At 40.0% G+C, this 138,919-nt stretch overlaps 2 protein-coding genes across 6 annotated transcripts; both read left to right on the forward strand.

Moving 5' to 3' along the window:
• The first annotated feature begins 54,359 nt into the window (after positions 1 to 54,359).
• Positions 54,360 to 87,974, forward strand: APELA (apelin receptor early endogenous ligand). Its single transcript, XM_047799513.1, has 3 exons — positions 54,360 to 54,598; positions 55,796 to 55,885; positions 87,499 to 87,974. Exons 1-2 carry the CDS (start codon positions 54,523 to 54,525, stop codon positions 55,882 to 55,884), a joined length of 165 nt encoding a protein of 54 aa, XP_047655469.1. The 5' UTR covers positions 54,360 to 54,522; the 3' UTR covers position 55,885; positions 87,499 to 87,974.
• A 1,514-nt stretch (positions 87,975 to 89,488) lies between these two features.
• LOC125137946 (zinc finger protein ZFP2-like) lies at positions 89,489 to 111,844 on the forward strand. Of its 5 annotated transcripts, XM_047799129.1 has the most exons (5): positions 89,860 to 89,965; positions 94,012 to 94,071; positions 95,512 to 95,638; positions 108,626 to 108,757; positions 111,292 to 111,844. In XM_047799129.1, the coding sequence occupies exons 2-5, from the start codon at positions 94,057 to 94,059 to the stop codon at positions 111,300 to 111,302; spliced, it is 285 nt and encodes a 94-aa protein (XP_047655085.1). In that variant the 5' UTR covers positions 89,860 to 89,965; positions 94,012 to 94,056; the 3' UTR covers positions 111,303 to 111,844. The 5 variants fall into 5 exon arrangements, with proteins under 5 accessions (XP_047655084.1, XP_047655085.1, XP_047655081.1 ...); XM_047799125.1 differs by having other exon boundaries at positions 108,626 to 111,844; XM_047799126.1 differs by having other exon boundaries at positions 89,866 to 89,965; positions 93,987 to 94,071; positions 108,626 to 111,844.
• The last annotated feature ends 27,075 nt before the right edge of the window (positions 111,845 to 138,919 follow it).

A 138,919-nucleotide genomic window follows, 5' to 3' on the forward strand; every position in this document is an offset into this window, starting at 1 on the left:
AGCCCCACTGACTATAATGGCACTTTCACACAGTTGGTATAAAACATGACTGTCCCTGCTGTACAGCACAGGGAACTATATATAACCACTTGTGATGGAACGTGATGGAGGATAATGTGAGGAAAAGAATGTATATACATATGTATAACTTGGTCACTTTACTGTACAGCAATAGTTGACAGAACACTGCAAATCGGCTATAGTAAAAAAAAAAATTGTTATATGTGGCAACACCCCCAAAAAAAGACTGTGTTCAAAATGCTTTTTTTTTTTTTTGGTCTCTGTTTATATTTTTTTGATTTTTTTATTTTTAGGGCCACAGCCACGGCATATGAAAGTTCCCAGACAACCTCCCCATCCTTTGCATAGAAGTAAATCTAATGTTCACACAGGGTAGGTATTTAATTTGAGATACACCTGCCTCTCTATCCTGTGAAGGAGCAGTAGCATGATGGCCAACCCCTGCTAGATTCATGTGTGGGACCAGGGGACTGGACCTCCAGGCTGCGTGCCAAGGCCAAGCAGGGCCAATTGTGAAATCTGCCCGTCATCACACTGCACCACAGTGAGGAGACAGCCCTCTTGTCGTTTTATCACCTGAATTGGAAGTGCACCTAAAGAAACCATGCCCCCATCCCCCTGAAAAACAGGTGTCCTCATGGATATCAAGGAGGAGATGAGGTGGGGTTGGAGGTTGAGAGGAAAAGTTTTCTTTCTCATCTGCTGAAGCTTTTCCAAGAACTAAAAGCCCTCTGATGTCTTATCAATGTTTACTTATCTTTCTTAGTTAATGATGGTGGCAGGGCACAGTAGTTAAATAAACCTCATATCATTGTTTCAGTGTCTCTTAAATGAGTGGCAAAAGGTCTGGGAATTTGGTCAACAGACCCTACGTTTTCCTCAGTAATTTAATGAACACTGTTTAAAGCAGCTATAGGGACTGGCAGTAAATTGACCTGTAAATTTATTGAGAGCTTCTGAGTATTGCTGTGGAGTCCTGTCTTAAAGAAATACCTCAAATAATGAGCTTGGTGGTGAAATAATCGTTTTTTGATTTTTACGAAAGAACTGTGATCATTTACTTCTTTGAAAGTATAAACTGAGTAAAACATCATTGAAAACTGGGTTTATCTGAACCTAGAAACACATTCTGTTTTATCTTTAGTATAAAATGTGGAGAGAGTTCCCGTTATGGCGCGGCAGAAGCCAATCTGACTAGGAACCATGAGGCTGGGGGTTCAATCCCTGGCCTCACTCAGGGGGTTAACGATCCAGCATTGCCGTGAGCTGTGGTGTATATCGCAGAAGCGGCTCAGATCTGGCATTGCTGTGGCTCTGGAGCAGGCCGGCAGCAACAGCTCCGATTAGACCCCTAGCCTGGGAACCTCCCTGTGCCGCAGATGTGGCCCTAAAAAGTAAAATAAATAAGTAAATAAATAAAATATGTGCAGTTCTTCTGAGGCTCAGTGGGTTACAGATCCAGCATTGCCACTACTGTGTCTCGGGTTTGATCCCTGGCCCAGGAAATTCCACATACCAAAAAGACAAAAAAAAAAATTTAAATATCTTTAATTTCTTTTTAATTCTTGGCTTTGATAATTTATCAAATAAACTGTCATGCCCTTTTTCTTTTTTTTTTTTTTTTGTCTTTCTGTCTTTCCTAGGGCCGCACCCACGGCATGTGGAGGTTCCCAGGGGTCTAATCGGAACTGTAGCCACTGGCTGCAGCCACAGCAACGCCAGATCCGAGCTGTGTCTGCAACCTACACCACAACTCACGGCAACACCAGATCCTTAACCCACTGAGCGAGGTCAAGGATTGAACCTGCAAACTCATGGTTCCTAGTCGGATTCGTTAAGCTCTGAGCCATTACAGGAACTCCCGTGCTCTTTTTCAATTGGCAAAATGATTGTTTTAAAATGAGATTTGTGCAGGTTTCTGATTTTAAAAAAAGGATACGAAGTCAAATCTGATAACTGATAAGCTGATAACTAAAAAAAAAAAAAAAAAAATCAACAACTCCTGGGAGTTCCCTGGTGCTCCAGTGGTTAGGACTTGACATTTTCACTGCCTGGGTTTGTTCCCTGGCCTGCAAAATAAGATCCCACGTCAAGTCACTGCATGCTACAGCTGAAAATAAAAATCAAATCAAATCAAATCAACAACTCCTGGAATAAAAATGTCAAATAGCTAATGATAATAAGAGCACTGAATTGTAACAAAAGAAACCACATCAACACTGAGGTATTTAACCTCAGCTGCAGCTCACCTTGCAAAAAACTTGTCATTTTTAAAATCATACATGGGAGTTCCCGTTGTGGCTCAGCGGAAAGTAATCCAACTAGGAACCATGAGGTTGTGGGTTCGATCCCTGGCCTTGCTCAGTGGGTTAAGGATCCATCGTTGCCATGAGCTGTGGTGTAGGTCACAGACAGGTTCCAATCCCACACTGCTGTGACTGTGGTGTAGGCCAGCAGCTATAGCTCCAATTCAACCCCTAGTCTGGGAAAGTCCATATGCCGAGGGTGCAGCCATGAAACAAAATGAAATGAAATGAAATGAAATAAAATCATCCACGAAGCTGAAAAATTAATTTTAAAAATATAAAGAGCCACTAAAATGTGGTTATTATCATCAGGTATGGTAATGACAGAATCCTTCTAAAGACATTTCTCTTAACAGCATTTGCAGCAACATGGATGTACCTAGAAATTGTCATGCTAAGTGAAGTTAGTCAGACAATGAGACACCAATGTCATATTATATGTGGAATTACATGTGGAATCTAAAACAGGACACAATGAATTTCTTTGCAGAACACATACTGACTCACAGATTTTGAAAAACATGGTTTCCAAAAGAGACAGGTCGGGGGGTGGGGGGATGGGCTGGGAATTTGGGATGGAAATGCTGTAAAACTGAGTTGTGATGATGGCTGTACAACTATAGATGTAATAAAATTAATCAAGTAATTAAAAAATAAAACATGGAAGAAAATTTGGGGTGGGAATAAAAAAGACATTTCTCTGATGACTTTGAGGGATAAAGCAGTTTAAAATTTTTCAAATAATAACAAATTAATCATTTTTAATCACACCAAGATTAGCTATTTTACCAACCATTTCAGGCTACTGTCCCTAACCCTAACCACACTCTCACTTTGCTATTCAATCTTGCAAGGCCTTAATGTGAGGGACAAGAAATCCCATGTATGATGTGGAATTGTATTATGGCTCAGCAAAGGGGGAAACTTCAGATTACTTATATAAAATGCATTTGGAAAGAATACAAAATTAAAACATTATGTTATACCTTGTATTTGGCTGTTTAGTAGACTATTAAAAAATAAAAATCTATAGGAGTTCCCATCGTGGCGCAGCGGAAATGAATCCAACTAGGAACCATGAGGTTGCTGGTTCAATCCCTGGCCTTGCTCGGTGGGTTAAGATTCTAGCATTGCCGTGAGCTGTGGTCTAGGTTGACAATGTGGCTCGGATCTGGCATTGCTGTGGCTGTGGCTGTGGCCAGTAGCTGTAGCTCCTATTAGAGCCCTAGCCTGGTAACCTCTGTATGCCGCAGGTGTGGCCCTAAAAAGCAAAAAAATAAATAAAAAATAAAATAAAAATTGATATTAATAATAAAGTAATGGTGGAGTTCTTGCTGCGGTTCAGCCTGTTAAGGACCCCATGTTATCTCCATGAGGACGCAGGTTTGATCCCTGGCCTTGCTCAGTAGGTTAAAAATCCAACATTGCCACAAGTTGCAGCGTAGGCTGCAGATGTGGTTCAGATCTAGTGTTGCTGTGGCTGTGGCCTAGGCTGGCAGCTGCAGCTCCAATTCTAACTTCCATATGCTGCAGGTACTGCCATAAAAAGAAAATAATAATAACAAAGTAATGGCAATATGTACACACATATAACTTAATCAGGAAATCTGTTGTCAAAGTGTTTCCTGGTTTGTTACATGAAAAAAACTTTTACTTTCATGTATTCAGTTACAAAGAGAACAAGCACATATTCACATCAGCCAGGAAGTGTTGTGTATTCAGGGAATATAGAAACAAATAACTGTAATTCCTGAATTCCAGGATGTTCTAGTCACTTTATTTCTCCTTATAGTAGATGCTTTAATACCATGTAACCACTGCACATACAGGGGCTGCTTTAAGCTCCTCAATAACACAACTCATACTACAAACATTCCCACAAAAATTCAAAGCACGCTCAGAAAAACAAGTAGTCCTCTAGTTTAAAACTATGCTCAGTATGTGTGGAGGCCAGAAAAGCCCCATAAAATATGGATGAAAGGATCTCTCATTTTCCCAAAGGTGAGCCTCAGGTGGGGAGCGTCTGCTGAGCTTCAATAGGTGAGTCAACCTCTCAGGGTTTTGTGGGGAGGGAGGAGGAGATACATTAAAGTTACTAAATGGTAAAATTTCCCAATCTAGATTTAAATTAGGTTTAATATTTTAAAAAGAGGAAATGCTGCTTTTCAGGGGAACTGGCTTTAGAGGTAAGGCAGATTCTAGAAGAGTTCAGAAGAGTCTAGAAGATTGGTCAGTAATTAATGCGACACCCCAAACATCCCTTCAAAATCAGAGAAAACAGGAAAAATTGTGGTGCATTTAAGGGCCTAATTTTTTACCAAAGAGAAACATTACATGGATCATGAACTAAAGTTGCAAAACACTTATTTTTTTTATAAAAACATCTATTTCTCCAAATGTGAAGGACCAGCGAGGCCTGAGACTGACTGCTGTGCCCTTCTGGGAAACACATTCCTTTCCAGAATACTTCACACTCTAAAAACCATCTTTTTCTTCTTCTTTTTCTTTTTCTTTTTTTTTTTTTTCTTGCTTTTTAGGGCTGCACCTGCAGCATATGGACATTCCCAGGCCAGGGGTCAAATCAGAGCTATAGTTTCGGGACTACACCACAGCCAAAGCAATGCCAGATCTGCAACCTACACCACAGCTCAGGGTAACACCAGATCCTTAACCCACTGAGCAAGGACAGGGATGGAACCTACATCCTCATGGATACTAGTCAGGTTCATAACCCACTGAGCCACAACAGGAACTCCCCAAGCCATCTTTTTAAGAGTATTTTATTATTTAAAATAATTTTTATTATTTTATATATAAGAAAATTATGAAGTGCCTGCTGTTTTTAAAGCCATGGACAAGTTACTGCTTCTCTCCCAGTCTTTTTTTTTCCTGTAGGGAAGATGAAGGCTATAACTCATAGCCAGATCCTAACACTGTTGGGAAGTTCACAAGCTGCCAGTCTCAGTGACTGGCCCCCAGGAGAAGGTCAGAGGATGGTGTCCATTATCAGTATCCATCCTGTGAAATATCTTGATAGTTTTTCTACACCCATGGTTTGAATTCAGATTCCAGGGCATTTTTGGTTTGTGCTATGTAAATTCTTTATTACTTCTTTACATCAAAAAATGGGAAAACAGAATTCTTCTTTAGAACTGTTTCTTGAGAATTCCCATCGTGGACTCAGTAGGTTAACAAACCCGACTATTATCCATGAGGATCCCAGTTCAATACCTGGCCTTGGTCAGCGGGTTAAGGACCCAGCGTTACTATGAGCTGTGGTGTAGGTCACAGATGCAACTCAGATCCCACATGGTTGTGGCTGTGGTATAGGCTGGCAGCTAAAGCTCTGATTCGACCCCTACCTTGGGAACTTCCATGTGCTATGGGTGTGGCCCTAAAAAGAAAAAAGACCAAAAAAAAAAAAAAAGAGAGAGAGAGAGAGAGAGAAAGAACTATTTCTTCATTGTCTCTATGAAATGCCCTTACCCATTTTTACACAATGGCATGTCAAAGTACCCCTGAATCACTCAAATGCCAGAGAATTTAAACACCTTTCTCCATCCCCATACATCCTAAGCAGTGCAGAAAGATTTGATTTTTTGGTTAAGTGATATAACTTCTTCTATTTTTTTTTAGGGCTGCAGATAACAGCATATGGCAGTTCCTAGGCTAGTGGTTGAATTGGAGCTGCAGCTGCCAGCCTACACCACAGCCACAGCAATGCCAGATCTGGGCCCACGTCTCAGACCTGCACCAAAGCTTACAGCAATACTGGATCCTTAACCTACTGAGCAAAGCCAGGGATCAAACCCTCATCCTCATGGATACTAGTCAAATTTGTTACTGCTGAGCCACAATGGGAACTCCTTAATGGTATTACTTGTAAGACCTGGAAGTATGAGAGCAGCCGGAAAACACAAAGGAAAGAAACCATGCAGGTGACAGGCTTGACCAGCAATGTTAACGCCAACCTTATTCAACCCTGTTCCATCAGCAGAGCAGCTATGGGAAATACATTATATAGGTGTATGTACGGATCAGGTCAGCAAAGTCATGGATTATGGGATAGGAAGAACTAGGAGCAATGTGCCTTTTTAACTAAGTTGACCACTTCCCAAGCTAAACTACAAGACTGGTTCTATTAGAGATGTAGTTATTCCACTGGATGTGGCCAAGACTTTGTTTACCTTGACTGTTTCGTGTCTTCCCAGCAGTGTTTTCATCATTAGAGATGCTCAGATTATTCAGATTAAAACTAGGCCCTGCTCTGAGTCCAAGAAAAACAATGTCAAGGGATGTAGAAGAAAACCAAAACCAAGTACCTACAAACCTACAAAACACCTGAGCCAGGAAACAGACGAAGCAGTCTCTTCTTCTTCATTTTTTTTTTTTTTTTGTCTTTTTAGGGCCGCACCCATGGCATATGGACGTTCCCAGCTGCCGGCCTACACCACAGCCACGCAACTCTGGATCCGAGCCGCATCTGCGACCTACACCACAGCTCATGGCAACACTGGATCCTTAACCCACTGAGCAAGGCCAGGGATTGAACCTGCGTCCTCATAGATACTAGTTGGATTCATTACCTCTGAGCCACAATAGGAAGTCTTCATCCTCTTCTTGAAATAATGGTCCTAGTAACACAGTGGAAACATTCTGATGCTATAACCACACAGGATTGGTGTTCCCTCCTGGTAAACAGGAGAACTATGAAGGAACTGGCATTGCCTCGAAGTGATGCATAAAACTTGTAGTAACTTCATACAAATATTTTCGGCACCGTTCTTGTACAGGCTTTGATGAGGTAAGAATTGAGCTCAGCATCCGCCTGGGATGCATTAGCAAGCCTCACCCATGCAAGCCACGGCCAAAGCACATTTTATACTTATTTACAGGAGAAAGAACTGCTGATAATAGATAATTTCAGCCAGAAAACTACAGCCCTACAAAAGGTCCTCTGCTTATTATTTTTTTTTTGTCTTTTGTCTTTTTTGTTGTTGTTGTTGTTGCTATTTCTTGGGCCGCTCCCGCAGCATATGGAGGTTCCCAGACTAGGGGTTGAATCGGAGCTGTAACCACCGGCCTACACCAGAGCCACAGCAACTCGGGATCCGAGCCGCGTCTGCAACCTACACCACAGCTCACGGCAACGCCGGATCGTTAACCCACTGAGCAAGGGCAGGGACCGAACCCGCAACCTCATGGTTCCTAGTCGGATTCGTTAACCACTGCGCCACGACGGGAAATCCCAGTCCCCTGCTTATTTAAGCATCACACATGGCTGAGTTTTGTTGGCAGTCACTGAGCTTGCTGAAAGGTCCTGGGGATGGGACTTTATGGGCTGGAACCAAAAGGAAAGTCTGAAAAGTTACAAGTGCAAACAAAAAATGCTTTGGTTCTTTCCATGTTGTGACTAGCATTTCAGTTCCACATTTGTTCCCTCAAAATCTACATAAAGCCAAGTCCTAATGAGCACTGCCTAGAAAGAAATACAATTTTAGAGTTTACTGATCTTCTAATTTCTTCAACTTGTTAGAAATTCTACTCACCTGAGCCTAGAGTAAACACACTCTGGCTTCGACTTTTTTGTTCTCCAGGCAATTAGAAATGGAGAGCAAAGTTTTAGCAAAATCTGTTTTTGCTTTATGAGAACAAAAATCACATTAACTTTGACATAAATATAGGAGGAAAATAGGGAGAGCTTAACCTCTTATGTAAAAGTCTGGGATGATCTTGTGGAAACATTCCATGGTGTTAAGAAATATTCAGTGAAATTACTTTTTCTTCTTTCTCCATCCCCTCCCCAGCTGTTCTTCTATGCGCTTAAAATAAGACTGGATACTCAAGGTCACATTCATATTTTTGTTCTCTAAAATTTGAGGATCTTATTTGGAAGTTTGCTCTAAACTAACTATACAACTGTGTTCTTATTGAAATTGCACCGTGTGCCTTAGGCTGTAACTAAATCCATGTTCAGTGCCGCCCTGATATGCAAATAAGGTTTCTATTTATTCTATTTGGTCCTGGTCCCTTCTTTTCAGACTCCTCAGCCAGGCTTACTCCAGACCCAAGATTCCAGCTTTTGTTTTTTTTTTTTTTTTCTTTTTGCTTTCTTCCTCTTACCCCTAAGTAACAATCCCATCTAAAACAGTCAAGTAAATTAAATTATCTGAGTTTTTCAAAATAAGTAGGGGTAAGTATGAATAGCGCAAATCCATTCAGCCCAAACTAGCCCCTTCGTTCCATCTTACACAGTTTTCACAAAACCTTCTGGCTGGGTGGGGGTCGGGTAGTGGGGGATGGGAGGTGGTGACAGCAGGGACCTCAAGGGATTAGCTTACTTTCTTCTCTGTTCATCTTTGATTAGCCCTCCTGAAGATTCCTTGACAGAGCTTCTCCATTGTAGATCTTTTGGTACCTGTAGGAACTAATCTGTGTTTTACAAGCCTACTTGGGTTTCAGAGACTAAAGCTAAAGAAGTTTGTTCTGCGCTGTGATTAGCAACTTTCTCAATGTAATAAGAATAGAGATGGCATTCAGTAAGGGTGCAAATTTACATCTTCTTTCACCTTTCCCCTGGGACCCAGCCACTTAAAGAGGGAAAGAACTGAAGGAAGACATGTCTGGAAAACCATTTTTTCTCCCAGTGAACATCTAATAGTTACTCCTAAAGCCAAAAGATTTCAGTCAAGCCTTTCTGTGTATATATGCCCCTACCTTAATTGAAATTGATATTAATGCCGTGTTACTGTAATTCCTTGAAATGAGGACTAACATCAATGGGTTCAGCAGGGGAAAGGAAATCTGCCCTAGAAAGAGAGCAAGCCATTTTCCCGAAGTTTCTGATTCATTACCTGGTTGGAGGAAGGAAGGAATTACTGGCAGGAATAATATAATCATCTGTTGTTTTATTTTGGAGTGGAGATTTTTTTTTTCTTTTAAGGATATTTCTTTGCAAATACCCTTATCAGTGTGCAAATGTGTTATATGTTTTTATATATTATAACAAAAGATAGGAGTTCCCGTTGTGGCACAGTGGTTAACAAATCCTACTAGGAACCATGAGGTTGCAGGTTCGATCCCTGGCCTTGCTCAGTGGTTAAGGATCCATCATTGCCGTGAGCTGCAGTGTAGGTTGCATATGCGGCTTGGACCCAGAGTTGCTGTGGTTGTGGCGTAGGATGGTGTCCATAGCTCTGATTAGACCCATAGCCTGGGAACTTCCATATGCCATGGGAAGCACCCTAGAAAAGGCAAAAAGACAAAAGAAAAAAAAAAGATTGAAAGCAGCACAGTGGTGTCCTGCAAAAAGGTGGGGAGAGGGTGGAGTGGGCAAGGAGGAGGGTATTTGCCAATTTTCAGGTTATAAATACTCCTACCCTGGCTGGTTTCAAGCTACCAACATGATGTGAGCTAGACACAGAGTTAGGAAGCCATGTGACAGTGAGCTCCAGAGAGCTGCTACAAACAACCTTCAACACACCACCAAAACTGTAATAATGTGCATAAGACAAGCCTTGTTTCAATAAAAGGAGCTACATTTGTACAACATTGTAATGCTACAGGCAACATTGTGCAACCATCAGAAGGATGGGATGGAAATTGCTAACTATAATAGTTGAGGACAAAGAAAACTACTCTTCCAGGTCCTTCTGGCTGGTCCAAGAATTAGAATGACAAGAGACAGATTAGCAAATTAATTTCATTCTTATGGGAGCCCCCACACACATAAGAGGTTTAGGGACAGAAACGTGACATGAGGTATATACACCCTCCAGAGCTAAGGAATAGAATGGGAAGGCGGGGACGCTTCCAAGGACAGGTGGGTCATTCACAGGACAGTAAGAAGAGCAGATGTTGGGTTATTTGATGTTTTCCCCGCCATATAGATGGGGCCTCTAAGAGAAAATGTTATCTCCAACAATAGCTTTCTTCTAGGAAAAAGCCCCAATTTAAATTCTTCTAGGTAGCTGGAGGGAGGGGCAATAATTTCCCTTGAACCCACAGGGTTCCAGTTGCCTTTAGCTCAAAATAATCCTCATGCAAAAATGGCCCAGTTGGGGAAGTGTCTTCTGAACTCTTCCTCTATTAATATACGTATAGTGCATTATATGGATAGATAATACTGTTTCCTCTTCATCAAAATGTGGAATGTTCCTAGAAAGCCTTTTGTAAGCCAGTGTGGAATGAAGTGAAGAAGTATTAACTTAGGGGACATCTTCCTTCTTTTTTTTTTTTTGTCTTTCTAGGGCCACACACGTAGCATATGGAGGTTCCCAAGCTAGGGGTCTAATCGGAGTTGTGGCCACTGGCTTGTGCCAGATCCACAGCAACGTCAGATCCGAGATGCATCTTTGACCTACACCACAGCTCATGGCAGTGCCAGATCCTTAACCCACTGAGCAAGGCCAGGGATTAAACCTGCAACTTCATGGTTCCTGGTCAGATTCGTTTCCACTGCACCACAAGGGGTACTCCAAGGAGACATCTTTCTAAGAGATGCACAAAATAACTCAAGTTAAAGCGCAGACGCTTAGAGAGGCTGTTCACAGCCATGGCGGCTGAATGCTGAGAAGCCCAGACTCTGAGCGCATTTCCGCCAAGGAGCTTGGCGTGTCACTCCTGCTGTCCTTGGTGTCGCTGCCTCTGTAAAGTCTCCTGCAGAACAAACGCTGAACACTATTTTCCCTTTTCTCCTTTTTTCATAAAAGCAATCACCCTCTTCAGATGTCTTTTGCTTAGCCAAACAGGTAGGTCTTTCATAAAATCTAAGTGGCATAAAGCAAATTTTCGAAAGGTGGAAGAGGAGTTCCCATCGTGGTACAGCAAAAGGAATCCCACTACTATCCTTGAGGATGCAGATTCTATCCCTAGCCTTCCTCAGTGGGTTAGGATCTGGCATTGCCATGAGCTGTGGTGTAGGTTGCGGACAGGGCTCTGATCCAGAGTTGCTGTGGCTGTGATGTAGGCAGCAGGTGGAGCTCTCATTAGACCACTAGCCTGGGAACTTCCATATACCATGGGTGTGGCCCTAAAAAGGCAACAAAAAGAAAAAATAAAGCCAAAAAAGGGGTAAGGGAGCTATACCATGAACAGAAGTTCAGGGTAGATTTTATTAAGTAAGAAAAAATAAAATTCTTTGTAATTGTCATATCTATAACACTGATACTGATGAGGAAAAATCGTACATTTCTTTATGGCAGGACAATTAAACTAAGGATGGAAATACATATAACATGCCTCTTCTCTGCGCTGGGGCGGGGTGGGGGAGGTGCTTCCCCTGTGTGCAGGTGCACTTATGTTACATAGTAACCAGGCCTCCTCAGGGCAGGAGGGTGTAATCAACCTTTGGAAAGAATGGTCCCTGTCTTCTGATCAGCATCTTAATGTTAAGATTATTTTTTCTTTTCCGGTACAAGTGGTCACATTGACCTAAAGTCTCACTGTATAAAGCTTACTTGAACAAAACATCTCTGATGAATTTTATGTATAATGTTAACCTGTCTATATGATACATAATTCTTTGCCTCAAAAATGCATAAAACTGCATCCATTTTTAACTCCTGACCAGTGAGACCTTCAGAGCTTCTGAGTGTCTGTCTCCCAGGTTATAATCCTCAGTTTGGCTCAAACATTTTTCTCTTTTTTTTCTTCTTAGCTTGCTTGTTAATTGGATTCTCACTGACAATACAAAATATGTATTATATAAACATTAAAAGTGGCTAACTTTAAAAAAAATTTTTATGGCCACCTATGGAAGTTGCCAGGCTAGGGGTCAAATCTGAGCTACAGCTGCAGGCCTACAACACAGCCATGGCAACATCAGATCCAAGCCACACCCACAAACTTGTCACAGATTGTGACAACACCAGATGCTTTACCCACTGAGTGAGGCCAGGGATCAAACCTGCATCCTCACAAGCATATGTTGGGTTCTTAAACTGCTGAGCCACAGCAAGAACTCTATAAGTGGCTATGCCACAGCTGTGGCAATGCTGGGTCCTTAACCCCCTGTGCCACAGTGGGAGCTCAAGTTCTAACAAGTTTTTGTTATATCTTCAAGGGCTGTGCCATCCTTTTAAAAGTTGTCCCCTGCCCCCTCCCCTCCTGTCTCAATATTGTGTTTACCAGTTGTTTAGATTATTATGAGGAGGGAGATTACAGACAGCTTCCTGTTCTTTTTATTTTTTTTTTAGTGATTTTTTTTTTTTTCCATTATAGCTGGTTTACAGTGTTCTGTCAATCTTCTACTGTACGGCAAGGTGACCCAGTCACACATACATATATACATTCTTTTTTTCACATAAACTTCCTGTTCTAAATCAACATTTCTGTAATGTATGAACATTTACCACATGTGTTATTTATTCATAAAAGGTGAAATTATAAAAACCAACTACAGGCATTTGTAGCAACATGGATGGACCTAGAAATTATCATGCTAAGTGAAGTCAGTCAGACAATGAGACACCAACACCAAATGCTATCACTTACCTGTGGCATCTAAAAAAAGGACACAATGAACTTCTTTGCAGAACAGATACTGACTCACAGACTTTGCAAAACTTATGGTTTTCAAATGAGACAGGGTGGGGTGTGGGGGGGGATGCACTGAGGGTTTGGGATGGACATGCTATAAAATTTGGCTGTGATGATTGTTGTACACCTATAAATGTAATAAAATTCATTAAGTAGTCAAAAAATTGAAAAATAAAAATTACTTACTAAAAATAAATACATAAAGAGTTTGAAAAGTAAAAAAAAATTTTTAAATAAAAAAAAATAAAAAAACAACTACATCTTGGAGTTCCCTGGTGGGTCAGCATGTTAAGGATCCAGCACTGTCACTGTTGTGGCCCAGGTTCCATGCCTGGCCCCAGAATTTCCACATTCCACAGGGACAGCCACTAAAATGAAATAAAATAACTGCTTCTTTGCCTCTTGCCAAAAAGGAAAATAAAGGGCAAGGAGGAGGAAATTCAACCCTCTACCCTTTTGGGTTCTTTTAGCTGGTCTCAGAATTAAACTGATATGAGACAGATTTAACAGGGGAAAATCAAACAAAAGTTTAATAACTGTACACATGGGGGAGACCCAGTAGAACAGAGTAACTCACCAAAATGGTCAAAGCCTTCACCTTCAATACCATCTTCAGCTAAAGACAAAGGAGGATATTGGGGATGGAGAAAACCACGTATGGGAGGGTAACCAGGAAAGCACAGGAAACAAGGGTGATTTTGATGCAGATTTAAGTCCTGTCCTGTCTCCACTGATAAGAGTTTCTAGAGATGTGATCCTTTTTTCTGGTATAAAGGAGGAGACACCTTACAAATGGAGATTTCCTTTACAAACGTAAATATTTCTCCCCAAAGGGCAACTCCTGCTTGGTCCATCCCAAGTCTGCTGTCCCTCAGAAAATAACCACCTTAAAATAATGAATATGCCAAAGAGACACATTGCAGGGCGGTGAATTCTGCTCCCCTACAACTTGTTAGTGAAATTAGCTGGCATCAGTTCTTGGCTCTATTAGATCAACTACTAATGAATGTATTTGTAGGCTACACAGACACACATATATGATGGCCACAGATACTTAACATTATTAAAGACTGTGCATCAGGCCCAACATGGAGTCACTTAGGCTAAGTCCCACATCATCAAACTGCAACTTAATTTTCATGTCAGCTCCCAGAAATGGCATCTTAAACCAGTTAATCAAGAATCCCATGATCTGGAATTCCCATTGTGGCTCAGTGGTTAATGAATCCGACTAGGAACCATGAGGTTTCGAGTTCGATCCCTGGCCTTGCTCAGTGGATTAAAGATCCGGTGTTGCCTTGAGCTATGGTGTAGGTCACAGACATGGCTGGGATCTGGCCTTGCTATGGCTCTGGGATAGGCTGGCGGCTATAGCTCCGATTAGACCCCTAGCCTGGGAACCTCCATGTGCTGTGGGAGTGGCCCTAGAAAAGGCAAAAAGACCAAAAAAAAAAAGAAAAAAAAAAGAATCCCATGATAAGCATTTGTAGGTAAACTGCCTTTCAGACCCCTGCCATACCACTTAAGGAAAGTAACTTGGCAATATCCAGTCTATTTCTTTGCCTCATATAATAGCCAGGTTCCTGCTCCCTTCTGCCTATAAATTCTTTTACCTCGATCAGCTCTTTGATGCACCTTTCAATCTGCAAGATTGAAAGCAACCCAATTTACAGTTGCTGAATAAAGCCAATACAATCTTGCATTAACTCAGTTGAATTTTGTTTTTTAACAATATGATCTTGAGTTCCTGTTGTGGCTCAGCGAAACAAATCCGACTAGGATCCATGAGGACAAGGGTTCAATCCCTGGTCTCACTCAGTGGGCTAAGGATCCAGTGTTGTTGTGAGCTGTGGTATAGATTATAGAGGAGGCTCGGATCCTGAGTTGCTGTAGCTGTGGTGTAGGGTGGCAGTTACAGCTCCGATTCAACCCCCAGCTCAGGAACTTCCATTTGCTTCAAGTTCAGCCCTTAAAAGCAAAAAAAAAAAAAAGCAATGTGGTCTTGAATGAGTTCATAGCCCTCATAAAAGCCTTGTTCTTTTCTGGTTTTGATTTTACATGTGAAAAGGCACAGGAATAAATTATAGCCCCTCAGAATGGCAAAAGACAAGATAAACAGATGACGTAATAGAAAAAATTTTTGAGGACACTGGAGATGCCTGTATTGCAGAAAAGAAGCCTCAGGGAGAGGCAGGGCTTTTCTCCAAATACCTTCTTAATAAAAATATTTTAGGGAGTTCCCTTGTGGCTCAGTGGGCTAAGGATCTACTGTTGTCACTGCAGCAGCTTGGGTCACTAGTGTGGTGAAGGTTTATCTCTGGCCTGGGAACTTCCACACATCACAGGTGCAGCCAAAAAGGAAAAAAAAAAATTTAAAGGAACTAAAATGTATTCTAAAATGCCACAAAATCCAAAACTAGAAGAAAAAAAAGCTGGATATATCAGAAAGATATAACCCATTATCCTCTTAGAAAATTACTTTATTAGAAAATGTTTATCTTTGTAATTAGAATACATTTTATAAAGGTGGAGTTCCCGTTGTGGCTCAGCGGCTAACGAATCCGACTGGGAACCATGAGGTTGCAGGTTCGATCCCTGGCCTTGCTTAGTGGGTTAAGGATCCAGCGTTGCCGTGAGCTGTGGTGTAGGTCACAGACACAGCTCAGATCCCACGTTGCTGTGGCTGTGGCTGTGGCAAAGGCCAGTAGCTACAGTTCCAATTAGACCTCTAACCTGGGAACCTCCATGTGCCATGGGTACGGCCCTAGAAAAGGCAAAAAGACAAAAAAAAATACACTTAAAAAATATAAATCTGGGAATTCCTGTCATAGCTCAGTGGTAACAAACCTGATGAGTATCCATGAGGACCTGATTTCAATCCCTGGCCTTGCTCAGTGGGTTAAGGATCCCGCCACACATTGCCATGAGCTATGGCGTAGGTGGTTAATCTATGTGCCACATTCCAGGAAAGTGTGTATGTACCCATGTCTGCAGCAGGTCTCCAAGGTGAATAGCCATGTTCGGGGGTGGGGGTCTGTCTCCATCCTCCTGGGAACCTATCATGTTTGTTTTCCATCAGCAAGTGGCCAAACCTGAGTTCAATAGCAATCTCTCTAGGACACTGCAAAAAGAAAAAGAAAAAAAATTCTTTCATTGGGCGAAAAGACTACTAAATCTAAAGTATCTACCAGCCCTGTAATTCTATGAAAAGCTATGGATTGGTTCTCATTAGACCCATCAGAAAGTTTCAGTAAGAGAACAGGTCCACTACCACAGCCATTCTTTTTCCCATCCAAGCATGAAGTCAGTATATTGACCAGGAGGATGCTAAGGCTGGATGGGTCCTGATAGTATCTAATCTAGGAAACTACTCCCCCCCAAAAAGCACTTTTTTAGTATCAGGCCAATTCCTCAGCTCCTATAAACTGAACTATCAAAACTCATTGAGCATCTAATCTATAGCCCAGACTGAACCCGGAACCCATCCATCCCAAGGAATTGAAACTCACATGATGTCCTGAGTTAAAGGAATTGTTTCAAGGGAGTTCCCATCATGGTGCAGTGGAAAAGAATCCCACTGGGAACCATGAGGTTGTGGGTTTGACCCCTGGTCTCGCTCAGTGGGTTAAGGATCTGGTGTTGCCCTGACCTGTGGTACAGTTAGCAGATGTGGCTCGGATCTGATGTTGCTGTAGCTGTGGCATAGGCCAGTACCTGTAGCTCTGACTGAACCACTAGCCTGGGAACCTCCATATGCCTCGGATGCGACCCTAAAAAGCAAAAAGAAAAAAAAAGAAAGGAATTACCTCAAAATCAAAGCCATCAGGGGACAGAGAATCTAGCCCTACTACGTCTCACCTCCCTTATACTAACATGTTTTAGCGAACATGTAGACTGCCCCATTTTAAAAATGTTACTTAGGTATTGCAGTTACAGTGATGAAAGTGAAACAGCCATTTATTGTGGACCTTTTTTATTTTTATTTTTTTTGAAGTCACTATTATCATTCAAACTATGCTAATCAATCCCCAGAGCTGGTTTGACATTCCGCATTTCAAGAGGTTTCTCTGGAAGCAGATGGAAATGACCATCTGTGTAAACCTTGAGCAAACTTTCATTTCCTAGGTTCTTCTCTACTTTTCAGAGGGTCAGACATATAGGCAGTGTTAAGGTACTTTCCCACAATTTCAGAATTGAAGGTCATTTGAGAATTTACAATAGAGAAAGGAATAGACTCTGTATGACTGTTTATTTCTTCACAAACACAAGTGCTTATCTTTCTTTTAGTATTTTTCTAATGTAACACACACTCATCTTAGATCATTTTACTAAGATCCATTTTCCTCTTCCTGAGTAAAATTAGTTTGTCCTTCCTAAGTGAAAGTTCCTCCGAGGTTTCAGTAGGTAACTGGTTACATTTCAAAGGCTCTTTGGAGGGTGTCTTTTGGTGAAAAGTTGCTTTGGTCTTTGTTTCTGTTTTCTTTTTGCCACATTAAAGTCTAGAGGCTTTCTTTGAAGGTACTTTTGATATTTTCTCAAGTCTTCTTTAGCCATTTTTTTGAACTAGATGGTATTTTTAAGACCCCACAAATAAAACAAATTATGACTAATGAGATCAACTTGAAAATGGAATATGGAACTGAAAATCTGTCTCCTAAACTAGCTCATTCTCAGTTTTGTTTCTGGTGAACCCTTCTCCTCACTCAGATTCACAACAGCAAAGGGCCAGGCAGGTGCCATGACCTGAAAAGTTATCAGATGAAAAATTTAGGCTACTTATAGATGAAGTTTATTCTACGCTCTTAGAATTGTATGAGTTTGGGGGAAACTTTTAACTCAGGCCCATCATCCATTTACCACAGGGTCTTCCTGGCAGATCTGAAGAAGCATTGTGCTTTCACATTCTTTTTTGTATGCCCCCATGACCTCCTCTAATATCAGTAAGAACACTTCTTTTGCCACCTAGCTAGTACCCTATAGATTAAATGCTTATACTTTTGAAAAAAACATTGCTTCGTAGCTTTAAAAACATGCAATACTTAAAATTCCACTGCTAGGAATTTATCCTGAAGAAATACAACACATGTGCACAAAGCTGCTTTATAAGAATGGTTATTATAACAATGTATGTAAGAGTTAAAATTGGAAATGTAAAATACACTTACATTACAATATAGAAAATTATTTGCATAAATAAGACAAATGACAGACTGCTACAGAGCTTAAAAATTATCTAACCTTTAATTTATTGAACATAAAAAGTACATTCATAATTCATTAAAAATAAATGATTTTAGAATAATATAAGCTTATTTTTAAAAACACAAGTTAATTTGCATGACTTAAAATCTGGGATAAAATTCACTAGAATGTCAATAGTGGTTACCTTTAAGTGATAGAATTTCTGTTAATTTTTTCCCTGTGTCTTCCATTTTTAGTAAATATGTATATTTCTCAATCCAGGCTCTTGCTTTGCAGAACAATATATATGTGTATATTTTACTTAATGGCTCAAAGTAATAGAGGTGAAGGTCATTGTTGACTTTAAAAAGCACAGTTGGTGGGAGATGAATATGAAAGGCTGACTTTCATATATCTGCTATTGGCTTTGAAATAATCTGCTGGAAGCTGGAGGATCAGTATACAGGTGTTCACAATTTTCTGTTTATGTTTAAATTTTTCCATGATAAAGAGTGAAAGTTTTTTTAAGAAAAGGAGAAAAGAGTGGATTCATGAGAAAATGAGAAGAGAGAAATTGGAGAAAAATCACCAATAAAATTTGTGATTTAAAGAAAAGGAGAGGGAGTTCCTGTCACTTCGCAGTGGAAACTAATCCGACTGGAACCATGAGGTTGAGGGTTCAATCCCTGGCCTCACTCAGTGTGTTAAGGATCCAGTGTTGCCGTGAGCTGTGGTGTAGGTTGCAGACATGGCTTGGATCCCACTTTGCTGTGGCTGTGGTGTAGACTGGCAGCTACAGCTCTGATTTGACCCCTAGCCTGGGCACCTCCATATGCCATGTGCGTGGCCCTAAAAAGCAAAAGAAAAGAAGGAAGGAAGGAAGGAAGGAAGGAAGGAAGGAAGGAAGGAAGGAAGGAAGGAAGGAAGGAAGGAAGGAAAGAAAGAAGAGAGAAATAGGATGGTAGCTGGAGGGTATCTAAGATCCACAGAGAGTTTTTGAGATAGGAGAAAGTAGAGCATTTGCAAGTGATCCAGGAAAGAGGGGAAAAAAATGATGCAGAAGAGATGGGGCCAATTTGCAGAGGGATGAGTTTCAGGGGCTGAGGGTGGAAGAGAAAAGGCAGGAAATCAGGCAGGAAAGTCCAGGCTGAGGTGACAGAGACTCACGCCTCTAGACAGAGGCTGGATGTTACTCAGCAAAGTGTGGGACATCTTCAAAGATGTTTCAAGCAGAGGCATGGCATGTTGAAGTCACACTTTATATGACAGCCATGTACCCACGATGGGATTTGGTTGAGAATGTGAACTGATGCCTTGTTGCTAAACATTTCGTATCTTTATAGCACACCCAACCTGCAATGTTCAAGTGAATCCTTTTGGAAGTAACTTCTTTTTGAAAGCATTTGAGTGTCAGAAAGTAATGTTCATCTCACAAAAGAGTATCTCTATTCATTATGTCACTACATAATGGTCAATATTAGAAAGTGTCATCTTTTTCTCTTTGTAATTTGATGTAGGAAAAATGATACTTCATCGCTGTTTTAAGTTGCATTTATTTAACTTCTAATGAAGGTAAACATTTTCACATAAGTCTTCATTTTGAGTATTTCCTTTTCACTGAATTGTTAGTAAACTTTTTCGGAGTTGAAGGTGAATTACACATTACACAATGCGTTTTAATTCTTCAAGAAATTTCCTTAAGTAAAACAAGAAACTTTTCCCTGACTATTTCTATTATCAATCCAGAAGTTTCTTCTCAAAGAACATTTAGCTTTCAAATCCATGTAAAACCTGCAGGTTGAACCATCTAAACATAGAGCAAAAGCAGCTTGAAACACAGTGACCATAAAAAACACATTCTGCCTTGCAGGCCTGTAGTCGGTTTCTGGAGATTGATCCTGCCAGTGGTAAGTTATCTCAGCGCATATGGTATGCTGTGGGTGTAGAAAATTTTAACTTCTGCCAAAAGTAAACACCACAGACAAGCTTTAATTTTTTGAGGAGAGGACTATACAGATATTAACAAGGTGGGCTTTTTTTCCCCTCTTTTAAAGAAATTTATCTTTTTAAAAAAATGTAGTTAATTTACAATGTATGTTAGTTTCAAGTTATAGCAAAGTGATTCAGTTATACACACATATATATTAAATACATAAATATATACATCATTTTCAGATTATTTTCCATTATAGGAATATATAGATGTTAAGTATATATCTATAGTTTAAATATAAGTTATAGTTTAAGTGCAAGTATAGTATATGTAGTTTATTATGTATTTATATATTAATATATATAAATATATATTATAAAATATATAGATATATCTATATAAGTAAATATAGATATATGTTTATGGTAAAGTATCTATATAAGTATGTATCTATATCTTAATAATAAATACTTAATATATAGAATATATAGATATATCTACATAAGTATATATCTATACATTAATGTGTATGAATATACCTATATAGGTATGTATATTAATATATATTATAGAATATATAGGTATGATATATAAGGATATATACATATATAACTATATATTTATATCTATTATATATAATAGATAAAATATATATTATGTAGATATTACATCTACATAATAATATCTACATCTATAATATATAGATATTATGTATAATTCCCTGTGTTACAGAGTAAGCCCTTGTTGTTTATCTATTTTACATATAGTAGTATGTGTAAGGTAATCCCCATTAATACAGTATTAATCAAGAAGAGAAAGTAAGGAAAAGGCTGACCTATCTGAGGTTATTTTCAATTTGGGGATAAAGCCTTGGTGTAGTCCCCAGAGATACTGAATTCATTGGTTTCTATTAAATAGCCATCTAAACATCCCACAAGTGGTGTGAGCAGGAGGAAAGTATAATAGGGTATTTGTTGCTGTAATGCAAGGGTGAGTAAATTTTACCGTAAATGGCCAGAGTAAATACTTTAAGCTTTGTAGGCCACATGGTCTCTGCTACAGCCACTCTGCTTTGAGGTGTTGCCGTGAGCTGTGGTGTAGGTTGCAGACATGGCTTGGATCCCACTTTGCTGTGGCTGTGGTGTAGACTGGCAGCTACAGCTCTGATTTGACCCCTAGCCTGGGCACCTCCATATGCCATGTGCGTGGCCCTAAAAAGCAAAAGAAAAGAAGGAAGGAAGGAAGGAAGGAAGGAAGGAAGGAAGGAAGGAAGGAAGGAAGGAAGGAAGGAAGGAAAGAAAGAAGAGAGAAATAGGATGGTAGCTGGAGGGTATCTAAGATCCACAGAGAAAGCAGCCACAGACATGACTAGAATTAGGGTTGCTATGTTCAGATAGAACTCTATTAGCAGACACTAAAATTTGGATTTCATATTATTTTCACGTGTTATGAAATACTATTCTTCTAATTTATTTTATTTATTTAAAATCATGAAAATTATTCTTTGCTCATGGATTGTTCAAAAACAGGAATCAAGACAGCTTTGTCCCACTGGCTGCAGTTTGCCTAACTTTGCTGGAACAAAGTACTCCTTTCTTTTTTAAATGAATCAGTGTTTCTAAAGGACACTAAAGATAAACAGTCTTCTAATCCCCCAATGAAGATATTATCATAAATACTCTATCAATGACAAACTGCAAAGGGCAGATGGCCACATATACCTGAAAGCTGAAGGCAGTATTAAACACAGCCATGCAAACAATAAATAATTCATGAGGATCCATTTATTAAAAAACAATAACACAATAACAGCAAAACTTGTCTACACAGCCAAATGCTTGTCTCTAATTATACTGATATAGTATCTACTTGACAGCAAGATTGATGTAAGGGATGAAGTTCTAGGAATGGAGTTCACGGCTATGGTGGTATGTGCTTACTGTGTGATTTGAGGAAAATCCTTTAAACTTTTGTTTTTGACTTTTTAGGTTCACACCCACAGCATATGGAAGTTCCCAGACTAGAGATAGAATCAGAGCTGTAGCTGCCAGGTTATACCACAGCTACTGCAACACCAGATCCAAGCCGAGTCTGCAACCTACACCATAGCTCATGGCAACTCTGGATCCTTAACCCACTGAGCGAGGCCAGAGATGGAACCTGCATCCTCATGGATACTAGTTGGATTCGTTACCGCTGCACCACCATGGGAACTCCCCTTTAAATATTCTCAACTTTAGTTACTTCATCTGCAAGGCCATTAAATTAGATTATACTTAAAATTCTTTCCAGCTCTGAGTTTTTGTTAAGTCTATTGAGTCAAAGCATAAAATATTTAACCTAGCTTATATTCTTGGAATTTATAAACCCTGAATAGATAGACCATTTCTAAACTATGTTTGTTTTTTTTCAGCATTTACTAACCCAGGGATCTAGACAAATACCTAAAGCATAGTAGGGAGTTAATAAATGCTTTGAATAAAATTGAAAAATATAAATTATCTCTTTATAAAATAATGTATAAAATATAATTAAAATAAGTTAATTTATTCATTTAGCACATATTTTTTGAACAGCAACTATATGTCAGGCACTGAGACCAGATAGGCAGCAAGAGCAATAAGAAAACGTAACTGCCGGAGTTTCTGTTGTGGCTCAGTGGTAATGAACCCGACTAGTATTCATGAAGACACGGGTTCCATCCCTGGCCTCGCTCAGTGAGTTAAGGATCTGAATATGCCATGAGCTGTGGTGTAGGCCAGCAGCCGCAGCTCCTATTAGACCCCTAGCCTGGGAACTTCCATATGTCACAGGTGTGGCCCTAAAATCAAAAGAACAACAACAACAAAAACCCAAAACATACCTGTCCAGGAAATTTCACAGCCTAGTGGACTTTAGGGTAGGAGCGGGTTGGTAGTAAATCAGGAAAACTTATTTACTGATGCCTATTTTGCCTCCCATTTCCTTCTTTATCCCTAATATAAACACTTGGTATAAAAAGTGAAATCAGAAATAAAGGACAAGTACTGCCTCTGATAGCTGTCTTTATTTATTTATTTATTTTTATGGCTGTAGTTTCGACAACTCTGGTTCCTTTAACCCACTGTGCAGGGCCAGGGATCGAACCCATGCCTCTGCAGTGACCTGAGTTGCTGTAGTCGGATTCTTAACGCACTGTGCCATGGCGGGAACTCCTCTAATCTCTGTCTTTAGAAATGAATCAATATAATTTGCTATCTTCTGCTCGCTCCCTGGCACAGTCTCTTTTTTCACACAGACACAAACACACACATTCATGGTTTTTCCAATTGGTGACCTTTTTCATTTGTCACCTCTGAAAAAAGTTAATATGCTTAACAAAAGGTGAAGAGTGTTACATCAATGAAGATGCCAGGTTTTATAAAAAAGTATAATAGACAAACACAGAAGGGGTTTTCTCTAGATTATGAAGACTACCATTACTATATAAACATAATCATACACATCAACAGACCAAGCTAGCCAGAGGGTAGTAACAGTGCTGGGAGTCAGAAACTCGGAATTCAAGGTCAGCCAGGGTTGGGTGGATGGAGAGTATAAATCCTTTTCTCATGGGATCAAAACTGAGAGTGATTAAGAGATGGGGAAAAGGTGTTGAATGTTTGAGGGGAAAGAAGTAATGAAATATTTACCTCTAAGATAATTCTTTTAAACTATGTTCTCACACTTTTTTTTTTTTCTTTTTCATTTTGAGGCCATATCTGCGGCATATGGAAGTTCCCAGGCTAGGGACTGAATCAGAGTTGCAGCTGCTAGCTTACACCACAGCCACAGCCACACTATATCCAAGCCATGTTAGTGACCAACACCATAGCTCACAGCAATGCTGGATCCTGAACCCACTGTACAAAGCCAGGGATGGAGCCCACATCCTCATGGATACTAGTCGGGTTTGTTACCACTGAGCACAATGAAAAATCCCTGTCCTCATACAATTTATTGTGAGCATTTATAGTTCTTCATTGTGACTTTAAAAAGTTGCTAAGGATGTAATGTCTGGTACATCATAAGTACAGGTATTTTAAATAAAATTTTATATTACTTTTTGAAGGGTAGACATTAAAACCTCTCAAGTATAATTTATAACAGTTTATACCATGACTCATACAAATGTAAAGTGAGCACGTGTCAAAGATTTATGTAACTCATTAATGAGGAAGCCAGCAGGGTGAGTAGTCAAGCAGCTTCAAAAGATAATAGGAGAAAAAGAGTGTTCACTGTCTCTGAAAGAAAGTATGATGAATGGAGTTCCCGTCATGGCTCAGTGTTTAATGAATCCGACTAGGAACCATGAGGTTGTGGGTTCAATCCCTGGCCTTGCTCAGTGGGTTAAGGATCTGGCGTTGCTATGAGCTATGGTGTAGGCTGGAGGCTACAGCTCCGATTCAGCCCCTAGCCTGGGAACCTCCATATGCCATGGCTGCGGCCCTAGAAAAGACAAAAAAAAAATAGTATGATGAAATAAGATTGCTACATTAATTATAAAACTGGCTAACATCCTACAGGGCAAAAAAGATGTAACTTTGACCTACCTCTTCAATAGAAATCATTCAGTACTCTGTTAGGCAACATTCACCTGTAACACTATTGGACAAGAATCTTTGCATTCCTATAAGTTTTGTACACAGTAGCATCAATTCTTAAAGAATTATGGTATATTTTGATCAAGAGTAAACAGTAAATGAAAAGAAGTACATAGCCTTAGAAAATTCAGTGATTCATATGTAAACCTATTAGATAATGCTCCAGTACAATGTTGAAAAGCCCTGTGGTTATACTTTTGCCTGCATATTTCAGGTATTTATTTCTTAAATCAAAATAGGATCTGATATCCAGAATCATTCATTTAAAAAATATATTAAGACTCTCCTTGAACAGAATGTTCGTCATTATTCTTTTTTCTCCTTAAAATAATATTTCTACTCATTTCCCCCAGAGAATTTATTCTAATATAATATATTTTTGTTTGACTGTCTTATTAATCACTCTGTCATTCTCTGCATATGGCTCATAAAGTTAAAAATATATTATTTTCAATGGGAGAAAAAGAATGTTTATATATATAATTATATATATATATATATATATATATATATATATATATATATGATTGGGTCACTTTGCTATGCAGTGGAAAATGACAGAACATTTTAAGTCAACTATGATTTTTATGATTTTTCCTGGAATTAAAATTTTTTTTTTTAATTCCAGGAAAAAAATTATTTTGTATTGAGTTTGCTAATCACTATTACCAACACGCAATTATAAAACCAACAAAGGATTCTTATCATCAGATGCAACACATGATGCAGATTTTCCCCCACATCCTCGATTTTTGGATGCCCTCTGCCTGGGGACAGCATCTGATCCCATGGGCTAGGGTTCAGCCCTGAAGCCTAGTACCTCCCCACTTCCCACTCAGATCCCCGTCAGATTCAGCACAGGTCCAGGTTGTCACCTATGCTCCTGACTGACAGGCTCTAAGTTGGGGTTTCCAGTGCCTGATGCCCTCAACCATTTTGTGAGTTGTTTCTGTTGTTGAGCAAAATCTTTTAAGTTTAATTAGGTCTCAATTGTTTATTTTTGCTTTTATTTCCTTTGCTTTAGGAGAGAGATTAAAAAATATTGCCATGATTTATTTCAAAGAGTGTTCTGCCTATGTTTTCTTATTTATTTATTCATCTATTATAGTTGATCTACTGTATTGTACCAATTTCTGCTGTACAACAAAGTGATTCGGTAATATATATATATACATATATATATATATGTGTGCGTATATATATGTACACACAGACTTCTTTTTTATATTATTTTCCATCATGGAAAGAGACTGGACACAGTTCCCTGTGCTGTATGGTAGAAGTTCATTGTCCGTCCATTCTAAATGCAATAGTTTCCATCTACTAACCCAAACTCCCCTTCCATCCCACTCCCTCCCTCCTCCGCCTTGGCAACCGCAAGTTTCTTTTCTATAATTGCGTATCTATTTCTGTTTTGCAGATAGGATCATTTGTGCCATATTTTAGATTCTAGATATAAGTGATATCATATGGTATTTGTCTTTCTCTTTCTGACTTATTTCACTTAGTATGAGAATCTCTAGTTGCATCCATGTTTCTGCAAATGAATAATTTCATTATTTTTTATACCTGAGTAGTATTCCATTGTGTATATGTACCACATCCTTTTTTTTTTTGTCTTTTGAGGTCCGCATCCACAGCATATGGAGATGCCAAGGCGAGGGGTCTAATTGGAGCTGTAGCCACCTACCTACACCACAGCCACAGCATAACCAGATCCAAGCCATGTCTGTGACCTACACTACAGCTCATGGCAACACCAAATCTTTAACCCACTGAGCAGGGCCAGGGATCAAACCTGCAACCTCATGGTTCCTAGTTGGATTCATTTATGCTGAGTCACAATAGGAACTCGTGTACCACATCTTCTTAATCCATTCATCTGTAGATGGACATTTAGGTTATTTCCCTGTCTTGGCTATTGTGAATTGTGCTGCTATGCACATAAGGATGATATATCTTTTTAACTAAAGTTTTGTCCAGATATATAACCAGGAATGGGATTGCTGGGTCATATGGTAGTTCTATTTTTAGTTTTATGAGGAAACTCCGTACTGTTTTCATAGTGGTTGTAACAAATTACATTCCCAACAAAAGCACAGGAAGTTCCCTTTTCTCCACACCCTCTCCAGCATTTGTTATTTGTAGACTTATTAATGATGGCCACTCTGACTGGTGTGATGTGGTACTCATTGCTGTTTTGATTTGCATTTCTCTAATAAGTAGTGATATTGAACACTTTTTCATGTGCCTGCTGGCCATCTGTGTCTTCTTTGGAGAAATGTCTATTTAGGTCTTCTGTCCATTTTTCAATTTGGTTTTTTTTTGTTGTTGTTGTTGTTGTTCAGTTCTATGTGTTGACTGAATATTTTGGAAGTTAAGCCTTTGTCGGTTGTATCATTTGTAACTGTTTTCTCCCATTTCCTTTCTTTCTTTTCTTTCTTCTTTTTCTTTCTTTTCTTTCTTCTTTTTCTTTCTTTTCTTTCTCTTTCTTTCTTTCTTTCTTTCTTTCTTTCTTTCTTTCTTTCTTTCTTTCTTTCTTTCTTTCTTTCTTTCTTTCTTTCTTTCTTTCCCTTGTTAAGGTTTCCTTTGCTGTACAAAAGCTTGTAAGTTTGATTAGGTCCCATTTGTTTATTTTTTGTTTTTATTTCTATTTCCTTGGGAGACTGACCTAAAAAGTTGAAAGCCTTTCTGCTAAAATCTGGAACAAGACAAAGATGTTCACTTTCACCACCTTCAGTCAACATAGCTTGGAAGTTTTAGTCACCACAATCATACAAGAAAAAGAAATAAAATTATCTAAATTGGAAGGGAAGAGGTACAACTGTCACTAAATGCAGATGACTAGATACTATATATAGAAAATGCTAAGGATGCCACACAAAAACTGCTAGTTCTGTTAAACTAATTCAGCAAAGTAGCAGGGTACAAAATTAACATTCAGAATTTGATCACATTTCTGTACACTAACAATGAACTATCAGAAAGGGAACGTAAAAATAAAAAATACCGTTTAAAAATTACACCAAAACAAAAAAAAAAACCTAGGAATAAACCTGACCAAAGAGGTAAAAGACATATGACATACACTGAGAATTATGAAACATTAATAAAAGAAATTAAAGAGGATTCAAAGAAATAGATATCCCATGCTCTTGGAGTGGAAAAATTAATTAATTAATTTGATCCCTATCAAATTACCCAGGACATTTTTCACAGAACTAGAACAAATAAATCCAAAATTTATATGGAACCATAAAAGACCCAGAATTACCAAAACAATCCTGAGAGGAAAAAAAAAAAAAAGCAGGAGGCATAACTCTCCCAGACATCAGAAAATAGTACAGATCTATAGTAATCAAACAACATGGTACTGGCACAAAAGCAGACATCTGGATCAATGGAACAGAACAGAGAGCCCAGAAATAAATCCATACACCTATGGTCAATTAATCTTCAACAAAGGAGGCAAGAATATAAAGTGGGGGGGAAAAACAGTCTCTTTAGCAAGTGATGTTGGGAAAACTGGACAGCTGCATATAAATCAATGAAATTAGAACAAACTTTCACATGATGCACAAAAGTAAACTCAAAATGGCTTAATGGAAAAAATGCTCAACTTCACTGATTATTAGAGAAATGCAAATCAAAACTACCACGAGATACCACTTCACAGCAGGCAGAATGGCCATGATTAATAAGTCCACAAATAACAAATGCTTGAGGGGGTGTGGAGAAAGGGGAACCCTCCTGTACTGTTGGTAGGAATGTAAACTGGTACAAACACTATGGAGAACAGTATGGAGATACCTTAGAAATCTATACATAGAATGGCCATATGACCCAGCAATCCCACTTTTGGGCATATATCCAGAGAAAACTTTCCTTAGAAAAGACACATGCACCCACATGTTCATTGCAGCACTATTCACAATAGCCAAGACATGGAAACAACCCAAATGTCCGTTGACAGATGATTGGATTAGGAAGGTGTAGTATGTATACATAGCAGAATACTACTCAGCCATAAAAAAGAATGAAATAATGCCATTTGCAGCAACATGAGACTCTCATACTGAGTTAAGTAAGTCAGAAAGAGAAAGAAATACCATATGATATCACTTATATCTGGAATCTTATATATGGCACAAATGAAACTTTCCACAGAAAAGAAAATCATGGACTTGTAGAACAGACTTGTGGTTGCCGGTGGGTGTGGGGTGGGGTGGGAGGGTGGATTGGGAGCTTGGGGTTAATAGATGCAAACTATTGCCTTTGGAATGGATTAGCAATGAGATCCTGCTATGTAGCTCTGGGAACTATGTCTAGTCACTTATGATGGAGCATGATAATGTGAGAAAATAGAATGTATACATGCATGTGTAACTGGGTAACCATGCTGTACAGTAGAAAAAAAATTGTATTAGGGAAATAACAATTTTAAAAAAGACTAAACAACTCAACCAAAATAAAATTAAATTAAAATTTAAAAAATGGCTTAATGACATAAATGTAAGACAAGACAACATAAAACTCCTAGAAGAGAAAATAGACAAAACATTTTCTGACTGCCTATATTTTCTTCTAGGAATTTTATGGTTTCTGGTGTTAGATTTAAGTTTTTAACCCACTTTGAGTTGTTTTTTTAAAAAATATGGTATGAGGAAATGTTCTAATTTCACTCTTTTACATGTAGCTGTTCAGTTTTCAAGAACCATTTATTCAAGAGACTTGTCATTTTTCTCCATTGTATATTCTTGCTTCCTTTGTCATAGATTAGTTGGCCATAGGTGCTTGGGTTTATTTCTGGGCTTTCTATCCTGTTCCATTTAGCTATATTTCTGTTTTTGTGCCAGTTCCATACTGTTTTGGTAACTGTAGCTTTGTAGTATACTCTGAAACCAGGGAGCCTGATTCCTCCAGCTCTGTTCTTCTTTCTCAAGATTGTTCTGGTTATTCAGGGTCTTTTGTGTTTCCAACCATGACCTTCCAAGTTCTAATGGTCTTCAGTTGAAACCACTGGTTTTGCAGAGTGAGTAGACTGCTGACCTGGGCAGTAGGCCTCAATGTGTGATCCCTGGACCAACGGTGGCAGCAGCACCTGGAAACTTGCTAAAAATACAAATTATTAGACCCCACCTTAGACTACTGTGGTAACCAGCCCTTAAGATGGTCCTAACCATTCTTGTATCTTGGTATCAATACCCTTGTTTAGTCTCATGCTATCCCAGGGTACAATTCCACCATTGGTCTGTGTGACCTATAGAATAAGACAGGCTAAAATAGGCAGCCTCTCTCTTTCCCTCATTGTCTAATTACTTGCTCTGTAAAAAACCAACAAATCTCCCAGATTATAATTTTAGATGCTTTCCTTAAAAAAATTAATTATAAGGAGTCCCCATTGTGGCTCAGTGGAAACAATTCTGACTAGTATCCATGAGGACGCAGGTTCAATCCCTGGCCTTGCTTAGTGGGTTAAGGATACGGCATTGCTGTGAGCTGTGGTGTAGGTTGCAGACACAGCTCAGATCTGGCATTGCTGTGGCTGTGGCATAGTCCAGTGGCTACAGCTCCAATTTGACCCCTAGCCTGGGAACCTCCATATGCCATGGGTGCGGAACCAAAAATCCCCCCCCCCAAAAAAAAAGATCAAGTATTGTTAAATTTTGGTATATATTCTTTCAAATATATATAAATGTCATATGCCTTATAACTCCTTTTTTTTTCAACAACATGGAATTATGCTCTACAGTAACCTGCTTGTTTCACTGATTTGCAATGTTTTATGAACATTTTTTAAAATAGATACATGTTAATAGCTGCCTAATATACTATTGTATTGCTTATTTAACCAATCTTTGACTTATTTGTCATTTAGTTTTGTTTTGTCTTGTTATGTATTTTGGCCATACCTGGGGCACATGGAAGTTTCCAGGCCAGGGATCAAAACAGCGCCACAGTTTGGACCAGAGTTCTGCAGTGACAAAGCCGGGTCCTTAACCCATAGCACCACAAGGGAACTGCTAGTTGTGATTTTTTGTTTAATACATACCCAGATCTGGATTAATATCTTTGTGTAAACATCATTTCACACATGTCCTGTTCCCTTAGAAGAATTCCTAGAATAAAAATCACTAAGTTAAGGAGTTCCCGTCGTTGTTCAGTGGTTAACGAATCCAACTAGGAACCATGAGGTTGCAAGTTCAATCCCTGGCCTTGCTCAGTGGATTAAGGATCCAGCGTTGCCGTGAGCTGTGGTGTAGGTCACAGACTTGCCTCGGATCCCACATTGCTGTGGCTCTGGCGTAGGCTGGTGGCTACAGCTCTGATTAGAACCCTAGTCTGGGAACCTCCACATGCTGAGGGTGCGGCCCTAAAAAGACAAAAAAGACAAAAAAAAAAGAATCACTAAGTCAAATGCATGCATTTTTTTTTCTATTTTTAGTTTTTTTTTTTTTTCCCCACTGTACAGCAAGGGCATGCATTTTTTAAAGCATTTGATACACATGTATTGTCAGATCACCCCCGGAAAGGGGGGCTATTGTGTTTTCTGCTAACGCAACAGCTGTGAACGTTCACCCTGGCTGGCTCTGGTCAGGATGGTCTTAGTGAAAGTCCTGCTCCAAACTAACTAAGGTTTCCTTGAAGTAGATTTGGGCAAGGCATTTAACTGCCATGGGCTCAATTTCCTCTTCTGTAAAATAGAAATAATAGTTTCCACATCATAGGCTTTTGCCAGAGGTATATGCGAAAAGAGAGGGAAAATGCTTGAATAATGCCTGACTCAGAGTAACTGCCTGAGACTTATTATAACATTTTTATCTGCTTTAAAATATACTTTTTTTGATAATGAGATAGACATGCAATTATATAAAGACGCATTTGTTCATTTATTGTCTATTTTTGTTTTTCCTTTCATGACTTGACTTCATTTCTTTTGCCTATTTTTTTATTGGACTGTTCAGGATTCTCATTGATTTATTAGGATAATAATCTTATACACAACATATATTTAGCAAAAATTTCCCAACTTTATCAGTTGAGTCTTAACATAGCATTTTGTGATTATCGATAGAAGGGTTTCTTTTTCAACTTTTTGTTATGAAAATTTACACACAGAAACATTGGAAGAACAATATATGAGACATTTGTTAAACAGGTTCAATAATAGCTTAACAATTTGCCACATTTCCTTAATCTTTCGCTATATATTCTTGCTAAAACAGTTCAAAATGTGTTGCAGGAGTCATACTTCTCCACATCTACATGCCTTAGTATGTGTCTCCTAAGAACTAAGACTTTCTCCTGTATCTCCCCCAACATCACTGTCACCTCAAATGTCCTGTACACATAGTTTAAAGAAGTTTTTAGCTTTCTCATTAAAATTCTAAATCTAAGTAAATAAATAAGCCTGTTAGTCTCCAAAATCAAAGAAGCTGTTTCAGTGACTAACTCCTATAAAATTTCTAGAGTTTCTTCAGTAAGAAACTCTAGAAATCACAGGTAAAAATCAGGACTTTGCTTTTCTGCACATGGGCTGTGGGGAAGAACAGAACACAGAATTCTCTCCAGGTGTTGAGAAGCCCAGGTCACCCTTAATCATCCTATTCTCTCTTTTCTAAATATTCCTCATAAAGTCATTCAAATGGGCCCAGCAGTTCAACAAAGACACCTGGAAACCAGGACTTAAAAGGCGGCCCTGGGAGTTGTTAGCCTCATATAAACATGAGTAAACAGACCTAACAATAGCTTGGAATATCAGGTTTAACCCTCTGTGAATCAGCCATGAATCAAATGCAAGTCACATGTCTTCCCATTACCTGCCATCTCCAGGCGCAAAGGCATTTGTTCCAAATAGTCCCCGGGAGAGGAGCCCTCCTTTCAACACATTTTGGTGCAGGAAAAAAAGAAGGCTGGCATTCCCAGAGGGGTGGTTGTTGTTGTTGTTGTTGTTTTGGGTTTTTTTTTTTTTTTGCAATTACGTATGTAATAAAGACAAATTTATGTATTTTCCAACCATTATGTCATTCCACCAGAAAAGGAAAATTCTGTCATTGAAATCTAAACCAAATGATGCAAAATAGAGGTTATAAAACATGCGCTCATTTGAACTCTCTAACTAGTGTGAAGTTTGGGAGGAATTCAAGTATTTTCTTTTAAAATAGGACTTAGCAGAGGCTGGGCGTCATTAAAGACTGCGGAACTCAGCACCTGCTCAGTGACATTTAATGAAAAGCAGAAGTATCTCCCTTTTGCCATGAATTCAGACCATTTTAAATTGTACCAGTAATGAATCTGGAACCCATTATAAAAGTGTGGGTTTTTTTTGTGCCCTGGAGTTTAAATCATCAGCAACTCCTTGGAACCAGGAACATAGGCTGTATCAGCAGAGATGGAAGCAGGTGTTGACAATTAACTTTGTATCAACAAGGCACCCACGGGGTGGATCCAGCCAACCTGGCGCACACACTGCAAACAGGCGGATGGGGTGGGTTTCCTCCTACACCCAGACTGGTTCCTTCCTGGCATTTGAAATTCAAAACCTGTTCCAACATACAGATGCTACTATTCCCCACCTCTTACTGACCCATTATGAAAAAAAAAGGTAAAATTACTAGCTAATGCTTACTGTTAATTTTCGGTTTATGGGCTCCCTTTGGGTAAACTGTCTTCCTGCATGACTTGTAATAGACACACAGATGAGCTCTGTTTATCTTGTCAATTTTCATCTATATGAAAAGATGTTCAACATCACTCATTATTAGGCAAATGCAAATCAAAACCACTAGGAGGTACCACCTTACACCAGCCAGAATGGCCATCATCAAAAAGTCTACAAACAATAAGTGCTAGAGAGGGTATGGAAAAAAGGAACCCTAGTACACTGTTAGTGGGATTGTAAATTGGTGCAATCACTGTGGAAAGCAGTATGGAGATTCCTCAGAAAACTAAAAATAGACTACCATTCGATCCAGCAATCCCACTCTTGGGCATCTATCCAGAGAAAACCATGACTCACAAAGACACATGTACTCCGATGTTCATTGCAGCACTATTTACAATAGCCAAGACATGGAAACAACCTAAATGTCCATCAACAGAGGAGTGGATCAAGAAGATGTGGTACATATACACAATGGAATATTACTCAGCCATTAAAAGGAACGAAATACCGGCATTCGTAGCAACATGGGTGGACCTAGAAACTATCATGCTAAGTGAGGTCAGCCATTCAATGAGACACCAACATCAAATGCTTTCACTGACATGTGGAATCTGAAAAAAGGACAGACTGAACTTCTTTGCAGAATAGATGCTGACTCAAAGACATTGAAAAACTTATAGTCTCAGGAGGAGACAGTTTGGGGGGTGGGGGGATGTGCTTGGGCTGTGGAATGGAAATCCTGTGAAATCAGATTGTTATGGTCAATATACAACTACAGATGTGATAAATTCATTTGAGTAATTAAAAAAAGTTAAAAAAAGGTGCTTAAATAAACTGCTACTGATAGATAAAAAGAAAAATTTTTCATCTATAGTCTCATTTTTCAGTATTTTGCAGCTATCCTCCAAGAGAATATGGATAAGTGATACACCCATTTAACAGGTAATTAAATTTCCTGGCTTTTCCAGCTATTTCCTGGCTTTCTCAAGGTCATGCAGGAAAATGACACAAAGTCTCAGCAGCTAGGTGACAGAACTGAGACTATTACCAAGAGTCTATCAATCTGGGGCAGTGGCGCAGAGCTCTTCATTCAGGTTTGGTCCACTTTCCTTCTTATTCTGCACAGGTGGCAAGGCCCTGGGTGCTTCTGCCCCGGGCGTCGCTCCCCCCCCCCCCCCCCCGCCCCCGCCCACCCCCCGCCACCTCAGGAGAGGGTAAGCTGAAAGGGGAGGGCGGGGGGGAGGGATGCTGAAGGAAATGCAGGAACTGAGATGCTGTTTGCTGAGCTGACAGAGAAGGCAGGCGGTAACCTCCACTCCTGTGGGAAGCTGTGGAAGAAGCAGTGTTCCTGAGCAGAAGACGAAGGAGGGAAATGTACCCTTCCCTTAGGGTGTGGGACTGAGGCGGGGCGCTAAGAAGATAATCCTTAGATATTCACAGTCAAAGCAGTAAGATCGTAAAGGACCCTGGAATCATACAAAACTCAATGTCACCCAATTCAGTGTGTGAGGCCAGGGCCCCAAGATTCTGCCAGCAGAGAAAACTGCCTTTGTTCTGTACCTGCCTCTTAACTGACAACTCTTCTGTTGCTCCCACATCGCAGCCCACAGCAAGAGAGGCAGAGGCTTGGGGCAATGGATCATGGCAGGAACAAAGTGATGTCCCTCCCACAGGCTTCAACCTTACAGACTGAGCCAGTCGCCAGCCCCGGGGTTCTCAACTTGAGTGTAACTTAAAATGCACTTTTTGTTGTTGTTGTTGTCTTTTTAGGCCCTCACCTGCTGCATATGGAGGTTCCTAGGCTACAGGTGGAATTGGAGCCACAGCCTCTGGCCTACACCACAGGCACAGCAACTCCAGATCCGAGCCGTGTCTGGGAACTACACCACAGCTCATGGCAATGCTGGATCCTTAAACCACCGAGTGAGGCCAGGGATCGAACCTGCGTCCTCATGGATGCTAGTCAGATTCATTTCCGCTGAGCCATGATGGGAACTCCTTAAAATGTAATTAATACTAAAAGCTAGCATTTCACTCACAGGCCTGTACTGCATGATGGCCCTGTACCATCATTTATGCCTCACTCTTTTCCTATTAGACCCGATCTCTTCTTACCAAGAAGAAACTTAGGCAGACACAGTTAGCATGTAGCAGAGCTAAGATTTATCCCGTCTTGCTGATGTCAGATTCTAGAGGTGTGAACTACTATATTATAGTCTTTTTATTGAAATAATTGGTATAAGTAAAAATTGCAATCAATGGAAAGAGGGGAGATAGAGAAGAAAGAAATGCATAAAGAGGAGTTCCCATCATGGCGCAGTGGTTAATGAATCCGACTAGGAACCATGAGGTTGTGGGTTCGATCCCTGCCCTTGCTCAGTGGGTTAAGGATCCAGCATTGCCGTGAGCTGTGGTGTAGGTCGCAGATGCAGCTCGGATTCTGAGTTGCTTTGGCTCTGACGTAGGCCGGCAGCTGCAGCTCCGATTAGACCCCTAGCCTGGGAACCTCCATATGCTGTGGGAGCAGCCCAAGAAATGGTAAAAAGACAAAAAAAAAAATGCATAAAGGCATGAGGAGACATCAACTACATTCCTTTGTAAAGGCAAATTCCATTCCCATGTGAAATATGCAGATGATGTTTCCTGACAGACACACAAAATATCACTGTAAATGTCATCAATAAAACATTTCCTACACGACATGCATGTGCGCAGCTGGCAGTTGTGGGAGTGTGATACCCAGCTGGGGCCGCTGCACCAGAAGATCTGGAGGATGTGAAGGCTCTTTAGTGCTCTCCCCTGACTTGATTTCCATGGGAAAAATAACCATCTACCATCTACCTTCCTACTGTAAGTTATGATGTTCTAATGCTTCCCTATTTAGTAGCAAGAACAAAATCAGTGTCACACAAAGAAGGAATGAAAGGTAAAGGCACTGGCCTCTTGGGGGAAATCGTAATGTATACTACTATCCACATGCCAGAGCTGAGAAGTGCTGCTTTGGGAAGAGTATTTATGGGCAAGTCTTCCTTGACAAGGATGAGTTGAAGTCAAAGAGCGTGAGAAGAACTTTATTGCCTGCAAAAGCAAAGGCAATTTCGTTCTATTCTCTAATTTAACCACTGCCACTGGGTAACTAGGTACTTCTAGATTGGTGACTATAGCCCATTTGATCAATCGGAAATGTCTGCAAATAAAACCGTAGACAGATGGCTAATTTGTTTGGATTACACTAAATCATGAAATGTTAATGTCTTTAAGCCTTGACCTTCTTCAAAGCACCTGATGCCAGGATTCTGCAAGCAGCCTCACTAAGAGAGCCAGCAAGTTATTGGATGTGTTGTTTTTTAAAGCTAATGTTTGTTGAAATTTTTTGACCATAGCCAAGACTACTTCAAAATGCTTTACTCAATACACTTTTTGGAAGAGCGTTTCGAAAAAGAAATTATAGATCTATACGTTTAAGTACAACCCATGAAAACAATGAAAAAGTAATAATGACATCAATATGCTTCAATATTCCAAAATTAAAAAGAGGATACTCAGACGTTATTGGCTGAGATCATAAGGTAAGTTGCTGTTGTGCATCCTGTATCTGACTTTTCTGTTGATGTAGGCAGCTTCAATGGAGAATAAGACAGGCAGTTTTACCAACAGGATAAAATAATAATTGAGTTAAAAATATGTGCTTGTGTTTACACTGTAAGATTTCAGAGGAAATAAAAATAAAAAGTAAGGAGATCTTCAATATCCTTTCTGCAGTTTGTTATCTGAAAACCTGGACAGAGTTTTTAAACCAAAATAATTAATTCCTTCAGACCAAAGTGTTCTGGTTTTGGGGGGCTTACAAAAACCCCTAAAGTGGATACTATTAATCTGATTTGTAGAGCACAGAGAGGAGATTGATGCTTTAGTTTGCATAAATTAAAACTGCCCGTTGTTAATCCAGAGATGACCTTTGTTGGTTGGTTTTTTTCTGACCGATTCTCTGGATACAAGGGGAGGAGAAGGTGGGCTTTTTGTTTTCTTTTGTTTTGTTTGTTTGTTTTGCTTTTTAGGGCTGCACGCTCCGCATATGGAAGTTTCCAGGCTATGGGTTGGATCAGAGCTGTAGCTGGCGGCCTGTGCCACAGTAATGCCAGATCCGAGCCTTATCTGTGACCTACACCACAGCTCATGGCAATGTAGGATCATTAACCCATTAAGCAGTCCAGGGATTGAACCTGCAACCTCATGGATGCTAGTCGGCTTGGTAACCCCCTGAGCCGCAACGGGAACTCCTAAGAAGGCGGGTTTGAATGGCTCCTTGTGTCTGGATTTTGTGATCCACCAGGCAGGTCTAGGCACACAGTGAGCCAGCCCAGGTCTGCACTCTCCACTCTGTGAGGACAGTGACAGGGTGCCCTTGTGGATCTCCCCCTTACCTCTTGTCAGCAGGCCCCCTGCAAATTAGATGCTTTCACGAAGTAAGAAAAGTAATCTCCCAGCTACATGACAATAGAAAAAATTTCCCCTGAACTTACTGAGTCACAAAAAATGCAGCCTGGGTGGTCAGAATATAGAAGTATAAGTAAGGAGGATAGAATTTACCCTGGAAATTATCATTTTCCAGTCTGATAAAAGCCCTCCAAAATGTTAAATTCTTATTAAATGTGGCAGAAATGTTAAATTATATTCTCCTTGTTCTTTGTCCTTTAACCTTTTTTTTTGCCTTATGATCACTAAAAATAAATTAGTTCCCTCTTGTGCATATATAACTGTAATTTTTTTAAATATATTTTGTGGAGTTCCCGTCATGGCTCAGTGTTTAACAAACCCAACTAGGACCCATGAGGAGTGGGTTCAAACCCTGGCCTAGCTCAGTGGGTTAAAGATCCTACATTGCCTTGAGCTGTGGTGTAAGTCGTAGACATGGCTTGGATCTGGAGTTGCTGTGACTGTGGTGTAGCTAGCAGCTGCAGCTCTGATTCTACCCCTAGCCTGGGAACTTCCACATGCTGCAGCCCTAAAAAAAAAACACTAAACAAATAAAAAATAAAATATATTTTATTACTTAGGCTTTGGGGGCTTATAAATGTTAGTAATTATGAACACAGGTTAAGGTATTAACATGCAATATTATTGCAAAAGTTGAGGCATTCTGGGTTGTGAAAACAAAGGCTTTAAATCCCCCACTCTGCACCTGAGCATGGTTGGCATTTCTGTGGGGAAGCTCAGTGTTCACTTCTGAGTGAATTGTGACCACAGAACAGCAGAGCTCAGGCAGAGCCTCTTTTCATTTGGTTACTTTTCTACTATTTATTGCGTTGACTGCTATGTCCCACATACTGTTCCAGGGTCTGTGAGTAGAAAGAAACAAGATCCCATTTTCATAGAGTCTGTATTCTCTTGGGGAGAGATCCACTGAACAAATGAATTTTAAAACAATTAAGAGCTCATTGAATGTTCCAAAGGACAGGACAGTATGAGAGTGTAACTAGTAGAGTAGCCATGTCCAGAAAGAAAAGCTATTGTGGAAGGAAACCTCCACCCTCTTAGGTTTCCTGACTGGGTATGCAAATTAAGCTGACAGAGTCACAAGAGAAAAGCATACACATTTATCTCACATAAATTGTTGTGACATAGGACCCTTCTGGAGTAAACAGAGACCAGAAGAAACATACCTGATATTTTATGCTGTTTGATGAGGAGCAGGCATGGGAGGAGCAAAACAGGTAAGAGAATATGGGCTCAGTGTAGTAACCTGAGAAGCAACAGATCTGTCTCATAGGATTCTTCTTCATGCCCCTTTGTCTTAGAAGCTAAGGATGCTCCTTTCTTGCAGATGTAGGGAGGGCACAGCTCAGATGAGGGTTTTATAACCGGCTTTGTGGGAGATGAGAAGAGGGAAAGTTACAGTGACTTTCCATTTTGTGTTGTTTTTCAAATCCTTCAGCTTAGAATACTCAACATACTAGGTGCCATATTTTGGGGAACTCTGTTCTGCACCCCATCACTATCTGTGTGAAGATCTGAGCAAGATGGAGTTCCCGTTGTGGCGCAATGGAAAGGAATCTGACCAGGAACCATGAGGTTGCAGCTTTGATCCCTAGCCTCACTCAGTGGGTTAAGGATCAGACGTTGCCGTGAGCTGTGGTGTAAGTCGCAGACACGGCTCAGATCCCAAGTTACTGTGGCTCTGACCTAGGCCGGCAGCTACGTCTCCGATTCAACCCCCTAGCCTGGGAACCTCCACATGCTACAGGTGTGGCCCAAAACAACAACAACAAAAAGATCTGAGCAAGAGTTCCAAGGAGGGGGAACAGATGCAAAGACCCTGTAGCAGGAGAATGTGTGGGTTTTATATGCCATGGAACACAGCAAGGGGAGGAAGGTGGGGAGGGTGGGCAGGGGTTTGGGGGGGAGAGGGTTAGGATAGATGGGCCCCAGGAACAGGATATGGAAGGAGCTGCTTCCACACCAGATCTTCTTCTGAGGGAAATCTACCAAATACCTCTCACCTCTTATGACTTTGCTTCTGAAACTCAATGTGGCCTTTGTTCAAGGGAGCCTCTTATGCAGAATCATATTCCAGGAGGTACTTTTGGCCACTGATAAAGGAAATTATCCCATATAGAGGTGTGGAGACGTCATTCTGGCTTATGCATGAGTTAACTTGAATTTCCACTGACTAGAACAGCCTGTTTGTAACCTATCACACATACATTGCACCTCTGCTTTAATGATTTTTTTAAGATTTTTATTTCTTTAATTATAGTTGATTTACAATGTTCTGTCAATTCCTGCTGTATAGCAAAGTGACCCAGCCATATGTAAAATATATATAATACACACACACACACACTTTTTTTTTTTTTTTGCAAGCAAGCAAAGTCTTTATTACAGGAAAGAAAATAGCTCCCAAAACAGCTGGGAGGAGGGAAAAGAGCCCCCTTCTTTATTGTCTTATAGGGGTTTTTATCCCTTAGAGATGGGGGTACCAACGTGGGGTCCAGAAAGATATGGTTTTCTCCCATTGGCCTTGCCCAAATACTTAAAAGGGGTCCCTGTCCAAAAGGGGTCTCAGGGACAGAAATGTCCCATAAGTCTCATGGTTTCTTTGTCCTTTTCTTCTCATAAACTGAATCACAGGGAGATAGGGATTAATGTCCATCTGGGCATAGGTGCACTCCCTGTAGTAAACAAGGCCTGTGGGGATGTTACTCCCTGGAGCCCTTAAACCACAAATGTTTATCAATAGCCATATCGAATGCATCAAAGCCCATGCTCCTACACTAACTACCTGAGTTATTATTCTGCCTCAATCCCCTCTTCTAGAGTTGGAGACTCTAACTTCAGGGGGAAAGGGAGCTACCACCACTCTGACTGCTTCCTGCTGTACAGGGACATTGTTAGGGGAAAGAAGTTAGGTCTCCACTCATGGGATGGTCAAGTGGGCTTTGATACATTACATTGGGTACCGCTTCTATCACCATTTGAATGTTGATAGTTGCTAATCAGGATGCAATGAAGCAAGAAATACAATTAATTATACAGGGTCCAAATAAAAAGATCAAGATCACAATGATGACTAAGGTGAAGGAGGAGGTCAACCAGTTCCAGAGGGCAGCTGCAAAAGCTGGAGCTGGATCAGACATCTTATGAATCTGCTGTCAGAGATTTCACAGGGAATCAGACACATTCTGTGAATAATCAGGAATATAGACACAACATTCAGATTTTATAATAGCACATGTACCTCCTTTAGCTGCAGTGAATATATCTAAGGCCATTCAGTTTTGTAGCAGTATTTTTCTTATTTGTTGTTCTTTCATATATACATAACATTCTTTTTCTCACATTATCCTCCATCATGTTCCATCACGAGTGATTAGATATACAGCAGGATCTCATTACCTATGCACTCCGAGTGCAATAGTTTGCATCTACCAACCCCCAAATTCCCAGACCATCCCACTCCCTCCCCCTTTGCCAAGGTCCAGCCCCAGCAGCCAGGGAGTGCCGAAGGAGAGGATGGGCTACAAAAGGCGCAGAAAGAATTGGAGCCAACTCCTCAGCTGCATGCTGCAGATGACCCAATTTATTAAATGAAAAGCATCAGTTTTTATACCCTATCACAATCAGGTTTCGTGTAAGATTTGACATTAACATTTGATTTAAAGCCCTTTTTGTTCCCTCCACCTGAGATACAAAAAAAAAAGTTAGTTAAAACATGTTCCTTTCAACTTTAGATTTTCCTTCAAAATTACAAACTTAAAGTTTCACACTGTATTTTTCTTAAAAGGTCAACAACAGTAGCTATTCTATTCTATATTAAGAACAAAGCTTTAATAAGTAATAAACTATGATACCTAACATTCTTTAACTAAAGGTGTATGAAAGCCTTGGGCTCATGACATTCTTAAAACTACGATTTATTTGGTGCCAGCAAGCTAAGCATTTAACCTATTGTGCTGATTTACATAAGTTCCAAACCACCAATTTCAATAGAAAGGAGTAATATACCCAAAATTATCAAATGCCCCCACAAAGGATGAAAGTTACAGGTGACACTGTTATTTGATAAAAAATATATCTATTATAGAAAATAGCAATTTATAGGCCAAACAACATTTTTTCCAGCCCCAAACTTCTTTATAAGTAAAGGGACTGAAATCACAAGTTTCCCCTGTATACTCTTACAAAATAGGTGCCATAAATTTTTACTCCAAAACAAAGGCTTTTTCCATTACATTGTTTAAATAACTTCACTCTGTTTTGGCTCAAGTGTTTTACGTACCCAGGGCAAATCTTTAGCAGTAAGAAAGCTGTGAATAGGAGATAGAAAAAGAAGGATAAACACAGAAAAATAGATTAACATATTTTTTAGGGGATATCATTTTTATTTTCCTGGAGCCGATGTCTTTCAAGGGATTGCTCTGCAATCCTTCTTTCTTCAGCTTGTCTGTAGCTCTGCTAACCAGACAAGCCTCATGCAGGTGCCAACTGTGGCTTTGCTTTCTTTACTGGAGCAGCCTTATGGCTCCCGACACCCCTTGGCAACCACAAGTCTGTTCTCCATGCTTTAATTAGTAAAGAAAAGGGTGCACTGACCAGAAGCAAAGAATGTCCATGTTAAAAAAAAATAAAAAAAAAAGATTAAGTATCTCTCTTCCTGGGCCGGCTCTGGTACACTATGGATGATAAGACTCCCCTTCCAGGTGCAGGGGTGATGCTGACTTGCCATGCAGGTGCTGGTCTGTTTCTTTGAAACCTTGGAAGAATGTATCCCTGACTTGCTTGATGTTCTTTGTTCTGACCACACATAAAATTGTGCTGAAAACCCTGCTTCTCCAGAGAAGATTCTCAGAGTAATCCGAGAAGCTGTCTTCTGGGCTATAGCCCTTAGTTTGGCTCAAATAAAATCCTCTTCTATTCCTATTACAGACTGTTACTTTTTTAAAAATTCTTTGTCTTTTTAGCACCATAGCCATGGCTTACGGAAGTTCCCAGGTTAGAGGTCCAGTTGGAGCTGTAGCTGCTGGCCTACACCACAGCCACAGCAATAAGGGATCCGAGCTGTATCTGTGACCTACACTAGAGCGCACAACAATGCCAGATCCTTAACCCACAGAGCAGGGCCAAGGATTGTACCCATGTCATCCTGGATAGCTAATAGTTGGTTTTATCGCCACTGAGCCAAGAAGGGAACTCCTATTATAGATTGTTTATTGATGATTTTCATTGGCATCCACATTTATTCCCAATAAGCTGCAGCAGCCATTTTTAGGATTAGTCTGTGTTTCAAGCTGTTTTTATTTTCTCAAAGTATCTCCAAACTCTTGAGAGTGAAAATTTTAAACATGAACAAGAAAAAAGAGGAATAGCATAGAAAACCTCAAGTTTCAACAATGACCAGTAAGTTTTAATTGCAGAAGAAATGCATGTTCTCTGTAGATATACACCCAAACCAAACCAAAACAAAACACCCACAAAGAAGAGAAGGCATTTACCACTCCCCTTCACAGAGAGAACCACTGATGACTCAGTATGATGTTGCATTTCCTTTTTGTCACTTACATACACAGGGTGGGGGGTTTGGTTGGTTTTAGTTTCTTGTTTTTGTTGTCAAGATGATACAACACCATACATGCTACTTTGGAAACAATATACTTTAAGCCATTCCTGCTGCTCTCTAGCCTTTTCCAAGGAGTTCTCCATTTTAGCTGAGCTCATGACACATTTGACATTCCTCCTGTTTATTTCCCTCTGTACATGGCCAGCACACCAGAACTGTGTTATGTTGGTAATAAGCTCCATGTTGGTCAACCATCTACACAGATGGAAACTCCAGGTTAGCACAGCAGATAGAAGTCTGAGCTTGAATTTGAATCCTGACTCTGCTCTCTGAAGACAAGCACAATATTCAGCTCTCTGGGGCTCAGTTTCACTGTCCTAAAGTGGAGAAACAATAGTTTCTATCTCCCAGTGTTGTTATGGACTATGTAGAATAATGTTTGTACTCACAGCACTTACATATCATGAGCTCCGAAAATGGCTGCTATATTTATCATTAAAATATTTCTCATTAGTGAACTGGACTTTTATGCCAACCGATCAAAGATCAAGGATATTGGGAGTTCCTGCCGTGGTACGGCGGAAACGAATCTGACTAGGAACCATGAGGTTGTGGGTTCAATCCCTGGCCTTTTTTAGTGGCTTAAGGATCCTGTGTTGCTGTGAGCTGTGGTGTAGGCCAGTGGCAACAGCTCTGATTACTCCAATTAGACCCTAGCCTGGGAACCATATGATGAGGGCGCAGCCCTAAAAAGACAAAATACAAAAAAAAAAAAAAAAAATCAAGGATATTGATTTAACTTCCCAAAAAGCTATATGCAGTGTTATAATGATATAACAGAAAGTACACTTGCTTGTTAAGTCCTTAGTAGAAGATTGGCTAGATATAACCAAGCAAAGGGTCATGTGTCTGCAGCTCAGGAAGCCAAACTCTGGAAGCAGGAGTTTGCAGCAAAGTAAGGGTTTATTGCAAGACACCGAGCAAGCCTCAGATGCACTCCAGCCTGATCTTTGCATTGATGCACTCCAGCTTGATCTTTAGAACAAAGAGGCTGGATTCATCAACTTGTGACATTTCTTAATCTAGTTTTGGGAATCAGGATGTCTCTGGTTTATGATTCTCTGGCCAAGTGGTCTACAGCTCAAGGGTCTGTGAGCTCATCCTGCCCTGGAGAAACAACTTGCGTTTGTAAGTTAATGATGATATCCCGAGTAGCAATTTTAGTGCATCAATGATGTTTGAGCACCGCAACTGTAGTCACCTGCCTCTGGTTGATCAGTGTTCAGTGAGCATAGGACTGAGGCCAGAGGGGACAAGAAAGGGAAGGAAGTTTTTAGAGACATTAATCATTAACTCAGTAAGAGAAATGAGACAGTTTGGGGGGTGGGGGGGAGGCACTGAGGATTTGGGATGGAAATGCTGTAAAATTTGGTTGTAATGATTGTTGTACACCTATAAATGTAATAAAACCTATAAGTAATAAAAAAAAAAACTCAGTAAGGAAACTCGATTTTAGGGAAACTCAGCTTCAATGATGGCATCTTATTTATCAATCAATGTAGCCTATGTAAAATGCTACTTAGTATATAGAAGGGCACCACTTAGTAGTGCTATATTCATGCCCTGTGTTCAAAAGGAGCTGGCCAGTATTTGAGCAACCCTCACCCCTCAGGTGAGGGAAAGAAAAGCCATTAAAGAACAGTAGTGAACCTATAAGTGCAGGGAATCTTGACTGTTTGAGGGGTCGTTTATGTGGGCTCCACCAAGCAATCACCTGTGCTTCATTCTTCACCTGTAGGCAGCACTGACAAATCATCAAAAGTAAAGGAATGTGGTCTCCAAACTGTGGAGGAGAAAGCCTTAGTAATTTTGCCTTGAGATTTTCCTTCCACCCTGTTTTGCTGACATCAATCTCCCTGCAATAGGTTTTGAAAAAGAATGAGATAAAAGGAATCAGAGAAACCGAGCAGAGAATCAGCAGAAAACAGAGTGAAGAGGTTGATCACCTCTGCCATTTTTATTTTTAAGGTGAGCTTTAATGGAAAGTGACACTGCCTTGTCCTCTGCTCTAATCTGGAGGGAACATTAGTATGCTAACTAGCCTCCTTACCTCATGCTGAGGTGTGATTAGATGCCTAGCAAAGTCCTTTCAAAATTTAAAGTCCTTTCCATGAGATTGTAATTCCAGCTCTACAACTTCCTTAACTTCACTTAATTTGGCATGGTGGTAGTATTGCTTTTTGCCAGAAGCCATCGTGTTATGTGGTAATTAAATATGTAAGACAGATTTTCCCAAAAATAGACAAATAAAGACTACTGAAATTCCCCAACATGTGAGCTCCTCTCTTTTCGGCTTTCCCTTTGTCTTGCTTCCTCCTATTTTCTTTCTTCCCATTTTTCCCTTTTACTAGGCATTTTATTCTTTTTATTTTCAAATAACTGGATTAACACACACATTTTTCCTTCACGTGCACGTATGCGCATGCCACACACACACACACACACACACACACACACACGCACGCACACACACGCACACGCGCACACACACACCTGGCAGCACTCACCCAACAGCGTCTGCTACTGATTTGTTCCTCCAGAAAGGACAAAGGGTCAGTGAGAGGAGCAGCAAGATCTGACAGAAAGGCCCACATTGGTATAAGGAACTGCCCTTACGACTCTGCAGACAATTAAGTAATTGGATCCATATGGGCTGGCTTACAGACTTTTTGAGCTCACAGACTTTTTGAAAGAAATGAAGTTCGGTGTGGAGTTCTGACTTCGATAAGGGCCAGAAGTAGAAAGACACTCCTGCGATTATCTGTCCAGATTATTTTTGGCAAATTAGTATGACATATACAGAGACCTGTGTTTGCATTACAGAGGAAGGGGATGTCTTAAAGCTGCTCACTGGAAAAGAAAGCAGTAGCCTAACCTAACTTATCACCCATCTCTAAGACTTACAAATACGCATACAGTCTATAATTACAACCATTATATTTCTGAAAAATAGCATTTGATTGGAAGTTCATCAGTCAGACAGAAAACTTACATGATTTGTTCATTTGAAGAGCACAGATACAACTTAATATTCAAATAGAGATTGATTAAAAATACAAAACCATTTTCATTTCAAATATTAAAGATGGCTCCATGAAGCTCAACATATGAAAAGGATGGTTTTATTTCTGCAGCTATGGAAAGGTCATAGCTGCTCAGAAGAGGAACTCTGGGGTCTCACTATCTGGGTCCAGACCCTAGCTAGGTCTGTTGTTTGCACTACACAACCTTAGGAAATTACCTCATTTCTCTACTCCACAGTTGCCTAATTTGTAAAACAGACAAAAGAGGGCTGTTGTGAGGATTAAACTAGTTTTTAAGTAAAGTTCCTACAGTAACGCTTGGCACACAGTGAGTGATAGAAAATCTTTCATGTTAAACTTGCTTCTAACAAGAATCTTCATGGTGCAGATTTGTGGGTATTTTGTTTTGGTTTTGTTTTTTTTTTGTTTTTGTTTTTGTTTTTTAGGGCTGCGCTTGTGGCATATGGAGGTTCGCAGGCTAAGGGTCAAATCAGAGCTCTAGCTGCCAGCCTATGCCACAACCACAGCAACACAGGATCTGAGCCATGTCTGTGACCTACACCACAGCTCATGGCTATGCTAGATCCTTAATCCACTGAGAAAGGCCAGGGATGGAACCTGCAACCTCATGGTTCCTAGTTGGATTCATTTCTGCTGCTCCACAACAGGAACTCCAAGATTTGTTCTATTACTAAATTGTGTTGGCCTTTGGGAAGTTATTTAATGACAGTTTTTTAATTTGTATAAAGGAATGGATTGGACTTCAATTCCAAAACACAAACACACACACATATATACGTGTGTGTGTGTGTGTGTGTATGTGGGAATCTCATGTATGTATATATATGTATAATGTTAGAATTGGAATATATACATGGAATATTTATATATACATAATATACACATAATATTTATATTTCTCGGGCCTTTCCTAGACTTCGATAGCACATAAACTAGTTTAAATATTGTGTGTGATAAGGGCTCAATAGATGTAAAACAGTCACAGTAGCTGATTAACTGATCACAAATGTTTCTAGCTCAGGTGCCAAGTTTAGGGAACGCAGAAGTAGCATGGAAATAATAAGTAATAATACAATACTCCCCCCAGCCGGGTCAAAAGGCATGACAGAGAACTGTATCCTATATTGTTTTCAAATAGCTCACATGGGCACTCATAGAAAAGAGAGCTGAAAACTCTTCTTGACTAATGATCAGGAAGAAAGTCAGGCCCAGGTAGCAACACTGGCCAGCTTCTGGGTGGGGGGAGAGCCCCCGGTGGGGGGAACATGGATGGGACTGGATTCTCCAGGAAAGAGAAATGATGTTCTGCAGGATGTTACTAGGGAGTGAAGTAAAGTTCAGGACTGAAAGGATGAAATGCTTGGAAATTGATCAACGATTGCTGTACTTTGTCAACCATCCCCTAGTTAGCACACTACCACCTGAGGGGTCAATATGAGACATGCATGCTCTGGGCTTATGCTTTTCTTCCTCATAAAATGGAACAAAATCCCCACATATGTTCACTTCATATTTATTAAATGGATTAATGAAGCCTCTTACATTTTCAGTCAAAGGAAATTGAAGTAGAGCCAAAAGTTAGGGTTTCAGAGGACTTAAGGATCTGTAAATGTAAAGACTAAATAACTCACATTTTAAGTGAAGGATCTGATAAAATGACTTGACCAAAGCTATGTGACTTAGTGACAGGAGCCAGGACTAAAAATGCAAGTTGCCTGACTCCTATGGTCATGCTGTTTCCATCACAACAAATTACCTTCGGATTTTGGTGATGAACCAAATCATCACAAGCCAAGAGTCAAACATTCAGTTTCTGTTTCACCAGTTTAAACTCTAGACCATTCAAGTCCTGTGGTTCAAAAGACACTCAAGATTCCATGACTATCTCAGTCTTAAATATGGCCTTAAAGAATTCCAATGCAAGATTTACTAGCAGCTTTATATCATATACAATTCACCCAATAAACAATAATCATAGTCTAGGAATCACTGGATTTATTATGAAAATTCTGGAGACAGTTTTTGATAAAAATAAGCATAAAACGAGGTTATAATTTGGGGTAAAGAAGATAAATCCAAGATATCTCATTGATTTTTTTTTTGTCTTTCTTTTTGTCTTTTTAGGGACACACCTGCGACATTATGGAGGTTCCCAGGCTAGGGGTCTAATTGGAGCTGTTGCTGCTGGCTTGCACCAGACCACAGCAACGCCAGATCCAAGCCGCTTCTGTAACCTACACCACAGCTCATGGCAACACCAGATCCTTAACCTACTGAGTAAGGCCAGGGATTGAACCTGCAAGCTCATGGTTCTGAGTTGGATTTGTTTACTATGCGCCACAATGGGAACTCTATCACTGATTTTTTAAAAGAGAGAAATATTACAAAGTATTGAATGATTTTTACCTGATTCATTCATTAGAAAAATATGTAAAGGTCACCAATATTCCTATTTAATGTACCTCCATGACAAGTTTTCTTAATGCCATTTGGCCAATCACTTTAACCCAGTAGCCTGGGTAAGAAAGAGTCACCACAAGGGAGGGGTCTGGACATCTCACATATGTTGCTACCTTGATTATTTCTGTACTTGTTATCATTGAGAGTCTACTGTAACCCTGACCACGCTATTTTTTTTTTTCTAATTTGCCAGGGGTATGAGGGCTAAAAAGATATCCATACTCTCAAAAGTGTGTGCCTTTTTTGGAATTTTGGTTTCTTGTGAAAATATGTGTTTTGGCTCAGATATTAGCTTGATGCAGCATTTATGATCAGTAATGTTTTTTCAACTAGTGCATATGCCCAAGAAGATCCTGGGAAAATTTCTGAGTGAGCATTTTACCGAGTAAATGTTTTAGCACAGTCAATATTCTAATTTTATCCATTTGTAATCTCTAACATGTCTAATTCACTATGGCCTCAAAGCAGGGAGAATGCCAATTTTGCTCTCATATTTTTGCAAAGCCAATACCTTTTTATTGATAATGATTCTGTTGTCTATAACTCCGGTTGTCAGTTTCTTCTTCATTGTTAATTTGGGACCCAAGAATGATTGTAGAGAATGAAAAGCAGCCTCAGAGAACTAATGAAGTGAATGGAAACTAAACACATGGGATCGGGTCTAGACCCCAAAGTGGTCAAAATGGGACCAAGGAGCAACAGAAAAATGTATAATGAAACCAGAAGTCAGTCAATGTGTTCATGTGAAGTCCAGAGGGTCAGAAAGCTTAGAGATTGAGGACGTGGAAAGCCAGGGGAAACCCAAGGGAAGCCAGGCCTTGGGCAGATAACCGAAGTCAGAGCAAGGTTAGGAAGGGGCAGTCAACACCATCCAGGCAACCAGGAGGCAAAGAGGAAATCAGGCCATAGTCTGTCTCTGCCAGGCTTGGTTATTAATGAGCCCACCTCTGGGCAGGAGCTAAACCCACCACAAACAGAGACAGGTATTAAACCAGAAACCAAGAGCAGAACCTAAGAGTACTAGGGTGTGCTTTACTAAGAAACTGAGTGGAATTTTATGCAACAATATTTCAGATAAGGAAGCTATGACAATGAAGCAAACATAAAATGTCCAACCCTCATGGAGTTTACATTTTATAGAGGTAGATAAGTCACAGGCTATGGACCATAGTTACAGAACACAAATTTTCAGGCTTGAAAGGTAACCTAGTCTTTGTTCTTGTCTAGGTCAAGTTCCATAAACAGCTATCCTAATGAATAAATAGCCATGGTTCTAATTAATTCCTGAACTGGACTTTTTTCCCCCTTTTTCACCTTTTCTAGGTAAATTTTTTTACATATTCCTTTTCTTTATTCCTATATTCACTTCCAGAGTCATACTAGTTTTAAGTTCTCACTCACTCATTTTTGTTTGTTTTTGTTTTTTTGGCCATGCCCATGGTATGTGGAAGTGCCCTCTGGCCAGAGATCAAACCTGGGACATAGTAGTGACAACACCAGACTTTTAACCAGCTAAGCCACTGGGAAACTCCCAGCACCCATTCATTTTTTTTTTTCCCTAGGGCCGCACCCGCGGCACATGGAGGTTCCCAGGCTAGGGGTCGAATTGGAGCTATAGCCTCCAGCCTACACCACAGCTCACAGCAACGCCGGATCCTTAACCCACTGAGCAAGGCCAGGGGTCGAACCCACAACCTCATGGTTCTTAGTCGGATTCGTTAACCACTGAGCCACGACAGGAACTCCCATTCATTTTTTAATATCTCATGATTTTCATACTCAATTCAAATTGATATGAATTCAATATTTCTAGGCTCCACAGAAGACATCAAAAGGAGAAAGGGCAAGTGTCAAGGAGTTTTTATTTCTGCAGGAGTCCATACACCCTCAAGAAACTGTCAGGATGAATGTGTAATGGTCCACAAGAGAGGCATACAGCCTTGGTGGTGAAAAGGCCATGATAACAAGACATTTTCCAGATTCCCAGAACAGAACTGAAATCACTTTCAGTTGGCAAGAGTTAGGAAATGCTTGTAGAGGAAATCTAATGAATTTATACGAAAATTATATTAAATTTGATAAAATTTAATGAGTAAACATTAAATACAAGAGTAGAATCTTTGATTCTTCATTTTATCCCTAGTACCTGGAACCAGAGCTTGGAACATGGTAGCCAATTTAAGTCCTCAGCAAATACCTGTTGAACTGATTTGGAATGATTGGGTTAAATCCTGAACATCTAGTAGGATCTCAGTTAAGTAAAGTTTGGACTAACAGAGCAGGTCTTTTCAAAGAAAAGAAACACAGAACATGAGCATAAATAAGAGATGTGAGAAGAGCAAGCCTAATTTGGATGTTTTGAAGTATTCACAGAAAAGTGACTTATTGATGCTGTGGACTCACGATCCACAGAAATGCCAGGTCAATTGTCACTGTCCTTTAGTGTCTAGCATTTCAGTTTTCTCATCAACTTTATATACTATTTCACTGTACTACAGAAACCAACTTCTTTTTTTGTTCTTTTTTGTCCACACCTGTACCACGCAGAAGTTCTCACAGGCCAGGGATCGAAACCACATCACAGCAGCAGCCTGGGCTGTTGCAGTAAAAATGCTGGATCCTTACCCTGCTGTGCCACAAGGGAACTCCCAGAAAACATCTTCTTAATCATCATCATCAACTTCTTCCTTGTTTTTAGAAAGAATAAAGAATAATTTTTTTTTTTCCTTTTCTAGGGCCGCACCCGCGGCATATGGAGGTTCCCAGGCTAGGGATCTAATCAGAGCTGTAGCTGCCAGCCTACGCCAGAGCCACAGCAATGAGGGATCCAAGCCATGTCTGTGACTTACACCACAGCTCAGGGCAACACTGGATCCTTAACCCACTGAGCAAGGCCGGGGATTGAACCCGAAACCTCATGGTTCCTACTTGGATTTGTTTCGGCTACACCACGATGGGAACTCCTATTTATATATTTTAAAATTATTCTTTATTGGGAGTTCCTGTAATGGCTTAGTGGTTAACGAATCCAACTAGAAACCATAAGGTTTCGGGTTCGATCCCTGGCCTCATTCAGTGGGTTAAGGATCCAGTGTTGCTGTGAGCTGTGGTGTAGGTCGCAGATGTGACTCGGATCCTGTCCTGCGTTGCTGTGGCTGTGGTGCAGGCTGGCAGCTGTAGCTCAAATTCAACCCTGAGCCTGGGAACCTCCATATGCCACAGATATGACTCTAAAAAGCAAAAATTAATGGAATAGAATAGAATAGAATAGAATAGAATAGAATAGAATAGATAATGTCAACTTTCATAAATGCAATATGTTATCTCACTAAACCCTTGTAACTATTTCAGGTGGAATACAGGGTATTTTATCTCATTTTTTTTCTCTTTTTATGGCTGCATCTGTGGCATATGGAAGTTCCCGGGCTAAGGGCTGAATCAGAGCTGCAGCTCCCGGCCTACGCAATAGCCAAGGCAACACTGGATCTGGGCTCTATCTGTAACCTACACCAAAGCTTGTGGCAACACTAGATCCTTAACCAACTGAGCGAGGCCAGGGAATAAACTCGCATCCTCATGAATCTAGTCGAGTTCTTAACCTGCTGAACCACAGTAAGAACTTCCATTTTATCTCACTTTTTTAAATGACAAAATTATGTTTAAACTGGTTACATAACTTAAATATAGCACTTCTCTGTATGCTGACTGAGGAGATAATCTTCCCAGTACTTTCTTGTATTAGCCATTTTCTAGGAGTTCATTGTTGATCGGCTGGAAATGAAATATGGAAATTTTAATCGGTATATGCAGTTTGTAGTAGCCACTATCTCACCCCAGAGAAAGCTCACGAATACTCTGAATGGACTTAAGATTTGGCCTGGAGTTGTACTGTAAACTATCAGTCTCCAGGTGGTTTGCTGGACTAAATGCTCACCTCTGTCAGCTTGCAGATCCCAGTGTGCTGTACTGGAAGCTTTCAGGCAGATGTGTCAACTCCAACAGTCCCTCCCTTTGCTGTTCTTAAGCACTTTTAAACCACAAGTCCACACTCTTGTTTTCAGTTGATGTCATGGAGTGGTGCCCAAATATAGCACGGCAACATAGTGCCCCTTAACCCCAAGCTTCCAGTCAGATGGGCAAATATTCTCAGGATTTTAAGAAAGTGATTTTAAGAATTTCTGTATGTTCTGGCCTGTTATAAAGTGCATGCATATGCTTCTTACAGACTGATATCTAAGATCAAGCAAATTAGACTTTCCTTTGTGGCTCAGCGGTGACGAACCCGACTGGTACCCATGAGGATATGTGTTCATTCCCTGCCCTTGCTCAGTGGGTTAAGGATCCGACATTGCTGTAAGCTGTGGTGTAGATTGCAGACGTGGCTCAGATCTGGCGTTGCTGTGGCTATGGCCTAGGCCAGAAGCTACAGCTTTGACTCAACCCCTAGCCTGGGAATTTGCATATGCTACAGGTGTGACCTTAAACACACACACACACACACACACACACACACACACACGCAAGCAAATTATGCATTAATTTCAAACCTCAATGTCCTGTACCAACTGCCTGAATCTAGAGAAACATAATGCAATACAATTCCTGGCAACTCACAATTTGCCTACTCTTTAGATTTGGTATTTTGTCTCTACATATATTTGAGTGTATCTATACTACTGTTTCAGTTGACTTTATAGTAGGTACTGGCTTCTTCATTTGTAACAGCTACCTATGACAGGCAAGGAAGCACTTAACAAGATGTCTTGGAGCGTGTGTGAAGATAACACATGATTGCCTTTGTCTTCTGGGCTCATCCCAAGAGGAGCTGGGAGGTCCTTTCTTCACCCCTCATTTCTGCATGGGAGATGTACCAGCCACCCTATATAAATTTTTTAACAGAACACAGATTCTAGGAATCTGTGGCTTACCCCAACTTCCTTTTTTTAAAACCCTGGATATACTGCAGATGAAAATTATCTCCATTATCTTAGAGGCTGCACTTTACAAAATATAAATATATACAGTTTGGAGATTTATTTCAGAACATTCTAAATGCCAGGAATGTTTAATGAGTAAACCCACGTAACAAGCAGTTTAGAGATTTGGGGAAAAAAGTCACCACTTTGCAGTAGGTTTGGAAAGGAGGAAGACTTGGCCACATGTTCAGGCCACAAAGCATTTGGCAGTCTGAGTTAGCGCTCCAGAATTCCTTCTGAAAAGGACAAGGGACTTCCTGTCATTCCGCTGGGTTTCTGCATGTGGGACCAGCGTGGACGATGTAAATTGTAAACAGATGTAAATGGAGAGGAAGGAGGCAGCTCCACTCGGGGCTGATCAGCCTCCCCCATGGGAGCTGGGGGCCGAACTCCCACCCGGTCTGTTCCGAGATGGCTCAGCTCATTGCACGTATTTACTTATGGAAATCAAGGGGCGGGACGGGCGGGAGCGGGTGGAGGAGGGGTCTGAGACTGGCCCGAGGCCACAGTCACTCGTGCGCGGTGACCATCAACCTCCTGAGCGCAGCAGCTGCCGGCCGAGGTCTATCCTTAGCATGAGAGGAGGGTCCCGGGGCACCGCGGACCATTCAGACTGCGACCTCGTGGGCTGTCTCACCTACTGCAGTGTGGCAGAAAGATGAGGTTTCGACAGTTCTTTTTAGTATTTTTTATTTTTATGATGAATCTTCTACTTATCTGCGGACAGAGACCAGGTAGGACTTATGACCATTTGTAATGAGTAACTTGTTTTTATGTCTGTTTGTGCCTGGGCCTCACACCATGACTGTTTCTGTTGAAAATCTCCTAGGTTTGCTTTGGGGTGTTGGGGTAGACGTGTAGGATTTCACAAGTATGCTCTTTATTTTGTGAGGTATGTTATTCGGCTATTTTAAAATAATAGCTGGATTTTCAAATGATGATAAATATTTTACCACTATGTTTCTAAATTCAAAGAAAATTGATCCCAAGGCTATTACAGATATGTTGTCCTTATAAGTAAAAGGATAGCTGTTATTTCTAGATATATAGTTAGATGTGTCACTTTAAAAAGTGCGATTTTTAATGTTGTGTTTATAGAGCCAAAAGAAGTCAAAGTACGTATAGTCGAGATAAATATTTATCTACTTGACATATTTTTCAAAGAATGTATTAGCTGTGTTGTTCTTAACAGGAATCTAGTAAAGTTATCCTAAAGTACTTTTACTTCAAAACCAAATATGTAAGATTTCAAAGCACTGGCAAGTGAAAAAAAAAAAATTTGGAAGTTTTCTCACTAAGGGAAAAAGCCAGCCCAAATTTAAATAGAAAGGTGACAACATTTATATACAAATATGTTAGATAATTCCCTTGATAATATAGTTCTCCATTTAGAACAGAAAATGGTGCATAACTTGTTAAATATTCAGTCTCTACCTTTAAATTAATCAGACGTTTGATCATTGAGATTATTTCAAATGAAGGCTCCTGGTCTGCCTTTTTTTTTACATAAATAAGAAAAGTTTCAAATTAGCAACTCTTTAAGCAGCTGATGCCTTCTAACTGTTTATAGCAATGGCTATTCAAACTGTTTCCCCTCTCAAAACACGGAACAACTTGGAAAATATTCTTGTAAAATACTTGTGATTAATTCAGTGCATAAAATGAAAACTCCAAGAGCATTTAGGAAGTAGTCATGTAGGAGAAAAATTTTACCAGTAGATCCTGCCATCCATGTGAACTGTTAGGGCTATAGATCCCACCACACATGTGAACTGTTAAGAATACCTGGCACACATTTGCATCTTGTGGGTTTTTAATATCATAATCACATCTGAACAAATAGCAAATAATCACAGTATAATTTGGGTCCCATTCTCCAGGTTAAACAACTCATTTATGTAATGCTCCTAATATTTCCTTTTTCCCCTCAGCTAATTTGGCAGTAAGAAGAAAGTTGCACAGACACAACTGTCTTCAGAGGAGGTGCATGCCTCTCCATTCACGGGTGCCTTTCCCCTGAGGTATTTCTTTTTTATACTTTGCTTTTTAGGGCTACACCCAAGACACATGGAAGTTCCCAGCCAGGGGTTGAACTGGAGCTGCAGCTGCCAGCCTATACCGCAGCCACAGCAACACGAGATGTGAACCATGTCTGTGACCTACACCACAGTTTACCCAGATCCTTAACCCACTGAGCAAGGCCAGGAATCTAACACTAATCCTCATGGATACTAGTTAGGTTCTTAACCTGCTGAGCCACAATGGGGAACTCCCCCCTGAGGTACTTCTGATAGAAAATAGTTTTACTCTGTGTAGGGAGTGTTTTAGATTAGATATACTTGAGAATGTTTATTTACATTTTGAGTATGTGATAATGACATTGCAGTGATGTCAGTTTAAGGAATGCATACTAACAGTCTGCATACTAACGGTGAAATGAAATGATGTTTGGGAATTGTTTTATTTTACTTTATTTTATTTTAGTCTTTTTAGGACCGCACCCACGGCATATGGAGGTTCCCAGGCTAGGGGTCTAATCAAAGATGTAGCCACCGGCCTATGCCAGAGCCACACGAGATCCGAGCCAGGTCTTTGACCTACCCCACAGCTCATGGCAACACCGGATCCTTAACCCACTGAGCCAGGCCAGGGATTGAACCCACAACCTCATGATTCCTAGTCAGATTCGTTAACCACTGAGCCACAAGGGGAATTCCAGGAAATTGTTTTAATCATCTAATAGGATATATGAAGAACATGTACAAAAATCTTGATTGTTGAATCTGAGTGATAGTTATAAGGAAATTAATACTGCTGTGTGTGTTTAAGAATTTTCATAATGAAAAAAATCGGGTACCAGGGGAATTTAATTATAAAGGTATCTTTAAACATGTGTTTTGAAAAACTCCGTATGTTATCCAGAAAAAGCACATTTCCCTTTAAGGCCACTGTGTGCTTGAAAGCATCTGGACACATTTGCCCAACAAGGCCAAATCGTTGATGTATTAGCCTTAGTACTTAGCAGTTTATTATTCCTGAGGATGTTTCTTTCAATATACAAAATCACTGTAAAATTAATGACATGACAGTTTTCCAGCTTCACTAATAGTCTTGATGGTTGCGTCTTTAAGCATAAATTTGGGGAAAAATATTGTCCTCCCTCCTTTTTTTTGCATTCATGGAAAAAGCCATGACTGTACACCACCACCAGCATCAGTAAAACTGCTTGAATCAATTAACTGCCCGAGTTTAAGTTACTTCATACTAAAAAATAAGGAACTTGACATTCCATTGTAATTATTTTAAGCTCTTTAATTCATATGAAATGTATCTTTTTTTAAAAATGTCATAGAAATATTCCTCAGCTGGTTAACATAACACAGGCAATTGCTGAATTAGCCTATTCAGTTGGCCTGTGGACTGGAGTAATAGTGGCACTATACATTCAAAGGAAAGAATGGTGGCTGTGCCTGGCGTTTAATATGTGCTTTTCAAAGCAATGAGTACCCTATAGTAGGATGTTAAATAAAGGAAGAGTCTTTCAGTAATAAGCGTTTATCAGGAAGACTGAGACAAAAAGCCATGTTCTCTATGCCTGTGTCTGTAACAAATTACTCTCTGCTATCAAAGTATGAAAAATAAATTTGGTGGAGGGTTCCAGAGAGTTGCAATAGGAAGGAAGTTCCTGAGAAGCCAATTAATAGGGACTAAACCATGCCTTAAAAGGATTTGCTATATTATTAGAAAAATCCTTTGGTGTGTGTTGATAATGCATTTCAGTTCCTCATGTAAACAGTGGTCAAGTCTGTGCCTAGGAGGAGTGAGAAGTTCAAGATTTTTCCAGCACTCCTCCACAGATAACAAAGAGGCACCATTCGCAGTAGGAAGGGAATTCCTGCATATGCCGGAACAAAGCCCTTAGTCAGCCACAGATTATATTGGTTTTCTCCACAAACCACCTGCCATAAATACTAGGGCTGCAAGTAAACAAGATAGAGAGGTGAAATTTGAATTATCAAAGTTAAGGAAAAATTTGACCTATAAACCAAATTTGTAAACCAAAGCGTAACTTCAGTCAAAGCCATATAAACCATTTAATAATAGCAGTCCTTTACAAAAGTTGGGTAAGCCTTTTAAAGAACTGCTCAGGTTACAGCATCCATTTTCTCAGTGTTTAGACTAGCCCTGCATTCCAGCTCCAGTACTTTGAAGAATGTGTAAAAGTCACATTTTGGAATCCAGCAGGAGTGTAACAGCCAGTGCCAGATACACATCAAGATCACTTTCCTAGGAGGCAGCCCCAAACTGCAGCTATTTAGGTCCTTTGTATTTCCTTTTGAATTTTAGAATTAGTTGTTATTTATAGAGCTGTTGCTTTAAATGAGTTTGTAATACAAAATGTAAAGAGGAAATAAACATTTAAATTAATACTTAAGAAAAAAAAAAAAAAGATAACTTCCCAAGCTTTTGTTCAACCAGTGCTTTAATCAGTGTTCTCTGCGAGTCTGAGAGCATGATTGGCACTGTCCTAGATACTTGCACACTTGTTTTGTGTCTTGCAACCAAAGCACCTTGATGCCTGGATAAATGCGCTGTAGACGCAGGTGGTGGCCCTCGGAAGAGGCTGAACCTCCGGTTTGGTTCGTATATCCCCCTGGGTTTTCCACATGTTTTATGTAAAATCACATGTCCTGACCTGATCCAGTTAGGAGGGCTGTAAAAGGATGGGTCAGGTAACGTGACATGGAGGGGTGTGGACTCGTAGCTCACTTGATACCAAAGCCTATAACCTTTCCTCTGTCATTTTCCCCCTCCCTCCCACCCCATACCCCACACCCAGGAGTCTGCCTCAAATATACCCAGTGAGATTTCCCAACAGTCCAGGTGGTGCAGTAGAACATCCATGCTGTATAAAATTTATTTCCTGGATACTTATTTTTCCCCCCTTAGAAACATTTTGACACCACCTTCAGCCCTAAGTCAGTGAGAGTGAAGGAAACTAAAGGCGTGCCAGAAAGTCCAAGCCTACAGGTGGATGTGAGAGCTAAGGAGTGGAGACCAGGTGTCCTCTTCACACAGCACAGTTTGACTGCAGACCTGCTTTTATTGATACATATGTGACCTGGGTTAACTACGCACTGTCAACACATGCTCTTTTCAGCTTTTTATTTTTATTTTTTAATTTTTTTTTCTGTTGTTTGTCTTTTTAGGGCTGTACCCATGGCCTATGGAGGTTCCCAGGCTAGGGGTCTAATCAGAGTCGTAGCTGCTGGCTTATGCCACAGCCACAGCCACAGCCACGCCCGGTCTGAGCTGTCTGTGACCTACACCACCGCTCCTGGCAATGCCAATTCCTTAACCCACTGATGGAGGCCAGAGATGGAACCTGAAACCTCATCATTCCTAGTTGGATTCGTTTCCGCTGTGCCAAGTTGGGAACTCCTCTTTCCAGCTTTTTAATAGTCATTATAGTACATGTTCATGGCATGACATCTTCCCTGACAGTCTGGAAGAATGTGAAGTCTGAAGTGTCCCTCCACCCCCCTCCCTCGCCCCTTTGCCCACTTTCCTTTCCCAAAAGTAATGGCAATGGAAATGTTTTTGCTGAAGGTACTTTTTTTTTTTTTGCTTTTTAAGGCCAAACCCTCGGTATATGGAAGTTCCCAAGCTAGGGGGCAAATTGGAGCTCCAGCTGCCAGCCTACACCACAGCCACAGCAACGTGGGATCCAAGCCACGTGTGCGTCTGCGATGTACAGGCAATGCTGAATCCCCTAACCCACTGAATGAGGCCAGGGATCAAACACGCATCCTCATGAGCCACAGCGGACACTCCGGACACTCCGGTAAAGGTACCTTTTAATACAGTAATTTAAGTTGAGTCCAGCTAATACCCTCATCATTCTTGATTCTCATTCAAATGAGCTTCTACTTCTCTATTTTCTGCCTTATTCTTACTCCCTTAAAGTCAGGGGCTTCTGAGCCCTCTGATCAAAACCTCCACCCTCCTGCCTGCACACTGTTTCTGCTCTGTCCTAGTGCCCTGGATTCTGTCCTAGCACCGTGTCCTCCGCACTTCATCTGCCCCCTTCGCTTAAGGGAAAGCTACGTCCGCCTTCAGCACAGCATCTCCACTAGAGGAGAGCCTTTCCTCTCAGTGACAGCAGGGCTGTCTGCGAAAGATTCTTCTTACTTTGAGGCAACTCTGATTCCCAGGCAGCTAGACTTCAAACCTTTAATGACTTCCAGTTTCCTTAAACTTTTAAACCTCATTATCCAAACTCATAGCAAGAGAGAAATTCCTCTTCCCAGAGAAAATGGAGATGATCAAGCTTCAAAATCAGACCCTGCCCTTCAATTGCAGACATCCATGTCAGCAGCACTTCTATTTTCCCTCCCTAGTCTTTCATTAAGAGAGTCCTCCCGTGGGTATTGCTAACGTCTCCACGCCTCTGGAACCTTGATCCAATTACTACTCCCTTTCTTCCTCACAATATTCTGTATATCAAAACAGATGTAGTTCACATTTTAAAAAAGAAAAGAGTTAGACCCTTGACCCCATAGTGCTCTCTGGTGACCAGCCATGTCCTTCCCCGCACAGCCACATTTCTTGAAAAAGTGGCTGTTTCCTTTCTTCCCATCTATTTTTGTTTTTTTTACCCTTTTTATTTATTTATTTTTGGCATTTTAGGGCAGAGCCTGCGACATATGGAAGTTCCCAGGCTAAGGGTCTAATCAGGGCTAGAGCTGCCAGCCTATACCACAGCCTCAGCAATGTGGAATCCTCAACCCACTGAGCAAGGCCAGGGATTGAACTCAAGTCCTCATGGATACTAGTCAGGTTTGTAACCCACTGAGTCACACCGGGAACTCCTCCTCCCATCTATTTTTAACACCCTGCTCCCCCCTGAATTCTGAGAAAGGTCCCTAGTGACCTCCTTCTTAAATTCTGTCAACACATCAGCTGTCTCTGGGAGTCAGATCATGGAATTAATTTTCCTTGGTTTTAGTGCTACTGTCCTCCCTTCTGACCACCTCTGGAGTAAATCACTTTTCTTCTTTTCAGGACCTGTGCAGGCATCCAGCTGCCTTGCAGGTTCCTGGAGCCCATGGCCATAGTGTCATGGCTCATCCCTGCCATGGTTTCTGCACAGCCATTCCTGTAACTCAGCTCTGGGCTCCAGTACCACAGATGTCATCAGGAAGGACTTCCCTGATGATCCTGTTTGTAAAAAGCAGTACCAGGAGTTCCTGTTGTGGTGCAGCAGAAACGAATCCAACTAGTATCCATGAGAATGCAGGTTTGATCGGTGGCCTAGCTCAGTGGATCAGGGATCCGGCTTTGTGGTGAGCTGTAGTATAGGTTACAGACATGGCTAGGATCACCCATTGCTGTGGTACAGTCTGGCAGCTGTGGCCCTGACTCAACCCCTAGCCTGGGAATTTCCATATGCCACGAGTGCAGCCCTAAAAAGCAAAAAAAAAAAAAAAAAAGTAATAAATACATAAATGAATGAATGAATAAATAAAAATTAAAAAAAAAAAAAACAGAAGAAGGAGATTCCTGGTCACAAGGCTTCTGGGAGTAACGTTAGAATGTCCATTTGTCCATTTGTGTGTGACCTGACCCTGGGCATGCTCTTCCTTCCCATGAGGGGCTGGTGTCAGTTCAAGGCCCCATGAAGGCCACCCAACCACACAGAATGCATACCTGGCAGTGGTACTGTGGAATAGCTTAGCCAGACTCTCAGCAGTGGGTTGAGTTTATTTATCTTGGTATCATTAGCTGATAAAACTGCCTGGAATATAGCAGGCACTCCATAAATTTTGCTCAAAGAAATGACATGAAGCTTTTATTTATTATTTAGGATTTAAGAATTACTCTCATCAGGCTCCAGCGCACATTTTCGACTTGACTTCCTGGTACTAACTGCCAGGCTGAACTCATTGCTGGCCTCTCTGCTGGAGTGTTTCCCCTACTTTAACTCCCCAAGTTCAAACTCTGCTCCTGCCCCAGCTGCTCTTCAAACTCCATTTCTGGGTGAGGCCAACCCTGATTCAGTGAGTGTAAAATTATCTTCTATTCTTAACAAATCACTGCATCTCTATCAGTAGATTTTTAAAGCCATTTATCATATTCAAAGTTTATCAACATTGGAATGTGAGCTCCTTGAAGAAAAGAGGTGGCCCTAAAGTTTAGGCTCTAAACCTTTGTAGTGTGTGAATGTTCCTAAATTAATGAAGAAATAAAACTTTTCTATAAAGACCATGATGGCTTTCTCACTGTGGCGCAGAGGAATGAATCAGACTACTATCCATGAGGATGCAGTTCCATCCCTGGCCTTGCTCAGTGGGTCAGGGATCCGGCCTTGCTGTGAGCTGTGCAGTAGGTCAACAGCTGTAGCTCTGATTGGACTCCAGGGCTGGGAACTTCCAGATGCCTCGGGTGCGGTCCTAAAAAAAAAAAAAAGCAAGAAAAAAATAAAGACCATGATACCTTAATGATAATATGTATATAACATATTGAATATATAAAGAAATAAAATATAGCTATGTTTTATATATTATAATAAATGTATATCCCCCTATACAAAATATATATGTGATGGACTTAAGCCTAATTTGAGTTTTCTTCACTTTGGGAACGTATTTCTCATTGAAAAGTGTGTAATAATTTTTTTTTGCCAATATTTAGTGAAAGTAGCTGCTTTCTATCGTATTCAGAATCTAAAATATCTTTTTTTTTTTTTGTCTTTTCTAGGGCCCCTCCCACAGCACATGGAGGTCCCCAGACTAGGGGCCAAATCGGAGCTGTGGCCACTGGCCTATGCCACAGCCACAGCAATGTGGGATCCCCAACCAAGGCCAGGGATCAGACCCGCAACCTCATGGTTCCTAGTTGAATTCGTTAACCACTGAGCCATGACGGGAATTCCTAAAATATCTTTGTAGCATACATTTTTTTCTCAGTTATGTTTTCACATTGTTAAGTATTCATTTACCTGGTGATTTCAGGCTAACTTTATTACTACATAGCTCTAATGTATTTGAAGTATATATTATTCTTAGATAATAGCAAGAGACTATTGTTTTTTAGGTGATTTGAGCAAAACAAAATCATTTAACTTCTTCAATACATTTTACTCTTGGATGCATTTTTTTTTTTTTCAAATAGCGCTGTGGGGTGAATGCCACTATTTTCTCCACATTACCAATAATATCAAAATGTGAGAATTCTAACCTTCCTGATCTTAACAAAATATGTAAGCATCTATCACCAGAGACATTAAAAATCTTGTCAATGTATCTACAGTTCTGCAGAATAGTGCCAATTTATGATTCAAATCCTTGAGAGTTTGTTACCACTTAGAATATTTATAAGTATTTACAAGGAAAAATGCAAACCACTTATCTTCTGCTCTGCTTTGTTCAAATCTGCTGCGTTAAAGTTTTATTAGAAACCATGAGGGTGTGGGTTCTATCCCTGGTCTTGCTCAGTGGGTTAAGGATCTGGTGTTGCTGTGAGCTGTGGTATAGGTCGTAGACCTGGCTCAGATCCCGCGTTGCTATGACTCTGTTGTAGGCTGGCTGCTATACCTCCTATTGGACCCCTAGCCTGGAAACCTCCATATGCTGCAGGTGCAGCCCTAGAAAAGACAAAAAAAAGACAGAAAAAAAATTTATTAGAAAAGAAAAATTGGCAGAGTCCACCAGGCTTTTCCAAGGCCTCCTCCTTGGGTCTCAGACCCACACAGCAGGGTCATGCCAGGAGCTGGTCAGCCATGCCATGACTCCCATCCCATTAGGCCTTCCAGAGCACTGAGTGTTGCCTGGTCCCTTTCTCCTGCTGGGATCCTCTAATGCATTATTTCCATAATCGCCACCAGTATTACTAGTTCTCCTGCTGCTCTGTCTTCATCCCATTGTTCTAGAAGAATCCTTAAGTGCTGTTGGAGAACACACAAGAGGTCAGATTAGAGATGCTTTAAATTCTTCCATCCTAGACTATCCAACAGAAACTCCATTTGTGGGGTCACCTTCTGCCTTGTGCGCCACAGTAACTTTCTTTTTCGATTCACCTCAAATTTTAGACCCTTGTCTTAAAGCAGATGGCTTTGCCTCTTACCACAGAGAAAAGCCATCACATGGTGTATCCCTCAGCTTCCACGCATAAAACTAGAATCCCATCTAACCACCCCCCACTCTGCCCACACCCACCCTCCTCTTCCTCTGGGTGTCATCAAAGGCAAGACCCTTCCTCTGTCTGTGTGTGGTCCCCATCCCATCCCTCTTTCTCAGGAATCTCAAACCGAAACTTATGCCTTGTCTTTGCCCTCTTTGCCGTCTGGATCCTCAAGTCAGCATGGAGATTTAAATGCCAACAAGACTGTGCAGGAAAACAACATGCACACTCCCTAGTCAAGGGTCTCAAATGTTCTTCTGTCCTATTGTCTCCAATTCATTCTTTTCCATTCCCATTTCAACCTGCTTTAAATCTGTCTTGCACCTTATTTAAAGTAACCATCAATCATCTTCATTTTCTTAGTCTTCCCTCTGATTTCTCAGCAATATTTAGCTATTGACTGTTGAGTTTGTAAAAACTGACTGCTCAGTCTCCCCTGTAAATTCCAGGGTACCATATGTGTGTTTTTCTTCTAAGTTCTCAGCTCCAACCCTGACTCCTAGGCAGGCTTTATCTTTCTGGGGAGACTCATCATGGAGTTTCTCTCTACTTTCTCCTGCTCTGTCTCAGCCATTCCTTTGGCCTGAGTTACCCCTTTACATTGATTGATAACACCCTGCAGGAGGAAAGGAGACCATCTGAATGAGGACAAGCAAAGCCTATTTATTCAGAGCTTGCTGAAGTGAGGGAGTTGGCCACCATCACCTGTGTTTGACAAGAACCAAAGGCGGGTGGGGGGTGTGAACGCTCTTTGGGAAAAAAAAAGGAAACCTCAGGTATAATTTGATGGGAGAGTATTGGTCTGAGAAGGCTGGTGGTGGGTTTCCTGGAAGTGAGGCTTCCTGTGTGACTGGTTTGGCAAACAAGTATGACTTTCTCTGGACAGACTTGAACTAGAATTAAGGGAAGGTGGGGCAAATATTAGGGCAGCTGACACTTATTGACCAAAATTTCACCATGTTAGGCCAATTGTTGCAGAGGTTGTTGTTGGCCTCCCAGACTAATTATGGCAGAGTTGGGGGATCAAAATTCTATTGTAATATATGCAATATATTACATGGCCTGGCCATGATCCATTTGTAAATTGAGTTTCCCAGCTCCAGACATGTTTCATCTTTAGTTCACCCCAGCCATGCCTAACTACTGCCTACCAACTCCCTTACATCCACTCTTGCTTCTCTTTATAGCTTCATACTGCTCTAATGCCTTTTAGTTATTGCCCTGCTCCTTGGATTAAGATGAAATTTTTAGTGTAACAAAACTGTGCATGATAAAGCACTTCTCTCTTTCCAAAACTCTCTAATTCACTGTGGCTATGTGTGAGCTTGTCACATTGATCCATTTCCCTTTATACTGCAGAGTTATTTTCTCTGCCTAGAAGCTAGGATTTTTTCTTTCCTTCACTTCACCAAGCTTTGTTTTTGTTTTTGTTTTTTAATTCTGACTCAATTAGGACTTTGAGCAAATATCACTGCGCGCGTGTGTGTGTGTGTGTGTGTGTGTGTGTGTGTGTGTACTTGCTAGCTACATATAAGATCTCTCATTACACAGCTCCAAAGTAACTTCGAGATGTGGCTTTGGAGCACTTTAGGTTTAACATTTTGTTTTTATCGAAATTGTGTTAGAGCTTTCAACTTCAAACTTATTCCCCACTTTTTCTCTAGTAGCAATGTTTTTACATATATAAAAATTTATATATATATTACATATACATATTCTTTAAACACATGTGGAATGCATTTATTACCCTGCCTCACTACAGTTGCCTTACTACTACTAAGATGTATTTATTCGTAAACATGGAGATAATCATTTTGCTTGGCTTTGAGTATTTCATTGTATGGGCATCTTAATTTGTTCAATTTGAATCTACTGATGGGTATTTATTTATTTTTATGCTGTTTTGAATAGTGGTGCGCTGAATATCTGAACACTTGTATACTTTCTTACAAAACATTTCTAGAAGTAAAATCACTAGGACATGCATATTTTTAATTTTTTTGAGATAAAATACATATTGCAAATAATTTACCCATTTAAGGTGTACATTTCAATGGCTTTGACTAGATTCATGTAGTTGTGCAGCCATCATCATAATCAATTTTAGATATTTTCATCACTCCATAAGAAAAAAAATCTATACCCATGAACAGGGCCTCCTCACATTTCCCCAACTCTTTAGTCCTAGACAACTACTAATCTACTTTCTGTCTCTATAGTTTTGCCTATTCTGGACATTTCATATGAATAGATTTACAATAATTTTTCTTTTGTAATTGGCTTTTCACTTAGCTTAATCTTTTCTAGAACCATCCATGTATAGGATGGATTTTTAAATTGCTGAATAAAATTCCATTGTATAAATGGAATACTACTCAGCCATAAAAAAGAATGACATAATGCCATTTGCAGCAACATGGATGGAACTAGAGAATCTCATACTGAGTGAAATGAGCCAGAAAGACAAAGACAAATACCATATGATATCACTTATAACTGGAATCTAATATCCAGCACAAATGAACATCTCCTCAGAAAAGAAAATCATGGACTTGGAGAAAAGACTTGTGGCTGCCTGATGGGAGGGGAAGGGAGTGGGAGGGATCAGGAGCTTGGACTTATCAGACACAACTTAGAATAGATATACAAGGAGATCCTGCTGAATAGCATTGGGAACTTTGTCTAGATACTCATGTTGCAACAGAACAAAGGGTGGGGGAAAAAATGTAATTGTAATGTATACATGTAAGGATAACCTGACCCCCTTGCTGTACAGTGGGAAAATAAAAAAAATTAAAAATAAAATAAAATAAAATAAACCTGAAACAAAACAAAACAAAACAAAACAAAAATCCATTGTATGGAAAAATTACATTTTGTTTATCCAGTCATCTATTGTTTCCACTATTTGGTCATTAGGAATAATTTTGCTGTGAATATTCGTGTACAAGTTTTTGTTTGAACATAAATTTTTAGTTCTCTTGGGTTTTTTTATACGCAGGAGCAAAATTTCTGGATTATATGGTTATTCCATGTTTAACTTACTGAGGAACCGCCAAACTAGTGTTCACAGTGATTGCAGCAATTTACATTCCCAAGAGCAATATATAAGGTTCCAATTTCTCTCCATCCTCAGCAGGGCCTGTTATGATAGCTATCCTAGTGGATGTGAAGTGGTATCTCATTGTGATTTTGATTTACATTTCCCTAATGATTAAAGATGTTGAGCATCTTTTCATGTACTCTTTGTCCATTTGTCTGTCTTCGTTGGGGAAATGTCTATCCAAATCCTTTCCCCATTTTTCTTTTCAGTTGACTGACTTGTCTTTTTATTGTTGAGTTGTAAAAGTTCTTTATATATTTTGAATGCATATTCCTTATCAGATAAATGATTTGCAAATTAGTTTCTTCCATTCTATTGGTTGTCCTTTCTTTTTTTATTACTCAATGATTTTTATTACATTTATAGTTGTACAACAGTCATCACAACCACATTTTATAGCATTTCCATCCCAAACCCTCAGTGCATCCTCCCACCCCCAACCTGTCTCATTTGGAAACCGTAAGTTTTTCAAAGTCCGTGACTCAGTATCTGTTCTGCAAAGAAATTCATTGTGTCCTTTTTATTTTTATTTTTATTTTATTTTATTTTTGTCTTTTTAGGGCTGCACTCATGGTATGTGGAGGTTCCCAGGCTAGGGGTCTAATTGGAGCTGTAGCCACCAGCCTACACCAGAGCCACAGCAATGCCAGATCTGAGCCACATCTACAACCTACACCACAGCTCACGGCACCGCTGGATCCTTAACCCACTGAGCAAGGCCAGGGATTGAACCGCAACCTCATGGTTCCTTTTCTGCAGCACCACGATGGGAACTCCCTTTTTTTAGATTTGATGTTGGTGTCTTATTGTCTGACTGAGTTCACTTAGCATGATAATTTCTAGGTCCACCAATGTTGCTAAAAATGCTGGTATTTCTTTCCTTTTAATGGCTGAGTAATTTTCCACTGTGTGTATGTACCACTTCTTTATCCACTTCTCTGTCGATGGACATTTAGGTTGTTTCCATGTCTTGGAATGCTGCATAAGAATGCTGCAATGAACATTGGAGTACATGTGTCTTTTTCAAGTCATGGTTTTCTCTGGATGCCCAGGAGTGGGATTGCTGGATCTAATGGTAGTTTTATTTTTAGTTTTCTGAAGACTCTCCATACTGTTTTCCACAGTAGTTGCACCAATTTACATTCACACCAACAGCATAATAGGGTTCCCTTTTTCTCCATACCCTCGCCAGCACTTTGTAGACTTTTTGATGATGGCCATTCTGGCTGGTGTAAGGTAGTACCTCAGAGTGGTTTTGATTTGCATTTCTCCAATAATGAATGATGTTGAACAACTTTTCGTGTGTTTTTTGACCATCTGTATGTCTTCTTTGGAGAACTATCTGTTTAGACCTTCTGCCCATTTGTTTGTTTTTTTGGGTTTGAGCTGCAGAATGTATTTATACATTTTAGAGATTAATCCTTTGTCAGTCGATTTCTTTGCAAAGATTTTCTCCCATTCTGTGGGTTGTCTTTTCGTTTTGTTTAGGGTTTTCTTTGCTGTGCAGAAACTTTTAAGTCCCATTTGTTTATTTTTAGTTTTTATTGTCATTACTCTAAGAGGTGGTCTGAGATGTTCCTGTAGTTTATGTTGTAGAGTGTTTGGCCTATGTTTTCCTCTAAGAGTTTGATAGTATCTGGTCTTATATCTAGGTCTTTAATCCATTTTGAGTTTATTTTTGTGTGTGGTGTTAGGGAGTGTTCTAAGTTCATTCTTTTACATGTGGCAGTCCAGTTTTCCCAGCACCACTTATTGAAGAGAATGTCTTTTTCCATTGTATATTCTTGCCTCCTTTGTCATAGATTGGTTGACTGTAGGTGCGTGGGTTTAATTCTGGGCTTTCTATCCTGTTCCACTGATCTATGTGTCTGTCTTCATGCCAGTACCATATGGGTTTTTTTGTTTGTTTGTTTGTTTGTTTTGTCTTTTTGCTATTTCTTGGGCCACTCCCGTGGCATGTGGAGATTCCCAGGCTAGGGGTCCAATCAGAGCTGTAGCCACTGGCCTACACCAGAGCCACAGCAACACAGGATCCGAGCCGCGTCTGCAACCTACACCACAGCTCACGGCAACGCTGGATCATTAACCCACTGAGCAAGGGCAGGGTCTGAACCCGCAACTTCATGGTTCCTAGTCGGATTCGTTAACCACTGTGCCACAACGGGAACTCCCATATGGTTTTGATGACTGTAGATTTGTAGTATAGTCTAAAGTCAGGGAGCCTGATTTCTCCAGCTCCATTTTTCTTTTTCAGGATGTCTTTGGCTATTTTGGGTTTTTTGTGTTTCCAAACAAACTTTAAAATATTTTGTTCAAGTTCTGTGAAAAATGTCCTTGGTAATTTGATAGGGATTGCATTGATTCTGTAGATTGCCTTGCATAGTATATAGTATAGTCATTTTGATAATATTGACTCTTCCCATCCGAGAGCATGGTATGTCTTTCCATCTATTTGTGTCCCCTTTGATTTCTTTAGTCAACATCTTATAGTTTTCAGAGTACAGGTCTTTTGTCTCTTTAGGGAGGTTTATTCCTAAGCATTTTATTCTTTTTGATGTGATGGTAAATGGGATTGCTTCCCTAAATTCTCTTTCTGATCTTTTGTTGTTAGTATATAGAAATGCAGTTGATTTCTGTGTATTAATTTTGTATCCTGTGACTTTGCCAAATTCATTGATGAACTCTAACAGTTTTCTGGTAGAGTCTTTAGGATTCTCTAGGTATAGTACCTTTCACTTTCTTGATATTGTTCTTTGATCACAAACATTTTTTAGTTTTGTTAAAGTCCGCTTTGTCTATTCTTTCTTTGATTGCTTATGCTTTAGATGTCATATTAAAACAACATTTACCAATCCAAGGTCAAAAATATTTACATTAATATTTCCTTCTAAGAGTTTTATAGTTTTGTCACTTATATTTATGTCTATGATCCTTTTTTTTTTTTTTTGGTCTTTTTGCTATTTCTTGGGCCGCTCCCGTGGCATATGGAGGTTCCTAGGCTAGGGGTCTAATCGGAGCTGTAGCCGCCAGCCTATGCCAGAGCCACAGATCCGAGCCACGTCTGCAACCTACACCACAGCTCAGGGCAACGCTGGATCGTTAACCCACTAAGCAAGGGCAGGGACCGAACCCACAACCTCATGGTTCCTAGTCGGATTCGTTAACCACTGCGCCACGACGGGAACTCCTATGATCCATTTTGAATGAAATTTTGTATATGGTATGAGGAAGGGGTTCACCTTCTTTTGCATGGGGATATCCAGTTATTCTAACACCATTTGTTGAAATCGCTATTCTTTCTCCCATTGAGAAAGCCTTGACAGCCTTGGCAATACTGTCAAAAATCTGTGGGCCACAAATATACAATCATTTACTTTTATTTCTGGATTCTCAGTTCTATTTCATTGATCTATTTATTAATTCTTGAACTAGTCCTATAACAATCCTATTGATTACTGTCATATGATAACAAGTTTTTAAATCAAGATGTGTGAGTCTCCCAATTTTATAGTTCTTCGAGATTGTTTTGATTATTTGGGTTCCTTTGAAATTCCACGTGAATTTTAATACCAGCTCGTCAATTTCTGCAACAAGCCAGGCGGAATTTGATTAGCATTTTGTTTAATCTGTAGATCAATATGTAAATATTTCCATCTTGATATTTAAGTTTTCCAATACACAAACATGGACCCTCGAATGACAGGGGCTTTAACTCTTCAAGTCTACTTAGATGGATTTTTTCCACTAAATAAGTACCACACTACTACACAATCTGTGGTTGATCAAATCTGTGGATGTGGAACCACAGATACAGAGGGCTGACTGTAAAGTTATATGTAGATTTTTAACTCCGTGAAAGATCAGTGCCCCTAATCTCCACATTGTTTAAAAGTCAACCATATTCTGATATAATTTAATTTATTTCAATGATGTTTTATACTTTTCAAAATTTTTATACTTCTTTTGTTTAAATTATTCCTAATATTTTAATCTTTCGATGCTATTGTAAATGGAACTTTCTTAATTTATATATTTGAATAATTCATTTGTAATATATATAACTGTAATTGATTTTTTGCTAGTGACTTTATATCCCATAACCTTAGTGAAATTATTAATTCTCATAGTGGGTTCCTTAGGATTTGCTACAAACGAGCTCATGTCATCTGCAAATAGGTTATTCCATTCTAATCTGTATATCTTTTACTCCTTTTCCTTGTCTAATTGCCCTAACTGAAACCTCTAGTACAATGTTGAATAGAAGTAGTGAGAACACTACTTTGTCTTATTCCTGATCTTAGATGGAAAGCATTCGATCTTTCATCCATAAGTATGATATTTGTTGTGGATCTCTGTAGATGTCCCATTCAGGCTTTAGTTTGTTGATGATTTTTATCATAAACCAAGGGTTGAGTTTTGTCAACTGTTTTTCTGTGTCTGTTGAGATTATCATGCATTTTTGTCCTTTATTCCATTGAAATCATCTATTACAGTGAATGATTTGGAGGTATTATACCAGTTTTGCATTCCCGGGATAAATCCCACTAGATAAAATTTTTATATATTGCTAGATTCAGTGTGCTAGTATTTTGTTGAGAATGTATGCATCTACATTGATACTGGTCTGGAGTAGTTTTCTTGTGGTGTCCTTTTCTAGTTTGGGTATCAGGGTAACACTGATTTTATAGAATGTGTTGGGATGTGCTTCCTTCTCTTCTCTATTTTGGAAGTGTTTGTGAAGGATTGATACTCTTTATTTAAACGTTTGGTAGCATTCACTAGTGAAGCTATCTGCCTAGGTCTTTTATTTGTCAGAAGATTTTTAATTGCTAATTCAATCTTTTTATTTGTTAAAGGCATATACAAATTTTTCTGTTTCTTCTTGAGCCAGTCTTGGAAGTTTCTGTCTTTCTAGGGAATCTGTGAATTTCTCAAATTTATTTTCTGTTGATTTCCAATATCATTCTGATGTTAAATCATCTATTTCTCATCTCAATGGTGTTATTTTTGCTTCTTGTCTTCTGGGGCTCTGGTTTTAGGTGTATAATGTATCTTCAAAATTGTTTTATCTTTCTGCATTGATCCTTTTTTTTTAAGTTTTTTATTACTCAAATGAATTTATCACATCTGTAGTTGTATAATGATCATAACAATCTGATTTCACAGGATTTCCACCCCACAGCCCAGGCGCATTTCATTGATCCTTTAATCAATATAAAATGTCTCTCTAATCATTTTTATCTTAAAATTTATTATATCTGACCTTAATATATCCACTTCAGCTCTCTTGTGTTTGCTGTTTGCATGTTATCTTTTTCTATCCTTTTATTTTATTTTATTTTATTCTATTTTTTGTCTTTTGTCCTTTTTTAGGGCTGCACCTGAGGCATTTTGAGGTTCCCAGGCTAGGGGTCTAATCAGAGCTATAGCTGCCAGCCTATGCCAGAGCAATAGCAACACCAGATCCAAGCCAGCCGTGTCTGCAACCTACACCACAGCTCACAGCAATGCCAGATCCTTAACCCACTGAGTGAGGCCAGGGATCAAACCTGCAACCTCATCGTTCCTAGTTGGATTCATTTCTGCTGCGCCATGATGGGAACTCCACTATCCTTTTATTTTTAATCTGTATGTGACTTTGAATAAAAGTGTGTCTCTTGAAGAACACATAATTGGATTATTTTACTCATACTCTCTGACAATACCTGCCTTTTGTGTGCTTAGTTTGGCTGATACACATTTAGTGTTTTTATTGACATCACTGGACATATATCTGCTGTTTTACATTTTGTCTTCTATATGTCTCATGTCTTTTTTGTTCCTCTATTCCTCCTTTACTGCCTTTTTTTTTCATTAAGTGGATATTTTATGGTGTAATGTTTTCTTTAATGGTTTTTCGTTTTTTTTTTCACATATCCTTTCCTTAGTGGTTGCTATAGGACTTAAGATATATTTGAACTTATCTGAATATATTTCAGATTATACTATTTTATGTCCAATGAGGTTTAGAAATACATATATAGTGCATTTCTTTCTTCTCCTTTTTAGTTCTATCATAGTTACAATATTACATACATATGACATTCAATTTGATTTTAATTATTACTTAACACAATTTTAGGTCCTTTAAAGCTAAAAGAAGAAAGGAGCAGAAATATATATATATTTGTTATTTCTTGTTCTTGTCATTAGTAGATTTTTCTGATGTTTGTCTGAAGCTGTTTTAACAAAGTACCATAGACAGAGTGGTTTATAAACAACAGTGACTTATTTCTCACAGCCCTAAATTCTTGGAAGTCCAAGAACAAGATGTTAGGAGATTCAGTGTCTGGTGTGAACATACTTCTTGGTTTATAGATAGTCATCTTCTTGCTGTGTCCTCACATGGTGGTAGGGAAAAGGGAGCTCTCTGAGTTCAACATCATAAGGGCACTAATCTCAACAATGAGGGCTCTACCCTCAAGACCTAATCACCTCTCAAAGGCCCTGCCTTAGATACCATCCATTGTGAATTAGGTTTCAGCATATGAATTTTGGGGAAAACAAACATTCATCCTATAGTACTTGAATAAATATTTCTGTTTGTTCTATTCCTTTAGGACAGTTTCCAGAGACTTTAAACACTTGAAAAAAAAAATTCACCCACTATGGTTGATTCACAGGGAAGAGGGACCACAGAGTTCCTTACACCATCAGTTAAAGTACCCTACAGGTTATGCATATTTTAAACATTGGTATTTAGTGGCAAATTGCTTTCCAGAAAAGCTTCTCCAGAAAAGCTTCACCACTTAGCATATCCAATAGTAAGTCATGAGAATACATAATCCCCATTCTTTTGCTAGCATTAAGTGTTATAAAGAAATTTAGTCTTTGCCTATCTCATATGCAAAAAACTCATCTCATTTTTATGTTCAAAATTTAGACAGTTTGCATTGAGAGAGATTTTCTAGAGAGGCATACTTGCATATTCTTACTGCTAAATTAATTATAGTTAACACCTCACTGTAACCATCAGGAAAGTGAAAAGTGAAGGAAAAAGAAGCTTCTGGAAATGAACCAAGAGGCTGCTTCCCTGTCTTTGGGAGACAGTGAAAAAAAAAAAAAAAAACAATACACCTAGGACCAACCTCAGGACAACCCTGGACACACAGCCAGCTGTGCTGGTCTCCAGCCCCACATGCCAAGTGGCTGGTGTGAGCTCTGGGACCCCCCAGGTCCCATATTCAGGCACATCATCACCTGGCCTTGCCCACCAATGAATTTGCAGCCAACATGAGGCAGGGTAGCCAACCATTACAACATGTCCACTGTACTCAGCCATGCTACAATAGAAGAGCTTATATAGCTAATATAAGCTCACCCCTAGAACATATGACTCTGGTGACCAGAGAGGAATGTATTCCTGGGCTCTTTAGTGTCTTATACATATGCCATTCCTCCAAGACAGAGAAATATAACTGACTTACCAAAGACACAGAAAATTAGAAGTAGATAAAATGAGAAGACAGAGGACTATGTTCCAAACAAAGGAACAAGATAAATGTCCAGAAGACTGAAAAAGTGGAGATAAACAATCTAAACAATAAAGAGTTCTGAGTAATAATGATGAAGTTGCTCAAAGAACTTGGGAGAAGAATGAATAAAGACAGTGAGAAGTTTATCAAAGGGTTTGAAAATGGAAAGAAGAACCAAAGAGAACTGAAATATACAATAACAAATTAAAAATAATACAAGAAGCAATCAAGAGTATATGAGATGATACAGAGGAATGGATCAAGGAATAGGAAGATGAAGTTGTAAAAATCAATGAGGATAGTTTAAGAGATCTCTAGGACAACATCGGATGTGTAAAATTCACATTGTAGGTCCTAAAAAGAGAAGATAGAAAAGGACAGATAACTTATTTGAAAAATATTAACTAAAACTTTCCTAACCTGGGAAAGGAAACAGACACCCAGATCTAGGAATCACAGAGAATTCCAAACAAGATGAACTCAAAGAGATCCACATCAAGACACACTGTAAATAAAATGGCAAAAATTAAAGAGAGGATCTTAAAAGCAGCAATAGAAAAGCAACTACTTACATGCAAAGGAACTCCCATAAGGCCATGAGCTGATTGCAGCAGAAACTTTGCAAACCAGAAGAGGATGGGCATGATATATTGAAAATGTTGGAAGGAAAACCTACAATCAAGAATACACTATTATTCAGATGTGAAGCTAAGATAAAAAGTTTTACAAAGCAGCAAAAGCTAAGAGTTCAGCATCAGTAAACTGGCTTTAAAATGAGTACTCAAAGCGGAGTTCCCTGGTGACCCACAGTTAAGGATTCAGCCTTGTTCACTGCTGTGGTGCAGGTTCAGTCCCTGGGCCAGGAACTTCCACATCCTCTGGATGCAGCCAAAAAAAAAAAAAAAAAAGAATACTAAAAAGACTTCTCTAAGTGGAAAAGACCACTACCAGAAATAAGAAAATTAGGAGTTCCCATAGTGGCCCAGTGGTAATGAACCCAGCTAGTATCCATGAGGATATGGGTTTGATCCATGACCTCATTCAGCGGGTTAAAGATTAAAGATCTGGTGTTACTGTGAGCTGTGGTGTAGATCACAGACATGGCTCGGATCTGGCATTGCTGTGGTTGTGGCAGCAGCTATGGCTCCAATTTGACCCCTGGCCTGGGTAATTCCATATGCCATGGGTAATTCCATATGCCTGAAAGAAAGAAAGAAAGAAAGAAAGAAAGAAAGAAAGAAAGAAAGAAAGAAAGAAAGAAGAAAGAAAGAAAGAAAGAAAATGAAATACGAAAATTATAAAAGGAAGTCTCCTTGGTAAAGGCAAATATGCAGTAAAGGTAAGTAGTTCAACCACTTATAAAGCTGTTATGAGGCTTAAGTAAAAGACAAAAGTAGTAAAATCATCTATACCCACAATAAAAATAAATAAATTAAATAAAATAATAAATAAAAAAGGCTACACCAAACAAAAAGATGTAAAATGTAAGGCCCAAAATATTACATGTTGGGTGGTGGGGGGGAGTAAAAATGCAGGTTTCTTAAAATGTGCTGGGACTTAAGCGATCACCAATGTTCAAAAATCATGCTTACATATAGGTTGTTATATACGAACCTCATAGTAATTGTAAACCAAAAATCTGTGATAGATACACACACAGAAAAGAGAGAGGAGTCTTTAGACACAGAATGAAAGTGAAAGGAGAGAAAAAGTTAGTTCTTGCAGGTGTAAGTGAAAAGAAAGCTGGGGTAGCAATACTTCTATCACACAAAATAGACCTTGAAACAAAGATTGTAATAAGAAAGGCTATTATATAATGAAAGTGATCAATCTAACAAATGATACAACAATTGTAAATATATATGTCCCTAAATATCAATAAACATCAAGGGAGAAGTTGACAGTAATAACAGGGAACTTTAATATCCAATGGCACTAAAGGCTATATTAGACCAGATAGTCTTTATAAATACATATATAAAGCATCCCATCCAAAAGCCGAAGAATACACATTCTTTCCAAGCGAACGTGGAATGTTCTCCAGAAGAGATAACATGATAGATCACAAAAATGTCACTAATTTAGGAAGACTGAAATATTGAGCATCTTTTCCAATCACAATGGTATGAGACTAGAAATCACCTACAAAAAAAAAAAAAAATTCAAGAAAACACAGACTTAGTAAACAAATGAGTCACTGAATTGATCAAAGAGGAAATCAAAAAAATCTTGAGACAAAGGAAAATGGAAACACAATGACCCCAAATCTATGAGACACAGCAAAAGCAGCCCAAAGAGGGAAGTTTATAGTGATGCAAGGCTATCTTAAGAAACAAGAAAAATCTCAAATTAGCAATCTAATTGGTGATCCCACCATGGGTCACTGGTTAATGAATCTGACTTGGAACCATGAGGTTGCGGATTTGATCCCTGGCCTCGCTCAGTGGGTTAAGGATCCAGCATTGCTGTGAGCTGTGGTGTACGTCACAGATGCAGCTCAGATCTGGCATTGCTGTGGCTCTGTTGTAGGCTGGTGGCTATAGCTCTGATTAGACCCCTAACCTGGGAAACTCCACATGCCACAGGTGCAGCCCCAGAAAAGACAGAAAGACAAGAAAAAAAAAAATTAAGCACACACCTAAATGAATTAGGAAAAAAGAAAAACAAAACCCAAACTTATTTGAAGTAAAGAAATAATAAATAAAGATCAGGGCAGAAATAAATAAAACAGAAGGAAAAAAAAAAAACCCAAAATAGAAAAGATCAATGAAACCAAGAGATGGTTCTTTGAAAAGATGAACAAAGTTGATAAGCCTTTTGCCAGACTCATCAGGAAAAAAGAGATAGTGCCCAAATATGTAAAACTAGAAATGAGATAGAATTACAACCAATATCACAGAAATACAAAGAATCATAAGAGATTGCCATGAAGAATTATGCTTCAATAAAATGAAGAACCTAGAAGACATGAATAAACACCTAGATGCATCTCCTAAGACTGAATCAGGAAAAAAATAGAAAATATGAACAGACTGATTACCAGTAGTGAAGATTATCAGTAATTAAAAAACTCCCAACAACCAAAAGCTTAGGACCAGAGAGATGTATAAGTGATTTTCACCAAAGAGTTAAAGAGTTAACTTCTGCCTGCAGTGAGTGCAGCGAAACAAAACCTTTAAAAAATGAGTCATCTGGAATATTAAGCATGGGGAATATAGTCTACAATGTAATGGTGTTGTGGTGACAGTTGGTAACCAGACTTGTGATCATTTTTTTTTTTTTTTTTCCTTTTTAGGGCCCCATCTGTGGTATATGGAAGTTTCTGGGCTAGGAATTGAATGGGAGCTTCAGCTGCAGGCCTGCACCACAGCCACAGCAATGCCAGATCCAGGCCTCATCTGCAACAGCTTTTGGTAGTGCTGGATCCTTAACCCACTGAGAGGCCAGGGATCGAACCTACATCCTCATGGATAGTAGTCTGGTTCATAATCCACAGAGGCACAAAGGGAGCTCCTAATTTTGTATTGTAAAAAATATCAAATCACTATGTTGTATACCTGAGAACATAATCTTTTAACTTTTTTTTGTGTGTGTATGTGTTTTTTGTTTTGTTTTTTGTTTTTGTTTGTTTTGTCTTTTTTTTTTCGCTATTTCTTAGGCCGCTCCCGCGGCATATGGAGGTTCCCAGGCTAGGGCTCTAATCGGAGCTGTAGCCACTGGCCTACGCCAGAGCCACAGCAACACAGGATCCGAGCCGCGTCTGCAACCTACACCACAGCTCACGGCAACGCCGGATCGTTAACCCACTGAGCAAGGACAGGAACCGAACCCGCAACCTCATGGTTCCTAGTCGGATTCCTTAACCACTGCACCACAACGGGAACTCCAAGAACATAATCTTTTAAATCAATGAGTTCTGGGTATTCACAACATAATGATTATAATTAATAATACTGTATTATGTACTTGAAAGTTGCTAAGAAAGTAGATCTTAAATGTGCTCACAGCAAAAAAGAAATTGTAATTATGTGACATGATGGAGATGTTAGTTAAAGCTAAGGTAATTATTTTCAATGTATAATCATATCAGATCATCAGTTTTTATACCTGAAACTTACACAATGCTGTTATATGTCAATGATATCTCTATTAAAGCTGGAAATGAATTTTTAAAAAGCTGCCTAGGAAAACATCGGCACCAGTAATTCTCTTGCTATAAAAGATCCATTTTCCTCTTTAATTTTTTTAATTTTTTTGCTTTTTAGGGCCACACAGGCACATGGAGGTTCCCAGACTAGGGTCAAATCTGAGCTACATGCTGGCAGCAGCCACAGCCACAGCCGCAGCAGTGCACATCCGAGCCATGTCTGTAACCTATACCACAACTCACAGCAACGCTGGATCCCCAACCGAGTGAGTGAGGCCAGGAATCGAACTTGCAACCTCATGGATCCTAGTTGGGTTCCTTAACTGCTGAGCCAGGATGGGAACTCCCCATTTTACTCTCTCTCTTTTTTTTTTTTCTTTTCTTTTTAGGGCCACGCCTGTGGCATATGGAGGTTCCCAGGCTAGGGGTCGAATTAGACCTACAGCTGCCTGCCTACACCACAGCTCACAGCAACGCTGGATCCCCAACACACTGAGTGAGGCCAGGGATCAAACCCACAACCTCATGGATCCTAAGTCTGATTCGTTTCCACTATACCACACCAGGAACTCCCTCATTTTACTCAAGTGAAAATTAGTTATAGTTTGCCCTACCATGTATTTGAAATGTATTACTAAGTATTATTAAATAGACTCAAATTTAAAAGGTTCCTAGGGACTATTTTTTTTAATTGAAGTATAGTTGATGGACAGTATTATATAGGCTACAGTTGAATATGGTGATTCACAATTTTTAAAATTTATACTCCATTTATAGTTATTATAAAATATTACCTATATATCCTGGGTTGCACAGTATGTCCTTATAGTTTATTTTATACACAATAACTTGTACCTCTTAATTCCCTTCCCCTACGTTGCCCTTCTCCTTTTCCCCTCTACTGTTTTCTTGGTTTTTTTTTTTGTCATTTCTTGAACCGCTCCTGCGGCATATGGAGGTTCCCAGGCTAGGGGTCTAATCGGAGCTGTAGCTGCCAGCCTATGCCAGAACCACAGCAACGCAGGATCCGAGCCGCATCTGCGACCTACACCACAGCTCATGGCAACACCGGAAGCTTGACCCACTGAGCAAGGGCAGGGATCGAACCCGCAACCTCATGGTTCCTAGTCGGATTCGTTAACCACTGCGCCACAACGGGAGCTCCTCCCCTCTACTGTTAACCACTCCTTTGTTCTCTATATCTGTGAGTCTGTTTCTTTTGTTCTGTTCTCTAGTTTGTTGTATTTTTCAGATTCCACACTTAAGTAATAGGATATAGTATTTGTCTTTCTTGGGGGCCATTTTATTGGTTTAATAAAATATCCCAAATTAAGATTTTGGTTCTTTTTTTGATCTGCTCCAAATAACTGTCCTAGCTGTTGTAAATATCAGGAATGAAAATGTAAAGAAAAGTAATTGAGCCTACCAAAGTGGGTCTCTGAGTAAATAAACATTATTAGATGAAAAATAATTTAATTTAAAAATCTGTTTAGGAATTCCTGCTGTGGTACAGCAGGTTAAGTAACTGTCTGCAGCAGCTCGAGTCACTGCAGAGGTGTGGGTTTGATCTCCTGCCTGGTGCAGTGGGATAAAGGGTCCGGCATTGCCAGAGCTGTGGAATAGGTCACAGCTGCAACTTGAGTCAATCCCTGGCCCAGGAACCTTCCATATGCCACAGGTGTGACCATAAAAACAAAACAAAAACTCTTTAGGAGCATCAATTCAGACTTTTAAAGAAATACAGTTCCTGTATTTATATTGAAAGATAGGAAATATAAAGTTGCTTTAAACTGAAAAACCCCAGAACATTTTCTTAACTCATTGGCTGTAAAAAAAAAAGAAGCATGAGTAAATTGGCCTGTTGGATAGAATTTCTTATGTTTCTTTGTCCTTTGCTTCCAAATACAATCTTGCCTATTTAACTTCTCCGGGCCTGCCAAAAGAAGAGTGAAGGAAAAGATACCCACCCACATATGAGTGTGATTGCTCAGAAGATCCTGTATGAAAAGGAATTGTCTGAAAGCACCTCGGATGGTTTACTAGTTCCACAGAATTCTCTTCTCCCTGTGTTTCTCTTTAGAGGAAACATAACATAAATTCCAAAACAATTCCAGGCTGAAATATAATTATTTGCTTGCATAACAAAATTTTCTCATCTTTTCCCGTACATCATTATTCTTACCCGAGTTAAAAAGAAAAACTTTTTAATGTCTTAGAACTGCCTAAATAGTAAAATGTGCAAGGGTTTAAAATTATCCTTTCATATTCCTATAAGTTTCCAAAGGCATTAAAATTACTTCGTATATATTTGGGTGAAATTTTTTTTTTCTTTTGGCTTTTTAGGGCTTCACCCATGGCACATGGAGGCTCCCAGGCTAGGGGTTGAATCCGAGCTACCGCTGCCAGCCTACACCAAAGCCACAGCAAGTCAGGATCCAAGCTCCCTACACCACAGCTCACGGCAACCCAGGATCCTTAACCCACTAATTGAGGTCAGGAATAAAATCTGCATCTTCATGGTTATTAGTCAAATTCATTTCTGCTGAGCCACGATGGGAACTCCTGATTTTTTTTTTTTTTTTAATCCTAAATCTGAAATCAATTGCACTGACTTTTTGGCTTTGCAAAATAGGGAAAAAAACATACTTGGTTCATTGACTATAGAGACTATGAAAGAAGCTATTCATTGCTACTTATTTGATATAATAGACTTTAATGTTTATGAAAGTATTTTTTACTTTGAATAACACCCAATTAAAGTCACACAAGAAAAGGGAGTTCCCGTCGTGGCTCAGTGGTTAATGAATCCAACTAGGAACCATGAGGTTTAGGGTTCAATCCCTGGCCTTGCTCAGTGGGTTAAGGATCCGACGTTGCTGTGAGCTGTGGTGTAGGTCAGACATGGCTCTGATCTGGCACTGCTGTGGCTGTGGCATAGGCTGGCGGCTACAGCTCTGATTGGACCCCTAGCTTGGGAACCTCCATATGCCATGGGAGTGGCCCTAGAAAAGGGGGAAAAAAAAAGTCACACAAGAAAGTCTGAAATACTAATTGTTGTTCTCTTTACATTACAACAGAAATGTTCATTTCTGAATCTGTTTCTCAAAATGTAGTCCTAAGAAACTAATGTTTGATTTCCTGTGAAGTTCGTTTTATGCCTTCGATTGATTTGTATAAATAGCTTATTAGAAAGGCCAACTTAAAATTGACGTTTAGAATTTGGGCAGTGTCTTGAATATATAAGTTCTCACCCCTCTGCTAGATTTCACTTCAGTGTTATTCAACTTGTGGTGGTGAGACAGGTAAATACAAAATCAAAGGGAATTTAAGGATATGATTATTCCAGAAGCAATTGTACTGATAATTAGTTGTTCCCGAGTTGTTCAGTATGCTCTTAATCTGTATTTATTCAAAAACTGTTAGCTCAGTGCCAAAAAGCTTTTATTATTTTACTTTCGGTTAAATTCCAGATATGAAATGTATGCATTCATATCTTGACTAGGGAATAGGGAAAACATACTTGGTTTGTAAAGATTCTAGAGTGGGAGAAGCTGTTACTGGAAAGATGATACTGGAGTCTGGGTTCTTGTTCATGGCAGTTGAAGAATGAACTCCACACACAGGAGCAAGCAAGTAAAGTCTTCATTAAAGGAAAGCAGATAGGAGTTCCCGTCGTGGTTAACGAATCCAACTAGGAACCATGAGGTTGCGGGTTCGATCCCTGGCCTTGCTCAGTGGCTTAAGGATCTGGCGTTGCCTTGAGCTGTGGTGTAGCTTGTAGGTGAGGCTTGGATCCCGTGTTGCTATGGCTCTGGTGTAGGCTGGCAGCAAGAGTTCCAATTGGACCCCTAGCCTGGGAACCTCCATATGCTGCAGAAGTGGCCCTAGAAAAGGCAAAAAGACAAAAAAATAAAAAATAAAAATAAAGGAAAGCAGATAGCTCCCAGGGCTGCTGGGAGAGGGGAGAAGAGCCCCCTTTCTCTATTGTCCTATAGGGGTTTTTAATCTCTTAAAGTTGGGGGGGGTACCAATGTGGGGTCCAGAGAGATGTGGTCTTCTCCCATTGGCCTTACTCAGTTACCCATATCAGTCCTGTCCAATAGGGTCTTAGGGGTGGAAATGTCCAGTAAGTCTCATAGTTTCTTTGTCCTTTTCTTCCCATAAACTGAGTCACAGGGAGTTAGGGATTAATGTCCTTCTGTGCATAGGTGCACTCCCTATAGTAAACAAGGCCTATGGGGATGTTACTCTCTGAAGCCTTTAAGCTACAAATGTTAATCCATGGCCATATCAAAGAATGCATGGATGTCCAAACTCCTACACTGACTACCTGAGATAATATTCTGCTTCAAAGCGATAAACCCTTACCCTCTATTTTGCCAGAATAAAAGGTTGGGATTAATACATAAAGAATTTGAAATAGAAGTTCTGAAATGCTGAAAATTTGTCTCCTTTTCACAGCTTATTCACAGTGTCTTTTGGATGCAAGGTGTTTATAAAATGTACTGTAGTCAAATTTACATACAAACAAAAGATATTTTAAGAAATGTGTTATTTTATTATTTAAAATGAATATTTGAAGGAAACTATATGATTTTTCTGGATGAATTATAATTCCTCTCCACAAGGGCATTTCAGTAGAAACATGAGCTTTTAACAATTATATTTGTTTAAAACAGGTATGTGCTTTTTTATGTAATTTACACCAAAAAACTCCAATACTTTATTCAGTTCAGATGCATCTTAGGGAATACAAGCCTACCTTTTACAAGCACAGATTCTCACATTCACAGAAAAAATTAAAAACCAGCTATACTATTGTCAGGTAATTACATGGTTATGGATTTCAACTCAAACAATTTCAGTAATTTTTCAATAAAACACCCAGGGACTTGAGTGCCTAGGTGTCCTTATTTGCATAAGAAAGGTTCTGACTATTGATACAGCATGGTACTCATCTTTGTTTCCATTGCTCCTCACTGGGACATTTAAGACACATCAGCCCTGCTATATCCCTGCCACTGCAGATGATTTACTTCATTCAAGATTGCCAGAGGAAAGGCAAAGATACTCCCAAATTGTAAAAAACTCAATGAACAGTGGCAGGTATGCTAAAAGTGGCATACTGGAACAAATCCATGAGAGTGAAGCCGTATTTTATTCACTGGCAAGGTCAAGGGTGAGACCTAGAGTGTCAAAATATGTGTCCTTTGAACTTTACCATTCTCTGTGATTTGGTGATTGTATTTTTCTAATAAAAGTTCTTTGAAATTTCTAACATGTTCAGGACACAAAGGAAAAGAAATGTTGTAGAGTTTAATCAAGATGGTAAAGGGCAGGAGTTCCCATTGTAGCTCATCAGTAAGGAAGGAACCCAACTAGTATCCATGAGGATGTGGGTTCAATCCCTGGCCTCTCTTAGTGGGTTAAGGATAAGGCATTGCCATGAGCTGTGGTGTAGGTCACAGACAGAGCTCAGATCTCCCATTGCTGTGGCTGTGGTGTAGGCCGGTAGCTGCAGTTCTGATTCCCCTAGCCTGGGAACTACCATATACCACAGGTGTGGCACTAAAATGACCAAAAAAAAAAAAAAAAAAAAGATGGTGAAGGGCAACAGAAGAAATGGTGTCACCCCAATTTGAGACCATGGAGCGGGTAGAGAGAAGTGGACCATAAAAAAGGTGTAAATGTGATTGGTGCTTTCTGGGCTCAGGCCTTTCCAAACTCTGAAACTGGTGAAGGCTTTGGTTCCTTTGTTGCTGGAATTTGGCCTCTGTCTGCCGGTGCTGAATTGAAAAGCAGAGACAGAGTTTTGGGTAAAGGAGTTAAAAAAAAAAAAATAGCTTTATTGCTTTGCCAGGCAAAGGAGAGGCAAAGCAGCTAATGCCTTAAAGACTGTGCCCCCCACCCCCATCCCCTTAGATAGAATTGCAAGGAGTTTTATAGCAAAAAGGAGAAAAACAGCTTTTCAGATAGGAATCAGGATTGGGACAAACATGCATTCTTGTTTCTTTGGGGGAATCCTAGTCATCAAAGCTGGAGTCAGAAGATCTTAGAATGAACATGATGGAGGTCTTCTGGGTTATCATCTAGAATAGTAGTACTTGTGAAAAGGGCATATTGGTCAGAGATTAGAACAAACTAGGAAAGTTCCTGAAAGACATCATATGCTAATAAACTTTAACCCACAGGCAATTCTGCTCAGCTTTAGCTTATGGGTGATTGTGTTTAGGGTGTAACTAAGTCCCCAAAAAAGACAAGGAAGGATTTAAGCTGTTCAATTTCAAAGTATTCATTTCAAAAAGAAGGGGAAGAAATATAACTTTTCTCTCAGGGGTATGAGGCACCTGCATCACCTTCACCATCTTCACTCTCCTTCCCAGGGCCAGGACTAGAATATGACGGCACAAAATTAAAGACTATGTCCAAATCATCAGTAATCAAGATAAGTAATAACAGTTTTAATGCCATTTTTTTTTTTTCCTGCTACACTTGCAGCATGGGGAAGTTCCCAGGCCAGGGGTTGAACTGTCACCACTGCAGTGACAATCCTGATCCTTAACCCTCAATGCCCATGGGAACTCCTTAATGCTATTAAAAAAATAAACATCAAAATAATGCATGATGAACAAAATAGCAAATTTTAGATAAACATAGTGTGAGCAGACCAATGTCAGAGACTGAGGCAAAAGAAAAAAATTAAGAATTCTAGTTCTATCAATAACTAGATCCTTGTTTTAGCTCATTATAGCCTGAATTCAGTTCTCTGTTTCTTCTCTTTGTTCTCACTTCACCACATGACTTCACTTCCTAAACTCCAGATCAAGATCCCATCTTCCATTCTTGGATTCCATGAGGCCAGAGTGATCCTGGAAAGAACACTGGATTCTAGCTATGGATTCTTTTTATATCAACTCTCATCCTATTATAAAATAATACAATTGTATACCGTGGAGTCTTGGTAAGACAGTGGGGTTGATAATGTGAGGCTCTGGCCCCTGTCAACTGCTCTGCAGAAAAGTCCTATCAATGTCCTCCAGAAGGATGCCATCTGATTGTACACTACGAATCCACAAGAACTAACTACAACATCTCCTAACTTGACACTTTTAAGATTATTACAATACTCTATTTTTTTGCAAGTTCTTATATACCTTATATCAACTATTTTGTGGCACTTGCTATGCAAGTGGCCATATAATATTCTTCAAAGTTTTTTTTTTTTTTTTTTTTTTGCCATTTCTTGGGCTGCTCCCACAGCATATGGAGGTTCCCAGGCTAGGGGTCCAATCAGAGCTGTAGCTGTAGGCCTATGCCACAATCACAGCAACACAGCATCCGAGCCGAGACTGCGACCTGCACTGCAACTCACGGCAATGCTGGATTCTTAACCCACTGAGCAAGGCCAAGGATCGAACCCACAATCTCATGGTTCCTAGATGGATTCGTTAACCACTGCGCCACGACAGGAACTCTTCGAAGTTTTAAAATTAGTATTAAGTAAGAGCAAAAAATATTTTGGTACATAGTTCTAATTTTTTGTACTTTTAATGTAATATTTCCTGTGAGAATGTGTTACTATGTTAGTTTGCACACTATTTTCTTCTTTCAGAGTGCACTGTAGAAAAAAGCTTTGTGTTTCACAATTCTGTTATGCTTAACTAAATAGAACTTGTATAAACTGAGCCATGTCATGAAATGTTCAACTACTACAAGTAAACCAAAACAAAAATAATTCCAATTCTTCAGCATTTGGAAAAAATGTTTTAATAAGATCAGCTTTGAAAAATAAATGTTCTAAACTTGCAATCCTACTTTTAAAAATAGTGTTTTCTGTTTAAACACTTTAATGAGTTGTGAATGAGTGTTAGTCATATTGTAATTTTTGGAGTTCTGTTTCTGTTGTGTCTGAGCCTCTTTATTTTTTTATTCTTTATAATTAATTTTATTTTAGAAGTTTACCTGTTAGGGCATTCCTATTATGGTTCAGCAGTAACGAACTCAATTAGTATCCATGACGATGCGGGTTTAATCCCTGGCCTCGCTCAGTGGGTTAAGGATCTGGGATGGCCGTGAGCACTGGTGTAGGTCGCAGATGTGGCTGTGATCTGGCGTTGCTGTGGCTGTGGTATAGGCTAGCAGCTACAGCTCCTAGTCAACCCCTGGCCTGGGAACTTTCATATGCAGTGGGTATGGCCTTAGAAAAAAAATAGACAATGACAAAAAAGTACAGCTGTTAGAAAGGAAGAGAAGGAGGAAGGAAAGAAGAGGTTCTGCCTCTGCAAATTGCTTTCCCAAGAACTTTATGAAATTAAGTATCATTTTGCCCATTTTGGGATGAGGAAACAAGAAGAAAATGAGAGTAATCTACAATCCCACAGCTAAGTAAATACAGTTGGGATACAAAGCTAAGGGCTTTCCAAAATGTGTTCTCAAGCACTAGGGTACAATAGAAGTTATAAACTCCCTATTTAAGCCACATATTTGGTAATGGAATAAAAAATCTGTAAATGAAAAAGTGAAGAAAGATTTCTGCTGAATGGGTTTTGCTAGTCAGGGAGGAGAGGGAATGCCAAAACTCCCGTTTCTTGACTCCTTTCAGTCAAGAAACAACAGTGCAGCCTAGGGTTAGTGTTCTGGTTCTCCCTCAAGGAATATACATAACAATATCTTTCAATTATTCTGCAGGAACTAAGGTTCCCACCCACGTGGAGGATGATAACTTCAGGCCGAGCAAAAGATTTCCCTGGAAGCTTACCAACCGATCAGAAGAAAGTCATATATCCTACAGCCCTCAGCCTGTCTTTTATCTATAAAAAACTTCTCACCCCAAACCATTGAGGAGTTCGGGGTTTTTGAGTACCAGAAACATTCATTCTTGCTTGGCCCTGCAATAAATCTTTCTCTGCTTCAAACTGCAGTGTTTCAGTTGTTTGGCCTCACTGTATGTTCTATTAACCTCTGGAGGCAGCATAGAGATCCCCACTTCAGCTTACTTAATCAGAACACTTTGTATTTCTCTGTTTGTACAACTCACACTCCTTTCAACAAACTTTGGATTCATTCCCTCCCAAGTTTCTCTCATCTCCTTTCAGGGACTTTTGAAAATTACTGTTTACTAATTTTTTTTTAAAAGAGAAAAGAGTACCTGCATAAAATAAAATTCTTTCTTTGATTTATCATCGTTTTCACACAGAATATTTTAACTATTCCAAAAATAACTATCAAAAAAAAAAAAAACCTTGGCCTTTTCACTTTAAAAAGTTAATTTCAAGTGGCACAGAAAGGCCATACATTTTAGCGTTTTTTTTTTTTTTTAAACTTCACAAATGATACAAAACAAGGTAGGATATTTAGTCGTGTTCCCTCTAAATCTCATTTCTGTGGGAAACAGAAACAGGCATTCTTAGTTATCATAAGTGTGCATATGTATGTATGCACAGAGACATGCCCACATATATACATGTTTTACACTACAGAGTAAAGGTTTGTTGTGTCTTTGCAGGTCTTCCCATATATGTAGCAAAGGGGAAGGAGAGGATGAGCAACATGCTAAAACAAGTTGGACCAGCCAGAGCTCAAGACTATAAAGCATCTCAGAGAGCAACACATAAAAATATTCCATTCCTCAGAAATTAAATCACTGATAACTATAGAACACTTTCAGTTCTTACAGAGGAGGGGTAAGGACGAAAGCAAGATAACTTCTGAAGTTGTCTTGTAGGAAACACAATGGTAATTCTTAAAAGCAATGGGTCCAGAGGAAGAATTTACTGCAAGATAATGATGTAGCAGGTAGGCTGGCTCCATCCTGCTCAATTCTGCTGTATCCTGCATAGCAGGGCCAGATTTTCAGGATTCAGTGTCACGGGGAGTGGGCTTCTGTCTTAAGGAGTTTTGTACATCAGAACTCTGATAGGGATTCCTGTTTTGTACCATGGAGCACATATAAATTAAAACCACACACTCACCCCACAGTAAAAGAACAACAAAAAGAAGGGAAGCTGCTGTCATCAGCAATTCAGAAGGTTTAGGAACCACAGCTGTAACACCTGCTAAAGAGTCTCAGAGCTGTATTTGCCTGCCCACCAGGCACAATCCTTGGACTTCCTGAAGGCACCAAAAGACTATCTCCTGAATTGTAGCAGGTCATCCTTTCTTTTTCTACTTTTAATTTTTTAAATGAAAGTGTAGTTGATTTACAATGTTCTGTCAATTTCTGCTGTACTGCAAATTGACCCGCCATGTATATATATATATATGTACATACATTCTTTTTCTCATATTATCCTTCATCATGTTTCATCACAAGTGATTGGATATAGTTACCTGTGCTATACAACAGGACCTCATTGCTTGCCTGTCATCCTTTCAAAATTCAAATATTATATAACACGACATACTGCATCAATGGTTAAAAATGCTTCACTGGATGTCCTTTGCAGTGATAAAGCCCACATCCTAACTTCTCCTTTAAAGATCTTGCAGCAGCTCCAGGCCAGTCAGTTCAGCCTCAACAAGGCCTTCTTCACCTGGTCTTCTTCCTGTACCTGCTTGCTTTCCGAGGGTCGCACTAAGGTCCTTGTTCCTTGGGTGCCAAGTTCCTCAGCTGCAGGGCTTCCTTACTGCCTTCCTGGACCACTTTTACCCTCTGTCACTTCCTCAGGAGAGGTCGGGAACTCAGGGCGGGGCCCAAACCCTAGGGTAGGGCAGATCCACCCATTCACACCCCAATGAGCAAGGGATCCTGTGGTCAGGGCACACAACGGCCCCGCCCGCACTGCTCACCAGGATCCCGGAAGTAGTGAGAAGCAGGAGGTAACGGTGACGCTTTTCGCAGGGACCACGATCTTACTTGGATCCTCAATTTACTCAGTAATAACAGGTAAATGTTGCTCCGGAATCGGATGATCCGCAGAAGCCTACTTAGCTCCGACCACTTCAGAAGCACCTCCTCCCCACCCTCTGGTTCAGGTCTTTTCGGGCCCCGCCTCTGTCACTGAGCGGGCACAGGCTGGCCCCGCTCACTTCCGGGGTCGGGGGCCGCCAATCACTACGCGAAGACCTCGCGGGGCATCCCGGGATCTCCGCTTGGGGCGGGGTCTTTATTTCTTAGACTCCTAGCTCCTGGCGGGGCAGGGGTGAGCCCCTGCAGGTGAGTGGGTGTCACGAGGAAGGGCCCGGGGTTTAGCTGACCCGGACCTCGCTGCATTTCCCTGGGTCTTTCCAAACTCTTGGATCCGGGGTGGGGTCGGCATTAGATGTGTGAAGTAGTGCTGTGGCCCACAGTTTGGGAATCGCCCTTCCGTGTAGGGAAGGGGAGGAGGGGAAGCTGGCCGGGGAATCCTACACTGCCTGCCTCGCTGGGCCTGTTAAGGTTTGTTTTGCGCAAACCACCGTCCTCAGGCCTGCCCCGTCAACTGCAAACTTAGAAACTGGGCATGTGGCCCTGCAGTCTTCCCAAGTATTTAGGATGCAAGCCGAGGTTGGACATTTACCTTCTGAATGTAATAAAGGACCAATAGAAGGTTTTTAAGTTGGAAGATAATGGTAGTAGAAAATGCTTTTAATACAGGAAGAGACGTGGGTAGCTTGAATTGGGGCGGTAGCAGTGCCTGCCAAGCTGGTTCTGTGCACTTCTTGTTGGTTTACTTAATGACTTGGTCCTGACACATTGGGCAGACTGGTTTGCAGGTATGCTTGGAAAAAGGGGGCACAGTAACACCTGTGCTTGAGTGCCTTGTTAGTTTCTTTGCATTGTACTAGAATCCATTTTCAGTACATCCGTTCTGGAAATGCCCTCTTGGCTTAGCAGTTAATGAACCCGACTAGTATCCTTGATGTTGCCCCTTCCACCCCGGCCTTGCACAGTGGGTTAAGGATTCAGCCTTGATATGGCTTTGGCGAAGGTCAGTAGCTACCTCCCTAGCCTGAAAACCTTCATGCGGGACCCTAAAAAACAAAAGCAACAACAAGAAAAACAACCTTTCTTAATTTTTTTTTTTTCTTTTTAGGGCCACACCCAGGGCATAGGGAAGTTCCTAGGCTAGGCATCAAATTGGAGCTAAGTTGCTGGCCTGCAACACAGGATCCAAGCCACTTTTGCCACCTGCATCTAGTTCATGGCAACACTGAATCCTTAACCCACTGAGAGAGGCCAGGGAGAACCCACATCCTCATGGATGGTGGTTGGGTTTGTTACCCTTGAGCCACAATGGGAACTCTAGACAAGATTTTTTTTAAAAAATTTATATTTATTTATATTTTTACTTATTTATTTATTTTGCTTTTTAGGTCCGCACCCACAGCATATGGAGGTTCCCAGGCTCAGGGTCATATTGGTGCTACAGCTGCCAGCCTAAGCCACAGCCACACCACTCAAGACCTACACCACAGCTAATGGCAATGGCAGATCTTTAACCCACTGAGGGAGGCCAAGGATCGAACCTGCAACCTCGTGGTTCCTAGTCAGGTTGCTTTCTGCTGTGATACCATGGGAACTCCCAAGGCAAGATTCTTAAAACTTTCATCTGCCTTCATTTTCTAATCTCTGACCACTCTCTGCAACCTCCCCTCAAGACCCATTTATTCTCCATCTTCCTTACCCTACTCACAGGTACCCATTTGAAAGTGTTAAGGTTTAAAAGTCTCTGCAGTCTTAGTCCATAGCTCTTAATAACAAGTAGTGTTGGTGGGTAGGGAGATTGGCTTGGAAAGAACTGTGTAACTTAGTGCCTTTTGCTTGTCAATGAATATTTAGGCAGCTTTGATGAAACAGCAGCTTTTAGGTTAAATTATCAGTGCTTTTTTTTTTTTTCTAAGAGTTTTTGAGAGGTTTTTGGTTTTGCTTAGGCATGTGTGAGTTCTCAGGCCAGGGATGGAACCTGTGCCATAGCGGTGACCTGACATGCAGCAGTGACAATGCTGGATCTTGGGCCACCAGGGAACTCAAGCTTTTGAAGTTTTATGCGATAATCTTTCATTTTATTGTCAATGTGTTAAATGCCAGGTGCTGTGACATGTGCCTTCCATTCTTGAGAACTGAATCTCAGAAATTAATTTGGCAAGGACATCTTGCTAGTTCAGTGGTCTGCTTGGATGCTGACCTAATTCTTCAGGTATTGCTACCTCTCAGAATGTGTTTTGTCTGTTCTCACTGACAAAAGTCACTAATGCTGGAGTGAATAAGCCCTTGTTTTTACCTTAAATTTTTTTTTTTGTATATGTTATCAAATATGAATAAATGTGAACCTATCATATTATTATCACAAATAGAAGGTACTTTGAGATGGAAGCAGAGGGAAGCATAGGATGCAGTGGGTGTATGAAGGGGCAGTAGGCAGTATAGTTGAGTGATACTTGTCTTTTGGCTTTCTAAATGAAGGTCTCAACCGAGTAGAAATCTTTAATTTTATAAAGTCCACAGTGTTCCTTGTTTTGCTTTCTGGTCTGCCTTTTTGTGTTGCGTGTGAAAACTGAAAGGTCGTGAGCACCATGTCCAAACCCAAGCTCATGTCGATTTTCTTCTGTATAGTATGATTTTAATAGTTTTGCCTTTACAGTTTGTCTATGAGTAATTGTGAGTGAATTGGGTGTAAGTTGTAAAGTTGTGCCTGTGTTCATTTCATGCCAAATGGTTGCCAAGGAATCATTCCTTAACTCTTTTTGGAGAAGTTGTTGGATATTGTCTCCATTTCCATGTGACTCAATGGAGGTGGAAGGGATTCAGCCATTTTGCCAGGAGGGGGCGCTGTGTCCAGCGACTCTGAGGAGGGGGCGTGGCCTACACTTCCCACAGAGGGGAGGTGGGATCGGGGGTGGGGAGAGGGCAGGCCCTCCTCTGTGACCCAGGGTTCCTGCAGGGGCCTGGCTGGAGGGGCTCTGCTGGCAGCTAGGCGGAGTTGTGTGTACTCTGGCACTGCCTGGGCTTTAGCTGGGACCAGCCGGCCCCCCTCTCTGCTATCAAAGCTCTGTCTTTGGATTCTGGGGGTTTTGGCTTCAGGACATAGCGGGGGGCTGTGTCTGCACAGATGGGAGCTGGGTTTCCAGAGGATCGAGGTGACCCTGGGAGGAGAACTGAGGAAACGTGGTGAGAAGCTTCCTGGGTGGGACTGACTGCTGAGGGTGTCTGTCTTCAGAGGACACAAGAGGGGCTCCATGTGGAAAACTGGGGTTTTGGCTGGATTTCTGTGTGGTAGAGACAGCTGTGGTAGGTAGAGGAGGCCAGGTTTCCCAGCACAGTTTTCAGTGGAGACTGTCCTTCCCCAAGGTCCTTGTCCCCTTGTCCAAAGTTAACTGACCCCACCATGAGGGTTTAGTTCGGGCTCTCTGGTGTTCCTCTGGTCTGGGCACCTGTTTTGCTGCCACTGCCACCCTGTATTGGTGACTGAAGCTTTGCAATATAGTGTGAAGTCAGGTTGTGAGATGCCTCCAGCTTGTTCTCCTCTCTGAGGATCCCTTTGGCTCTTTTGGGTTCCACACAAAAAATAGAAGGATTTGCTCTATAATGGAAACAGCTTCAAGCTCCTGGTCTCTGAAGGTGGAGGCTCCCTTACCTGCAAACAGGTGGTCATGCAGCAAACAATTTTGTGAATCCCTGTGGCCCTGGGAGGGAACAGGATGAAAAGGCCTAAGACTCATGGTAATTTTGGAAGAATTCTTAGAGCAAAACCTCATACAACCCTGATGTGATCCCATGACCAGTATTAAGAAATAGCATCACGTGTGTGTTCCCAGAGACCCTGTCTCTTGGTCCTAAGGAAACATCAGTGTTGTTTTATTAAGAGCTCCAGATGATTCTATAGTGAGGCCAAGGACATGAGCATGTGGGCTCCTGCATTGTTTGTGGGAGTTCGGACCAAACTTTATCCCAAAGAGAGGCAACAGAGTCTGCTCCACAGGGGTTTGGAAGGGAAAAGTCAGTGCGGGCCCCTGTACCCTATGTGAGCTGAATGTTGGGACATCTGTATGGGGATGAACACATATAGCCAACAAGGAACAAACTCACTTTGTTCTCCATGTTGGAAGTGATTGTTTCTGAATCTTTTCTGAGAGAGTTCTGAAAGGACTGGAGAGTTTGGCCTTTTCAGCATTTCAGAGTTGGTCTTGGAAGTACAGCTTGTGGGTATGGTGGGCACAGGGGAAAGAGCTTTTACCTTTGATGGTGTATTCTCAAGATGCTGATGTGATTCCTCAACACAGTATTGATGAGAAAGTGACCCAGAGCTGGAGGAAGAAGAGGAGGAAATGGCAGCTTCTCAGGTAACCGTCCTGTCCTAGATTAGAGTCTGTGTCTGCTTTTCCTCCTGAAATGCCATGAATTGAGAATGTAAGAATCATGAATTCTCTCCTTCTGATATTCTTGCCTAGTGAGGTTGTTCTCAAATACCTTTTTCTTGTACACTCAGGATAGTCATGATCGGCTGTTAAAAATACTCTCACTCTGCCCCAGAGCCTTTTCACCATTGTCTGCATCCAGGCTCCCTATGGAGCATGAATTGTCACTGTGAATCATTACCTTTCACGTGTTGAGACATCAACATGGGAAGGCATTGGTATGCAAGATCCCATTGGAATGGGTTCCATGTTGGGGTTTGAGGGAAGCTGGTGCAAATGTAGTGATTATTTTACATCTGGATGCAGCATATTCTATTTGGAATAGGATTAAGAAAATGCACAGATTGGAGGTCCTGTTGTGGCTCACTGGTTAACGAATCTGACTAGGAACCATGAGATTGCGGGTTCGATCCCTGCCCTTGCTCAGTGGGTTAAGGATCCAGCATTGCCATGTGCCATGGTGTAGGTCGCAGGCACGGCTCAGATCTGGCATTGTTGTGGCATAGGCTGGCGGCTACAGCTCCGATTAGACCCCTACCCTGGGAATCTCCATATGCCTCGAGTGCGGCCCTAGAAAAGACAAAAATAATAATTAAAAAAGAAAGAAAGAAAATGAACAGATAAATAGGTGAGCTTAGTAGGCTTGAATCCCTCATAAAGCTCTGGAAAAAAAAAAAGTAGAAATTATTCTCCATGTTGTTAAGAAAGGCTGACTCTTTTTTTTTTTTTTTTTGTCTTTCTGCCTTTCCTGTGGCCGCTTCCATGGCATATGGAGGTTTCCCAGGCTAGGGGTCCATTCGGAGCTGTAGCTGCCGGCCTATGCCAGAGCCACAGCAATGCGGGATCTGAGCCGAATCTGTGACCTACACCACAGCTCACGGTAACGCCGGATCCTTAACCCACTGAGCAAGGGCAGGGATCGAACCCACAACCTCATGGTTCCTAGTCATATTCGTTAACCACCATTCCACGATGGGAATCAGTTTTGATAGCATCTCTAGTGTACTTACATACTCATTCAGAATTAAAAGTTCTATTTCTACCTCACTATGGATTTTCCATCTGAGAAATACACAGATTTTATCTAGTATAAACACTCAAAAATGCCTGTGTCTGTGGGAATATCATTTTCTAATTACTGTTCTATGGAGGTTCACTTTGTTGTAGCAGTTCTATGGATCCCTTGTCATCCCCTTTTCAGGGAGTTAGAAATATGGTAGAAAATAGTACTGTTTCAAATATGTATTATTGAATGTTTCAAGACATTAAAAAAATTAAAACCATTTCTTCTGACTTGCTGTTTTCATCCTGAGTCACATAATGAACTCACCTGTGGCCACATGGAATGTGCCCTTTTCATTTCAGGGACTGCTGACAATCGAGGATGTGGCCATCGATTTCTCTCCAGAGGAGTGGGAATGTTTGGACCTTGGTCAACGGGAATTGTACAGAGATGTGATGATAGAGATCTATAAGCACCTGGTCTCCTTGGGTGAGAACCTCTTCCTTCTAGAATTCCTTTTCTCCCCACTGGGTGTGGGATCCTCCATTTGCAGAATGTCTGCTGCCGTTTTCTTGATCGTATAATAGATTTTCATACTCCAACATTTTAGGTATAATTGAGAGTTTGTGGGTACAGTTAGAAAGGCTTCATAATGATGCATCTTCATTCTAACTGAACTCCTACTTGAGGAAATCTGCATCCTTCACTTTAAATTATTTGCAGTTCTGGAAGGTCATATGTATAAGAGAGTGCTGCCTGCATCTTAAAATCAGATTTGTGTCCTTTACTTTTGACTCAGTAGTACTTAGGCGGGGAACAGAGGAACTGATTTTTACCTGTCACTTAGGGTCTTAAATGTGCTTTCAAAGGACAATATTTGGAGAAATTAATATCTAGAATGTTCTAACATTCCCAAATGCCATCTCTTTCACCTGAGTCCAATCCTAGATTGGATTTTGGTGAATCTCCAGGAAAACTTATGTTTTCCTTTCAGATGAATAGAATATGTTATCTCTAAGCCAGACCTGGTTCCCTTGTTGGAGCAAAAAAAGATCCTTGGGATGTGAAGGGAATGGAGACAATAGCCATACAGCTAGGTATGTGTGCATGGATGAAGCAGATGACAGAGGAAGAACCTTACAGTATGCTTTGAGAAGATCTGCTTCAATGGCACTGTTTTTTGACAAACACAGGTTTATTTTTTGTTGCTGTCTTAGAGTGACATCTGCTGCCTAAATCTTGTGTTCCTTAATCCTCCATGTGTTCTCCTTTACCATTAAAGATTCTCTCTCTCATCCACATGGAGAGCCAGAATCCTGGTCTTGACCTGTGAGGACCTGTATGTCCTGCTGTTCTTTTTTTTTTTTGTCTTTTTAGGGCCGCACCCAGGGCATATGGTGGTTCCCATGCTATGGGTTGAATCAGAGGTGTAGCTGCCACAGCCACAGCAACAAGGGATCCAAGCCTGGTCTAAGACCTACACCACAGCCCACAGCAATGCCAGATCCTTAGCCCACTGAGTGAGGTGAGGGATTGAACCCATGTCCTGTCCTCATGGATACTGGTCAGATTCATTTCCTCTGAGCCACAATGGGAAGTCTTACCTGGCTGTTTTTCCATGTATTTTGGGTTCTAGGAAAGGCTGTGCACATTTCTAAGTAACTTTTTTTTTTTTTCCATCTTTTTAGTGCCTCACCTCCAGCATATGGAGGTTCCCAGGCGAGGGGTCTAATCGGAGCTGTTGCTACCGGCCTATGCCACAGCCACAGCCATGCCAGATCCGAGCCACGTCTGCGACCCACACCACAGCTCCCGGCACTGCCAAATCCTTAACCCACTGAGCGAGGCCAGGGATCAAACCTGCAACCTCATTGTTCCCAGTCAAATCTGTTTCCGCTGTTGTATGGCAGGAACTCCTCTAAGTAACTCTTTGTTAAGCTTTTCTTTCAAGTTCTGTTTCTTCATCTAATCAGAAGTGAGTGAGGAGGGTTGTGGAAACACTGGAATTTGGTGCCAAAATTCCAGAAGCAGTGGGGACAGATAGTATATGCTTTCTGCTTTTAAATGTCCAATCCCAAGGAAACTTCAAAAATGACCCTAGAAGGTTCAGACTAAATAACTTTATCAAAGCATAATGCACCTTCCTAAATGTAGCCCTCAAATACACTTAATTATATCCTTTTTTGGTAGGAAAAAACATTCAGCATTATTATAATTGTATGTAAAATTGTTTTTAAGAATTTTAATTTCAAATGCATTTTTAATATTCCACATTCATTCCCTCTTCTTCCAGTGATTTCTTGTTTTGATATCATATTTGTCTGTGGATGAATCCCTATTTTTATTTTATGTTTGCCTTTACTGGTGAGCTTTCTCATTGATCAAGAAGTTTCTACTTTTGGGTTTTCTTGCTTTTCACCTAAGAAGTTCCTTTAGCATTTGCTGTAAAGCTGGCTTGGTGGTGCTGAATTCTTTGAGCTTTTGCTTGTCTGTAATGTTTTGAGTTTCTTTGTTAAATATGAATGAGAGCCTTGCTGGGTAGAGTAATCTTGTTTAAAGATTTTTCACTTTCATCAGTATGACTATATCTTGCCGTGGCCTATAGAGTTTCTGTTGAAAAATCAGCTAATAACTTTATGGGAATTACCTTTTGTGCTATTTATTGCTTTTCTCTTGTGGCTTTTACTGTTTTTCCCCAGTATTTAAATTTTGTCAATTGGATTAATATGTGTCTTGATGTGATTCTCCTTGAGTTCATCATGTATGGTGCTTTCTGTGCTTGCTCTACTTAACTGAGTGTTTCCTTTCCCCTATTAGGGAAGTTTACAGCTATAATCTCTTCACATATTTTCTCAGGCCCTTTCTTTTGTCCTGGATCCCTGTGATGTGAATGTTGGTACATTTAGTGTTGTGTCATAGACAATCCTCATTTCTTTTTATTCTTTTCCATGGCATTGATTTCCACTCCTCTGTCTTCCACCTCACTAATTCATCTCTGCCTCAGCTATTGTGCTGTTGATTCCTTCTAGTGTAGTTTTCCTTTTGGTTATTGTATTATTCATTTTTGTTTGTTGTTCCTTAAATATTCTATCTTTTTCTGTTAAACATTTTTTGTAACTTCTTGATCTGTGTATCCATTCTTTTCCTGAGATCTTAGATCATTCTAACTATCATTATTCTTTTATAGGTTGGTTGCCTAGTTCCCCTCATTGAATTGGTTTTGCAGTTTTTATCTTGTTACTTTGAAGCATATTTCTTGGTTGTTTCATTTTGTGTAATTTTCTCTGCTGTGGCCTTCTTTCCACAGGCTGCAGGGATTGAATTCCTCTGGTTTTTGGTGTCTGCCTTCTTTCTGGTGGGTGAGTTGGGCCCAGCAGCTCATGCAGGCTTCCTGGTTGGAGGAACCGGTACCTTCCCACTGGTGGTTAGAACTGGGTTTTGCCCCTCTGGTGGTCAGGGCTGTGACATGTAGTGTGTTGATTGGTGGCTGTCAGTTCATTATGATTTTAGGCAGCCTGTCAGCTCTCCACAGCATATTATTGCTTTTATTCTCTTGATAGGCAGTGTACTTGAGATTGTATTGACCTGACTGAGCAAAGCTTTCTGTGTGCTCTTTTTTTTTTTTTTTCCACTGCCCTGTCTGCTCCCTGTTGTTGGAGTAGGAACTGTTTCAGAGCTGTGAATCTGATCTGCAGTGTGAGGTAGGGGAGTTTGCAGCAGTCCACCTGAGAAAAGAGCCACTGAGTAATCCTCTGCTTGAGCTGTTCACTGTGAGTCCGCCCTGTTGTGTCACCTTTTCCTCATTGTGTGTGTGCCCAGAGGACACTGTTGGCACTGTTCTAGAACCTGCCTCCATCATGGGTATGTCAGTTATAGGGGCAAGGGTGGTGCCGGGTCTCATTAGGTGCAGGGGCAGCAGCACCGTAAAAATCGCCTGGAGAGTCAAGAGCAGTGGTTGGTGCTTCAGCAGTGGTGGTGGGCCATACAACTTCTCAGGGAGTCAGAGGCAGTTACAGGCCCCCTGAGAGTGGCAGCACTGAGAGTGGAGCTGTGTGCACTCCTGGGGAAGGACCAGAGGGGTTGGTGCCTGATCACAGTTTTGGGCATGTGGGGGTGGTGGCAGCAGTGACCATCGCTTGCTCAGGAGTACCTCATTGCAGGCAGTGGTCTGCTCCAACCCCTGGAGACAGAGATGACAGTGGTGGCATCACCAGCCCCTAGAGCTCAAGCATGTGGTGTCCTGTGGCTTGAGAGCTTGTGTATGGAGAAAGAAGCACCTCTGATTTTCCTACCCCTGCCTTCTCTTCTTGCCCTCCAACAAAGACACCAGTCCTTTCTGGCAGGCCCAGGCTTTTTCCTGATCTCCTTCGAGTATGATGCTTTCTACCCTAGCTATCTCAGTTTGACGCCTCACAACCAACCCCAGTCGTTTCTCTAGGATCTGACTTTGGAAGCTTTAGTCTCAGCACCCTACTCTGGCTCACCTCGGAGGCTCAGCAAATCTGGCTGTGGTGTGCTGGGTAATAGTACCAAGGAACCTTGTAGGTATTCTCCATTTGCCCTCTATAAACTGGTTGCTACAGTTTCCTGAGACTCTGAAACTCCTTCTCTGTCCCAGCTGGTCTCTTGCAGTGAGGGGCCTTGCCTGTGTGCAGAAAACTTTCCTCTTTCACAGCTCTCCCCAACACCCAGGGGCTCTACTCCCATCCTGAGGCTTTTCTCCCTCTCTTTTTCTTTTTTCATACCCAGGTTTGTGGAGATTTTCTTATCCTTTGGGAAAGCTGAGATCTTCTGATAGCATTCAGTAGATGTTCTCTGATCACTGTGGAGATAATTGTCATGTATTTTGATATATTTGTCAGAGAAAGTGTGTTCCATGTCCTGCTTCTTCACCTTGTTGCCCCCGACCTCCAGCTTTCCAGTTTTGAATCAGGCAGCTTATTTTATTTTTTCCTCATATGTAGGCATCCACTTCGTATGTATCAAAACCTCATTTATCAAGATGGAATTTCTTAGTATCTCTGCTGTATAACATCCACTTTCTCCTCTCCAGAAGTAGAACAGCCAGGTATCCTCATTCCACGGAAATGGCGATCATAAGTTGTGCCTATGCAACCATGTATTTTATAATCTCTTGGAATCACTGTTTAAAATTTCATGTTGAGCTTTTATATTTCCCTACTGGCCTCCATGATAATGGGTAGATTTATAAGACATGTTAAAAATTTAATTTTATCAACATTTAGCAAAGGGATACCCTTCCTTTCCTCTGCTTCCCCAAGAGAAGACTAGCAAATGTTTATCATTTTTTAACATGGTTTGCTTTGCTTTGCAAAGGCCTGTAAGTGTGATTAGGTCTCTCTCTCTTTGTCTCTCTGTTTGTTTTTTGTTTGTTTGTTTGTTTGTTTTTTGTTTTTGGCTTTTGTTTTTATTTCTATTTCCTTGGAAGACTGACATAAGAAAACATTATATGCTGCAGCTTTGCAAATTCATTGATGAGTTCTGATAGTTTTCCGGTAGTGTCTTTAGGGTTTTCTATGTACAGTTTGTTTGCCATCTGCAAACAGTGACACTTTTACTTCTTTTACTTTTTTCTTTTTCTTTTTTTTTATCTTTTTGCCTTTTTTTAAGGCCACTCCTGTGACATATGGAGGTTCCCAGGCTAGGGGTCGAATCGGAGCTGTAGCCATTGGCCTACACCAGAGCCACAGCAACACGGGATCTGAGCCACATCTGTGACCTACACCACAGTTCACGGCAACGCCGGATCCTTAACCCATTGAGCAAGGCCAGGAACTGAACCTGCAACCTCATGATTCCTAGTCGAATTCGTTAAGCACTGCGCCACGATGGAAACTCCTTTACTTCTTTTTCAATTCGGATTCCTTTCATTTCTTTTTCTTTCCTGATTGCCATTGCTAGGACCTCCAAAACTATGTTGAACAGTAGTGGTGAAGACATCCTGTCGTCTTCCTGATCTTAGTGGAAATGCTTTCAGTATGTCACCATTGAGAGTGGTGTTAGCCTTGGGTTTGTCATATATATCTGTTACTATATTGAGTTAGGATCCCTATATGTCCACTTTCTGGAGTGTTTTTATCAGAAATGAGTGTTGGGGAGTTGCAGTGAGGGGCCTTGCCTGTGTGCAGAAAACTTTCCTCTTTCACAGCTCTCCCCAACACCCAGGGGCTCTACTCCCATCCTGAGGCTTTTCTCTCTCTCTTTCTCTTTTTTCATACTCAGGTTTGTGGAGATTTTCTTACCCTTTGGGAAAGCTGAGATCTTCTGACAGCATTGTTGTGGCTGTGGCGTAGGCTGGTGGCTACAGCTCCAATTAGACCCCTAGCTTGGGAACCTCCACATGCCGTGAGAGTGGCCCTAGAAAAGGCAAAAAGACAAAAAAAAAAAAAAAGAAAAGACATGAGTGTTGAATTTCGTCAAAAGCTTTCTCTGCATCTATTGAGATGATCATAGAGTGTTTATTTTTCAGTTTGTTGATGTGGTGTATCACACTGATTTGTGGATATTATTCTTGATATATCACACTTGATCATGGTGTATAATCCTTGAAATATATATGGATGTGGTTTGCCAATATTTTGTTGAGGATTTTCGCATCTATGTTCATCAGTGATATTGGACTGTAATTTTTTTTGTGTGTGGAAAATCATCTTTTCTATTTCATCATGATTCAGTCTTGGTCAGTTGTACTTTGGTAAGAATTTCTTACAAATTTATCCCTTGCTTCTAGGTTGTCCATTTTATTTGTACTTGCTCATAGTGGTCTCTTATTACCTCTTTTATTTCTGTGGTGTCAGTAGAAACTTCTCCTTTTACATTACTAATTTTATTGATGAGCCCAGCTAAAGGTTTATCAATTTTGTTTATCCTTCCAAAGAACCACCTTTCGGTTTTAAGAACTGCTTTAACTGTGTCCCAGTAGGTTATGGATTGTTGTATCTTCATTGTCATTTGTCTCTGAGTATCTTTTGAATTTCCTCAGTGGTTCATTGGTTGTTCAGTAGCACCTAGAAATCAATTGCATTTCTATGTATTAACAATGAAATATCAGAAGGAGGAATTAGGGAAACCATCCCATTTATCACTGCACCCGAAAGAATAAAATACCTAGGAATATATTTAACTAAAGAGACAAAAGAACTTTATTCTGAAAACTATAAGACACTGTTGAAAACAAACATAGATGATACAAACAGAGGGAAAGATACACCATGCTCTTGGATTGGAAGAATCAGTAGTATCAAAATGACTATACTACCCAAGGCAGTCTAGAGATTCAATGCAATCCTCATCAAATTACCAAGAACACTCTTCATAGAACTAGAACAAAATATTTTAAAATGTGTATGAAAACACAAAAGACCTCAAACTGCCAAAGTAATATTGAAAAAGAAAAAGATGGAAATGGACGAATCAAGTTCCCAGACTTCCAACTATATTACAAAGCTGCAGTTACCATAACAGTATGGTACTTGCACCAAAACAGAAATATGCTTCAATGCAATGGGGTAAAAGCCCAGAAATAAGCCCAAGCACCTATGGTCAACAAATCTGTGACAAAGGAGGCAAGAACATAAAGTGGAATAAAGACAGTCTTCTATAACTGGTGCTAGGACAACTGGACAGCTACATGGAAAAGAATGAAATTAAAACACCATCTAAAACCATATACAAAAATAAACTCAATGTATTAAAGACCTACAGATAAGGCCAGATACTATAAAAGTCCTAAAGGAAGACAGGCAGAGCACTCTTTGCTCTTTGACATTAATCACAGCAGCATCTTGTCTGATTCATCTCCTAGAGTAAGGTCAATAAAAACAAAATAAAACAGTGGGACCTAATTAAACTCAAAAGCTTTTGCATAGCAAAGAAACCATTTAAAAAGGAAAAGACAGCCCACAGCATAGGAGAAAATCTTTGCAAACAATGCAAGAGATGAGGGCCTAACTTTCCAAATAGACAAACAACTCATAAACTCAACAACAGAAAGAAACAACTGAATTGAAAAATGGGCCTAAGTAGACATTTCTGCAGTGAAAACATATGGTTAGCCAGTAGGCCTGTGAAAAAATGCTCAACATCACTGATTAGTAGAGAAATGTAAATCCAAACCACAGTGAGGTACCACCTCACACTAGTCAGAATGGCCATCATTAACAAACCTACAAGTAGCGAATGCTGGAGATGGTGTGGAGAAAATGGACTTTTTTTAGGGCCGCCTGCAGCATATGGAGGTTCCCAGGCTAGGGGTTGAATCAGAGTTGTAGCTGCTCGTCTACACCACAGCCACAGCAACACCAGATCTGAGCTGCGTCTGCGACCTACACCACTGCTCACAACAAAGCCAGATCCTTAACCTGCAACCTCATGGTTCCTAGTTGGATTCATTTCCGCTGTGCCATGGCAGGAACTCCCAGAAAATGAAACCCTCCTTCACTGTTGGTTGGAATGGACACTGATATAACCATTATGGAAAAAAGTACAAAAGTTCCTCAGAAAACTATATATAGAATGACTTTATGATCCAGCAATACCACTCTTGGGCATATATCCAGAGAAAACTTTCATTGAAAAAGATACATCCACTCCTATGTTAATTGCAACACTATTCACAATATATAAGACATAGAAACAACCTAAATGTCCATCGACAGATGAATATGTCAGAAAGAAATTGTACATATATGTGTTAGAATACTACACAGCCATAAAAAGGACAAGATAATGCCATTTGCAGCCACATGGATGCAACTAGAGATTCTGAGACTAAGTGAAGTAAGTCAGAGAAAGACAAATACCATATGGCATGTAGGTATGTGGAATCGAAAATATGGCACAGATGATCCTGTCTGTAGCGCAGAAACAGATAATGGACCTGGAGAGCAGACTTAATGGTTTTCAGGGGGTGGTGGGAAGGAGTGGGATGGATGAGTTTGGGGTTGGCAGATGCAGTCTGTTACATTTGGAATGAATGGGTGATGGGGTCTTACAGTACAGTGTGGGGAACTGTGCCTAGTCCCTTGGGTTAGAACATGATGAAAGATAATACGAAAAAGAATAAATATACATACATGTGTGACTGGGTCACTTTGCTCTACAGCAGAAATCGAAGGAACATTGTGAATCCACTATACATGAATAATAAAAAATTGTATGATTCATGTCAAAGAATATAATTTCTTCTAGGAGTCTGATGATGTATTTTATTGCATTTAAGGCTTTAAGCCATTTTGAGTTTATTTTTGTGCATGGTGTGAGGATGTCTTTTAATCTCATTGATTTACATGCAGCAGCCCAACTTTCACAGCTCTCCTTGCTGAAGATACATGCTTTCCCCATTATATATTTTTGCCTTGTCAAAGAATCATTGACCATAGGTGTGCAGGTGTCCTATTGATCTGTACATCTGTTTATGTGCCCACACTATTTTGATGACTGTAGTTTTGTTATTTTCTGAAGTCTGTGAGGGTTCTGCCTCCTGATTTATTATTTTCCCTCAGGATTGTTTTGGCAATCCAGGGACTTTTATGATCCCCTTTAAATTTTAGAATTATCTGTTTTAGTTCCATGAAAATGTCACGGGTAATTCAACAGCGATCACATTAAATCTATAGATTGCTTTGGTTTGCTTTCCCATTTATTTATTTATTTCTATTTATTTATTTATTTTTATTTATTTGTTTTTTCAGGGCCACATCCACAGCATATGGAGGTTCCCAGGCTAGGGGTCTAATTGGAGCTACAGCTGCCAGCCTACACCACAGCCACAGCAATGTGGGATCTGAGCTGTGTCCGCAGCCTACACCATAGCTCACAGCAACGCCAGATACTTAACCCACTGAGCAAAGCCAGGATCAAAGCCACATCCTCATGGGTACTAGTTGGGTTCGTTAACCACTGAGCCACAATGGGAACTCCTTTCTTTATTATTTATTTATTTATTTGCTTTTTAGGGACAGAACCCACGGCATATGAAAGTTCCCAGGCTAGGGATCAAATTGGAGCTACAGCTGCTGGCCTACACCACAGCCCCAGCAATGCGGGATCTAAGCCGTGTCTGCAACCTACACCAGAGCTCACTGCAACAGCGGATACGTTAACCCCTGAGCGAGGCCAGGGATCAAACCTGCAACCTCATGGTTCCTGGTTGGTTCCATTGTGCCACAACAGGAACTTAGGTTTTCCCATTTTAACATGATGAATTCTTTTTTTTTTTTTTTCTTTCTTTTTAGAGCTGCACCTGCTACATATGGAGGTTCCCAGGCTAGGGGTCGAATTGGAGCTATAGCTGCCAGCCTAAGCTGGAGCCACAGCAGCACCAGATCTGAGCTGTGTCTGCAACCTACACCACAGCTCACAGCAACGCCGAATCCTTAACCCGCTGGATGAGGCCAGAGATCGAACCCACAACCTCATGGTTCCTAGTTGAATTGGTTTCCACTGTGCCATGACGGGAATTCCTTTTCCAATTTTGATACCTTTATTTCTTTGTCTTTGTTTGCTGTGCTTAGGAATTCCAATACTATGTTGAGGAAAATAGGTGAGATTGGAGATCTTTGTCTTATACCCTATTAGGTGGGAAGGCTTTTAGTTTTTCACTGTTGCATATTGTATTGGCTGTGAGGTTGTCCCAGCTAACTTCTATTATGTTCTGTTCCTCTATACCCATTTGGTAAAAGAGTTTTACATGAGTGTTTGTTGAATTTTATCCAGTGCTTTTTCTGCATCTAACTGGATGGCCATATGGTTTTTGTCTTTACTTATGTGTTGTATGTATCCCATTCATTGCTTTGTGTATGTTAAACTATGCTTGTGAAGTTGAGATGAGTCCCTCTTGGTTGTGGTATATGATCTTTTTTATGTGCTGTTGGATTCCATTTACTAGTAGTTTGTGCAGAACTTTTGTATCTATTCATCAAAGATATTGACCTGTGATTTTTTTTTTTTTCTGTGGTATCATAGTCTGGTTTTGGTATCAAGGTGATGGTGAGTTTATAGACTGTCTTTGGGAGTGATTCCTCCTTGTCGATTTTTTGGAAGCATTTGAGAAATATTAGTGTAAGTTCTTCTCTGTATGTTTGGTAGAATTCTTTTGTGAAGGCATATGGTTCTGCACTTTTGTTTGTAGGGGTCAAATTGGAGCTGCAGCTGCCAGCCTATATATACCACAGTAACAGCCACGCAGGATCTAAGCTGCATATGCCCTCTAATCTGTTGCTTGTGGCACTGTCAGTTCTTTAACTCACTGATCAAAGCCAGGGATCAAACCCACATCCTCATGGACACTATATCAGGTTCTTAATCCACAGATCCACCATGAGAACTCCTATTTTTTAAATCTGTTTTAGTTATTTCCTTTCTGATCCTCATTACTTTCCTTTGATGACTTTAGGTTTTGTTTGTTTTTCTAATTCATTTGGGTGGGAGGTTAGCTTGCTTACTTGATAATTTCCCTATTTTTTGAGATAGACCTGCATTGCTCTAAACTTCCCTTTAAGATGAATCTACTTCTTTAGTCTACTGAGCTTTTGCTTTCATAGCCAAGAAATTATTGTGCAATCAAATTCCATAAATATGAGAGCTTTTATCTCTGCTCTCCATGCTGATGCACTATTCTCTTCCTTTCTGCGTGTTGTATTTAGTGATACCTCTGTTTACTTTGTCTTTGTAGTAGGTTTTAAAATCAGGAAATGTCATGCCTCCAACTCTCCACTTTCTTTCCCAGGATATTTAGGATATTTAGTGTTTTTTGATATTCAAGATACATTTTAGAAGGAGCTTTTATATTTTCATCAAAATTGTTTGGATTTTGAAAGAGTTTGCTTTGAATCTATTGATCTACTTGGGTAGTGTTGAAAATTAATGATGTTAACTATTTCCATTCAGGAACATAGAATACATGTTCATTTTTTAAAATGTCTTCTATGTTGTTTTCCATCAACATTTTATGATCTTCATCATAAAAATGTTTCACTACCTTTATTAAAACTTACTATTTTATTCTCTTTGATTCTAATATGGAAGAAAATATATTTTCATAATGTTTTTTATTATTTCTGTTAGTATATACAAACCAATTTTTCTTTTATTCTTCATTTTGTATTTTTTTAGATAATTTCTGTGTTTATTTTTTATTTTTTTTAATGTGAATGTCCCTGTCACATTTGAACAGAGATCATTACTCCACATTTTCTGGTTTCAATGGCTTTTTATTTCTTTGCTCATTTGGTTAAAAAAATCAAGTATTAAGTTTAATGCAAATTATGAGAGTGTTCATTCTTAAATTTTTTTTAAATATAGAGACTTCCACTATTGATCACAATGATAACTGTGTTTTTCTTACATGATCTTTATTACACTTTGGTAATTACTGTCAATCCCTGGTTTGGGTATATCAATCATGTAATGGTACTTAATATTTCTATGTATCTATTTCATTTAATATAATTCTGTACTATGATCTTAACTCTGTATATGCACTTAATTTTTTAAATTACTAATCAACCCCCTGATTTCATAAAAAACTTCTGAATTATTTTTGTTCTATAATTTTTTTTTTTGGCTTTTGAGGGCTGCACCCACAGCATATGGAGGTTCCCAGGCTAGGGGTCTAATCAGAACTATAGCTGCTGGCCTATGCCAGAGCCACAGCAATACCAGATCTGAGCCGTGTCTGTGACCCTACACCACAACTCACAGAAACGCCGGATCCTTAACCCACCGATTGAGGCCAGGGATCAAATCTGCAACCTTCTGGTTCCTAGTCTGATTCGTTTCTGCTGTGACATGACAGGAACTCCCTATAATTCTTTGAATGAACTTTTGAATTCACATTTCTATTATTTTGTTGAGTACTATTGAATCAGTATTTATTAAAATATTGGTTTGTAATTTTGTGTTTTTTTCTTAATTTTTAATGTCTAGTGTCTTTGCTTGCTTTTGTTATTGCATAATATTGGTCTCATAAAAAGTCTTGATATTTTTTACTCCTCTTCAGACTTTGTATATAATTGTGGAGTATTTATAGTTTTTGTTTTGTTTTGTTTTGTTTTTTAAGTTGGCATTACCTGTTGAGTTATTGAATCCAGAAATTTTTCCATTTGGAAATTCTTTGCAATTAAAATTTTGGTGTACTGAATAGTTTTAGGTTTGTCGTGATTATTTATTTATTCCTTCATGCTGAAATCTAAATAGGTTGTATCTCACTGGAAATTCATACTTTTTTTTTGAAGTGTCCATTTTGTTGGTATACCCTTATTCATAGTAGCTTCCTATATATACTTTTATTTATGTGGTGTCATTTATAGGATATCTGCTTTCACTTCTGATTTTGTTAATTCTTCTCTGTTTTATTCTTCAATCTAGCTAAGAGATTCTCCATTGTACATGAAATTGTAAAGCATGTTCAATGAAAACATTAATTTGGATAATTTGTTATTTGTTATCTTTCAGCTCTGTCTTCTCATGACACCCAGAGTTTGATGCCACAAAACCCAGGCATGGAACTTTTCTTGCAAACAATGCTGCTGGGAAAATATAAAAGCTATCCTGTCGGCACTTTTGATGTAATTATAGGCAGGGCAGGTAAGGGGGCATGTGAAGGGCAGGAAGGTTGTTATGACGCACATACTCCTACTGGGACCCTTATCCATGAGGAAAATGTTGCTGGTAAAAGAGATCAAGGATATAAATCAAATTGTGAAAAACTCCACTTTAAGTCAGTATCATTGGCAGAAAATTATACTTTTGTAAGCAGAGACCCATATTATTTATTGAAACATGGGTCTTCTCTGAAAGGAAATTTGGAAAATCAGGATAATCATATAGACTGTACTGCAAATGATGGTGCAAAACATGAATATATGCTTGGATTAAACATTCATTCAAACATTTATGAACACCAGAGGCTTAAAAATGGAGGGAAAACCCCCCAGTATGATCACTTCAGGAGATCTAATAGCAAGGGTTCATTAATCTTCAACCAACAAGTATTTCCTGATTGTTCCAACATCCCTAATGTTGATACTAATTGGGGAGTCTTGATCCAACCATCATTATTCAGTAGGTATGATAATACAGTTAATATAGACCAACATACCATGTGTACTAAAAGGAGTAAAGCCTTAAGCAAGAGCTGTGTATTCAGTCATTATAAGAGTATACATACTGGAACAAGAAGTGATTCCTGCATTGAATCTCAGACAAACTTTGACCCAGACTCAAATCTCATGAAATGTCAGGGAACTCAATTTTCAGAAAACCATTCGATACGAAATAAACATAGGAATGTCATTTCTCAAAGCTCAGATCTCATTGCATATCATAGAATTTGTATTGGAGAGAAAGCTTGCCATTTTAGTGAGTGTGGCAAAGTTTTAAGCCAGGCTTCAAGACTTATTCAACATCAGCATCATCATACTAGGAAGGGGCAATGCAAGTGTGAAAAGTGTGAAAAAGTCTCTAATCAGTCATTAAATCTACAAAAAGATAGGAAAAAACATACTGGAGGGAAAGCTGACAAATGTGAAGATGCTAAATGGTATTCAGCCTTTGCTAGACACCATCTGATACATACTGCAGAGAAGCCATACAAATGTATAAAGTGTGGGAAAGTCTTTAGATGGTGTTCACATCTATGCGGGAATCAGAGAATTCATATTGGAGAAGAGCCTTACAAATGTACAGAATGTGGCAAAGCATTTAACTGGCATTGTCATCTTACTTGTCATCTGAGATCTCATACTCAAGAGAAGCCTTATAAATGTACAGAATGTGGCAAAGCCTTTAATCGGCCTTCAGCCTTTACTCAGCATCAGAGAATTCATACTGGAGAGAAACCTTACAAATGTACAAAATGTGGTAAAGCCTTTAATCAGCATTGTCATCTTACTTGGCATCTGAGATCTCATACTGGAGAGAAGCCTTACAAATGTACAGAATGTGGCAAAGCCTTTAATTACCCTTCAAATCTTATTCATCACCGGAGATCTCATACTGGAGAGAAGCCTTACAAATGTATGCAATGCGGCAAAGCCTTTAGTTACCATTGTCATCTTACTAAGCATCTGAAATCTCATACTGGAGAGAAGCCCTACAAATGTACAGAATGTGGCAAAGCCTTTAAGTGGCCTGGAGGTCTTACTCAGCATCAGAGAATTCATACTGGAGAGAAGCCTTACAAATGTACAGAATGTGGCAAAGCCTTTAATCGGCATTCTCATCTTACTCAGCATCTGAGATCTCATAGTGGAGAGAAGCCTTACAAATGTACACAGTGTGGCAAAGATTTTAGTCAGCATTCATCTCTTACTCGCCATCAGAGATCTCATACTGGAGAGAAGTTCTAAAAATGTACACACAATTTGGCAAAGCCTTTAGCCAGTAGTCAGGTTTTAATCAGCATTGATGATCTCATACTGGAGAGAAGCCATTAAAAAATGTACAGAATGTGACAAAATCCATACTGGATAAAAACCATACAAATGTAATCAGTGTGGCCAAGCCTTTACCTATCACTCACATCTCACTCAATATCAGAGAGTTCATACTACAAGGAAGCTTTACAATTACACTAAATGTGACAAATCCTATAAACATCAGTACTTTCTAGACATCAGAAAATACATACTGGAGAAAAACTTCGCAGATGTAGAGAATGTGGCAAAGCCCTTCATCAGAGTTATCGTATTTCTTAACATCAGAGAATGTGTAATGTAGAGAAATCTTGCAGTGTAATATGTTATAAAGGATATTTATAGTAAATACATAATTTAGACAACACCAGAGGAAAGATACAGGAAAGAAACATTAATGATATAAAACGTCTAGGGGAATGTTTAGTCAAAATCAAATCTACTCACATATAGGGAATACATAGTAGAACAAATTCACTCAATAACTCTTTTCTGAGATTGCTCTAACTCAGAACTTAAGAAAATAATCCATACCTTGAAACACCAAAAATATCAGTATGGACAAGAGGATTAGGGGAGGAAAGTTTGGGGTGGTATTATTCTTATGAGTATATCTCTATGGACATTATTTGGGCTTATTAGACAACAAAAAAATGCTTGTAATTCAAGTCCAAAATTACTAAATGCTATGTGATTTTTTCCTAGTATGTATGTGAACTTGTTTTTCACTGTTGTGGCTTCAAAGACAAGAGGAGCCCATCCACCTTAGGTGGAAAATATTTCTATCTGATATTCCATGGAAGTTTAAGAACCCTGTCATATAAATGTGCAAGAAAACCTAAATGGAGATGGTATGTATGATTGACTTAAAACTTTCCTGTGGATCACCATTTTTAAGTGTTTTGGAAATCATTCTTTATAATTATGTAAGACAGAATGTCACTCTAAAATATTTGTTGCAACTGCTTTTCATGATAAAAAGGCAGTTGAAAACCTGATGTATTGTCATAAAAGCAGTAAGACTCATGCATCTCTGTTGAAGTTTTGAAATAAAGACATCACCGTTCGAGAAAAGTGTAGTTAACTCTCTGCTTAATAGTTATAAAACTAATGTACATTTGTGTTTACTAAAGACTTAGCCTCTATTTTGTAAACCATAGAAATCAAAATCCTCAGAGCAATGTATTTGAAAAACAGATATGCTTCTGAATCTGATAACCTGTATTTTCTTTTCTTTTTCTTTTTTTTTGTCTTTTTACCTTTTCTAGGGCCTCTCCCACGGCATATGGAGATTCCCAGGCTAGGGGTCTAATTGGAGCTGTAGCCACTGGCCTACGCCAGAGCCACAGCAACGAGGGATCCGAATCACATCTGCAACCTATACCACAGCTCACGGCAACGCCAGATCCTTAACCCACTGAGCAAGGCCAGGAATCAAACCCACAGCTTCATGGTTCCTAGTTGGATTCGTTAACCACTGCGCCATGACGGGAACTCCATGATAACCTGTATTTTGATCTAGGATCACACAGTGCATTGTGAAAAGTTTCATTTACATTATTTGTGAAATTAATATATTTTATTTAATAAAACTGAATGGCTTTTTAACATGGTAAATTTGATGCATAATTAATGAAGTGTTATCACACCACCTGGATGAAACCCTCCCATATTATTTAAAGTTTTAGGTAACAGATGGTAACAGTGACCTATTTGATCAAAAAATAGGGTGGCATCTATAATTATTCCTTTTCCTAGTAACCTCAAAATTCAAATAATTTTTTTATGTTTCATAATTTGTATATGGTGTAATTTCTTCTTTTTAAGGACTGGCCTGTTATGATGGTTATAGTAAGGATTATCAGGAGGATTGTTGAAAACTTACCTAAACTATGTCCTGCTATTGCTTCATCAGCAGTTATTTGGTGTACCTAGGCAGACTGGGTAATGTGAACTGACACCAGCCATTCCTGTGAGCATGTGCAGGAGAAAAAAGGCTACAAACTTAGAAGCAAATGCAAGTTTTTGCTTTGTTTCCCTAGCAGCCTTTGCGATCCACAGTTTTCCAGAGAAATTCTGGTTCCTCTTTTCATGCACACCTTCAATAAAACTCTTAAGAGCATGAAAATCCTACTCATTTGGGTTTTCATTCAACAATATGCACTTATTATCAGGAAGCCCCCCACATTTCAATCATTGTCACTGATAAATGCATGCACAAAATTGCTGCCACTGTCTCTCCCTGCATCTTGTTTTGGGTTTCATGCATGGGCCAGCTATTTAATATTTTAGGAAATGTGAGTCCTAAAATCTGCTTTGATTTCCTTTTCTTTTGTTATTTTCAATTTTCAGATGTATCCTTATTGTCTTCCTCGCTGCATATGATTCCCAGGCATTGTCCTTCTTTCCTTTGTTATGGACACAGGGTACTCACTGGTCTCCTCACCCCGGTCAACCATGCAGGCCCTGGTAGTTTCTCATGTTCACTTTGCAGTTTTTCTAAAGCAATGAGAAATTTAAGTGATAAATTTTCAGTCATTTATAGGATTCAACTATAATATTGTGATTAGCTAATTATGGTAGAATGGAGATTCTTCAATGGATCAATGTTTTGAATGAGACAGCATTAAGAGTCATGTGAAGACTGATAAAATAGGACAGTGTTGATTTAGAGAGACACATAAGGTTCATTGAAAGTAAATATGGAGAGTTGTTTACGGATGTATAAAGGAAAGGGCAAGGGAGGCTCACTTTAACCACTCCTGGGACTTGGGCACGTAGTGGTGCATTCTAATGTATAAATGACAGAGATGAGACTTGGCAAGTGTAGTGGTTTTCCTAGAATACAGGAAATCAGACACTGATATCATGATTTAAACAAATTTCTGGTCAGTACTGAGGACCAGATGTGGTTAGTAAAGAGTATCCCATTTCCCAGGATTAGATAGTGGCAATTTAGTGGAAAGGGAGTGTGAGTGAAACAAACTTTGTGAAGAAATCTTTAAAGTGTCACATGGAGGAGTATATTTGAGAGAAGAGGGAGCTTTTTGGGCACTGTGTAGACTGGTCAGCAAGGTGTGTGCTCTAGTTTCACAGAAGACTACTGCCAGTTATGTAACTGCAACATAAATTATATCTCCTTTAAATGAATAACCTTCCAGGGATGCTGACCCACAAGTGGCAGGGTCCCTCTCTGTCTTAACAGTGTGATGGTCTTGTCATGAATTCTGGGTTCTGGACCAAGGGATCCCCTAGATGGATAAGTTCACCAGTCAGAGGCAGTGAACTTTTCTTTTGCAAACAGTTTCTTGTCTAGACTTTCCCAAATTTTTCACAGCCCATTTTGTCTTTTTACATATTTTGACTGGCTTAGGAGGAAATGTCCTTCAACTGTGGTCATTGCTCTGATGAAATTTGTTTGAAGATTGTGCTCACATTAGCATTGATGTAAAGGATATATGATAATGTGCTTTTTCTATAGTTAATATTTTATGTTCAGTTATACCAAAAAGTATGCATTTTTATACAAAGAATGTCTATTTGGTGTTATGTACAAGGGAATAGGTTAATGTTCATAGTTGTTAAAATGACTGAGAAAACATAAGGTACCTTCTCTTTTTTCATTTCTCTGGAATCATCTAGATGTGTAGATTTCCATTCTCTCATAATTTGCCCATACGTTTGCCACATTACCAAGCATCAAATCATGTTCCATGCCCCCAAAAGAAGGATGTGTGAATCTGATAGGACATGGGGGTTATGATTTTTTAAAGTTTAAAAAATAAAATGTATTTGATATGCAATATTCTTTCAATTTTTGCTGTACAGCCAAGTGACCCAGTCCGCGCGCGCATGAGCACACACACACACACACACATTCTTTTTTTTTTTTGTAATACCATCTTCCATCATGTTCTAACCCAAGTGACTATACACAGTTCCCTCTGCTGTACTGTAGGACTCCTTTACCCAACTGTTTCAAATGTAATAGTTGGCATCTACTAACCCCAGACTCCCCATCCATCCCCTTCTCTCCTTCCCCCCGGTAAACACAAGTCTGTTCTCCATGTCCAAGATTTGTTTCTTTTTTGTCAATAGGATCATGTGTGCCATATTTTAGATTTCACACATAAGTGATATCATGTGGTATTTGTCTTTCTCTTTCTGCCTTACTTCACGTAGTATGAATCTCTAGTTCCTTCCATGTTGCTTCAAATGTTGTTATATTGTCCTTTTTACTGGTGAGTAGTATTCCATTGTGTGTGTGTATGTGTACCACATCTTTATCCATTCATCTATCAATGGACATTTGGGTTGTTTCCATGTCTTGGCTTTTGTGAATAGTGCTGTGATGAACATAGGGGTCCATGTATCTTTTTTTTTTTTTTTTTCTGCTTTTTAGGGACGCACCTACGACATATGGAGGTTCCCAGGTAGGGGTATAGTTGAAGCTACAGCTGGTGGCTTATGCCACAGCCACAGCAATGCAGAATCCAAGCCACATCTGGGAGCTACACCACAGCTCACAACAATGCCGGATACTTTAACCCACTGAGCAAGGCCAGGGATCGAACCCGCAACCTCATGGTTCCTAGTCGGATTCGTTTCTGCCACGCCACAATGGGAACTCCGCATGTATCTTTTTAAATGAATGTTTTCTCTGGACATATGCCAGAAGTGGGACTGCTGGATCATATGGTAGTTCTATACTTAGTTTTCTGTGGAACCTCTATACTGTTTTCTAACATGGTTGTACCAGTTTATATTCCCACATAGAGTATAGGAGGAAGTCCCTTTTCACATCCTCACCATTATTTTTTGTTGTTGACTTGTTAATGGCAGTCATTCTCACTACTCTGAGGTATCAAAACATTGTAGTTTTGATTTGCATTTCTCCAATAATTAGTGATGCTGAGCATTTTTTTTTCCTGTGCCTGCTGGCCACCTGTACGTTCTATTTGGATTAATGTCTATATAGATATTTGCCCAGTTTTTATTGGGTTGTTCGTTGTTGTTTAGTTTTATGAGTTGTTTGTATATTTTGCAGATAAAAACCCTTGTCAGTTGGATCTTTTGCAAAGATTTTCTCCCATTCTGTGGGTTGTCTTTTCGTTTTTGTAGTATTTTCCTTTGGTGTGCAAAAGCTTTTGAGTTTAGTTTCTCATTGGTCTATTTTGTATTTATTTTCATTATTCTAGGTGGTGAATCAAAAAAGATGTCATTGTGATTTATGTCAAAGAGAATTCTGCCTATGTTTTCCTCTAGGAATTTTATAGTATCTGGCCTTAAATTCATGTCTTTAATACATTTTAGGAGTTCCCATTGTGGCCCAGCAGAAACAAATCTGACTAGGAACCATGAGGTTGTGGGTTCGATCCCTGCCCTCACTCAGTGGGTTAAGGATTTGGCATTGCCATGAGCTGTAGTGTAGGTCATAGATGCGGCTCGGATCTGATGTTGTTGTGGCTGTGGTGTAGCCCAGTGGCTACAGCTCCTGGGAACATGCTGTGCATGTGGCCCTAAAAAGCAAAAAAAAAAAAAAATTTTTTTTAAAATTTATTTTTGTATATGGTGTTAGAGAATATTCTAATTGCTCCCTAACTGTTGGTCTGCAGAACATGCATTTCTGGTGGTCTCTCCCCTGATTTGGCTGCAGGCAGGAGTGCTCTCTATAGATCAGAATGTGTACCAATGGGTCTCCCATGGCTCCTTTGGCATGGATGGAGTGCCACTGGAATAGGACCCTACAGGGCCACTGGCAGGAGCCTTGGCGCTTGTGCTTTTCTCCAGTCAGGTATCCTGCAGCTCCCGCAGGGAGTGTGAACCAGTAGCCCTTTCGGGACTCCCTTGGCATGGAATGGGAGCCAGTAGTGCAGGCCCCCATAGGACCACTGAGCAGAACCATGGAGTTTGTGTTTTTCCCAGTCTGGCAGTTTGCAGCTCCCGCAGGGATCCTGCACTGATGACGCTCTTGAGGCTCTTTTGGCATGGAATTTGCTCCACTAGAGTGGGAGCCACTGGCAGGAGCCACAGAGCTTCACCATGCCCCCAACCCCACCACCCCCATGGTTATTCCTCCTGCTCTGAATTCTCTATAGCCCTAAAGGCAAGGCTGCTCCCCAGCTGTTGCTAGGCAGCCACTGCTGCTGGGTGGCTCCCAGAGCTGAAGCAGACAGTGACCTGCAGCCTGAGAGCACACGCAAGGAACAAGGCTGTAGTGGTGGATCCCACTCCTTCTCTCCAGCACCCCCAAACAATGGCACCTAGCCTCTAAGCCTGACTGGGTGCCTCAGCTTACACCATCAAATGTGGTCCCCCTATACTCTAGTTCCTTCAGGCTGTTTCTGTCTGGCCATCCTGAGCTCTCTCTTTGTGTCTAACCTCTAAGGCCAGAATTTTAGTTCCCGACACTTACACAGTCATACAGTTGTCACTATAGCACTGATGGTTTGTGGACTATTTCTGTTTTAACTCCTTCACACCAATTGCTGTGTTCTCCTCCAGTACTCCAAAGTTCCTCCTCTGTCCAGGCTCATCTCCCTGCTGATGGTGGAACTTCCCAAAGTGAAGTTTTTCTTCTTCCAGCTCCATCCTAGGGGGACTGTCCTGTGTTTCTTTTTTCTTTTCCCCTCTCTCTTCTTTCTTTTCTCCTTTATGGTTTCATGAAGTTTTTCTTGCCCTATCATAATCCTGAGATTTTTTTGTCAAGTGCTTGGCAAATTTTCTGTGTGAAGAGTTCCACATGTAGATATATTCTCAGTGTATTTCTGGGAATAGGTGAGCCACATGTCCTACTAATCCACCATCCTCCTCCAGACTCTCCTTTTTTTTTTTTTTTCTTTCAGAACTTTGACTCCCTTCTGGCCTGCAGCTTTTCTGTAGACAAATAAGCTGAAAGCCTTATGGGAGTTCCCTCATAATTAACGCTTTGCTTTTCTCCTGCTGTCTTTGGAATCCTTTGTTTAACTTTCACTTTTGCTACTTTTAAAAAATAATATGTCTTGGTGTAGGTCTGTTTGGGTTTGTCTTGTTGGACACCCTCTATGACCCATGTACCTGCATATCCGTTTCCTTCTTTAGATTTGGGAAGTTTTTAGGCTTCAAGTACATTTTTAACACCGTTTTGTCTTTCCTCAACTTCTAGTATCCTTGCTATGCATGGTTTGACACGTCTCATATAATCCCCAAGATCACTTATATTGTTTTCTTTCTCTTTCTCTCTCTCTCTCTCTTTTTTTTTTTTTTTTTTCAATTTGGCTCTCTGTCTGCTGTCATGGTTGGGTGATTTCCATTATTCTGTCTTCCAAGTCACTTATTTGTTCCTTCACATTATTCATTCTGCTATTCATTGCCTTTAACTCTGCTTTTATCATGGCAACTGAGTTTTCTAATTTTTCTTGGCTCTTCCTTATAATTTCAAGTTCCTTTTTACAGTAATCCACATTTCTGTTGATAGCCTTTCTTAATTGCTTCAGTATTTTCATTACTTCCTTTTTGAACTGAGTGTCTGTTAGACAGTTTCATTGTTTGCTCCTTCGGGGAATTCTGTTCTTTTAATTGGGATTGCTGCTTCTGCTTCTTCATTTCACTTATATTTCTCTTACTCCAGATGTGTGGAGATTTCCTTTAGGAATGCTGATTTCTTCTTTTAGTGTTCAATACATGCATTGTGAAAATTGTTCTACACGTGGGTTTTTCAATATATATTTTTGGGAGAAGGCGGTATCCACCTTCTACACCTCTGCCATCTTCTGCCAATCTCCCTTCCCTCTTTTGGTCTCATCTCTTTTGATTTGATGACTATCTTTTGTTTGATGTTTGGATTCCTTTTTCTTTTCTTTTTTTGGGTGTATAACCATTGTAGAATTTTGCTTTGTGTTTACCATGGTGTTGCAATATAGTAGTCTATATACATATATGAATGGAGGGTCAGTAGGTTCAGGAGAGTGTGGAAGCACCAAGTTCTATGGGATTAATCATGGCTGTATTCATGGGCAAAAGAAGAGAAGTCTGCCATTCTGGTCAGATCTAGATGTTAGTAACTATAAAAAGCAAGCAGCAGAGATCTTTTAGAAAAGAGCCAACATTAAATGAAATGCCCTTATTACTCTAGGCAACCTCTCACCATAGCCTCCTATAACTCCTTGAGTTCCACACATACTTGCACAGGGAATAGTGTATTACTAGAGCATGTGACTCTTTCACATGAACATTCTGGGTATTCGAAAAAACAAAACAAGTTCAAGTGACAGGGTTTGAAAAAGGTTCACAGTGGAAAGGAAACTATTGTAACAAAACAGCCGGGTCCTTTTGAATGGATTCAACATCCTGTTGATTTTGCTGCTTCAGAATCTATAGAGGAGATTGTTGTATTCCATGATTGCTCCGCCTTCCTATCAGTGTTAGATGGAGTACCCCATTAGGAAGAAGTGCCTATAAGGAAGGTAGCAAGGCAAACTCCCTGCCCTCTGTCAAGAGTGGGTGCAAAAGATTTTAGCCCAAATGCTTTCATCCTTTGAGGTCCAAAGTGTTTCTATATGAATGATCTGTTTGTTGGCAGTTGTGGAGAGTTGATCTCAATATCCCTGTTTAAAAAATGTTATCACATGTCTTCCATGATAAAACATGAAAAGTTTGATTTATTCTTAATAATTAAGGTTTGTTGCGACTATATCATAAATAAATATGTTCAAAATTTTTAACATGAAAGGAAAAATTAACTCTGTGGTCCCTTCTGTGGTATAAATATTTGGTTCCTTAAATTTTCAAATTTTGAAATTCGGCTCCCATGGCGATATCAAGTGAGTTTTGGGGAGGTTATTAAGTCACAAGGCCAGAGACCTCAAACATGGGATTAGTATCATAATTGTAGCCAACAGAAGCTCTTCCATCTATCCCATCATTTCAGTACACAGGTCATGGCACAGCAGAAATGAATCCAACTAGGAACAATGAGGATGTGGGTTTGATCCCTGGCCTCACTCAGTGGATTAAGGATCTGGCATTGCCACGAGCTGTGGTGTAGGTCTCAGACATGGTTTGGATCTGGTGTTTCTGTGGCTATGGCTTAGGCTGGCAGCAACAGCTCCGATGCTGTAGGTGCGGCCCTAAAAGGACAAAAGCCAAAAAAAAAAAAAAGCCATGTATGAACAAGAAATTTGTCCCTCACCCAACACAAAGTAAGCTTGTAACTTGTTCTTAAACTTTTCAGCCTTGGTCATTATAAGAATAAAATACTCTGTTGTTTCTAAACTGTCAAGTCTCTGGTATTTTGTTTTGGCAGCCAGAGTTTCTCATCTCTGAGCTCAAAGAAATGTCAAGAGAACTTTGAAATCTCAAAAGAGAAAATTGGCTGGAAAGAAATCAACAGAACAGAAGAATCCATCATTATGGAACAACTAAAAATGCTATGATATATGCCTAATGGGTATAGCCATATTAGAATAAAGATAGAAAGGAACAGAAATTAATTTTTAAAAAGTAATGACAGAATTTCTCCAAATGAATGTCTGACATCAAAATCACAAAATCCAAACCCCGACAAAAATACGACTAGGAAACTACTGACCAATATTTGTCAGACACATAAATGTAAACATTCTCAACAAAATCTTTAGAAATTGAACCTAACAATGTTTTGAGAGAATTGTGTATCATGACTCAAAAGGATTTATCCCAAATATGCACATCTCATTAAACATTCTACAATCAAATAATTATATTCATCCTATCAGTGCTCTAAAGAAAAAATACTATTATGTCAGTAGATGCAGAAGGTGTTTGAAAAAATTCCAAGACCCATTCTTCATATAGTTTCTCAGTTCAATATAAATGGAATAGAGATTTCTCAAGTTGATACCAACAGACTAAAAAAAAAAATTCCATCTCACATTGTGCTTGATGATAAGAAACATGAAGCTCCCACCAAGTGCCTGTAAAAATCAAGGATATTCCCTTCCATCACTCCCTTTCAGTATTTTACTAAGTCCTTGCTAATGAAATAAGGCAAGAAAATAAGTAAAAGAAATACAGATTGGGTAGGAAAAAAAAGAAAAACAGCCCAAATAAAAAGTGGACTTGGAATTACCTCATGGATCAGCAGTTTAAGGATCCAACGTTATCACTTCTGTGGCTCTGATTACAGCTATGGCATGGTTTGCACCCTTGGCCCAGAACTTGTGCTTGCCATGGGCACAGCCAAGAAATAACTGGACCAAGAAACTTTACAGACATCTTACCAAAGAAAAGAAATGCTTTGCACATAAGTATATGGAAGAATTATCCAGATTACATGTTATCATTAAAATGCAAGTTAAAAATACAATGATATCTGATGACATAGTGCTTAGTTTGGTCGAATGTGTAACAATTACAACAACAAATAGTCTTGAGCATATGGGGCCTTAGGAAATCTCATTCATTGCTGGAGTCAAGGAAAAATAATACAGCTTCTTTGGAAGACAGATTGACAGTTTGTACATTATTATTTTTTTTAAGATGCATGTGTACATGCTATATAATTTTTTTTTACTCAATGAATTTATTACATTTGTAGTTGTACAATAATCATCACAATCCAATTTTATAGGATTTCCATCCCACAACCCCAGCGCATCCCCCCACCCAGTTTGTACATTATTGAAAATACTCCCCACCTTACAGAGAAGCAAGTATTCTCATGTATATGTTATTATATATATATATATATATCCTGAAAGGAGTTAAAAACTTAAGTCCATACAAAAACCTGCATACTGATATTTATAGCACCTTTAGTCAGTATAGCCAGAATGTAAATCAAGGTGTCCTTTAGTAGATGAATGGGAAAATATATTCTAATATATTCTTGGAATGTAATAATTTTCAGAACTGAAAAAATAAGCCATCAAGCCATAAAATAGATTGGGAGGGTAGATGAAGATGGTGGCAGGAGGACATGGAGCTAGCTCTCTTCTTCCCACAAATACATCGGGAATATGTCTACACATGGAATAATCCTTACAGGACAGTGACTGAACAGTGACAGAAGAACTCAAAACACCTGAAAGGTCAAGGAAGGTCTTTATGGAACTGGCAAGGATAAAGGGGAGAGAAAAGAAAAAAGTAGGAGGGATAATTGGAGACCTACACCACTGGGAAGGTGCTGAAGGAAAAGAGAGATGCTCACACCCAAGGATATCCCCTCACCAGCAGAGATGTCAATGACAAATTCTTACAAAGATATGACATTCCAAGCCTGAAAGAGAAAAAAATATATAGAATATGAATAGACCAATCACAGATACTGAAATTGAACTTGTGATGTAAAAAAAACTTCCAACCAACAAAAGTTCAGGACCTGATGTCTTCACAGGCAAGTTCTATTAAATTTTAAGGAAGGATTTGCTGTTGTGGCACAGCAGAAATGAATCTGACTAGTATCCATGATGCAGGTTTGATCCCAGGCCTGGCTCAGAGGGTTAGGAAACCCACATTGCCGTGAGCTGTGGTGCAGGTCAAAGATAAGCCTCAGTCCCGCATTGCTGTGGCTGTGGTATAGGCTGGCAGCTGTAGCTCCAATTCAACCCCCATAATTTTACCTTTTTTTTTTTTTAATATCTTGCAATACCAGTAATGTGGGCAGACAATGTTTATGGGCAGAGGCTCAGGTGGGTGGAGGTAGTGGTGGTAGTTCTGTGGAAGTTCTTTTTTTTTTTTTTTTCCCCTGAGGACAGAGATGTGACAATCAGTAGAATGGCAGAGTGAATGGACTAGTGATTTTTAATATGATGGTAGCACTGAAGACCATCTGTGGTTAGCTGCCAATATGTGAAGGGGGATGTTCATGGACTATTTCTCCAGCCACAATTCAGCTGCTCTAATGGTAGGTTTAAAAACTCAGTGTGCCCAAATGTACCTGAAAGTTATACATCACATTAACGTAACTGCCAAAACCTGCTCATGAAGGCACTTCTGCCAACATGAGCAGAAGTGCCTTCAGTAAAGAGAAAAAAGTGCAGAGTTGTCAGGAAGCCTGGTGCAAAGATGAAGATGTGGCATTTCCCTCAATGGTATGAATGTCCGTGGACTCCTGTAGAGTCTGACTGAAAGGAAAGAATCACTAGGGTCAGGAGTGGAGCAGGAATCCAGGTACAACCCAAGAATAGGAGACAAGTTCTGCAAGCCAGGTGGCCTCAGCAAAGCCTCATCCTGGGGTGGGGGAGAGGGATGTGGGTGGGGAGGGCATGTTGTCCTTCAGGGTGAAATCCTGGAACACCAGAGGAGGAAAGGCTGCCTGAGCTCCTGGTGAATAGTTGTGATTTGAAGAGGAAGGAGGGAGCCATTTTGTTACCATTTAGTTCGGTGATTGTTTCTGTTACAATAAAGCCTTTCTTCTAGTGAGGCAGCCTGAGGGGAGAGCACAGAAGAGCACTGTGGGCAATCAGAATTCTGTCTATTAACACTTCTCCCCTCTCACTAGCCAGGAAGAGGGAAGCAAAATCCTGGCCTTTGCTTCTGAGGAGGAAATGAATTGTGACTTGGGGGGCCAGGGGGAAGGAGGATTGGATATCTCACAAATATGACCATCGTTTTTGAAAAAAAAAAAAAGAAGAAGAAGAAGAAAAAGAAAAAAAAAAGAAAAACAGTTTGGGAGATTGAAATGAGTTTTTAGTGCTGAGTTCACTTCATCTGCTCAGACTCTATAAGCTAGATCATTGGTTACTGTTTTCTCTGCGTCCAGCGCTCCCTGCTTCCTAAAGCTGCCCTTTCCCTCCTCATAAATTGAGACCAAGGTCTGGATATTTCCAGTACTCAGTGGGTAAGCTTTCTCCTCAGGTTTGATTTCAGAGTCAGTGTCCTTGATCATCCTCTCTCTCTTGCTATTGGACAAACCAAGGCTTCCATGGCTCCAGGAATGATTTTCAAGTACAGCTTATTGACAGTCTTTCTCAATTCCTGGATTATTTATTGGCTCCAGCCACTCAGCTAGTATCTCCATCTAATTTCTCTGAACTGAATCAAGTCAGTTTTTCCTCCCTTAGCTTTCTGCTGTGGCATCCTTATGCAGCCATGTCACAGTTTGAACTGTCATTACTGGAGAATGGTCCTAGGTTTTCACACTAAGAAACTTTCCAGAGCACTTTGGTAGCCAACTAGCTTATAGTCTGTTAGCATAACATATCTCTCCTGGAGTTTCCTCTACTGACTGAACCCTAATTTCTGCCCTCCCTCCTGTAGAAACAGGCAGGGAAAGGCTGCTGAGACACCCACAAACTAGCTTGTAGACACTCCTTTCTGAAGCATTTTTGAAACTTATGTTTCACCCACCTGCCCTTCAAGAGGTCACCTGCTGTTATTTGGAGCAATAATGGCAAGGACTGGTTCAGGAGTTCATTGAGAGAGAATACACAGAGGCATGTGCCAGCTGTGGGGTCTGATGAAAATAACAAGAGCTTAGAAGTTCCCATTGTGGCTCAGTGGTAATGAAGCCAACTAGTATCCATGAGGACTCAGGTCTGATCGCTGGCCTCCCTCAGTGGGTTAAGGATCTAGCATTGCCGTGAGCTGTGGTATATATTGCAGACATGGCTCAGATCCTGTGTTGCTGTAGGTGTGGTATAGGCCAGCAGCTACAGCTCTGATTTGAACCCTAGCCTGGGAACTTCCAAATGCCATGTGTGCTGCCCTAAAAAGCAGGAAGAAAAAGGAAAGAAAGAAGGAAAGGAAAGAAGGAAATGGGAGACGACTGTTATCATTCATTTGCTTTCCTCGTCTGAGTCATGCCTCCAGGTACCCATTTGGAATAGCTTGATCCTTGATTCTCTGACTTGAATCAACGTTGCAGGGGCTCCTTCTTGACTCCAGAGCCTTGGGCTCTTTCCTGACACCAGTGGGCAGCTGTGCTTCCTCTAATCAAGTCCCTAACTAGCTTGACTGATTCCTGCACAACACAGGGAAGTCCTTAATTTGTTTTACTGGTGCCAGTCCTTAGGAGACCTGGAGTTTTCCCATCTTTCTGAGTAGCTGGAGAAGGGAGAGGACAATGAGGCTTTGAGTGTTTCTATACCTGAAATGAAATCTCTCTGACTAGGTTCTTTCTAATCAGGAAGAGATACCATTTTGGTTTTTATCTTGCAGTTTACATTTCTTTTCTTTTTGAGAAGCATTACCCCTAGCATTTACTTCAGTGACTTTCTTCAGTATCCAGAGCCAGTCAGCATTCCAGGTTTCCCTAGCTGTGGCTCAGGGTGAGATCATTTAGAAAATGTTTTTCTGACAGCAGAGTGTAAGAAAGACATAAAAGCAGGCTTATAAATAAAAATGCAAAATGACCCAGCACACAAGATTGCATCATAAGAGAGGCAGAGCTGATCTCTGTACTTGAAGCACTTGAAGAAGGAGCAAGAGAAGAGTCAGCATGGGATTCTCTGCTGGGGGCCACAGTGGCTGCCCCTGGCTCAGGAACACGCCTCCTTCATCCGCCAGGAGGGTGTTCTCCCCTCAGAACTTGGGAAGTTACATTAGAATGATGTTCTAGTCATGAGGGGCAAACTAAGTGGATAATGGTGTTCTACTGACTATAATTTTTTTTAATTCTCTGAGCCTCTGAAATTTTTCAGAGTCAGCTAATGAAATGATTCTTACTTCTGTGTCTATGTGATAGGGAAGGACCTCTTGATGCAGACTCGGGGCTTCCACATCCTCAAATGATGATGTTCATATAGTCATCTGTCCATCAGTATAACTGCCATGGCATTCTGGGCAATCTCAGGAAAAATCAAGCAGGTAAGATTGCCTTTAGAACCACTGCATGTGGATTTTAGCCCTAGGAAGTTAGTTTTGCCTCTTCTTTCACTCTTTTCTCTCCTGCTCTAATTAGTTGACTCATCTGTTAATAACTCATTTTTTGACAAAACTCTCTGGGTCTTGATCTTCCATAAAATGAGAGCATTATGTTGAAACACCACATTGGCCCCATATAGCCCTGAATTCTATGACTCTGTTCTCTGCCTACATGTGGGGTCTACTCTGCATCCATGTGTCTAAACATAATTAATACTACTGGTATTTCTGTGCTGAGTTATTCCAGCCAAAGGTAAAAACTTTTTAGTGAGCTTGTGTTGTCTTATTAAGCATTTTGAAATACTAAAAGTGGAATAGTACTGTTCAGCATTTACCAAATGCTTCATATTAGGCTTTTTGAAATATTAAAAGTGGAATGGTACTTTTCAGCATCTATCAAGTGTGTATTTTGTGCCTGCCCCATCCTGAGTGCTTTATATGTAGCTTCATAGTACTGGCCTGAAGTAGGTACAATCTTATCCTCATTTGACATATGAGGAACCTAAGGCACAAGAGGTTCATTAAGCAACTTATCTAAAGTTACACAGCCTATACGTGATACAGCTAGTTTGCTGTACAGCAGAAATTGATGGAACATTGTAAATCAACTATAATACGTATTTTTTAAAAAAGTGATAGAGCCAGTATTTGAACTTGTGAAGTCTGACTTTGGAGTTTGAGCTCTTAATTACTAGCTTGGAGGATTGTTGAGAAACAGGTTCTCTTTGTGCTTATTGACAGTTGTTAGTGTAACTTAAGCATGTGACTTTTAAACATGGAGTAGATTGACAGTGGGGGTGTAATGGCTAATGGCATGGTGGTTTGCACAGGTCCATGACACCCTTTTCTAAATGAGTTTTGTTTTTTGTTTTGGGTTTGTGTGTGTGTGTGTTTCTCTTTTTGAGGCTGAACCCACTGCAGCTAATGAAGGTACCCAGGCTGGGGTTTGAATCAGAGCTGTAGCTGCTGGCCTATACCAGCCACAGCAACACGGGATCCGAGTAGTGTCTGTGACCTACACCACAGCTCACGGCAATGCTGGATCCTTAACCCACTGAGTGAGGCCAGAGATCAGACCTGTGTCTTCTTTTATACTAGTCAGATTAGTTTCTGCTGAGCCACAATGGGAACCCCCTTCTAAATGAGTTTTTGTAAATTATTTGGGGAGTGATGTAATAAAACATTCTTTTAGCAGCTTCAATTTTCAGGATATCTTCCTTTTCCATTTCAGAAGTGGTCATTCATTGTAACCACCAAATCCCTTTTGGAGACTAGTTTGAATATGTTTCTTCTTGTAACTACTTAGCAGAGCTTATGATCTACATTTCCATGGCTGTCACCTTTGGATTCAACAACTTAACTTCATGGCTCCTGGTAACACATGTCTTCTTCAACCAGGCCCTGTCTGCTTTCCTCAGTCACAAATTTTACAGAAGCAAATCCTATCCAAAGCATAAGAAAGCTTTCCTACCATTTCTGTTTGAAGAAAACCTCAGTCATGAAGAATACAAACCAGGTGATGGGTTCAGTTCCTAAGGACCACAAGTTCCAGAGACCAAAGTACATTTTCTGTAGAACTGCTTGAACCTCTGTTCCATTTCTGTACCCAAAAGACTTCATTACTCCTCAAGGAAATGAGTCTTCAGAGAAGAAATACTTGTGGCAGACCTGGGAGAGCTTTGTAAAACCAACAAACTGCTTAAGAGTAGATGAGACCTCTGCAAGCTGCCTCAAAAACAAACTAACCAAGAACATATGAACAGCTTCAAACCTACACAAAGGAAGGGATAGGTCATCTGTGGCTTTGTTTTTGCTAGAAATTAACTAGACCACACAATATGATAGGTGCTCAGTAACTGCTTATTACAAGGCAATCAAGGCAGAATAGCCTTTGAAAATAACAACGAAGTGTAAGTTTATACCAGTGGATTCGGGAAAAGATGAATTTATTGGAATTAGTTTATACTTTCACCTATTACCACAGATATTTCTGTTATGTATTTGTCAGTAGTCATCTCCCCTTCAAATCATAGCCTGACAGGAAAGTTTGAAACCTCTTTGATGTAATACTTTTTTGACATCCCTTTCAAAGGAGTACCTTAAAAGTGAAAGCATCTGAAAATAAAATATTTTTATATTTGTGCACAAAAAGCCTTCATTAATGGAACTGACTTCCATGTCTGATTGGATAGTGCTGTAGCCTCATTTATCTGTAGTTATTCAAATTGGATTTATGTCTGCCTGAGTTTCTTCTAATAGGATAAATCCAAAGATATTTAAAAATAAAGTTTAGGAGTTCCTGTCATGGTGCAGTGGTTAACGAATCCGACTAGGAACCACGAGGTTGTGGGTTCGGTTCCTGGCCTTGCTCAGTGGGTTAAGGATCCGGCGTTGCTGTGAGCTGTGGTGTAGGTTGCAGACATGGCTCAGATCCCATGTTGCTGTGGCTCTGGCGTAGGCTGGTGGCTACAGCTCTGATTAGACCCCTCCCTAGCCTGGGAACCTCCATATGCTGTGGGAGTGGCCCAAGAAATGGCAAAAAGACCAAAATAAATAAATAAATAAATAAAATAAAAAGAAAATAAAAAGAAAGTTTACACTTGAAGTAGCTTGTGATAAAGCAATCACCCATGACTGAATCACATGGATATAAATGCATTGTAAGAAAATAGAAAATTATAGCCTGAGCAATGCAGTAAAACCTGCACATCCATGCAGCATAAGATGTACTGGCTTATTGGCTGAGGTATTAATTAACTTTATTAATTTTATACCAATGTCTCATTCTAGTACTGGGTACTAAAGTTTTGCAGTAAGATGTATCATGCTCTGAGGGAAAGAACCTCATTATTAACCTGACACATATGGAATTTATTGTCTAAGAATATCATCTCCAGCCCCATCCCTGGAGGAGTCAACTGACACTCATACATAGATTCCTATTTAATCTGACTTTAAATATGTGTATGTCAGCCCATATTCTAAAGTTCTTAGAATTCGGATATAGCATTTTCTCCTCCAGCAATCAGATACCACCTTCATCAGCTGCTCAGCCTATTCAAATAAATGACATACTCATTTCACTCATCATTTGGTTTTGCCATCCTCAGGACGAGGAGTCAGGAACACACCTTTCTACATTAGGAATGTAAAGCATATTGCATTTTGCTCTTAATTTCCACATAAATGGCATGGGTAATTTTTAGTGGCATAGTATTTGGGGAAAAAAATATATTTCACTTTAGCATGCATTTTTATGCTGGCTTACAACTAGGAATTTGGCTGCTGTTCTGGAATTGTGTTGTACTTTTAAGTAAAATAATGAAGATCCCTTGGGAAAAAGCCTATCGGGCTGTAGGAGAGTATTCTCAGTACCCCCTTCCTTGCCCAAACTTTGCATTTCTAAGTGAAGAAAAAAAGGAAGTAGTGATGTCCACAGAGGGGTTCAGAGCAAAGCCCCGTGGTCTTTGAAAGCTCAAGCATGGAAAATAATTGAGAATTGTTCAGTGCTTGCAAGATCACTGTCAGCATTGTTCTTTGTGTTGGTGAAAATATTCCTTATGCCTAAATGGAATCTGCAAATTCTTCATATAAATGATCCAGAAATAGCTTTGGTGGGGACAGAGGTTCTTGATTTTCCTATTGGCTTAGTGGAATAGCTCTAATTTTTCCTTTTCTGTTACTATTAAATTTGGGGAAATGATAATCAACTACCTCATAACAGCATTCCCTGGATTAACTACTGAATAACAGTGTGCTTAAAATAATGTTTAAGTCTGAGTTGCAGCTCATTTTCTATACTAACATTTGCTTTCATTGAGCATGGATTAGTTTGTCCACAAAACTTTGTTCTGTATACAGTGAGTGGTTATGGCTGAAATTCCTATCAAAAAAGAGAAAGCCTTGGCTGAAATTTTTATGTAAGGCTTAGTGGATTGTTTAAGGAGACTCTAAACATTTGCATAACTAAAGTTACCTGAAAATTTAAGGGCCATTATTAAATAATGTATCTCAAAATGAACTGATATGTTAAAGGTCTTAAAATAGTAAATCAACAAGTAGAAATTCTTTACACATGTCTAAGCAATTTTTGCCCACTTGCTCACATTGTTTGTCAGAAAAAAAAAATATAACGGATTTTTGTCAGGGTCTCATATTAGTCTAATCTTCTAAGATTTTTCTGACAAATGGACAGAAACCCTGAAGGTGGCATACTTCATCATTTTTCTCAAATACCAGTGATCTCCTAACAAGACATCTTTTGGTTTGGGGAAAACAAAATTTAATTATTCAAATAAAGGGCTATTCTATGCACATGTTTTTCCCCCACATCCATGGCATATGGAAGTCCCCTGGCTAGGGTTCAAATCTGAGCCACAGCTGTGGCAATTCGAATCCTTAACCCATTCTACTGGGCCAGAAGGCGACCCTGCATTGCATCTTTCTGTGAATCAGAAAAGTCATTACTCTAGGAATATCCCCATGACAGCAAGGCATGTACCTTTGTGGGTATACAAGATAACGGTTGATGGGAGTGTAGTTCAACAAGCAGAGCTTGAGCTGGGTCTCAAGCCACTCACTGTTCAGCCTGGTGTCCTCTGTGTGGTGCAAAAACTGCACAACCTTCCCTAGAGACCCTGCTCATCATGCTGCCTGTGTCTGCAGATTCTCTTCATTTTTGGAGAAAATAAGACTTGATTTCATAGAATCATCTCATTGAGAATGACCGTAAGAATAAAACTAGAAGGGGAATAAACACTCCACGCAAATCTTCTGTGTTTTCCACGCTCAAAAAGAGGAGTTTGGTGCTTATCAGCTAAGTGACTCTCTTTTTTATTCCTTTTTTTTTTTGTCTTTTTCTAGGGCTGCACCCAAGGCATATGGACGTTCCCAGGCGAGGGGTCTAATTGAAGCTGTAGCCACTGGCTTATGCCACAGCCATAGCAACACAGGATCCGAGCTGCTTCTTCAACCCACACCACAGCTAACGGCAATGCCGGATCCTTAACCCACTGAGAACCCGCAACCTCATGGTTCCTAGACAGATTCATTAACCACTAAGACATGACAGGAACTCCTGGGTAGGGATTCTCAAACCATAGACTGTTCAGATGCTAGGAGGCTGACTGCCTGTTGAATACTTTGCTTCTCTGATTACCAGCCCTTGTCTTTCCAGCTCACTGTTCTAGTACAGCAACTCCAACAGTCTTTCCAACCCATGGGGACCTTCATCTATTGATATCATGACATGATTGTCTTCATTTTTCTGTCTTTTCTTACCTCCTCATTGGGCTTCAATTCCAAGTGAATCACTCTAATCATTCCTTTGTATATATCCCCAACTCTCTTGCCTCCCCATATTGCTGCTTCCTGCTGATTTCACCAAGACACACTCTGGTTAAAATCAGCCCTCCCTCCATTGTGTGTGCACCTATGCAGCTGAACTGTGACTTGAGAAATAGTCCATAAACAGCCCCCTTCATATTGGTGGCCACTAACCTCAAGAGGTCTTCAGTGCTACCATCGTACATTGCTAGTCCATTCACTTTGCCATTCTACTGACTGTCACATCTCTGTCCTCAGGGAAAAGATGTTGGAAGAGAACTTCCATAGAATACCACCACTACCTCCACCCACCTGAGCCTTTGCCCATTAACATTGTCTGCCCACGTTACTAGTATTGAAAGATATTTTTTAAAAAAAGTAAAATTATGATTCACATACATATATAAAATGAATATGTGCCTTTTTTTTTCCTTGCTTTTTTAGGACCACACCTCTTCCCAGGCTAAGTGTTTTGAATCAGAGCTACAGCTGTTGGCCTACACCACAGCCACAAGGGATCCGAGCCACATCTGCGAACTACACCTCATGGCCACAACAGATCCTTAACCCATTGAGCGAGTCCAGGGATCAAGCCCACATTCTCTTGGATAATAGTCAGTTTGTTATTTCTGAGACAGAACGAGAACTTTCCATATGTGCCAAAGATTTTATTGAACTCATTAAATAATTAAGAAACCAGGAAGATGTCAGTGGAAGTTCACAGAAGAATTTCAAAGAGCAGACACATACATGGATGATGAGGTATGCCAAAATGAATTTGCTTAAGAGATGCCAAACTGGCTTCTGTCATGGGGGAGGGAAATCAGTTGTGCCCCATTGTACAAAATTCATTTGCATGTCTATAGAAAATAATTTTTTGCATTCCTACAAATTGTCTGTGACTTAGAAAGCTGTAAAATAGCTCAGAGACAAAGTGCGGATAACCTGAAGGCTGTGCTAGACAAAACACCAGTAACATTTTTTGGTCTTTTCAAAGTCATTTATAATTTTTTCCTGAAAGCATGAATAATCTCTGTGGATTTCTACTCAAAGCCAGGCCCTCTCCTTGAGCACTAACTAGATTCCACCTAAAGACATTGGTTAGCCATTCTTCCTCCTACTAAATCAACAAAGTATTGCCCTTTCTCAATTTTCCCATCAGCAAATACATTTTTTTGATTATCATTACAATGATTTACAATGGTTCTTCAATTTCTGTTCTACACCAAAGTGACAAAATCACACAGAGTTCCTTGTGCTGTACAGTAGAGCCCCAATGCCCATCCATTCCAAATGTAACAGTTTGCATCCACCAACCCTAAAACCTAACCCTGTTTCCCTCACCAGATACAGCCTCACTTTGCTGATGCTTTTGCATCAAAACTAAAGATTTATTAATTTATTAGCTAAATTTCTTTATCTTTTACTGATAAACCCAGTCCAGTTACCCTCTAGACCTCACACCTCTACTGACACTGCTTTTGTGTTTGTGTGTGTGTGTGTGTGTGTGTGTGTGTGTGTGTGTGTGTTTAGGGCCACACCTGCTGTATATGGAAGTTCCTAGGCTATGGTTTGAATTCGAGCTGCAGCTTCCAGCCTACACAATGGCCACAGCCACGTGGCATCCGAGCTGCATCAGCAACATACACCACAGCTCATGACAATGATGGATCCTTAACCTACTGAGCAGGGGCAGGTTTCTAACTCACATCCTCATGAATACTAGTCATTTTCATTACTGCTGAGCTATGATGGGAACTCCTGCCACTGTTCTTTATGTCTCTGGCATCCATGCTAAGTCAAGTGGTCACTTTCAGTAAACATGTGAACATAGAGTACTTGTTGGTCACTTCACTTTGATACACTTCCTTTAACTGACTCCAAGACTCCACACACTCTTGGTTTTCCTCCTCCCTCCCGGGCTGCTCCTTCCCCGGTTGCTTCACTAATTCTTTCTTTCTTTTTTTTTTTTTTTTGTCTTTTTGCTATTTCTTTGGGCCGCTCCCTCGGCATATGGAGGTTCCCAGGCTAGGAGTCAAGTCGGAGCTGTAGCCGACGGCCTACGCCAGAGCCACAGCAACGTGGGATCCGAGCCGCGTCTGCAACCTACACCACAGCTCACGGCAACGCCGGATCGTTAACCCACTGAGCAAGGGCAGGGATCGAATCCGCAACCTCATGGTTCCTAGTCGGATTCGTTAACCACTGCGCCATGACGGGAACTCCTGATTCTTTCTTTTAACCTGACTTCTGAATGTGGGTAAACACAAATTCCTGGTTCTTGGTCCCTTTCTCTATCAGTAGATGGTGATCTCATGCAGTCTTATGACTTTAAAACTGTTTGTGTTCTGACAACTTCTATATACGTATATCTCCAGCCTAAACATCATTTCTCAACTCCAGAGTCATGTCCAACTGCTTGCTTAAGGTCTCTACATGGTGTGTAATTGATATCTGGAGTTTGACACAAACGTGAACTTCTGATTTTCCTCATCCCCACACCTGATCCTCCTACAGTCTCCCTGTTTCTTTACATACTCAGACTGAAAACACTTGGGTCTTCCATGACTCTTCTCATTCTCTCATGCACCACAGACCAACCAGTGGTTCTACATCCTGACACCGTCCCTGTGACCATGACTATGAGCTACACTCTTGATTTAAGCCACCATCATTTCTGGCCTAATTGACTGCAGCAGACTCCTCATTGATCTCCTGGTTTTTCCTCTTATTCCCTCTAGCTGATTCTCAGTACAAGCCAGAGTGATCTTTCCAAAATGTAGATCATATCACTATTCTATCAAAACTCTACAACAGCTTCCAATTGCTCTCAGACTAAGGCCAGAGTTACTAGCTTTGAATATGATCTGACCCCAACTGCTATTCTTGCTCTCATTCCTTCTTCCTACACACTGGCTTCCTTTTTGTTCCCTGGGCAAATCAGTCATGCCCCTATCTTAGAACCTTGGCACTGGCTGTTCCCTCTGTGTAGACTGCTCTTCCCCCAGAAAGCCACATGACTAACTGCCACATCCAGCACTGCAAGGAAATGGGGAATTCTGGAAGAGGGATGGCGCAGTATAACAGAACACACAAGACTGCTTACATTTAGAAAGTGGGGACCAGGAGGCACTCTGTTCACAGAACAAAGGCACCTAGGCTTTAGCCCACATGATTTTTATTAAGGAAGGTGATGCAATAATTATTAATGGGATTAGGGGAGGTGACAAGATTAGTGGGCAGGGACAGGCATAGGCAATAACAAGATTATCATCTTAATAATATCAAAGGGGGTATCCTTAGGACATAGTGCAGCTGTTTATGGAATAACATGGTTAATGCAAGAGTCCTTCATCTTGTCTTTGAAGGAGACTCTGTACTTTAGAACTCTGAGTCCATAGATATTTGCCTTCTGCAGAGATCTGCTATTCCATGGTCTCCAAGATCTAACTCCCTCACCTCCATCAAGTCATTGTGTGATTTGTTGCTGTGTCACCAATACTCCAAATCTTAGCGCATGAAAAGACAAAACAACTCTCCTAGTTTCTGTGGGTCAGGATTTCAGGTTGTGGCATAGCTGGGTGCCTCTGCCTCAAGTGTTCACTGCAGTCAGGATGTCACCAGGGCTGAGGTCCCTTCAGTAAGCTCCCTTGAGAGTGGAGCCCCTCCAAACTCATGTGCCATTAGCAGTGTTCAGTCAGCCTCATGGGCTAGTGAACTGAGGGCTGAGCCTCCCCTTGTTCTCTGCCACACGGGTCTCTCTGTGGGGCAGCTCATAGCATGGGGCCCAGATTCCATCAGGGCAGGCAAGCAAGGCTATGCAAGATGGAAGACCACCTCTTTGTAACCTAGTCTTGGAAGTGACATCCCATCACTTTCTCTGTTTTTGAGAAGGAAGTCATGAGATCCAGCTCACTCTCCAAGGAAGGCAACTATGCAAGGCAGGATTATGAGGAAGGTATGGGTTAGCAGGGCCATCTAAGAGGCTGCCCACCAGTCACCTTCTCAAGAAGGTAACCTGATTTAATGTGACTTCCTAACCCTCTCTCTCACATTTTCATCTCCCTTGCTTCTCATGAGAAATAATATATCCTTACGATTTTGATCGCGTTTTGCCCTGGTTTGTTTTCTAGCAATAGCAGACTGATAAACGATCTTCTAAAAAAAACCACAATGAGCTTTTTGACTCTTGCTTATTATTTTATTGTCTCTCTCCCCTCACTGGAATGTAAGGTACATGAGGGCAGGTGTTGTTTTTGTTTAATTATTTGGGACACAGATGTATGTCTAGCACTAGAAAGGTGTCTGGTACATAATAGACAATATTTATTAAAGGAATATGTCTGCTATCATTGTTACCTGCATAAATCACTAATCTCCTTCCTTGTCTTTGTGGTGAAATTGCAATATCTGCCTTACAAAGCTGTGAGCACAGTTTATGTTGACATGTGTGAAAAGCAGTGATCCAGTCGTGCATTTATACAACCAAGAAGCCAGTAACAAGAGTAAGGAGGAACTACAATGAAATTCAGTCAAAAGAAATGCTTAGGAATCCATCAGTTTTTACAGTCCCACACAAAATTGCATTAGGTTTTATAAGAGAAATGTAGCATTTTTGGGAGATTAGAATACATATATTTTTTCATCAAAATATTAAGATTAAATCTGTGTTTAGTGATGAAGACACTGATTACTGTTCAACCTGAGTCCTATTTCTTTAATTCTTGTTCCTCCTTCAAATTAAAAAAAAAAAATCAGCACTGTGAGATTTCTTACATTCTGACCTCTAGACCTCTATTTCCTTGTGGCCTGCTGCTAAAATGACACACTGACCATGGTTTTTTGTTGTTGTTGTTGTTTTCCTGTGAAAACTATCTTTATTGCTTTGGAAAATTTGAAAAATATGGTTGCTTTAAAAAATGTTCAACAAGAAGACAAGTCCTTTTAATTCTATGAGGTATTTAATCAAATTCATAGAAGCAGAAAGTAGCATGGTGGTTACCAGGGTTGAGGGAAAGGGAGAAATAGGGAGTTGCTGTTTAATGGGTAAAAAATTTCAGTTTTCCAAGATGAAAAGTGCTGGTGATCTTTGTACAACAATGTGAATGTACTTAACACTGTTGAACTGTACACATAGTTAAGAGGGTAAATTTTATCCTATGTGGCTTTTTCTTTTATCAAAGTAGAGTTGATTTACAGTATTGTGTTAATTTCACATGTACAGCACAGTGATTCATTTTTTCTGATTATATTCCATTATAGGTGATTATAAGATATTGACTGTAATTACCTATCCAATACAGTAAATCCCGTTGCTTATCTATTTTATGTAAAGTAGTTTGTATCTTTTTATCCCATACTCCCAATACGTGCTTCCCCCTGCCAGCCCCCACCTTTGGTAACCTTCAGTTTGTTTTCTATGCCTGTGAGCCTGTTTCTGTGTTGCATATAGATTCATTTGTATTACTTTTTAAATCTCACGCATAAGTGTTATTATACAGTATTTCTCTTTCTCTCTCTGACTTATTTCACTGAGTGTAATAGTTTCTGGGTGCATCCATATTGTTCCAGATGGCATTATTTATTCTTTTTATGGCTGAGTAATAGTCCATTGGCAATACATGCCACATCTTCTTAAGCCAGTTGTCTGTTGACGCACATTTACATGGTTTCCATGTCTTGGCTATTGTAAATAATGCTGCTGTGAACATTAGGGTGTGCATGTCTATTTGAATTAGAGTTTTCATTTTTCCTGGATATATAACCAGGAGTGGGATTGCTGGGTCATATATGGTAGCTCTGTTTTTGGTTTTTAAGGAATCTCCATACTGTTTTCCAGAGTAGCTGTACTAATTTATATGCCTACCAACAGTGTATGAGTGTTCCCTTTTTTCCACACCTTCTCCTGTATTTATTGCTTGTAGACTTTCTGAAGATAGCTATTCTGACAGGTGTGAAGTAACACTTCCATTGTGGCTTTGATGTGCATTTCTCAGATAGTGACGTTGAGCATCTTTTTGTGTGCTGTTGGCCATCTGTATGTCTTCTTTGGAAAAATGTCTGTTTGGGTCTTCTGCCCATTTTAAAATTGGGTTGTTTGTTTTTTCAACATTGAGTTTTATGAGTTATTTGTATATTTTGGATATTAACCCCCTGTTGGTTGTGTCATTTGCAGATATTTTCTGGAACCCCTATTATGCAATGGGTGGCACATTTTTTACTATCCCATAGATCTTGTATATTGGCTTTATTCTTTTTTTTTTTTCCATTTGTTTTTCTGCCTGCTGTCTTGATTGGTGATTTCCATTATTCTTTCAGATCCCTTATTGATTTTTCTGTGTCATTTAGTCTGCTATTCATTGCTTCTAGATTGCTTTGTCTTTTTTTTTTTTTTTTTTGCTATTTCTTGGGCCGCTCCCATGGCATATGGAGGTTCCCAGGGGGTCGAATTGGAGCTGCAGCTGCCGACCTACGCCAGAGCCACAGCAACGCTGGATCCCAGCCGCGTCTGCAACCTACACCACAGCTCACAGCAACGCTGGATCGTTAACCCACTGAGCAAGGGCAGGGATCGAACTCGCAACCTCACGGTTCCTAGTCGGATTCGTTAACCACTGCGCCACGATGGGAACTCCTAGATTGCTTTTTATCCCAGCAGTTTGTCTGTTTTTGATTGGTTCAACTTTCTAGTTTTTAGTGCCTTGTTACAGTGACCTGCATTTCTACCAGTAATCTTTGTTAATTTAGTTAGCATTTTTTCTTTTCTTTTTTCTTTTTGTCTTTGTTGCCATTTCTTGGGCTGCTCCTGTGGCATGTGGAGGTTCCCAGGCTAGGGGTCGAATCAGAGCTGTGGCTGCATGCCTACACCAGAGCCACAACAACGCAGGATCCGAGCCGTGTATGCAACCTACACCACTGCTCACGGCAACGCCGGGTTCTCAAGCCACCGAGCAAGACCAGGGATCAAACCCACAACCTCATGGTTCCTAGTTGGTTTTGTTAACCACTGAGCCACGACAGGAACTCCAGCATTTTTTCTTTTAAAAATAGTAATTATAGTTGATTTACAGTATTCCATTAACTTCTGCTGTACAGCAAAGTGACCCAGTTATACATATATAAACATTCTTTTTCTCACATCATCCTCCATCATGTTCCATTCCAAGTGACTAGATATAGTTTCCTGAGCTATACAGTAGGACCTCATTGCTTATCCACCACTCCAAATGCAATAGTTTACAATCTGCAAACCCTGAACTCCCAGTCCATCCCACTACTTCCCCCTCCCCCTTGGGAACCACAAGTCTGTTTTCCATGTCCATGAGTTTGTTTTTTTCTATGGATATGTTCATTTGTGCCATATAATTTAGATTCCAGATACAAGTGATATCATATGGTATTGGTCGTTCTCTTTCTGACTTACTTCACTTAGTATGACAGTCTCTAGATCCATCCATGTTGCTGCAAATGGCATCATTTTGTTCTTTTTTTGGCTGAGTAATACTCCATTATGTAAATGTACTGTTACTCTAGGAGGTAGATCCAAAAAGATATTGCTGTGATTTCCTCCACTGTGTGTTCTTGCCTCCTTTGTCATAGGTTTGTTGACCAGAGGTATGTGGGTTTAATTCTGCATGTTCTATCCTCTTCCCCTGATCAATATTATTGTATTTGTGCCATGCCATACTATTTTGATCACTGTAGCTTTGTAGTATAGCAGAGGTCATGAAGCATGATTCCACCATCTCCATTTTTCTCAGTATGGCTTTGGTTTGGGGAGGGGAGTCTTTTGTGTTGCCATACATATTTAAAATTTTTTTTTTCCTGTAGTTCTTTGAAAAATGCCTGTGGTGGTTTGACAGGGATTGCATTGAATCTATAGACTGCCTTGGGTGGTATGGTTATTTTGACAATATTGATTCTTCCAGTCCAAGAATATTGTATATCTTCCCATCTGTGTGTGTCATGTTTGATTTCTTTCATCAGCTCCTTATATTTTTCAGAATGCAGGTATTTTGCCTCCTCAAGTAGGTTTATTCCTAATACATTATTTTTATTGATGCATTATCGAATGTGATTATTTTCTTAATTTCTCTTTCTGATCTTTCACTGTTGTATAGAAATGCAGAAGATTTCTTTATATTAATTTTATATCCTGCAAATTTACTGGATTCATTGATGAACT

The sequence above is a fragment of the Phacochoerus africanus genome, chromosome 10, assembly GCF_016906955.1.
Source record: "Phacochoerus africanus isolate WHEZ1 chromosome 10, ROS_Pafr_v1, whole genome shotgun sequence".
Lineage (NCBI taxonomy): Eukaryota > Metazoa > Chordata > Mammalia > Artiodactyla > Suidae > Phacochoerus > Phacochoerus africanus.

What these genes read in the sequence shown, in the direction of transcription:
- APELA (XM_047799513.1), top strand. Translation starts at nt 54,523, where the DNA reads ATGAGGTTTCGACAGTTCTTTTTAGTATTTTTTATTTTTATGATGAAT. An exon ending in TATCTGCGGACAGAGACCAG is followed by an intron (nt 54,599 to 55,795) that starts GTAGGACTTATG and finishes TTTTCCCCTCAG; the next exon opens with CTAATTTGGCAGTAAGAAGA.
- LOC125137946 (XM_047799125.1), top strand. An exon ending in TAAGCACCTGGTCTCCTTGG is followed by an intron (nt 95,639 to 108,625) that starts GTGAGAACCTCT and finishes GTTATCTTTCAG; the next exon opens with CTCTGTCTTCTCATGACACC.